Genomic DNA, 144179 nt, shown 5'->3' with positions numbered 1-144179 from the left:
ATGGCACCAAAATGTCCGGAGAAATTTTAGATAGCCACGTAATCTAACAGAAAAACTCATCATAAACTTTGCTGAAAAATACATGTTGCACATATAATTAAAGATACACTGGTTCTTAATGCAACCGCTGTGTTAGATTTAAAAAAAATAACTTTAGTACAAAGCACAGCATGCAATAATCTGAGACAGCGCTCAGCCATTCTCCACCATGTTGGAGTCCAAAGAGTCAACAAAAATACGAAATAACATCATAAATATTCCCTTACCTTTGATGAACTTTCATCAGAATGCAGTGCCAGGAATCCTAGTTCCACAATAAATCGTTGTTTTGTTTTAGAATGTCCATTTCTTCTGTCGAATTAGCAACTTTGGCTAGCATGTGTAGCTCACGTGTCCATGAAGATTTTACGCATGAACGAAAAATTCAAAAAGTGATAATAAAAGTCGAATAAACTGGTCAAACTCAGTTGAGAATCCATCTTTAGGATCTTTTTCACATATATATCCAATAACGTCCCAGACGGAGCATTTCTTCGTGTCTACCTAACGCATTGCAGACAACGATATGACAAACCTAAGTGCATAGCCAAATACTGCCAATATGGCTGACCTCTCACTCCAACGACTCCCATCCGGTCCCACAGAAGGCTAGACACTTCATTCCACGTTCTACTGCCTGTTGACATCTAGTGGAAGGCGTATGAAGTGCATACAGATCCATAAATACAAGACAATTGAATAGGCAATGCCTTTCACAGAGACCCATTTCAGAATTTTCACTTCCTGTTTGGAAGTTTGCCTGCCAAATGAGTTCTGTTTTACTCACAGATATAATTCAAACAGTTTTAGAAACTTCAGAGTGTTTTCTATCCAATAGTAATAATAATATGCATATCATATGATCTAGGACAGAGTACGAGGCCGTTTAAATTGGGCACAATTTTATCCAGAAGTGAAAAGGGCACCCCCTATTTCCAAGAGGTTTTAAGCATGTCATACCAAGTATCATTTTGCTATTTGTTTTAGAATTTTAAGACTCCTTGAAACAATTATTTGATAAAATGTTTTGGGGCCTTACTGCTATTAGCCCAAAATGCTACAAACGCATTGAATAACAGATGCACGACATGGAACAACAGATAGATAGTCACAAAAAAATAAATCAAAAGGAAGTTTGTTCTGAATTGTCTTTCATATATCTGAGAGATACAAGAAAGATCAGGAAACATTATATATTTTTTTACATTACTTTTGGCACTAAACAGTCTCCATCAGTGGAGGCTGCTGAGGGGAGGACGGCTCATAATAATGGCTGGAATGGAGTCAATGGAATGCTAACACCTCAAACACCTCAAACACGTGGTTTCTATGTGGTTGATACCATTACATTGACTCCATTCCAGACATTATTATGAGCCGTCCTCCCCTCAGCAGCCTCCACTGGTCTCCATATATACTTCCGTAAATGTTTAAGGCGGATGCATTGGATTGAGATGCATCCAATGCAAAAAGACAGAAATCTCTAGTTTAAATGGACAGATTTGTATGGGGATTTTTTTGTATCATGCTAATTAGATTTCCGCGGGGGCAAGGACATCGACCTTAGGGGGTTAAATTAACTTTGATTTGTGGTTGCGATGGAGACTGTATATCTACTGTACATACTGTATATCTAACATATAAATATACATTTGGAATCAACCAAAGCTTTAAACCCTAGACCTACAGTGTATTCGGGAAAGTATTCAGACCCCTTGACTTTTTCCACAATTTGTTACGTTACAGACTTATTCTAAAATGGATTAAATAAAACATTTTCCTCATCAATCTTCACACAATACCCCATCATGACAAAGCGAAAACAGGTTTTTAGAAATATTTGCAAATCTATTCAAAATAAAAAACAAATACCTTATTTACATAAGTATTCAGACCCTTTGCTATGAGACTAAATTGAGCTCAGGATCATCCTTGAGATATTTCTACAACTTGATTGGAGTCCAACTGTGGAAAATTCAATTGATTGGACATGATTTGGAAAGGCACACACCTGTCTATATAGGGTCCCACAGTTGACAGTGCATGTCAGAGCAAAAACCAAGCCATGAGGTTGAAGGAATTGTCCGTAGAGCTCCGACAGGATTGTGTCAAGGCACATACCTGGCGAAGGGTACAAAAACATTTCTGCAGCATTGAAGGTCCCCAAGAACACCGTGACCTCCATCTTTCTTAAATGGAAGAAGTTTTGGAACGACCAAGACTCTTCCTAAAGCTGGCTGCCCGACCAAACTGAGCAATCGGGGGAGAAGGGCCTTGGTCAGGGAGGTGACCAAGAACTTGATGGTGACAGAGCTCCAGAGTTCGTCTGTGGAAATGGGAGAACCTTCCAGAAGGACAGACATCCCTGCAGCACTCCTCTATGGTAGAGTGGCCAGACGGAAGCCACTCCTCAGTAAAAGGCACATGACAGCCCACTTGGAGTTTACCAAAAGGCACCTAAAGGACTCTCAGACTATGAGAAACAAGATACTCTGGTTTGATGAAACCAAGATTGAACTCTTTGGCCTGAATGCCAAGCGTCACGTCTGGAGGAAACCTGGCACCATCCCTACGGTGAAGCATGGTGGTTGCAGCGGGGATATTTTTCAGTGGCAGGGACTGGGAGACTAGCCAGGATTGAGGGAAAGATGAACGGAGCAAAGTACAGAGAGATCCTTGATGAAAACCTGCTCCAGAGTGCTCTGGACCTCAGACTGGGACAACGGCTCACCTTCCAACAGGACAACAACCCTAAGCACACAGCCAACGCAGGAATGGCTTCGGGCCTAGTCTCTGAATGTCCTTGAGCCTGGACTTGAACCCGATCGAACATCTCTGGAGAGACCTGGAAATAGCTGTGCAGCGACGCTCCCCATATTGGGTATTGGGTGTAGATTGATAAGGGGAAAAAACGATTTAATCCATTATAGAATAAGACTGTAATGTAACAAAATGTGGGAAAAGTCAAGGGGTCTGAGTACTCTCCAAATGTACTGTATATGTATTGTCTATTTTTAGTTGAATCCTGGGTTAAATTTAAACAATAGCGGCTGATGACTTCGCAAATGCTATATAGGCCTAAATAGAATTATTGATATATGATTGATATAGTGTAGTGTTTACATTTAATTTGCTCGGTCCCGCATGGCTCAGTTGGTAGAGCATGGCACTTCCAACGCCAGGGTTGTGGGTTTGCGTCCCACGGGGGACCAGTACTAATGAAACTGTACAGTATGCACTCACTACTGTAAGTCGCTCTGGATAACAGTGTCTGCTAAATGTAAACATTTTTAAACCTAACCTTTTGGAATTACTTTGACAGCAACAGTGAATCTTTTCAGTTTTTAAGTTGAGGTTTCTCAACAATTAACAATTATTCTCATGATAGCACATTAGTAATAGTCAGTGACAAATATCGATGCTGAGCTTGGTTAAAACCCTGGATAGGGGACCAAAGGGATAGCTCCAGATAGATCCATTTTCCAGTATTATTTGCTGCCCAGCCAATAGTTTTTTTTCTTATAGTGGATGTAATGTTGGAGATCTGATGTTATTTCAAAGGTATAAATTCAACCTATTTTATACAAGATTTGTCTATGTTGAAAATTGGTTACCATGATGACATAATCCTGTTTTTGACATTTCACTCTCATAAAAACTGCCTAAACAGTTTTTGTACATTGATGACTTTTTGCAAATCCAATGTATTTTGTATTTAGATTCCACACCACAATATGTTGAAAAATTACATTGAAACAATGTTGGTTCAACCAGTTTTGTGCTCAGTGGGAGGTTAACAGGATATGTTAGCACAGGTGAGAGGAGAGAGCATATGGTTCTTGTTTTTGTGTGTGGTTCAAGCAAGAACACCGAGGTAACCTGCTTAAATGACTACCGACCCTTAGCACTCCCATTTGTAGCCATGAAGTGCTTTGAAAGGCTGGTCATGGCTCACATCAACACCATCATTCCAGAAACCCTAGACCACTCCAATTTGCATACCGCCCCAACAGATCCACATATGATGCAATCTCTTTCCCACCTGGATAAAAGGAACACCTACTGTACGTGATAATGCTGTTCATTGACTACAGCTCAGCGTTCAACACCATAGTGCCCTCAAAGGTCATCACTAAGCTAAGGACCCTGGGACTAAACACCTCCCTCTGCAACTGGATCATGGACTTCCTGACGAACCGCCCCCAGGTGGTAAGGGTAGGCATCAACACATTTGCCACGCTGATCCTCAACACGGGGGCCCCTCAGGGGTGCGTGCTTAGTCCCCTCCTCTACTCCCTGTTCAGCCATGACTGCGTGGCCAAGCACGACTCCAACACCATCATTAAGTCTGCCAACAACACAATGGTGGTAGGCCTGATCACCGACAACGATGAGACAGCCTATAGGGAGGAGGTCAGAGACCTGGAAGTGTGTTGCCAGGACAACAGCCTCTCCCTCAATGTGATCAAGACAAAGGAGATGATCGTGGACTACATGAAAAGGAGGGCCAAGCACGCCCCCATTCTCATTGACGGGGCTGTAGTAGAGCAGGTTGAGAGCTTCAAGTTCCTTGGTGTCCACATCAGCAACAAACTATCATGGTCCAAACACACCAAGACATTCGTGAAGAGGGCACGACAACGCTTATTCCCCCTCAGGAGACTGAAAAGATGTGGCATGGGTCCTCAGATCCTCAAAAAGCTCTACAGCTGCACTATCGAGAGCATCCTGACTGGTTGCATCACCGCCTGGTATGGCAACTGCTCGGCCTCTGACTGCAAAGCATCACAAGGAGTAATGCGTACGGCACAGTACATCACTGGGGCCAAGCTTCCTGCCATCCAGGACCTCTATACCAAGCGTTGTCAGAGGAAGGCCCTAAAAATTGCCACAGACTTCAGCCACCCTAGTCATAGACTGTTCTCTCTGCTACGGCAAGCGGTACCGGAGTGCCAAGTCTAGGTCCAAAAGGCTTCTTAACAACTTCTACCCCCAAGCCACAAAACTGCTGAACTAATCAAATGGCTACACCCCCCCCCGTTTTTTTACGCTGCTGCTACTCGCTGTTTATTATCTACACTGCTCAAAAAAATAAAGGGAACACTTAAACAACACAATGTAACTCCAAGTCAATCACACTTCTGTGAAATCAAACTGTCCACTTAGGAAGCAACACTGATTGCCAATAAATTTCACATGCTGTTGTGCAAATGGAATAGACAAAAGGTGGAAATTATAGGCAATTAGCAAGACACCCCCAATAAAGGAGTGGTTCTGCAGGTGGTGACCACAGACCACTTCTCAGTTCCTATGCTTCCTGGCTGATGTTTTGGTCACTTTTGAATGCTGGCGGTGCTTTCACTCTAGTGGTAGCATGAGACGGAGTCTACAACCCACACAAGTGGCTCAGGTAGTGCAGCTCATCCAGGATGGCACATCAATGCGAGCTGTGGCAAGAAGGTTTGCTGTGTTTGTCAGTGTAGTGTCCAGAGCATGGAGGCGCTACCAGGAGACAGGCCAGTACATCAGGAGACGTGGAGGAGGCCGTAGGAGGGCAACAACCCAGCAGCAGGACCGCCAGCATTCAAAAGTGACCAAAACATCAGCCAGGAAGCATAGGAACTGAGAAGTGGTCTGTGGTCACCACCTGCAGAACCACTCCTTTATTAGGGGTGTCTTGCTAATTGCCTATAATTTCCACCTTTTGTCTTATTCCATTTGCACAACAGCATGTGAAATTTATTGGCAATCAGTGTTGCTTCCTAAGTGGACAGTTTGATTTCACAGAAGTGTGATTGACTTGGAGTTACATTGTGTTGTTTAAGTGTTCCCTTTATTTTTTTGAGCAGTGTATTATCTATGCATAGTCACTTTACCCCTACCTACATGTACATATTACATCAATTACCTCAACTAACCTGTACCCCCGCATTTTACGGTAAGGTCTACTACACCTGTTGGATTCGACGCATGTGAAAAACTAAAATCTGATTTGAATTGTTATATGCAATGTTGCTCCTTGTTACTTCTCTTCTATATCTTCAATTCAGATCTATTTTTGGACAGACAATTCTATGTGGATGCGTCCTGAATTGCTCTCATCTTGTGCTAGTGGAGTTTCATAGGTAATTACCTCTACAGGAGCCAACGGGGCCTTCTTTCATGCCACAACAGACTTCACATTACTACTGGTGGGCCATAAACTTCTCAAGATAGAATGGCTCCTAGAGCAGTTGGACAGGTGGCGAAAACATGTAGCTACTGGGGGTATTTTTATATAGTGTTTGCTTTTTATGGGATTGCCCTTTTTATTTTTCAGTGACAATGCACTCGTGTAAATTGGCCCAACACCCCCATTACACCCACAACAGAAATGCTCCCTGGACGATTTTATGTTTAGTGCATAGCACCACCTTGTGGGCAATGCTGCATAGTACTGAAGGAAACAGAAAATACTGCTGGTTCACATTCTGAACAGAAAAAAAGTAATGTGAAAAATGACCAGTGGTAGAAGAAGTACTCAAATGTCATACTTAAAGTAAAGATAGCTTAACAGAAAATGACTCAAGTAAAATTGAAAGTCACCCAGTAAAATACTACTTGAGTAAAAGTCTAAAAGTATTTGGTTTAAAATATACTTAAGTATCAAAATTAAATGGAATTGCTAAAATATATTTAAGTATCTAAAGTAAAAGTATTAATAATTACAAATTCCTTATATTATGCAAACTCAGATGGCACAATTTTTATTCGATTTTGTATTTACAGATAGCCAGGGGCACACTCCAACACTCAGACATTAATTTACAAATGAAGTGTTTGTGTTTTGTGAGTCTGCCAGATCAGAGACAGTAGGGATGACCAGGGATGTTCTCTTTATAAGTACATGAATTTGACCATTTTCCTGTCAAAATGTAACAAGTACCTTTGGGTGTCAGGGAAAATGTATGTAGTAAAAAATACATTATTTTCTTTAGGAACATAGTGAAGTAAAAGTTGTCAAAAAGACAAACAGTAAAGTACAGATACCCCCAAAAACAACTTAAGTAAAAATACTTTAAAGTAATACTTAAGTACTTTACACCACTGAAAATGACACAGTTCTGGAAGAGAGGGGATTCAGTTACGGGAATACCAACATTTTACTTTGTCTAAGGCCATATTCTGCTCAAACATCTAATACAATGCTGTACTCTATAAATGAACAAATATAGTGACTAAAAGTTATTGGATTTTTTTTGTGTGATTATTCTGTCGGTTAAAGAGACAGCTAACAGTTAACGTGATTTTCCTTCTTTAAAAAAAATAGATATATATATTTCCACACTGAATTTGTGAAAATTATGAAAATAACTTTTTGTTTAAGAGCTGTTTGAAAAAAATGGCTGGAATTTCAACCTGTTCAGGTGGGATGGGGTTTTTGGCCCAGATCATGACATCACAATCTGATGTGATTATTCTGACCAATGACCATTCATTCTTTATTTGCACATGTATCCTTCTACTTTGAAGGGGTAAGCAGGGTAGGCTCTAGTCATCCTATCTGCCAATCAGGGCTGTGTATGTAAATATATTCAAATTATTAAATTATTGATTCAGTTGTGTGATTCAGTTCTTAACATGACATCTGTTTGACCAACTGCCAAGTGTTTCAAAAAGGAGCAGTATTATTGTGAGCATCCTAATATTACCATGACTGGTTAGGCAATGTAGCCAAGTCTAGCAGTCTAGGCCAGCGGTTTTCTTGACTTCGTAACCGGACCAATTTAAGAAAATCGAGTCAACCTGTTAGGTTGGGCTATGGGCTTCCTGATGCATTCTCTCATTCATTTATTAATTAACTTTATTCATTCCGAATTTGAGAGCCATTTTGAAGGACCAATAAAATAACTGAGAATATTATAATATCAGTAGGCCTACTCTTATATCGAACAGGTGTTTTGTTGCAGGGTCAAAGTGGTAGCTTTGATCAGATCAGATGATGGGTGGTTCATGGCCACCAGAGGCTCCAGTTGCTCCATGGATTGATTTAGAATCAGCTGGCACAGAAATATTTCTCATAGTACCAAATAACTCTGAGTGGACACAAGTTGAGCTATGCATATAGAAATTGTGATTTTTAAACAATGCTTCATCTGAAAGGTATTTGGCAAAATTAGCCTACTGTAGACTTATACCAACGATTTACAAAGTTTTATTGCACTTTTTGAATTCGACTAATCGTTTTCAGTAGGCTTGGGCATTTATGCATTTACAGACATAAAGGCACTTATCCTATGAAATAACTCATTTCACTGTTGTTGAACTATGTATTGTCGATTTTGGAAAACGAAATGTTAATATACAAGCTACATGTACACAAATATAATTTATTGAGGCAATACTTCATGTTCATGTTGAAAATATAAGTCAGTTCACATAACATTAAACAATCATAAAAAAAAACATGTTTAGAAATACATTTTTCACAGATTGTTCACACTATTCTAGACGAATAAATTCGACTGGTTCATGATAGGAGGAATACATAAGAGAATAAATAAGAATATACATGTATGGCTCCAGTGCCCAAAAGTATTTCCATCTTTAAGAACATTCATATGTGTCTTTGAAATGGTCTCAACTTTGTGACATTCCAAGAGGATGAAAGGAGTTTCTGTCCAGCAGCAATGTCCCTATGTGGTATAGAATGTCTGAGTACCAGTCTATTCCATCTCTCTGAGGGATTCCCTCGCGCTCTTTGACTAGACCTGTCAAAGACATCAACGCGTGACCCAACCGGACTGGTGCAAAGGCCCAGTGCGCCCATTTGTGGTCCTCGATTACCGCATAACAGCTCGCCAAAACATGGTCAACTATGATGGTTCCTTGTGAAGTCACTGGGGCATAAGATCCCTCGTATTCTTCCACGTAAATCCTTTCTACAGTGACTGCCTTTAGGTGGTCTAGTGCCTCGTCCACGACAAACACCTGTTGCCCAAGTTTTACATTACTGGCAAACACTGCAGTCATATCGCCATCCGTAACGTTATTGGTGACGAAGACAAGGTGTGCCGGCGTCAGTCTTAACTTTCTGTTAGGCTTCTCCGTTTCAAAAACATAAAATTCTCGACTTGTTACTGGATCTCGGTCCATGAACATAAGGAAATCGCTAGATACAATATGACCTTCTTTGTCTGCAGCTAACACTTTGTCGCCCACCTCCAGTTCCTTTACCAGCTTGCTCCGACCATCCTCGAGAAGAACTGAGGCGGACCCTGGGAAGCAGCCACCCGATTTGGCAGCAACTGAATTTTCTAGAGAAGAGCAGAGAATAAATATAATTAAATAATACAGAATTTGGACCAAGTCCAAATTATAAATGTAAACCGAATGACCTGGACAAATATGGGACCTACTGCTCTAACAAATGGGGCATAGCAGTTGATCGGCTACATTGCAACATGAGTCACAGGCATTGTCTTATAACTTTGTAAACAAGGCACATACATAGGCCTATCGAACACAAAACCTAACGAATAAAGTGTTTTATTGGCATAGCTACGTACCACGTATGTAATAAACAGTTCATGGACGGTTGTGGAAATAATGTTGACATTTTTTGGACAACATTTGAAATGTACATACAGTATTATTATTATTATTATTATTTGTTCATCCGTTATTTACCTGCTTTCACAGAACAATGAATATGGGCTTTGGATTCATAATTGACCCAGTCGAATCCCGCCTCCACTGCGAGCCTGGATAACATTCCATACTTGTTTTTATCTCTGTCAGAGGTGGTGATATCCACAGCCCTTCCTTCATAGTGTAAAGATTCCTCGAAATGGTGTCCATCCTCGTCCCAGCCTTCTGTCACGCGCAGCTTCACTCCCGGCCACTGATTCAGGACTGAAATAGCCAAAGAGTTCAGTTTGTCCTTACATCTCTGAAAAGGAGAGAAAGATAATTGAGATATCAGGAAACACAAGGGGTTAAACAGGAGGGTCTCACACACGCACACACACTCAATATCGGTCTATAGCATGTACAAGACAGGGTGAAGACAGAGTTGTATATAGAAGCATCTGTTGATTTATTTTTCGATTTGAAAGGCACGGACTTTGAGGTCGGAAAAAATGTAACATTATTTTAAATGATTCTTATCATATGTGTGTGGCAGATATATATATGTAGGGGTTGCATAACTTCATTGCACGCTTGAACGAGCATCAAATGCAACTGACCATCCCAGAGACCCTGCGGCTGTCATCGGTCAAATTAAAACATACAAATCCCAAGCCACTTTCGATCGATAACTGAGTGGTACTAAAAAGTAGGCTATTCAGTCAGATTTTACCAAGTCATAATTAGAGGAAAAAGTTGTGTCTGTATATAGGGCTTGGGCTCCTGCCTCCGAACTATGCAAATTAAGCATAGATCCACAGGCAATACATAACGCAACTGTTTAGGATATAATTACAAATTACATCTACTATTATATCAACTAAAATCAGTTGACCCATCTACACATCAGAATTAAGTTTAAATATCAGTCAACTTCAGAAGGAATCCTTCTCTCTCTCTCTCTTTCTGCGTCTGTGTGTGAGAGAGAGAGAATATGAGAGCGATATACAGACAGAGACAGACAGATAAACAGAGGCAGAGATGTAGGCTATTGTTAATGCCTATTGTTATGGGTCCAGCTGAAACGATCACTTGTTATTGATAGATCATAGACTTACTGAACGACTGAGAGAGGGATGGGAGGGAGGGGGGGGAGTCTATAGTACAAGTGTATCATAGCCTAACATTAACCGTCTAGAACCAACCCCTTTAATGAGTTGTAGCAGTCGTGCACAGGGCATCCATAACGACGACTTAATTTTCATGCTCGGATAAGCCCAACTGGAGACATAAAGGGTAGAACTGTCCATATACAGAAATAGTCCGATATGGTGCATAGATAGTTTGAAATTGCTTAAAATCTATCATAGCCTACATAGGTTTGCATAGTAACCATAAATGTCATTCATCGATGTTTAACAACTGTCACTTCAAACTGAGCTGTCATTCATTATTCTCGTGCCAAATGATCACCCAGGACTCACAAGATGCACCTCCATGCGCTTTCTCAATATCTCACTATACGTCTTACTATCCCCACCTGTGTCATAAGTCTGTCAGCATTAGTGTTTTCCTCATCTTTGAAAATAATGTCAGGATTGTAGTTTGGTGTCAGGTCTTTAAATCTTTCAGAGTTCCTTGTGATCTTCCCTTCGTATTTGCCACTGGCCCCAAGGGTCTTCTCTGCCACGTTGGGAATGAACTGCTTGTAAGCCAAAGGCTTCAGTTTTTTCGGATGTCTTCGTTTTCCATATCCCCTACCTGGACCACAGGCGAAGCCAGCGGATACTAAAGACAGGCAGATGAAGCCCACAAGCGCAAGTCTTATCGACATCAGCATCATGTCCATTGGATTAATTGTCTTTAGGTTCCTGTGGTGTAGGCTGACTATATCCTCTCGCTTATCTCGGAGTATCTCACTCTCTACCCTGTATCCGTTTCCTCGTTTCTCTCTCTGTACTCTAGAAGGAGGATATCAAACGACCCTCTACTGAAGCAGGTGCCGCAATGACAGTTATATTTTTGTCGCTGCGCTCAGAGCACATTGGAGCTGTGCTGCTGCTGCTTCAGAAATCGCTGTTCGACGGTGGATAGCCGTAGCCCAGACTCCGGTCCAGACGCATGAATGAGTTGGCTTCATTCTGCTCTAGTGCTCTATATTAAGATAGCTCATCAATGTATGTGAAGTAAAGAACCTGATTGGCTCCACTTGACAACCCGTTTTTGCTCCATGCTATTCAAATAGCAGGGTTGACAGTGTCAATAGGCCACTTAGCATTAATTCCTGATTAATGACACTTTTTTGTATTATTATGAGATACACTTGGATTATATTCATATTGAATGAAATGATTGGGGGGGTGGGAGGCTCTTATTTTGTTATTATAATACTGGCTCACGAATCCCGTTGATGATGTGATGCCTGGGGCAATTGCCTCTTATGCCTACATTTAAGTCTGCCACTATGGTCTGCATAGTCATTTCGATGCAGGTTAGTTGTACAGAAAGCATATGCAGGTCAGAATACATTAACTAAGGAGGATGTGAAGTGAGGGACACAGTCGTCAAAAGTAGTGAATTATATAGGGAATAGGGTGCAATTTGGGAAGCAATTGGAATGTCCCTCAATGGGGATTAACATGTAGGAGAGTTTATTGCAATCTCCGAGTTTCCCTCTGCCTCTGGACTTCTGTGCCTATCACCACCAGTCTTCCAATGGCAAGCATCTGTAGGGCCAGCTGAACTTTATGGGTCAGCAACTGCCCTTACACCAACAATAGCTACTAATTCCAGTGTGACAGTAAAACAAGTGAATGGGATTTCTGTGATCAGATGTATGTGGTTGACATTTCAGATTGTTTCTTGTCCCCGAGTTGAATTGTGTAAAAGTATTTTCCCCTTGTCCCATTGCTGACGTTTGCTTGGTCCTGGTTTGCACTGGTTCAATGAAATTACATTGAACCAACGTGGAATAGATGTTGAATTGACGTCTGTGCCCAGTGGGATGTGTTCATGACTTTAGCAAAAAATGTGTTTTCTAGAGGAAGCACTGCTACCTGTACTACTCTGGCATTAATATGTATTCACCTTGCTTAACCACATTTTGTACTAAAGTCATGAACACATCCCACTGGGCACAGATACATTTTTGTAGAATGACGTATGAACTAATCCATAGGGTAACCGGTGTGAAATGGCTAGCTCGGGGATAGGGAACTTGTGGCCCATGCGACCTGCATTTTGAAGGCCCTCGGATCAATACCCACCCCCCCAAAAAGTGTGTTGTTTTTAAATTATTATTATTTTTAGGAACTCAGTCGTGGTCTCAACTTACTGTTGTGAGTTAGAATAGTAGACTACACAAGGTGCAATTTGAAATTTGGTTGTGCATCAGTAGTTTTACTCTTGTTTTGCCAGTTACTAATAGTCACTCAATTAGCCCATGTCAGCTAACATTTTGTACATTGCTAAGTTAGTTTAGCGTCCAGCCATCTAAACTTGTTATCATGGTCGAATTACAGGCCGGAGGGGCCCCCATTGATTTTGTTAATCAGTCAGTCTCACTCAGATATCATATTAAAAACTGCAAACAATTCTCTCCACCCTATGGCAAAATGTGTAGAATTGCAGAAAATGTGCGGTAAAACAGCTAATTTCCCTCTCCGCCCCATAGCAAAATTAGTAGAATTGCATGAAATGTGTTCTAAAATTGCTAAATCTTCTCTCAACTAGTATTGCATGGTATACCGAAACTTCGGTACTTTTTCGATATTAGAACATGAAAAAACGATTCGATACTAGAATTTTTGTTACTTTCGGTACTTCTGTCAAATGTGTCTCACGTCATATACGGATTGAGAGGATCGAGTCTATTAAGTTGCCCATCCCTGAGATAGCTATTAGCGGTGCACACTAGTAGCGTTTCAATCGGGGACGTCACTCGCTCTGAGACCTTGAAGTAGTTGTTTCCTTGGCTTTCCAAGGGCCGCTGCTTTTCTGGAGCGATAGGTAAGGATGCTTCGAGGGTGACTGTTGTCGATGTGTTCAGAGGGTCCCTAATTCGAGCCCAGGATGGGGCGAGGAGAGGGACAGAAGTTACAATATCAAAATTCTAAATGTTTAGAATTACAGTAAAAAAAAAAAACTGTTTTAACAGTAGAAAACTGCTTTAAAACTGCAAAACTTTCTCTCAGCCTCATGGCAAAATGTGTAGAATAGCATGAGATTAACATAAAAACCTAAGGTTAAGGAGGAGGAGTGAGACTTGACTAGGTGAGGGGTGAGGTCTGAGGAGGGATGACAAAGTTCCAAAAAGCTAAATAACCTTTAGAACGATGTTGCAGGTGGACAGATTATCGAAAGTATGTTTGTAGAAATACACTATATGGCCAAAAAGTATGTGGACACCTGCTCGTCGAACATCTCATTCCAAACTCATGGGCATTATTATGAAGTTGGTCCCACCTTTGCTGCTATAACAGCCTCCACTCTTCTGGGAAGGTTTTCCACTAGATGTTGGAACATTGCTGCGGGGACTTGCTTCCATTCAGCCACAAGAGCATTAGTGAGGTCGAGCACTGATGTTGGGTGATTAGGCCTGGCTCGCAATCAGCGTTCCAATTCAGCCCAAAGGTGTTCGAAGGGGTTGAGGTCAGGGCTCTGTGCAGGCCAGTCAAGATCTTCCACATTGATCTTGACAAACTATTTCTATATGGTCATCTCTTTGTGCACAGGGGCATTGTCATGCTGAAACAGGAAAGGGCCTTCTCCAAACTGTTGCTACAAAGTTGGAAGCACAGAATCGTCTAGAATGTATGCTGTAGCGTTAAGATTTCCCTTCAGTGGAACAAAGGGGCCAAGCCCGAACCATGAAAATCAGCTCCAGAGCATTATTCCTCCTCCACCAATCTTTACAGTTGGCACTATGCATTAAGGCAGCTAGCGTTCTCCTGGCATGTGCCAAACCCAGATTAGTCCGTCGGACTGCCAGATGGTGAATGCGATTCCACTGCTCCAGAGTCCAATGGTGGCGAACTTTACACCACTCCAGCTGAAGCTTGACATTGCGCATGGTGATCTTAGGCTTGCGTGCAGCAGCTCGGCCATGGAAACCCATTTCACGAGGCTCCCGACGAGCTGTGCTGGTGTTGCTTCTAAAGGCAGTTTGGAACTCGGTAGTGAGTGTTGCAACCGAGGACAAACAATTTTTACGTGCTACACGCTCCAGCACACCGACGCAGCTCTAGCAGAGCAGAAATTTGATGAACTGACTTGTTGGGAAGGTGGCATCCTATGACGGTGCCACATTTGAAAGTCACTTAGCTCTTCAGTATGAGCCATTCCACTTCCAATGTTTGTCTATGTTTGTCTATTTGTCTATGGCTCAATTTTATACACCTGCCAGCAACGGGTGTGGCTGAAATAGCCAAATCCACTCATTTGAAGGGGTGACCACATACGAGTGTACCTCGATGTTAAAATAACAGTGGGGGCAATGATTTTTTTGTGTTGCAGCACCATATCTAAATTAATGCTGTGGAAACACTGACAGGTAGGCCTACATACAGTATGTTCTTTTTAAAATAATATATATATATAATTATTAACCCCCCTTCAGAAGACAAATATATATTCGTTTTTTTATAGCTTTTTTGCTATAATTTTTTTTTTACATGTTCATTTTACATACACATTTTGCATACAGTCAGAAGTTTACATACACCTTAGCCAAATACATTTAAACTCAGTTTTTCACAATTTCTGACATTTAAAAATTCCCTTTCTTAGGTCAGTTAGGATCACCACTTTATTTTAAGAATGTGAAATGCCAGAATAATAGTAGAGAGAATTATTTCTTTCAGCTTTTATTTCTTTCATCACATTTCCAGTGGGTCAGAAGTTTACATGCACTCATTTAGTATTTGGTAGCATTGCCTTTAAATTGTTTAACTTGGGTCAAACGTTTCAGGTAGCCTTCCACAAGCTTCCCACAATAAGTTGGGTGAATTTTGGCCCATTCCTCCTGACAGAGCTGGTGTAACTGAGTCAGGTTTTTTAGGCCTCCTTGCTCGCACACGCTTTTTCAGTTCTGCCCACAAATTTTCTATGGGATTGAGGTCAGGGTTTTGTGATGGCCACTCCAATACCTGGACTTTGTTGTCCTTAAGCCATTTTGCCACAACTTTGGAAGTATGCTTGGGGTCATTGTCCATTTGGAAGACCCATTTGCGACCAAGCTTTAACTTCCTGACTGATATCTTGAGATGCTGCTTCAATATAAAGCCACAGATTTTTCCATCATCATGATGCCATCTATTTTGTGAAGTGCACCAATCCCTCCTGCAGCAAAGCACCCCCAAAACATGATGCTGCCACCCCTGTGCTTCACAGTTGGGATGGTGTTCTTCGGCTTGCAAGCCTCCCCCTTTTTCCTTCAAACATAATGAAGTCATTTTGGCCAAACAGTTCTATTTTTGTTTTACCGGACCAGAGGACATTTCTCCAAAAAGTACGATCTTTGTCCCCATGTGCAGTTGCAAACCGTAGTTTGGCTTTTTTTATGGCAGTTTTGGAGCAGTGGCTTCTTCCTTGCTGAGTGGCCTTTCAGGTTATGTCGATATAGGACTCGTTTTGCTGTGGATATAGATACTTTTGTACCTGTTTCCTCCAGCATCTTCACAAGGTCCTTTGCGGTTGTTCTGGGATTGATTTGCACCTTTTGCACCAAAGTACGTTCATCTCTAGGAGACAGAACACGTCTCCTTCCTGAGCGGTATGACGGCTGTGTGGTCCCATGGTGTTTATACTTGCATACTATTGTTTGTACAGATGAACATGGTACCTTCAGGCGTTTGGAAATTGCTCCCAAGGATGAACCAGACTTGTGGAGGTCTACCATTTTTTTCCTGAGGTCTTGGCTGATTTCTTTTGATTTTCCCATGATGTCAAGCAAAGAGGCACTGAGTTTGAAGGTAGGCCTTGAAATACATCCACAGGTGCACATCCAAATGACTCAAATGATGTCAATTAGCCTATCAGAAGCTTCTAAAGCCATGACATCTTTTCTGGAATTTTCCAAGCTGTTTAAAGGCACAGTCAACTTAGTGTATGTAAACTTCTGACCCACTGGAATTGTGATACAGTGAATTATAAGTCACTGAATAAAGTCACTAAATAATCTTTCTGTAAACAATTTTTGGAAAAATTACTTGTGTCATGCACAAGGTAGATGTCCTAACCAACTTGCCAAAACTATAGTTTGTTAACAAGAAATTTGTGGAGTGGTTGAAAAACGAGTTAATGACTCCAACCTATGTGTATATAAACTTCCGACTTCAACTGTACATGGTACTTTTATATTAAGCAGTCACATAACAATAATACATTACCAAACATAGCTCTTTAATCCCAACCCTCAGCCACTCTCAGCCTATCCCACCTATCACCATAGACCACCCTCGTTTGGTTTCCATGTGCCAAATATTTTTCAATTGTGCTGTGATGTTTTACATCATTTTTTAACCTTTCTAATCGCATAGTATCCACAGACCTTGAGCTAAAGATGAACACTTTTCCTACGAGTATTATTATACTATTTATTGACTGACTATGGCTTTGCAAATCACCCAACATTGCTATTTGTAAGGTTAATTTTAGGTGCATGTTGTGATTTTTTAACCATATGGCCTAGATATGTTTATTAATAGGAAAAAAATATCCAATAGCAGAGAAGCTTTGCATTATCAAAACACAAAACACTAACATTAATAGGAAAAAAAGTATATAACAAGCTGTAATATCTCAGTAGGCCATCTCTCAATTATATGGTGTTTATGTTTTATTCATTTGTAAAGGACATAATTTGAGTCATTAAGAGGCAGAATTCAGGAATGAATTATTAAAATGTTCAGATTTAAAAACAACATTGATCCTGATCCTCAAACTATGTTAAGAGTCTTAGGACTCAAATACTCAATCCGTAACATTTTCAAATGAGGACACTCTCTTTAGTATACTGGTGGTGGTACATAAAAACACATGGGACAAAGGTCAAAGAAAATAAAATAAATGTAAGAATTGAGTGTAAGGATCTCAAGTATTCTAGGTTGGATTGTGCATATGAAATCAATAGAATGGTTGGAAACCTTTCTCTTATAACATGACACCAGATTTACACAGACATATTTCTTGGTCAATCGAGCTCAAAAACCTACCATGTCTACCTTGAATTGTAACGTCCTGACCAGAGTTCTTATGTGTTTTGCTTGTTTAGTGTTGGTCAGGACGTGAGCTGGGTGGGAATTCTATGTTGTGTGTCTAGTTCGTCTGTTTCTGTGTTCAGCCTAATATGGTTCTCAATCAGAGACAGCTGTCAATCGTTGTCCCTGATTGAGAATCATATATAGGTGGCTTGTTTTGTGTTGGGGATTGTGGGTGGTTGTTTCCTGTGTCAGTGTTTGTGCCACACAGGACTGTGATGGTTAGTTCGTTTGTTATTTTGTATCGTGTCTATGTCTACGTTAGTAGCTTGTGTATTGCACTTTCGTTTGTAGCTTCACGGTCGTTTGTTGTTTTGTATTAGTTTGTCAGTATCTTGTCTGTGTTTATTAAATTCATGGAAAATTACCACGCTGCACATTGGTCCTCCGATCCTTCTCTCCTCTCCTCGTCCGAGGAGGAGGAAGAGCTAGACTGCCGTTACAGAACCACCCACCTAACTCGGACCAAGCAGTGTGAGTACGAGCAGCAGCGGCCCACTACACAGGAATCCTGGACATGGGAGGAAATTCTGGAGGGTAAAGGACACTGGGCTCACATTGGAGAATATCGCCGCTCTCGGGAAGAGATGGAGGCAGCTAAAGCCCAGGAGCGGTGGTATGAGGAGGCAGCACGTAAGCGAGGCTGGAAACCCGAGAGGAAATCCCAAAAATTTCTTGGGGGGGGGCTAAAGGGTAGTGTGGCGAAGTCAGGTAGGAGACCTGCGCCCACTTCCCATGCTTACCGTGGAGAGCGGGAGTACGGGCAGACACCGTGTTATGCGGAAGAGCGCACGGTGTCTCCTGTACGTGTGCATAGCCCGGTGCGGGTTATTCCACCTCCCCGCACTGGGCGGGCTAGATTGAGCATTGAGCCAAGTGCCATGAAGCCGGCTCAACATATCTGGCCTCCAGTACGTCTCCTCGGGCCGGTGTACATGGCACCAGCCTTACGTATGGTGTCCCCGGTTCGCCAACACAGCCCAGTGTGGGTTATTCCACCTCCCCGCACTGGACGGGCTACGGGGAGCATTCAACCAGGTAAGGTTGGGCAGGCTTGGTGCTCAAGGGAGCCAGTACGCCTGCACGGTCCGGTATATCCGGCGCCACTTTCCCGCCCCAGCCCAGTACCACCAGTGCCTACACCACGCACCAGGCTTCTAGTGCGTCTCCAGAGCCCTGTTCCTCCTCCACGCACTCTCCCTGTGGTGCGTGTCTCCAGCCCAGTGCCTCCAGTTCCGGCACCACGCATCAAGCCTCCTGTGCGTCTCCAGAGCCCTGTACGCACTGTTCCTTCTCCCCGCACTCGCCCTGAGGTGCGTGCCCTCAGTCCGGTACCACCAGTTCCGGCACCACGCACCAGGCCTATAGTGCGCTTTGAGAAACCAGTGTGCCCTGTTCCTGCTCCCCGCACTAGCCTTGAGGTGCGTGTCTCCAGTCCGGTACCACCAGTTCCGGCACCACGCACCAGGCCTACTGTGCGCCTCAGCAGGTCAGAGTCGGCCATCTGCCCAACGCCGCCTGCACTGCTCGTCTGCTCAACGCCGCCTGCACTGCTCGTCTGCCCAGCGCCGTCTGAGCCATCTGTCTGCCCAGCGCCGTCTGAGCCATCTGTCTGCCCAGCGCCGTCTGAGCCATCTGTCTGCCCAGCGCCGTCTGAGCCATCTGTCTGCCCAGCGCCGTCTGAGCCATCCGTCTGCCACGAGCCATTAGAGCCGCCCGTCTGTCCCGAGCCATTAGAGCCGTCCGTGAGTCAGGAGCCGCTAGAGCCGTCCGTCAGTCAGGAGCTGCCAGAGCCGCCAGCCAGTCAGGAGCTGCCAGAGCCGCCAGCCAGTCAGGAGCTGCCAGAGCCGCCAGCCAGTCAGGAGCTGCCAGAGCCGCCAGCCAGTCAGGAGCTGCCAGAGCTGCCCTCCAGTCATGAGCTGCCCTCCAGTCATGAGCTGCCCTCCAGTCATGAGCTGCCCTACAGTCATGAGCTGCCCTACAGTCATGAGCTGCCCTACAGTCATGAGCTGCCTTCCAGTCATGAGCTGCCTTCCAGTCATGCGCTGCCTTCCAGTCATGAGCTGCCTTCCAGTCATGAGCTGCCCTACAGTCATGAGCTGCCCTACAGTCATGAGCTGCCCTCCAGTCATGAGCTGCCCTCCAGTCATGAGCTGCCCTCCAGTCATGAGCGGCCACTCAGTCCGGAGCGGCCACTCAGTCCGGAGCTGCCATTCAGTCCGGAGCTGCCATTCAGTCCGGAGCTGCCTCTCTGTCCTGAGTTGCCTCTCTGTCCTGAGCTACCTCTCTGTCCTGAGCTACCTTTCTGTCCTGAGCTACCTCTCTGTCCTGAGCTACCTCTCTGTCCTGAGCTACCTCCTAAATCATGTGGGGGCCTTGGGGAGGATTCTTAGGCCAAGGTCGTGGGCGAGGGTCGCCACTCAAAGGACGCTAAGGAGGGGGACAAAGACAGTGGTGGAGTGGTGTCCTCGTCCACCGCCGGAGCCGCCACCGCGGACAGATGCCCACCCAGACCCTCCCCTTGAGTTTTAGGGGTGCGTTCGGAGTCCGCACCTCAGGGGGGGGGGGTACTGTAACGTCCTGACCAGAGTTCTTATGTGTTTTGCTTGTTTAGTGTTGGTCAGGACGTGAGCTGGGTGGGAATTCTATGTTGTGTGTCTAGTTCGTCTGTTTCTGTGTTCAGCCTAATATGGTTCTCAATCAGAGACAGCTGTCAATCGTTGTCCCTGATTGAGAATCATATATAGGTGGCTTGTTTTGTGTTGGGGATTGTGGGTGGTTGTTTCCTGTGTCAGTGTTTGTGCCACACAGGACTGTGATGGTTAGTTCGTTTGTTATTTTGTATCGTGTCTATGTCTACGTTAGTAGCTTGTGTATTGCACTTTCGTTTGTAGCTTCACGGTCGTTTGTTGTTTTGTATTAGTTTGTCAGTATCTTGTCTGTGTTTATTAAATTCATGGAAAATTACCACGCTGCACATTGGTCCTCCGATCCTTCTCTCCTCTCCTCGTCCGAGGAGGAGGAAGAGCTAGACTGCCGTTACAGAACCACCCACCTAACTCGGACCAAGCAGTGTGAGTACGAGCAGCAGCGGCCCACTACACAGGAATCCTGGACATGGGAGGAAATTCTGGAGGGTAAAGGACACTGGGCTCACATTGGAGAATATCGCCGCTCTCGGGAAGAGATGGAGGCAGCTAAAGCCCAGGAGCGGTGGTATGAGGAGGCAGCACGTAAGCGAGGCTGGAAACCCGAGAGGAAATCCCAAAAATTTCTTGGGGGGGGGGCTAAAGGGTAGTGTGGCGAAGTCAGGTAGGAGACCTGCGCCCACTTCCCATGCTTACCGTGGAGAGCGGGAGTACGGGCAGACACCGTGTTATGCGGAAGAGCGCACGGTGTCTCCTGTACGTGTGCATAGCCCGGTGCGGGTTATTCCACCTCCCCGCACTGGGCGGGCTAGATTGAGCATTGAGCCAAGTGCCATGAAGCCGGCTCAACATATCTGGCCTCCAGTACGTCTCCTCGGGCCGGTGTACATGGCACCAGCCTTACGTATGGTGTCCCCGGTTCGCCAACACAGCCCAGTGTGGGTTATTCCACCTCCCCGCACTGGACGGGCTACGGGGAGCATTCAACCAGGTAAGGTTGGGCAGGCTCGGTGCTCAAGGGAGCCAGTACGCCTGCACGGTCCGGTATATCCGGCGCCACTTTCCCGCCCCAGCCCAGTACCACCAGTGCCTACACCACGCACCAGGCTTCTAGTGCGTCTCCAGAGCCCTGTTCCTCCTCCACGCACTCTCCCTGTGGTGCGTGTCTCCAGCCCAGTGCCTCCAGTTCCGGCACCACGCATCAAGCCTCCTGTGCGTCTCCAGAGCCCTGTACGCACTGTTCCTTCTCCCCGCACTCGCCCTGAGGTGCGTGCCCTCAGTCCGGTACCACCAGTTCCGGCACCACGCACCAGGCCTATAGTGCGCTTTGAGAAACCAGTGTGCCCTGTTCCTGCTCCCCGCACTAGCCTTGAGGTGCGTGTCTCCAGTCCGGTACCACCAGTTCCGGCACCACGCACCAGGCCTACTGTGCGCCTCAGCAGGTCAGAGTCGGCCATCTGCCCAACGCCGCCTGCACTGCTCGTCTGCTCAACGCCGCCTGCACTGCTCGTCTGCCCAGCGCCGTCTGAGCCATCTGTCTGCCCAGCGCCGTCTGAGCCATCTGTCTGCCCAGCGCCGTCTGAGCCATCTGTCTGCCCAGCGCCGTCTGAGCCATCTGTCTGCCCAGCGCCGTCTGAGCCATCCGTCTGCCACGAGCCATTAGAGCCGCCCGTCTGTCCCGAGCCATTAGAGCCGTCCGTGAGTCAGGAGCCGCTAGAGCCGTCCGTCAGTCAGGAGCTGCCAGAGCCGCCAGCCAGTCAGGAGCTGCCAGAGCCGCCAGCCAGTCAGGAGCTGCCAGAGCCGCCAGCCAGTCAGGAGCTGCCAGAGCTGCCCTCCAGTCATGAGCTGCCCTCCAGTCATGAGCTGCCCTCCAGTCATGAGCTGCCCTACAGTCATGAGCTGCCCTACAGTCATGAGCTGCCCTACAGTCATGAGCTGCCTTCCAGTCATGAGCTGCCTTCCAGTCATGCGCTGCCTTCCAGTCATGAGCTGCCTTCCAGTCATGAGCTGCCCTACAGTCATGAGCTGCCCTACAGTCATGAGCTGCCCTCCAGTCATGAGCTGCCCTCCAGTCATGAGCTGCCCTACAGTCATGAGCGGCCACTCAGTCCGGAGCGGCCACTCAGTCCGGAGCTGCCATTCAGTCCGGAGCTGCCATTCAGTCCGGAGCTGCCTCTCTGTCCGGAGTTGCCTCTCTGTCCTGAGTTGCCTCTCTGTCCTGAGCTACCTCTCTGTCCTGAGCTACCTTTCTGTCCTGAGCTACCTCTCTGTCCTGAGCTACCTCTCTGTCCTGAGCTACCTCCTAAATCATGTGGGGGCCTTGGGGAGGATTCTTAGGCCAAGGTCGTGGGCGAGGGTCGCCACTCAAAGGACGCTAAGGAGGGGGACAAAGACAGTGGTGGAGTGGTGTCCTCGTCCACCGCCGGAGCCGCCACCGCGGACAGATGCCCACCCAGACCCTCCCCTTGAGTTTTAGGGGTGCGTTCGGAGTCCGCACCTCAGGGGGGGGGGGTACTGTAACGTCCTGACCAGAGTTCTTATGTGTTTTGCTTGTTTAGTGTTGGTCAGGACGTGAGCTGGGTGGGAATTCTATGTTGTGTGTCTAGTTCGTCTGTTTCTGTGTTCAGCCTAATATGGTTCTCAATCAGAGACAGCTGTCAATCGTTGTCCCTGATTGAGAATCATATATAGGTGGCTTGTTTTGTGTTGGGGATTGTGGGTGGTTGTTTCCTGTGTCAGTGTTTGTGCCACACAGGACTGTGATGGTTAGTTTGTTTGTTATTTTGTATCGTGTCTATGTCTACGTTAGTAGCTTGTGTATTGCACTTTCGTTTGTAGCTTCACGGTCGTTTGTTGTTTTGTATTAGTTTGTCAGTATCTTGTCTTTGTGTTTATTAAATTCATGGAAAATTACCACGCTGCACATTGGTCCTCCGATCCGAGCTAGACTGCCGTTACATGAATTAGTCTTTTAGCATGAGGTAAGCCATACTCTTCTCCACTGGCACTCTTAAAAAACAAATGACATCACCCCCAATGTTCAGACAGAATACTACTCTCGATTAAAGACGGATAAATAAATAAAAGGGAGAGGCCAATTTGCAGATTGAATATTTCTTGAGTAAGTGTGTGATTTAAAGGCTGTTTGCTGCAAAACCAGACTTCACCTCAAGTCCCAGGGTACCTCAGGACACAGTATTCTTTCAACCTACCAATTAAGTTTAGCTTCATATAACAAAACATAATACTACAAACATAAGAAAATACTGTATATAATCCCCATATGTATATTGCTCTAAAGATTGGATTACATTTTCAATGTGACCATGGGCCGGCCTAATGTCTATAGAAAAAAATGTAATATGAAAAACTGTGATTGGCATACCGTAGGTCTACTACAGTAGGTTTGTCTGTACTGTAGTTGGTTTGTTGGCAGAAGAGACATACAAAGACTCACTTAGATGTGGGCTCTCCATAGCTGGCCTTGTACAAAGCAGCTCCAACTGGGTGAAAATACAATTTAGGAACAGACTACAACCCAAATGGAACTACTATATAATCGTCCAGTCCTGTGAACAGTACACTGCTTATCCAACAAACCCAGTTGTAGATTTACAAAAGTGACATATCTGTGTATGCAGTGCTCCTTTCCATTGCTGCTGGTCACATGTATCCATCATGGACAAGGATGAAAATGAGCACCTCCAGTTTAACAGAATGAATGCGCACCATGTAGCACCACACACAGAACAATGATGTCCAACAGCCACAACTGTGAAATTCAAAAAATAGGCCTATCCTTGAAATTTCATGGTAATTCATCAGAAATCATCTAATCATGTTTTGAAACTACTTTGTTTTCTTTTAGTTAATGGTAGAATTCCACAGTGTCCGTAACCCTTATTAGCAGGTCAAAAATGTTAAGCTGTTTCCATGTTGTTTTTTTCCTTCCTTCACTTACCATAATCCTGTATCCAAATGAAAGTGGAAGTGCTTGAATATCCTCAATAACCTTAATACATTATTCTGCATTAGTAGATTGACACTAGCATCTCCAGCCTCAAACATCTAATCAACCATTTCTCCATAAATAGTTGACTATTGTCTCTAATTTGCACTTAAGTGCTAAATTACCCACAGGGAGACAGAAAGGTTAAGCTGTTGCAAACATGTTGAGTCTTTTTCCTAGGCAATAAAGAGGCTTAGAGTCATTTGTGTCAACTGGAAATCCCATACGTTCTTTTCAATTAGTGGAACATGAGAGAATAGTCTTCCGGAGGTCAGTCTACATCTGTTCTGGGGGTCCTAAATGGCACCCTATTCCATAGTAGAGCACTATAAAATGAATAAGGTTCCATTTGGGATGCAACCTGGGTCTGATGTGATGTCTGGGGTGGCCCATGGTGTCCATTATTTCACAATCTCATTACTTAGCAGGATAATAATATTGTTCCGAATTAATGGTAACCTCTGAGTGACACACCATTCTGCTTGTTTTTTAGGCATTATTCACTTACAGGTAGGGTCATTTTGGACATTGCTTTGTACGGTGTTATTTGTAAAGAGATCCTTACCACTCATGTCTGAATTTTATTTTATTTAACCTTTATTTAACTAGGCAAGTCAGTAGTCCTTAGGTATTCTGGATGCAGATCAACTGCTTCTATACCCTCTCCAGCTATTCCTTTCTCATTTCATCCTCATATTGTCCTTTTACGAGCAAGTGAATCTTCAGAACCATTTGTCCAATCCAACTGCAGTTAAGAGAGGAGACACAGAGGTACTATTTTCATCAATCAAAACTTGGATCTGTGGTTAGATCGAACAGTCTATTGCTATAGCAACCACTCTTTGCCAGGAAGAAAAGTGGCTGGCAATTCCACAAGGTGAAGGAAAATACCATTGTGAGGTGGACAGGATAGACATAATCAATAAAGCCAAGAATAATGAAGATTAACTGTAAAGATTAACCTTCCTCTAAAAGATGCCTCCCACCTGAACCACAGATACAGCAAAGAGAAAAGTGTATGTTCAGTTGGCCTAAACTAATGTATGAAACAACAAATATCAAAAAGTGCATTGCTTATCACTGTCAATATCAAACTATAAATTGTTCAGATGTATCACCACTTAGACCTACCTCCACCCCATCCATAAGTATACAAAATCATTGAAAAGGCCCTACTAAGCTTGACAATAACCATAATGATGAGCAACTTATTAAAATGTGCCAATGTTGACACAAGTTCCTCAAACTCACACACCCAAAACTCACAACCACAGGATTTTTGCTCAGCTACAGTATATCAAGTATTCCACACCTTATTCCTCTGTTGAGTCTTGTCTCATGTTCTAGAGCAGGAGCCAGAACAGTGTGAAGAAATATAACACTTCCACCAAAGTAAAACAATTTAGACAGAAAAAACCCTTCAGCAAACCATTTCTCCTTTCTGACTGACACCTGTGGTCATGGCCCTTCCATGACGTAATTGTAGATGTATTGTATTAGAAACGTATTGTGCTAGCCGCATGTATGCGGTTCTTTTTAACAAGTGATGTATTATGCTCGGATCCTTGTCTTTTAGGAAGAATAGAAATAGGAGGAAAGTGAAGATTGTTATAATAAATCCTCCACACAAAGCTCATTCATGGGGACATTTTCCTTTCGCTTTACAGTAGATATCTAGTTAAGTCGGACACATTCTCTAGTGCTGAAGGGGAGAAAAGGTCACCATAGGTTCCAGATTGTTCTTGACAAGCCTTTTGCAACAGTTACAAGCTAATTAAGGCAATCATTTTGCAAATCCACAACAGGGTTTGTTGGATAAGCAATGTACTTGCATTTGGAAAAATCTTTAACAACTTACTGGTAAATGTGATAACCACATAGTAAATGTGATAACCACAATCCATGCACTGATTAAAGTGGATTTAACAAGTGACATCAAAAATGGATCACATCTTTCACCTGGTCAGTCTATGTCATGGAAAGAGCTGGAGTTCATGTTTTCTACATTCAGTGTATACGTTGCATTTGGAAAGTGTTCAGACCCCTTGACATTTTCCCAAATTGTTAGCATTAAAGCCTTACACTAAAATTGATTTTAAAAAATGTATCTAAACACAATACCCCATAATAACAAAGCAAAAACTTAGTTTTTTTTTTTAATTTTGAAAATGTATTAAGAATAAAAAACAGATACCTTATTTACATAAGTATTCAGACCCTTTGCTACGTGACTCGAAACTATGCTCAGGTGCATCCTGTTTCAATGATCATCCTTGAGATGTTTCTACAACTTCATTGGAGTCCACCTGTGGTAAATTCAATTGATTGGACATCATTTGGAAAGGCACACACCTGTCTATATAAGGTCCCACAGTTGACAGTGCATGCCAGAGCAAAAACCAAGCCATGAGGTTGAAGGAATTGTCCGTAGAGCTCCGAAACAGGATTGTGTCGAGGCACAGATCTGGGGAAGGGCACTAAAAAATGTCTACAGCATTGAAGGTCCCCAAGAACACAGTGGCCTTCATCATTCCTAAATGGAAGAAGTTTGGAACCACCGAAGACTCTTCCTAGAGCTGGCTGCCTGGCCAAACTGAGCAGTTGGGGGAGAAGGACCTTGGTCAGGGAGGTGACCAATAACCCGATGGTCACTCTGAAAGAGCTCCAGAGTTCCTCTGTGGAGATGGGAGAACCTTCCAGAAGGACAACCATCTCTGCAGCACTCCACCAATCAGGCCGTTATGGTAGAGTGGCCAGACGGAAGCCACTCCTCAGTAAAAGGCACATGACAGCCTGCTTGGAGTTTGCCAAAAGGCACCCAAAGGACTCTGACCATGAGAAACAAGATTCTCTGGTCTGATGAAACCAAGATTGAACTCTTTGTCCTGAATGCCAAGCATCATGTCTGGAGGAAACCTGGCACCATCCCTACGGTGAAGCACGGTGGTGGCAGCATCATGCTGTGGGGATGTTTTTCAGCGGCAGGGACTGGGAGACTAGGCAGGATCGAGGGAAAGATGAACGGGGCAAAGTACAGAGAGATCCTTGATGAAAATCTGCTCCAGAGCGCTCTCAACCTCAGACTGGGGCGAAGGATAACCTTCCATCAGGACAACAACCCTAAGCACACAGCCAACGCAGGAGTGGCTTTGGGACAAGTCTCAGCCAGAGCCCGGACTGAACCCGACCTGGAAATAGCTGTGCAGCGATGCTCCCCATCCAATCAAACAGAGCTTGAGAGAATATGCAGAGAAGAATGGGAGAAACTCCTTAAATACAGATGTGCCAAGCTTGTAGCGTCATACTCAAGAAGACTTGAGGCTGTAATCGCCAAAGGTGCTTCAACAAAGTACTGAGTAAAGGATCTGAATACTGATGTAAATGTGATTTCATTTTCTATTTTTTTATACATTTGCAAACATTTCTAAAAACCTGTTTTTGCTTTGTCATTATGGGATATTTTGTGTATATTGATGAGGGGAAAAAAGTTAAGGGATCTGAATACTTTCTGAATGCACTGGATATGCAGTTGAAATTTGGCCAAAGAATCAATGACCAAAGATGTATTTTCAACATCTGTAAATTACGTATTTTCAATTTCATTCAGAACCGAAAATTACCCTGATTTCAGCGTCTGTAAAAAAAAAAAAAAAATTCAACGTCTGGAAACGTCTTTTCAAAGTCCGGAAAATACATATTTTCTTTCATTCAAAACCAATAATCAATCTAAATACAACGTCTGGAAAATACATATTTTCAACTTCCCGAAAATATATATTTTTTATGTCTGGAAAATATGTATTTTCACCTTTCATTCAGAACCTAAAATTAACCTAACTGGTAGATGTTTTAGATGTATTCCCAGCGTCCTTTTGCCTACTGGGTAGTGAATGAAGTAAAACCAATATATACGTTTTTTTTTTCTCTAGCTATGTTACTCCTGAGATTTTACAAAACATGGTAACATTGCCTCAAAGAAAAACGTTAACTAGCCAACCGAGGTGCATAACTAGCTAGCCCACCAGGCGATATTTAGCTACCTAGCTAGTTAACATTAGCTCATGTAGTCAGACTTTTATAAGTGATGACATGCTAGCTAACCAACTATCCTTGCAATGATGTTGACCAAACATTAGCTAGCATGTCACCACGTGAAATAGTACGACTACCAAACCGTGCGCTAACGTTAACTAGCTGGCTAATTCAGGTTAACATTAAAAGTAGACTCAGCAAATGACGTAGATGCAGAAAGTAAACAGCATTGAGTACCACAGTATGAGTCATAATACCCATAAAACCTATTGGTAAAACCCGGAAGTGGTTCCAATCGTTTTTTCCACCATTCTTTGTGTCTGGGATTTTTTAACTACTTCATATAAAGGCTGTGTTTCGTATAGGCTTACCCTGGTGTAACGTTTTGATAGCCTTTACAACTCTCTCTCGGACAAACGTTTATCAGTGTATTCGCCTGTAATCACCCCCCAAAAATAAAATGCAAATTAGCCGCTAATGTGGCTATCATACAAAACTATGCATCCTGTCACAAGCTTTGAGGTCATCCCTCAAGGCACATTTCTCCATGCAGTAACCTAGCAAGTAGATATTGTAGCCTTGTAAGTTTGATATTGTGTGTTTCTCATGTGTATTCTTGTTTAGAATTTTTTTAATGACCTAGCTAGCTACTTTTGCATTTTTTTATTACTAGAATTACCCTTCGTAGAGAACTAGCTAAACTTAGGTCTGTCCGCCAATCTGAAGCCAGCTGTCAGGATGGTTCTGTGCTATGTACCAGATTGTAACCACTACTCTGATAAGCACACGTGCATTTTATCATTTTCCAACCTCTGTAATCGAGAGGTGTCGCTGGAGCCGTGTCATAAAGTAATCCCTGTTTGCTAGCTGCTAATAAGCTGTTTTGGTTAGGTCAAAAATCTGTGGTGAAAATTTTCTAGATAACCACCGACTGTAGTTAGGTGTACAACACACGATACCTTCCTTACAAGTAAAAAAAAAACAGCATATGCTAGCATAATGACTGTTGTGACCTTTTTATTGACAAGTATTCATTAAGCTAGCCGGCTAGTTAACATTAGCTCACGATTTGTAGGTCATACCTTTTCACGTGGTGACATGCTAGCTAACGTTAGGCCGGCACCATGGCATGGATAGGTGTTTAGCTACCACTTTAAAAAGTCTGACTAGATGAACGGTAAGCTAATGTTAGCTAGCTAGATATCTAAATTTCGCCTGATGGGCTAGCTAGTTAGGCTCCTTGGTTGGCTAGTTAATGTTAGCTACATTAGCTAAAGTTGGCTAGCTTGCTCACCAAGGAATTGTGGGCTCAATCCTTTCCCCATACAAAACACAAACTCATCAAACATGATACAATATTGTGAATAACATTGCATTTGTAGATGCAATCGAAATTGACTTCATGTCCCCCTTTCCCCATGATTTAGACATGAGGCGTGACATGCGGAACATCAGGCTCAGCCAACGAGAAGCAGTGCATGATCAATGCCACCCTCAACAAGGAGATCTGCTGAAAGTGATGCACTCTCTCTCACTCTTGGGGTAAGACATAATTTAAACATCACTGGGTCTGAACCCCGCCCTGTGCATATGGGTCCTGGACTTCCTGAAGGGCCGCCCCCAGGTGGTGAACACCTCCACTTCACTGATCCTCAATACAGGAGCCCCACAAGGGTACATGCTCAGCCCCCTCCTGTACTTCCTGTTCACCCATGACTGCATAGCCACGCACTCCTCCAACTCAATCATCAAGTTTGCAGAAGACACAACAGTAGTAGGCCTCATTACCAACAGTGACTAGACAGCCAAAAGTGAGGAGGTGAGGGCCCTGGGAGAGTGGTGCCAGGAAAACAACCTCTCACTCAACGTCAACAAAACAAAAGAGCTGATCATGGACTTTAGGAAACAGCAGAGGGAGCACGCCCCTATCCACATCGACGGGACCGTAGTGTAGTGAAGAAGGCGCAACAGTGCCTATTCAACCTCAGAAGGCTGAAGAAATTTGTCTTGGCCCCTAAAACCCTCACAAACTTTTACAGATGCTTAATTGAGAGCATCCTGTCGGGCTGTATCACCTCCTGGTACGGCAACTGCACCGCCTGGAACTGCAGGGCTCTCCAGAGCCAACGCATTACAGGGGGAAAAATACCTGCCCTCCAGGACACCTACAGCACCCGATGTCACAGGAAGGCCAAAAAGATCATCAAGGACATCAACCACCCGAGCCATGGCCTGTTCACCCTGCTATCATCCAGAAGGCCAGGTCAGTACAGGTCCATCACAGCTGGGACCGAGAGACTGAAAAACAGCTTCTATCATAATGCCAGGCGACTGTTAAATAGCCATCAATAGCCGGCTTCCACCCAGTTACGCAACCCTGCACCTTAGAAGCTGCTGCCATATATACATAGACTTGGAATCACTGGCCACTTTAATTATGGGACACTAGTCACTTTAATAATGTTTAAATAATGTTTACATACTACTTTACTCATCTCATATACAGTGGGGAGAACAAGTATTTGATACACTGCCGATTTTGCAGGTTTTCCTACTTACAAAGCATGTAGAGGTCTGTAATTTTCATCATAGGTACACTTCAACTGTGAGAGACGGAATCTAAAACAAAAATCCAGAAAATCACATTGTATGATTTTTAAGTAATTAATTAGCATTTTATTGCATGACATAAGTATTTGATACATCAGAAAAGCAGAACTTAATATTTGGTACAGAAACCTTTGTTTGCAATTACAGAGATCATACGTTTCCTGTAGTTCTTGACCAAGTTTGCACACACTGCAGCAGGGATTTGGGCCCACTCCTCCATACAGACCTTCTCATACAGACTTTCAGCTCCCTCCAAAGATTTTCTATTGGGTTCAGGTCTGGAGACTGGCTAGGCCACTCCAGGACCTTGAGATGCTTCTTACGGAGCCACTCCTTAGTTGCCCTGGCTGTGTGTTTCGGGTCGTTGTCATGCTGGAAGACCCAGCCACGACCCATCTTCAATGCTCTTACTGAGGGAAGGAGGTTGTTGGCCAAGATCTCGCGATACATGGCCCCATCCATCCTCCCCTCAATACGGTGCAGTCGTCCTGTCCCCTTTGCAGAAAAGCATCCCCAAAGAATGATGTTTCCACCTCCATGCTTCACGGTTGGGATGGTGTTCTTGGGGCTGTACTCATCCTTCTTCTTCCTCCAAACACGGCGAGTGGAGTTTAGACCAAAAAGCTCTAATTTTGTCTCATCAGACCACATGACCTTCTCCAATTCCTCCTCTGGATCATCCAGATGGTCATTGGCAAACTTCAGACGGGCCTGGACATGCGCTGGCTTGAGCAGGGGGACCTTGCGTGCGCTGCAGGATTTTAATCCATGACGGCGTAGTGTGTTACTAATGGTTTTCTTTGAGACTGTGGTCCCAGCTCTCTTTAGGTCATTGACCAGGTCCTGCCGTGTAGTTCTGGGCTGATCCCTCACCTTCCTCATGATCATTGATGCCCCACGAGGTGAGATCTTGCATGGAGCCCCAGACCGAAGGTGATTGACCGTCATCTTGAACTTCTTCTATTTTCTAATAATTGCGCCAACAGTTGTTGCCTTCTCACCAAGCTGCTTGCCTATTGTCCTGTAGCCCATCCCAGCCTTGTGCAGGTCTACAATTTTATCCCTGATGTCCTTACACAGCTCTCTGGTCTTGGCCATTGTGGGGAGGTTGGAGTCTGTTTGAGTGTGTGGACAGGTGTCTTTTATATAGGTAACGAGTTCAAACAGGTGCAGTTAATACAGGTAATGAGAGGAGAACAGGAGGGCTTCTTAAAGAAAAACTAACAGGTCTGTGAGAGCCGGAATTCTTACTGGTTGGTAGGTGATCAAATACTTATGTCATGCAATAAAATGCTAATTAATTACTTAAAAATCATACAATGTGATTTTCTGGATTTTTGTTTTAGATTCCGTCTCTCACAGTTGAAGTGTACCTATGATAAAAATTACAGACCTCTACATGCTTTGTAAGTAGGAAAACCTGCAAAATCGGAGGTGTATCAAATACTTGTTCTCCCCACTGTATACTGTATTCTATTCTACTGTATTTTAGTCAATCCTACTCCAACATTGCTCGATCTAATATTTATATATTTCTTAATTCCATTCTTTTACTTTTGTTGTGAATTGTTAGATACTACTGCACTGTTGGAGCTAGGAACGCAAGCATTTCGCTACACCCGCAGTAACATCTGCTAAATATATGTATGTGACCAATAAGACTTTATTTGAGTAAGGATGGTCTTCATGGAGGTGGTAAGACCCTTCCTCCTCCTGGATATAGAAATCCTTCGACTTCACTGCCTCAATGGTAAGGTCCCTTGCACCATAGAGACACTTGACCTCCACCTATGGTGCCCACCAGACAATCCGGTGAGGCACCCAGGATCCCAGATCCCGTGACCCAAAGCCCAGACTCGTGCACATCCATCCCTGAAGCAATTTTGAATGCCTTGATTCCCTCCTCTTTGTTACGTGCCCCAATTTACAGAAAACACCACCATCCAACGACTGTGGTCTGAGGTCCTTTTTTAGAGGCATTGGAGTAACGCGATTGGCCCTAACCACTGCTCCAAAATTGCTGGCCGTCAACATCCCTCTCCTCATTGTGTGCCAGTTGGGGTTGGTGTGCTGTCCAACTGTTGCCTGCCATATAGCTTCTGGCTGCTCCACCGACAGCACCATGCCAGCCAATATGCCTGCATGCCCCAGGTTCCCTTGTTTTTTAACCATGTCTGGTTCAGACAGGGATGAAAGTGAGGGTAGTGGTTGTTCTGGCTCAGGTTCAAGGAGCCATGCCATTCCACTGAACCTGCCCCGGAGATGGTTTCTTAGCCACTGAAGAACCTCCTCTGTGGGCTCTAGGGATAGAGGGTTATAGTCTTCGGCCGGGTACAAGTCCTTCACTGACTGCACCTGATTGGGCACAGCTGTCTTCCTCCACTGGCATTCCACATCCGTACAGCGAATATTGTGAACCGCAAAAATAGCCAATGCAGCCGCGTGGCTACACTTATGAACTCCGCGGGGGCAGTTGCATGCGGTAGAGAGAATCCCTTGGTCACCTATAGAGACCTGCCAACAGGAATGATGTTAAGTGCCACATGCCTTTCAATGCATGACTTTGAACACCTTGAAATGCATTTGTTGTAAGAAATGTGCTATATATATATATATATATAAGTTAGATTTATTTGATTGACATTACAGCTATAGAATATTTAATAAACTAATTTTCACAAGGACAAGTGAAGTTTTTCCATTATCACTTGACATACTGGAGCAGGCTCAAGGGGGTGGGGTTTCCACGTCACCAAGTTCAATAACCAAACACGCACACAAAGCACAACTAGAATACAAATGGGGAATTCATTAGGGAGATTTGCACACTGGGAAAGGGGGGAATTCAGCAACCAGTCCACAATCTGTTCTCGTTGTTTGTTCTGTTCTCCAAGGGTAATCCTAAAACTCAGATCCTAAGCCAAACTGGTTCGGTACACATTGGGGGTAATCAAACAGTCCAGGTCACAATGGGTAATCACACAGATAATTCTCTCTTCTCACACTCTCCATAACACATGTTTCCCTCTCAGTCCTCTCCCTATTTGTGCAGCCCGCTTCCTCTTTTATCCCCAAGCACTCAATGGCTTAATGATCCACTGGCTTGCCTCGTTGCGGCAGGAAGTCCATATAAGACTCGGTGGTGGAGCCAGTGGGCTGCAAGATATCTCCCTTGGTTCACCACTCCCCTCACCTCTCCCTACCATCTGCCAACCCCTCCTCAGCTCCAACCTGGAGAGAGGGGCGGTCCAGCTCCCTAGGGCATCCCTCCTGGAGAGGGCATCGGTCTTTCCATGGGCTGCACCTGATCTGTGGATGACAGAGAAAGCAAAGGGCTGTAAGGATAGGAACCAGCGGGTGACCCAGGCGTTACTGTCCTTATTCCATGACATCCAAACCAGGTGCATGGTCCGTTATGAGGGTGAAGTGCCGTCCCAATAAGTAATATTTCAGCATCTCCAGTGCCCACTTTATCGCTTGACATTCTTTCTCCACAGTGGAATATCTTTGTTCCCGCAGCAACAGCTTCCGGCTAATGTCCACGACTGGGTCTTCCTCACCTTCTTGTAGCTGTGATAGGACGGCAACCACCCCTGTTTCGGACGCATCAGTCTGTACCACCAGTGGTTTGGAGAAGTCCGGGATCACCAGCACGGGTCCAGTACACAGTGCTCCCTTTAGGTCTTGGAAGGCTTTCTCCGTCTCCTCGGTCCACGTCACCTGGGCGGGCAGATGGCACCTGGTCAGATCTGTCAGTGGGCTGGCAAGGGAGGCAAAGTGGGGAATAAATCTCTGGTAGTAACTAGTCAACCCCACAAAGGTGCGTACCTGCTTCTTGGTGAGGGGGTTGGACCAGTCCCGAATCACCTCCACTTTCTTCATCTGGGGTTTGACACATCCCCTCCTGATCGTGTACCCCAGGTACTCAGCCTCCCGCTGGCCGAGCCGACATTTCCTTGGGTTAGCTGTTAGTCCCCCCCCCCCCCCCCCCCCCCCCCCCGTAAGGCCTGCAATACCGCGTTCACCTGGTTTAGATGTGTCTCCCACTCGCTCCCATGGATCACAATATCATTGAGGTAGACCGCCGCGTACTCACGATGGGGACTGAGAATCCGGTCCATCAACCTCTGGAAGGTGGCCGGGGCCTTGTGCAACCCAAAGGGCAGCTTCTTGTAGTGGAACAGCCCGTCAGGGGTGGGAAAAGCAGTTAGTTTTCTCCCGCACCTCGGGAGCTAAGGGCACCTGCCAATAACCCTTCGTCAGGTCGAGCGTACTGATAAATCGGGCGGTCCCTAGCCGTTCGATTAGTTCATAAATTTGTGGCATGGGGTAGGCGTCGAACTGTGAGATTTCATTTACCTTTCCAAAATCATTACAGAAGCGAATGGCCACTATGGGGCTGCACCACTCACTATTCGACTCATCGATAATATCAGCTTCCAACATTGTTTTTACCTCGGTCCTGATGGCCTCTCCTTGCTTCCGGTATGCGATAGGGTCTCAACTTCACCTTTTTCCTGGGTTCGGTGATGATGCTGTGCTGTACCAGATCGGTGTGTCCTGGTTCACTGGAGAACACATCCTGGTTCTGGCCGACCAACTCCGTCAGCTACTGCTTCTGTGTTTAGCTCAGCTGCTCCCCCAGTGGCTCCTCCGCCGGCTTGATGTCTGTGGTAGCCTTCTTCGTGGAAATAGAGTAGAGTACATCACGTGCAATCCATTTCTTTAACAAATTCACATGGTAAATCTGGGTCAGATGCCTACGTCCCGGCTGTCTGACCCTATAGTTAACTTCACCCACCTTCTCAAGGACTTAGTTTGGCACGTTCCGTTGGGCCAAAAACATACATTCTGAGGTAGGGACCAACACCAACACTTTGTCTCCTGGCTGGAAGTCTCTTCGTTGTGCCCCTCTGTTGTACACCCACGCTTTGGTCTCCTGGGCCTCCAGCATGTGTTCCCGTACCAGGGGCCATAGGGTTGCTATCCGGTCTCACATGTCTTCCACGTGTTCCACCATGGTCCAATGGGGCGACGGTTGCTGTTCACAGGCTTCTTTAGCCACGTCCAGCAGTCCTTGGAGTCGTCTTCCGTACAGGAGTTCAAAGGGAGAGAACCCGGTTGAAGCTTGGGGCACTTGTCGGATTGAGAACATCAGATAGGGTAGCAGCTGGTCCCAATTCTTTCTGTCCGCCTTCATCACCTTCTTGAGCATCTGCTTCAGGGTTTGATTTAATCTCTCCACCAACCCATCGGTCTGCGGGTGATACACTGAGGTGCGCAACTGGGTTATTTTCATTAGTTTGCAGAGATCCTTCATGATTCGCGACATGAACGGGGTTCCCTGGTCGGTTAATATCTCATCGGGGATTACTACTCGGGAGAACAGCATGACATAACTCACGTACGATTCCCTTGGTGGCCATGGTGCGCAGGGGAATGGATTCCGGGTACCTGGTGGCATAATCCATAATCACCAGGATGTATTGGTGCCCTCGGTTGCTCTTGGGTAGAGGTCCAACCAGGTCCATTGCGATCCTGCTGAAAGGGATTGAAATAATGGGTAGGGGAATTTAGGGGCTGCGAAAGTGTGGTTTTGGCACCACCTGCTGGGCAACTGCGGCAGTAATCCTCCACTGCTCTCTTCACACCCGGCCAGTAAAATCCTGCCTTGATCCAGTCTAAGGTCTTCTCCACCCCTAGGTGAGCCCCAAGAAGGTGGGAGTGTGCCAACTGCAGGACAGATTGTACAAAGGGACGGGTCACTAACAACAACTCCATACATTCGTAATTCTTCTTCACGACCTGATACAGCAATTTCTTCTTCATAGAAAAATTAGGGTAGGTGATCTGACTTACCCCCTCCATGGGCTTTCCATCCACCACGGTCACCTGCTGGAGAGCGCTGGCCAGGTTGGGATTATCCAATTGGGCCGTGCCAAACCGGCCCGCTAGAGAGGCGGGCTCTGGTGCCACGTCATGGTCCATCGGGAACATGTCTTGCAGACTCACCACACCTTCCTCCAGTCTTGCTTCACCCGAGTCACCCACCAAAAGGGGTTCTGTTGATGCCTGGGGGTCCACTTCCTGGAATCCACACATCGACATCCCTCCTTCTGGCGTCCCTCCCACCTATCTGGCTTTCTCCTCCCTTCTGGTTCCTTCAGTTCCCCATGTCTTTGGACATACTGGTCCACAGTTGGCGGAACATCAGGAAATCCCTCCTGATAAGGACCGGCACAGGCAGGGGGATGCTGTAGCATCATACGCCCAATCATGGAATCTTTGTGCCCTGCTATTCCGGGTGTAACCATACCGGCTCAGGATTTACTTTTTCAGCCCCTCATAATGCATCGCCTGGTCAGCCGTCAGATCATGATAGGGCTTCTGTGCCATGCCTGACAGGAAGGTTGCTAGCAGGCTGGCTCATTGCTCATGGCCATTTCTCCCTAACCGCCTTCCTCTCGAAGGCTTGGAGGTAAGCCTCGATGTCGTCAGCCTCTGTCTGCTTCAGTATAAACCTACTGGGTTTGGGACGAGAGACTGCTGCGCCTGCAGCCACACCGGCCTGGGCGGCTGTCAGCTGGCTGAGTTCAGGTCGCAGGAGAGCGGTCTGCTGACGCTGTTCGTCCAGCAGCTCCCGAAGCGTTGCAGGCTATGCAATGTTCGCCTCCACCAACTGTTTCACCAATGCTTAATGGCATAATGATCCACAGGCTTGCCTTGTTGGGGCAGGAAGTCCATATAAGGCTCGGGGGTGGAGCAAGCGGGCTGCAAGATATCTCCCTTCAATCACCACTCCCCTCACCATCTGCCACAATATCAATCATATAGTGGGAAGGATCATATAAATCAAGACTGTGTGAATGCATGTACCACCCCGAATAAATAAATACTGTTCCTTTGAATATTTGTCTCTCGTCATGAAACTACAATACAGGCGGGATGTTCTACAAAAGTCAGATTTTTTAGACAACATACTAGAATTGAGTTACCACTCATCTAAGTCTGGTATCCGTGCTTGCAGTGCTTGAGGCGTCACTACAGACCCGGGTTCGATCCCAGGCTGTGTCACAGCCGGCCGTGACCGGGAGACCCATGATGTGGCGCACAATTGGCCCAGCGTTGTCCGGGTTAGGGGAGGGTTTGGCCGGCCGGGATTTCCTTGTCCCATTGCACTCTAGCAACTCCTTGTGGTGGGCCAGGCGCCTGCAAGCTGACTTCGGTCGCCAGCTGGACGGTGTTTCCTCCGACACATTGGTGTGGCTGGCTTCCGGGTTAAGAAAGCAGTGTGTCAAGAAGCAGTGCGGCTTGGCAGGGTGGTGTTTCGGAGGACGCATGGCTCTCAACCTTCGCCTCTCCCGAGTCCGTAGGGGAGTTGCAGCAATGGAACAAGACTAACTACCAATTGGATATCACGAAAAAGGGGTAAAAGTAAGAAAAAACAATTGTATGAAAAAAATAAAGGCAACGGAAAGAGTTAATGGTTTGGACAGGGGTCTCTGATCGTGCTGGTGAACGGTACCTGATGCCGCGTTCAAAACAACTGGGAACTCGGAACTGGGAACTCTCCGACTTCCGACTTCCGACTTCAGTGCATTCAAAACAACTGGGAACTCTGGAAAAGAGCTCTGACTGGAAAAAAATGTATTTGAACGGTCATCCAACTCAGAATTCCAACTCGGGAACTCGGGCCTCTTTCTAGAGCTCTGACTTTCCGACCTGAAGATCACTGACGTCATGATTTGACCTCGTATTTTTCCGAGTTCCCACTTGTTTTGAACACAGCATGACAGTGTCGGCTAGAGATGACGTGCAGGAGCTTCCTGCAGGAATTTGTAGTCTTGCTGAGGACTTCTCTGTTGCTAATTTGCATTTCATATTTTTGAGTAAATTGAGGTGAATATATTGATAAAACTCACCTTGTCTGAGAGAGAATTACATGGCTATCAAAACGTCACACCAGGGTAAGTCTACACGAAACACAGACCTTATATGAAGTAGTTCTAAAATCCCAGATGCAAAAATTAATGGGGGGAAAAAACGATTGGAACGATTACCGGGTTTTACCACTAGGTTTAATGGGTATTATGACACGTCCACTGTGCCGGACTATAGTGGGTCAATTTCCACAACTAAGAGTTGTCGTGTCTTTGGCTATGCCAGATTAATTGCTATGACATGCTATTCTATAAAATAATTTCGCCGTAATTAATATTACCTGATTGAACTAATCATGTAAATGTAATTAACTAGAGAGGGACACCACAAAATAATATTTATAGAGCTGTTATCTTCCGAATAAACTCTTAAAGATTTAGTAATATTTTACATCCATAGCAGTCACATTAATCGTCATTTTATTCAGTCTCATCTGAAAGTTGTAAATCCTTGGTTATCTGCAAGAATCCTGGCTAACAAGTTGAATCAGCAATACAAAATTGGGTTTAATTATTTATTTACTAAATACCTAACTAATCACACAGAATCACACATACACAATTAAATCATAACTTGATTACAAATTGCTGTCGTAAAGGAAAACGTCCCTAGCGGGCGGAATAGATATGACAGCTTGTTACACAAAGGGAAGGGGCTGAGTTTTAGTGAAAGCGCGGGAGACTGGGACAGAGGCGAAGCTGTACTATCGTAAATACAGTATCTTATGCATTCTAAATTACCGCCCATTTAGAAAAGGAAAATGCAATAAATATTTACTCTGAGCTGCGCTTCAGTAGGTTGGTGGTAGATGGAAGACCGTCTTGCCAAACCGAGTCCTCTGTCCTTTGAAGAATGTCTCTGGTGGTCACTGGATACGTTGGAGTAACGTCGATGTGTAGTAGACGGGATACTCTGACTGTCCTTCCTAACCTGCGTTTGTAGCAGCTGTTGCTAACTCAACGGCTAGGAGGTATCACTTCTGTAGTGAATACGAGTTCAAAGTTCATACCATTTGCAACCAAAGTCCATGCTGATGTTGGCTTAGTTCTGTAGTTATTATCTGAACCATTCTGACATCGGACCGTCATCCTAATGTACCCGGAACAGGAAGTTATATTTTTGTCAATGGCTTTTATAGTGGAGGGAGAGGGGTGTGTCTGAAAAGTTTATAACCCATGTCTCTTCACAGGGACGGGCCCCTGGTTGAGCAGAAGCCCAAACTTATGAAAACCCAAATCTCTCATTTGGAAGCTAAAATTACATTTAATCTCTTCACAAATAATTTCATATTCAAACATTTGAATTAAACAACAATTCCATGTGAATCCGATACCTCTGACGTTTAGACTTTCCACAGTAGAGTTTGTCATTCTATCATTGATGAGAATGTGTCAGAGGGCAACCGAACTGACATAATATACCTTAAGTACCACCGCATATGTTCAGTTGGTCGGATTACCAGAATATAGTTCATCCCCCCCAACTTCTGATGTTCCCAGAATCTCTATGTTAACCAATGGGTTTTCTTATGTCACATCAGTTATAGTAGGGAGAGGGAAAAAATGGGGAAAGAGGTATTTATGACTGTCATAAACCTACCCCCATGCCAACGTCATGACAGAGTGTTGAAGCGCGAGGCTCAATTTCTCTGCTGTTTTGGTCCCACTGTGAACAGCATAAAGCGAACCCGTGCACATGCACAGATACTGTGTGTGACTGTGTGAGAGCAGTTTTGCATCTCGCTCATCTCAATATCTACGGTGCTGCTCGTGGCAACGTCATTTCATTGAGTCTAGTTACCTTTAAGATCGATGCCATCATTTTCTATCCATTATAGCAACCAAGACTCCATCAAATGATGTGAGAAACCAACATGTATAGAATATATATTGTTTTTATATGTTCCCTACAGGTTATAGAAAAGAGCAGAACTCTCTCTCTACAGGTTATGGAAAATGTGCTCTTTTAGTATTTCTCAAGTAGGTTTTCTCAAGGAGAAAGTCCCCCACTACTATGTCAAAGATAATCAAATTAAAATACTTTAGTAAATACTACAGTATACAGTATACTATAACCTGTAGGGAACACAATATATGGTCTATATCTGGCATGTATGTTTCTCACTTACGGGTCGCACAAATTGGAATTTGGATATGGGGGATGGAAATAGGCAGGGTATATGTAAATGAAATACTGTAGTATTTACTATAGTTAAAAATATATACATCTTAGGAGCCCTTGCTGTCCTTGGCAGACCATAAAGAAGCTACGGCTAGCAATTATTAAAATAAAACTCAGACATCCATCTCTACACAAAACTGGACCAACAAGTCTGCAGGATCTTAATTTGACCTATACTGTCACAGAAAAATAATCCTGTAGCAACAGGATTTGAACATTTAGTCCATCATGTTGCTTGATTGATGGTTAGGCTATTAGCTGGCCAAAAGTAGGCTACATGAAAAGTGCAATACGGTTAATATAACTTGTGTGTTTTCACTGAATTGATGTAAATCACGAAGCTCATCAGAATTTCCTCCAAATTCTCAGCAACAAAAGAATGATCAAATTAGGTTACTACATCTGTACCATGACATTTTTTATTAAAAAGTCAAAACCACTTGGAATCGAGAGCAGCAAGGTCCACCTTAAAGTATGTGTGGGCCTATGTTTGTTCTTGATATTTTTTTATTTTAATTGCAAGAGATAACCATACATAGAACGTCTATTTAATCAGTCATAGTACTCTATTACAGACATTGTATTTCCTGTTTAATGGATTGTAATGATTACCCACTGTAAGCAGCTCAAGGACAGCACAACTGATGTGATATATCATTAATTTGAAGTGCCTCATAACGTTGCACATAGTAGACCATCAAACTCACACGCCCGTGTGTCTCTCTGCAATTATCTGGTCTGAGACAGGTGGTCGCTCAACAGTCACCTTGCTATAGGACAGGTAACTCAAATGAACTCATAGAAAAAATACCATAGTAGTGTTAAGTGACTATAAATCTGACATGAGCCAGGATGTTCTCAGTGCTGCACACAAGATACTTGTACTAAGTCCACATAAAATGTTAGTGTATTGTGTTGATAGGCTATTTAATTGAGACATGTTGAAAATGCTATAATCCTTCTCTTAGAGCTTTTTTCAGACTGTCAGGTTTTTATAGGTTTCTTGCTTGATTTACTATTGACAAGAAGCTGAGGCGAACTGGCAAACAACAGTGTGTGATGTATGAAAGCATGACAGGGTGGTCGGCACAAAGTCAGAAGAGAATGTAGGCACAAAGTGAGAAGAGAATTAAGGAAGTGTGCAAGTGTGCATATGAAGCCATTGGACTAAATCAAGTAATTGATTCCTATGTACAGAATTAAACAATTGCTTGAGTTTAAATACAGTGATTTTATTCCTTATACTGTACATCAGGAATGAAGTACCTCACATTCTTCAAAGTAAAAAAATGTGTTGCTAATGCAACATTTCGTTAACATGGAGGAAAAAATATGGAAAATCCATTAGAAAATGATACAGTGGCAAAAAAACGTATTTAATTGTAAAATATTGATCTACATTTTATGACAAATTAACCTCCCAGGAATGGGTGTTAATAGATTTTGAAACAACCATTAATAGCACATAAAACATTTATGGTTGTGAGCATATCATGTGCTAAAAGAAATAATTGATTTTGTTCATACTGTAGGCTTGGACAAATACAGGAGCTGTTGGCTGCTGTAATGGCAGAAACTATGATTGAATGTTTCAGATACCATGTTCCTAGAAGCTATATTGATTGTTCATTGTCTTGGAGAAGGAACAGGTTCCAGTTTCCATTACTTTGAGGGAAAGAATTATATATTGAGAGAAAATGACATTTACATCACTATATTGAGTAAAAACATTGGTAAAACTTCTGGTTGGTATGCCACACGATACACTCTTTTTCATGGTCCTTCAAGCCAGATATGGATAATGATCATGTTAACATGATGCCCCCAGGCAACATCCATGCCTACATTTGATGTAAGATATGTTAGTGTGACTCCGGAGTGGGTTTTGCTATGGTGCTCAAAGGCGGGAAAAGTCTTTGGAAGAGGAAGTGATGTATAACTTTCCCAGCATATTCATGAGCTTGTGAAAGGTTATGGCCAAATGTGAAAAATGTGTTAGTGTAGTTCAGCAGAATGGTTACTCACTTGGACCTCATGCTATTAAAAAAAACAGTCAAGGTCTACAGTAATGGAGTCTTTTGAGAAAGACTCTCATGAAAAGTTTGCATCTATGGGAATTTAGCGCCATTGCATCATTAATTGGCACTGGTTGTTCTCTGAGAGTGAGCCTGCCAGCTACACTGCTGTCTGCCTCCGATACCAGCCAGTGCCCATGTACACAATGCCAGTTTAATTAATGACATCACTAAAAGGTTTGGCCCACTAAAGTTTGCAACCTGTTTAATATCCTAAGTGCCTCTGCACCTCTCTCAATCTCCCAAAGGTACAATATGAAGAGGGATCAATCAATACTAGCTAGGCCTAAACCTCCATACCACCACCTACAGCATTAGCAGCAGCTCCTCCCCTCTCCCAAATAAGTTGAAAGAAATCACCTGGTTCTTACCCAAAGTCTGAGACATATAGACAATTACAATGACAGCATCAGTGTGAAAGAATGACAATTTGCAACAATTTGGTTCAGGTTACTCATGAAGCCGTTGATACAATGTTGATGCTTAAAGGATCACATGCTTTACAATCCTATATCTGGTATAAAACAACATACATTGTATGTGCAACGTAATGCAATGCACAGTGCCACAATGTGAAATTCTATTCCTTTAATCTGGAGAGGGTATCGCTTCGACGCCATTTGCTTTCCCCAGTGCAGTCTGTCAGGCTTAATTGGAAGCCCTGTTACAAGACTCTAATCTGACTCTGCTGCTCATTGGAAGTAATTCATTCAAGGCAGTGTCTATAAAAAGCCTATAACTCTCACTCCAGTCTCATCTTCTCCTTTATGCGCTCTCTCGCTTTCCAAAACACTGAATGAAGAGGGAATTATGAATTGGTTAAGACAAACCTTTATTCACAAATTGTTGAATGGGAAAAAAACACTGACAAATCATTTGTATTATAATAAACCCACCATTTTCACTTGGTTTATGTAAGATGCAGGCCTAGACAATATTTTAGATGTGTGTTGCTGAGTTATTTACTTATATCTCTTTAAATTCATAGAGGGGTTATTTTCAGTTAAATCTATTTCTAAGGTGTAATCATTGGAAAGGTCATGTAATCAATATACAGTAGGTCTTGGACCGAGTTGCTTGCAGCCCACTGTTTTAGCCAACCAAGGTAATCAGGAGTAGTTTTTTTTTTACAAGAGGTCTAAGCTCTTTTTTTCACACAGCAAATGTAGTCCAATCAGTCCCTCTCCCACTAATGCAGCACCAGGCCTGACTCTATTTATACGACTGTGGGCGACTGAGGATGGCAGAATCGATTATTCAGACTGACTCCGACTCTTCATTCATTCGTATGAGCTGTTATTTAATGACTAGAGATAAAAATAGACATAGAACCTTACTTGAGGAGCTGAGGGAGGGAACGAAGGAGTGGACTTTTTAAGGTTCGGGGGTGATCATCATTTTCTTGGTTCATCTATTATTGATTTTCAAGAAGAAAATGATGCTGAGTGTGAAAAACAAGGAGAGTTACAGTGAGCTACAAAAGTGACACATTTACTGTAAATAATAATGGAATGCTTCTAAACAATTCTACATTAATGTGGATGCTATCATGATTACGGAGAGTTCTGAATGAATCGTGTATAATGATGAGTGACAAAATTACATGAGGCATAAATATCATCCCTGCCACAAAATGCTAACTTCCCCTGTTATTGTAATGGTGAGAGGTCAGCATGTCTTGGGGGTATGATATTTGTGCATCTGTAACTTTCTCACTCATCATTATTCACGATTCATTCAGGACTATCTGTAATGGGCACAAAATAATCTGAAACATAACCAGAGCATCCAGTTGGGCTGTATCACCGCCTGGTACGGCAACTGCAGCGCCTGCAACAGCAGGGCTCTCCAGAGGGTGGTGCGGTCTGCCCAACGCATCACCGGGGGCAAACTACCTGCCCTCCAGGACACCTACAGCACCCGATGTCACAGGAAGGCCAAAACGATCAAGGACAACAACTACCTAAGCCACTGCCTGTTCACCCCGCTATCATCCAGAAGGCGAGGCCAGTACAGGTACTTCAAAGCTGGTACCGAGAGACTGAAAAACAGCTTCTATCTGAAGGCCATCAGACTGTTAAATAGCCATCACTAGCACCTTAGAGGCTGCTACCCTATATAACCTGCTCAAAAAAATAAAGGGAACACTTAAACAACACAATGTAACTCCAAGTCAATCACACTTCTGTGAAATCAAACTCATCCAGGATGGCACGTCAATGCGAGCTGTGGCAAAAAGGTTTGCTGTGTCTGTCAGCGTAGTGTCCAGAGCATGGAGGCGCTACCAGGAGACAGGCCAGTACATCAGGAGACGTGGAGGAGGCCGTAGGAGGGCAACAACCCAGCAGCAGGACCGCTACCTCCGCCTTTGTGCAAGGAGGTGCACTGCCAGAGCCCTGCAAAATGACCTCCAGCAGGCCACATGTGCATGTGCAATGTGCATGTGTCAGCATATGGTCTCACAAGGGGTCTGAGGATCTCATCTCGGTACCTAATGGCAGTCAGGCTACCTCTGGCGAGCACATGGAGGGCTGTGCGGCCCCACAAAGAAATGCCACCCCACACCATGACTGACCCACCGCCAAACCGGTCATGCTGGAGGATGTTGCAGGCAGCAGAACGTTCTCCACGGCGTCTCCAGACTCTGTCATGTCTGTCACATGTGCTCATGTGCTCAGTGTGAACCTGCTTTCATCTGTGAAGAGCACAGGGCACCAGTGGCGAATTTGCCAATCTTGGTGTTCTCTGGCAAATGCCAAACGTCCTGCACGGTGTTGGGCTGTAAGCACAACCCCCACCTGTGGACGTCGGGCCCTCATACCACCCTCATGGAGTCTGTTTCTGACCGTTTGAGCAGACACATGCACATTTGTGGCCTGCTGGAGGTCATTTTGCAGGGCTCTGGCAGTGCACCTCCTTGCACAAAGGCGGAGGTAGCGGTCCTGCTGCTGGGTTGTTGCCCTCCTACGGCCTCCTCCACGTCTCCTGATGTACTGGCCTGTCTCCTGGTAGCGCCTCCATGCTCTGGACACTACGCTGACAGACACAGCAAACCTTTTTGCCACAGCTCGCATTGACGTGCCATCCTGGATGAGCTGCACTACCTGAGCCACTTGTGTGGGTTGTAGACTCCGTCTCATGCTACCACTAGAGTGAGAGCACCGCCAGCATTCAAAAGTGACCAAAACATCAGCTAGGAAGCATAGGAATTGAGAAGTGGTCTGTGGTCACCACCTGCAGAACCATTCCTTTATTGGGGGTGTCTTGCTAATTGCCTATAATTTCCACCTTTTGTCTATTCCATTTGCACAACAGCATGTGAAATTTATTGTCAATCAGTGTTGCTTCCTAAGTGGACAGTTTGATTTCACAGAAGTGTGATTGACTTGGAGTTACATTGTGTTGTTTAAGTGTTCCCTTTATTTTTTTGAGCAGTGTACATAGACTTGAAATCACTGGCCACTTTAATAATGGAACACTAGTCACTTTAATAATGTTTACATATTTTGCATTACTCATCTCATATGTAAATACTGTATTCTATTATATTCTATTGTATTTTAGTCTATGCCGCTCCGCATTGCTCCTCCAAATATTTAATTATTCTTTATTCCATTCCTTTACTTTAGATTTGTGTGTATTGTTGTGAGATTGTTAGATATTATTAGGATGTATTTGGGCTAAACAGTGTTTCTAGTGGCAAAATACTCCCCCCTTCCTTTTCACTCTTGTTAATCAAACAAGATAGACAAATAAATGCATGTTTTAAAAAAACAAGGCAAATAAGGTTTCATCCTCTATTATTTCACAGAATTTGCCATGTTTATATTAATGAGGTATAGCTGACAACGTCACGAAAACGATGCATATACTTCAATGGGGCAGAATTCCATGAGTTATTGTGAATTTGGATGGCAATTTGGATGGCCAGATAGCTACCAACAATAACAAAAACTGCCATGTGGGGAATCGTGGCTCGTTTCAGCTAGTTTAATCTTGTTCTTGATACCATGTCTTGTTTTGAGCTGTTTTGACTGATTTCATGTCAATTTTAATATGGTTTAAAATTCGCTAGCTAACTAACTAACAACTGTAATGATGTATTTGAGAGACAACAAGTGCTCACTGTTCAAATGTTTTTTATGTTTTCAATAAACATTGGAGACGAAACATAGTTTACATGTTGTCAACAATCTAAGCCAAACCCATCTGTTTTGCCTCCATATTTGTGCACGCGTCGGTTTTGTTAGTAAACAATCAACCCGTCTACAGTATATACTGGTGTACATCGTTGGTTATACCCCTCATATGTGGCGGCGAGGTTGAGCCAACTGATAGTCTGGCCGTCGTCACCAAACACCGAAGAAAGAGCAGTCGTTAACCGGATGTTACGTCAAATCCACAAACAACCCAAGGCTGCTGAAATTTCTCTGGAGCAAAGCAGCATTTTCTGGAATAACCCTAAGTGGAAAACGATTATAAATCAGCACTGGGAATTTATCCGTCTATAAAAGAAAACTGGGACGCTGAAGAGCAAGGTAATTTGACTTCGTCTTTTGTTTTACAAGTGACACATTACTTTGAGTTTGATTGCTGGGCATCACCATCATCACAAAAACATTAATGTTAGCTACAGTAGCTTGTTGGCCTGTTAGTTAGCATTACCTATCTAGTCATAATGATCATTTTGACAGTAACGCAAGTTACAGCAACATTTAGATGTTGGCTAGAACACTCCGTATGGTCTTTCGCTTTGGTGTTATTAGTGTTGACTTGCTAGCTAATGTTTCATGCTCGGAGGCACAGTCAGGACGGCGAACAAAACTGGGGGTGTATTCATTACGTCTTGCAACGGAAACCGTTTAAGAACCAAACGGAAACAGAGCAAGCGGAACGAAACGGAATTTGTCCAATAGAAATTCGTCTTCGTTGCAAAATGTTTTCTGTTGTAAAACGTTTTGCAACAGACGAAACGTTTTACACTATTGGCGTAATGAATATACCCCTGGTTATGCTATCGAGCTAACGTTAGCGTAATGAGCAGCACAAATGCATTAGCTAGATATGTTGGAAAGAGAAAAATATGAGACTATACCAAGTTCTATAACGTTACATTTATTTTTTTGTGAAAAAAATAACTAACGTTACATAACTAAACAGGAGCTAGCTAGCTGACACATACCTGGCTAGCAGGCGTAGCACAACGCGTCATTTCCCACTAAGTTAGTCACTAGTAAATCTAGTAAATGGTACAGACCTGGAGTTTCATTACACTTACTATTGTAGCTTTTCCCCTGTGGTTGACTCGGGGGGGGGGGGGGGGGGTTGTCAATCAGGCCTGTTTATTGTGAAGTTGTACCAGGGGTTAAACTCAACACTGCGCCAGAATGTGACCTCTTTGGATGATAAAGCGTTGACCTTATGGCACCGTAACCCTCCAGCTGTCACTCAGACATACGAATTAGTTACTAGACAACTGCCAGTCCAGTCTCAGGAGGATAAAGTAATTGGAGTCTAAGATTAGCCCATATTCAAGGTGCTTCAGTACTTCCATTGTTATCTTGGATATTTTGTTCCCTGAATCCTGGGGAAATAATTGCCCATTTGCACCGTAGTTTGTATAAGATTAGCCAAGTTTTTCTCAACTCCATGATGTACATCGCATCCAGTAACGGTGCGTGGGTAAATTCACTGAGCAAGCCAAGCCAGTAAAAAGCCATATTACAACCTATGTTTAGATAATTGCATTGTTTGCTTTATAACCCATTAGTTCATACACCACCATGATATACAATAAGGCAGTGACAACAAAAAGACACGTCACACAGTGGTGGAATAAATTCAACAATGCATACGTTTTTTCATCACAAAACCAGAGAGCAACATCTGTCCGGTGAAGTTCACAAAGCAAATATTGCATACAAACAGTTATGTCACCTGCAGCATGGTCAAGCAAGTTAATGTTTTCAACAGTTTACTAAACAACTACTGATTTAGAACCATGGAGTTACTGTAAGTCAGCACAAAGACAACAGGAGCGCTGCCTCTGCTATTCCAGCACCATTTCAACTTAATAATTTAAACATCATCAAATCAACAAGACTATATATGCTTTGTTTTTGGTTTATTAAGCTAACTTAAAGATACCAAAAACAATTGAGTCCAATCAATGATGCTAAATATTGTGTGTGTGCGTGCAATTAAAACAAGAAATGTTGACTCACCCTACTTGTAGACTAGTTGAATGCCAATGCCATCCTTCTCTCTCATGTTGGCAAAATGGTCTATGACTCTGTCATACAGTACACTTGTACTTTTTGTTGTCATAGACTAGCTAGCTGAAATGCTAGCCTGACTTCCTTTCATGGGCTAGCTAGTTAGTTAATGTGAGACTGCTAGGCTACATATTGAACTTCAATCGTCTCAGGCCAGTGGCACAGCATACTCATTTATGGATGGATTAGAATACATAGATACATGGGCTACACATACTGAAACAGAGGGGCACTGTTTCCCTAGCTTGGATGATTTCTCCGGTGAGATTCAGCCTCTTGCAAATTGACAGAACATTTTGAAAACACAGAGAAATTAAAGATAATTCTGTTATAATTTTAATGTATTTATTGGTGAAATATTTGGGGAAACCTGGCTTTCATTGGCATCCATGAATACACACCACTGATCACATCAATGGAGTTGAGCGGAGACAACTAGATCGAGTCGCTGTCAGTCATAACTTGTAAAAATAAACATCTTACACCCTTACCGTGTACCTCTGTTTTTCCATCCGAGCTGCGTGCTTTTCTTTGATTTCTGAAATGATTGCTTTTTACTAAACATTTGTCCCATGCAACCACTGACAGCGACTCAATCTAGTCGGAGGTATGCTCCGCCCACAGTCGTCGCAACCCAACTCCACCGAGATGTATATATCATGGATTTGAGAAACTCAACTAGTTTAAGATGTGCAGTCCTGCGTCTTATACTTTACTGTTTTCTCTTTACACAGGTTGGAAAAAGTTCTACAAAACCATGGTGGAATATTATCAAATTTTAGGTGTCCAAAGAAATGCATCTCAGGAAGACATTAAAAAAGCGTAAGTATCCTTGTCAAGTGCTGTATACAGTGCCTTCAGACATTTTCACACCCCTTGACTTTTTCCACAGTTTGTTGTTACAGCCTGAATTTAACAAGTCACATAATACGTTGCACGGACTCACTCTGTGTGCAAAACAATGATCTGTAAGGTCCTTCAGTCGAGCAGTGAATTCCAAACACAGATTCAACCACGAAGACCACGGAGGTTTTCCAATGTCTCGCAAACGGCACCTATTGGTAAAAAAAAGCAGACATTGAATATCCCTTTGAGCATGGTGAAGCTATTAATTACACATTGGATGGTGTTTCAATACACCCAGTCACTAAAAAGATACAGGTGTCCTTTCTAACTCAGTTGCTGGAGAGGAAGGAAACCGCTCAGGGATTTCACCATGAGGCCAATGGTGACTTCAGAACTAATGGCTGTGATAGGAGAGAACTGAGGATGGATCAACAACATTGAAGTTATTCCACAATACTAACCTAAATGACAGAGTGAAAAGAAGGACACCTGTACAGAATAAAAATATTCCAAAACATGCGTCCTGTTTGCAATAAGGCACCAAAGTAATACTGCAAAGAAATTAACTTTATGTCCTGAATACAAAGCATTATGTTTGGGGAAAACACAACACATCACTGAGTACCTCTCTTTATATGTTCAAGCATGGTGGTGGCTGCATTGTGTTATGGGTATGCTTGTCATTGGCAATGGCTAGGGAGTATTTAAAAAAAAAAATAATAATAATAAAATAAAAAAAATGGAATAGAGCTAAGCACAGGCAAAATTGTAGAGGAAAACCTGGTTCAGTCTGCTTTCCATCAGACTCTAGGAGACATTCACCTTTCACCAGGACAGTAACATTAAACACAGGGCCAAATATACACTAGAGTTGCTTACCAAGCAGACGTTAAATGTTCCTGAGTGGCCTAGATGAAATTTGGACTTAAATCGTCTTGGAAATCTATGGCAAGACTTAAATGGATGTCTAGCAATGATCAACTTCAGAGCTTGAATTAAAAAAAAATATAATAATGTGCAAATATTGTACAATCCAGGTGTGCAAAGCTCTTAGACTTACCCAGAAAGACTCACAGCAGTAATTGTTGCCAAAGGTGATTCTAACATGTATTCACTTTGGGGTGTGAGCACTTGTATTGAAAATTAGATATTTAATTTTCAATACATTTAGCTAAAATGTCTAAACATGTTTTCCCTTTTTCATTATGGGTTATTGTGTGTAGATGGGTGAGAGAATTCATTTTTTTATTCAGGCTGTAACACAGCGAAACGTGGAATACGCCAATGGGTATAAATACTTGCTGAAGGCACTGTATGTATTCCAATAGATCAGGGAGGGTCAATTTTGATCTGAACTCATCATGAGGGGCTGCAGTGGTTTGCGGGTCTGTGTACCCACATCCATACCCACACATGCAGTCAGAGGGGGCCCTAAGGGATATTTTGCCATGACTCATGGTATGTTAATATGATATCTGAGTGCGAGCAACAAAATCAATGGTCCATAATTTGATCATGATTACTACAAGTTTAGATTGATACATTAATCTAAATCATTTTAGCTGACATGGTCTAATTGAGTTGCCTGGCTACGCAAACGCTACGCCAATGTTAGTTTGTTCTCCGCAATGAGTCTGGATCTGAGTGCCTCCCCGACAATTTCTAGAACTCAAACACATTCTAATCATTCTGGTTGGTCCCAGAAACCAATGGGTTGGGCCAGAGCCAGAACACACTTGGGTGAAGGGGCATTTTGAAAATTCATCATTGGCGTTGAGACTGATTGGACAGAGATGATCCAATTGCTGATGACTTTTTTTGTATCACACCCCTCATTTTGACCTCACCACAAACGACTTCAACAATGGCAGTCTGACTGAAGTACAGTTTGTAGTGAACATGGAGCAGTGGAAGAATTCAGTTTGTCGTCAGGTAACTAATTGAGTGACTGACATAAGAGAAACTGTTGATGCACAACCACGTTTGGAAATTGCATTCTATTATTCTAACTGCTATTCTATTTTTATTTTTCATAAATATTTTGGGAAATTGATCCGCGGGCATACAAAAGGGGGCTGCCAGTTGCCCATCCCTGCAATAGACTGGCACTAGATGTAGATGGCTTTTTCTGATATTTTAAATGTGTGATCTATACTGGGATAATGACATTTTGTATGAAACAGGCCCCTTGAGTTGCTGTCTAATGTATTTCTAAACTTTCAGGTACAGAAAATTGGCACTAAAATGGCATCCAGATAAAAACCCAGAAAATAAGGAAGAGGCAGAGAAAAAGTTCAAGGAACTTTCTGAGGCCTATGAAGTTCTGTCAGATGGTAAGTCATACATTTTGAAAGGTGTTTGAAGTCGAGGGAACAGTATTTATGATACACTGAGCAAAAATATAAACGCAACATGTAAAGTGTTGGTCCCATGTTTCATGAGCTGAAATAAAAGATCCCAGAAATGTTCCATAATGGTCAAAAATGTATATTTCTCTCAAATTTTGTGCACACATTTGTTTACCTCCCTGTTAGTCAGCATTTCTAATTTTCCAAGATAATTAATCTACCTGACAGGTGTGGCATATCAAGAAGCTGATTAAACAGCATGATCATTACACAGGTGCACCTTGTGCCGGGGACAATAAAAGGCCACTCTAAAATGTGCAGTTTTGTCATATAACACAAGGCCACAAATGTCTCAAGTTTTAAGGGAGCGTGAAATTGACATTCTGATTGCAGGAATGTTCGCCAGAGCTGTTGCCAGAAAATGTCATGTTAATTTCTCTACCATAATCCGTCTCCAACGGATGTTTTAGAGCATTTGGCAACACATCTAAATCAAATCAAATTGTATTTGTCACATACACATGGTTAGCAGATGTTAATGTGAGTGTAGCGAAATGCTTGTGCTTTTATTTCCGACAATGCAGTAGTAAACAACGAGTAATCTAACCTAACAATTCCACAACTACTACCTTATACACACACGTGTAAAGGGATAAAGAATATGTACATAAAGATATATGAATGAGTGATGGTACAGAACGGCATAGGCAAGATGCAGTAGATGGTATCGAGTACAGTATATACATATGAGATGAGTAATGTAGGGTATGTAAACATTATATTAAGTGGCATTGTTTAAAGTGGCTAGTAATACATTTTTTACATCAATTCCCATTATTAAAGTGGCTGGAGTTGAGTCAGTATGTTGGCAGCAGCCACTCAATGTTAGTGGTGGCTGTTTAACAGTCTGATGGCCTTGAGATAGAAGCTGTTTTTCAGTCTCTCGGTCCCTGCTTTGATGCACCTGTACTGACCTCGCCTTCTGGATGATATCGGGGTGAACAGGCAGTGGCTCGGGTGGTTGTTGTCCTTGATGATCTTTATGGCCTTCCTGTGACATCTGGTGGTGTAGGTGTCCTGGAGGGCAGGTAGTTTGCCCCCGGTGATGCGTTGTGCAGACCTCACTACCCTCTGGAGAGCCTTACGCTTGTGGGCGGAGCAGTTGCCGTACCAGGCGGTGATACAGCCCGACAGGATGCTCTCGATTGTGCATCTGTAAAAGTTTGTGAGTGCTTTTGGTGACAAGCCGAATTTCTTCAGCCTCCTGAGGTTGAAGAGGCGCTGCTGCGCCTTCTTCACAACGCTGTCTGTGTGGGTGGACCAATTCAGTTTGTCCGTGATGTGTACGCCGAGGAACTTAAAACTTACTACTACAGCCTTTCAACCGCAGACCACATGTAACCAAGCCAGCGTCGTTTGGGCATGCGGTTTGGTGATGTCAATGTTGTAAACAGAGTGCCACATGGTGGCGGTGGGGCTATGGTATGGGCAGGCATAAGCTACGGACAATGAACACTTGCATTTTGTCGATGGCAATTTGAATGCACAGAGATACTGTGACGTGATCCTGAGGCCCATTGTCGTGCCATTCCGCTGTCATCACCTCATGTTTCACCATGATAATGCAGGGCCCCATGTCGCAAGGATCTGTACACAATTCCTGGAAGCTGAAAATGTCCCAGTTCGTCCATGGCCTGCATACTATGTGAAGGAGATGTGTTGCGATGCATGAGGCAAATGGTGGTCACACCAGATGGACTGGTTTTCTGATCACGCTCAAACTTAAATATATATTTTTAAAGGTACGCTATATATACAAAAGTCTGTGGACACCCCTTCAAATTAGTGGATTCTGCTATTTCCGCAACATACGTTACTGACAGGTGTATAAAATTGAGGGCAAAGCCATGCAATCTCCATAGACAAACATTGGCAGTAGAATAGCCTTACTGAAGAACTCAGTGACTTTCAATGTGGTGCCGTCATATGATGCCATCTTTCCAACAAGTCAGTTTGTCAAATTTCTGCACTGCTAGAGCTGCCCCGGTATACTGTAAGTGATGTTGTTGCGCCAAGCCGTTTCCACTTCACAATAACAGCTCAGCTGCGAAGTGGTAGGCCACACAAGCTCACATAACAAGACCGCCGAGTGCTGAAGCGCGAAGCGTCTGAAAATTGTCTGTCCTCGGTTGCAACACTCACTACCCAGTTCCAAACTGCTTCTGGAAGCAACGTCAGCACAAGAACTGCTCGTTGGGAGCTTCATGAAATGGGTTTCCATGGCCGAGCAGCCACACACAAACCTAAGATCACCATGCACAATGCCAAGCGTTGGCTGGAGTGGAGTAAAGCTTGCCTCCATTGGACTCTGGAGCAGTGGAAATGCGTTCTCTGTAGTGATGAATCACGCTTCTCCATCTGGCAGTCTGACGGACAAATCTGGGTTTGGCGGATGCCAGGAGAACGCTACCTGCCCCAATGCATAATGCCAACTGTAAAGTTTTGTAGAGGAGGAATAATGGTCGGGGGCTGTTTCATGGTTTGGGCTAGGCCTCTTAGTTCCAGTGAAGGGAAATCTTAACGCTACAGTATACAATGACATTCTAGACAATTCTGTGCTTCCAACTTTTTGGCAACCGTTTGGGGAAGGCCCTTTCCTTTTTCAGAGAGGTCCATACAGAAATGGTTTGTTGATCGGTGTGGAAGAACTTGACTGGCCTGCACAGGGCTCTGACCTCAACCCCATCAAACACCTTTGGGATGAATTGGAAGGCAGACTGCGAGCCAAGCCTAATCGCCCAATATCAGTGCCCAACATCACTAATGCTCTTGTGGCTGAATGGAAGCAAGTCCCCGCAGCAATGTTCCAACATATAGCGGAAAGCCTTCCCAGAAGAGTGGAGGCTGTTATAGCAGCAAAAGGGGGACCAACTCCATATTAATACCCATGATTTTGGAATGAGATGTTGAACGAACAGGTGTCCACATACTTTTGGTAATGTAGTCTATCTGTGACCTACAGATGCATATCTGTATTCCCATTAATGTGAAATCCATAGATTAGGGCCTAATGAACTTATTTCAATTGACTGATTTCCTTATTTCCTTTCCTTTCCGTAACTCGGTAAAATCTTTGAAATGTAGCATTTTTTTAAAACTTTTGTTCAGTATTTATGAATAATGCACTGATATCGGCATCCGTGACATGTAAGGTCCATCTAACCAAAATATATATTTTTTTCTTGCCAAGGAAACTGTTTGTTCACATACCATAGCAGCGCCAACAACAGTTATGCTATTGTTGAACTATGTGTTAATGCAATGTGAGTAGTTGAGGTTGAAAAAGATTGCATTTGATTCCTTTTGAAATTCCTCTTAATAATCCCATAAGAGATGTACGCTTATCTGCAGGTACTGACCCAGAATGATTTCCACCTGAACGCTTGGCAAGCATAGTGTTTTTCACTTGTTATCTTGCTGTTTGAGTAATTTCACTTTGTTTTGATGGGAGTTTACTTTTTTTTCATATTCTGTTGTAGCCAACAAGAGGAACATGTATGATCGCTATGGTAAAGAAGGTCTAACAACAAACAACGGAGGAGGTGGTGAGTCCTTTCTTTATTAGGCTCTTGGCAGATATCTCAAATGTATGCATTTATTTTGTGGAAGTGTTAATTTTGTAAATCTGTAATAATAAACAATCATAACACTTATTATTATTTCCACTAACCATATTTATCCTTTGTTTTCATTTAGGTGGACATTACCACAATGGTGATCACTTCAACGAAGGGTTCACGTTCCGCAATCCAGAAGACGTCTTCAGGGAGTTCTTTGGGGGTCGAGATCCTTTTGCTGATTTCTTTGGTGAGCATTTCTGAGTATTGTTTTTTGAGTATTGGTAAGACATTGTAAAAATATATATATATTGTCAGAGCCAGCTGCAGACGGAAGTGAGGGACAATCAGTAGGAAATAGGCAAGCAAAGAGAATGAAGGACAGAGATGAAAGAGGCAGCCAGAGAAGGAAGGACGGAGAGGAAAGAGGCAGCCAGAGAAGGAAGGACGGAGAGGAAAGAGGCAGCCAGAGAAGGAAGGACGGAGAGGAAAGAGGCAGCCAGAGAAGGAAGGACGGAGAGGAAAAAGGGAGCCAGTCGTCCTTTATGAGGACCATGTTGGGTTGGTTACTATAGACTTAGAAGGCTTATTCTATCAACTGATAATATTCATAATTTAGTTCAGAGCATCTACTAAATTTGAGTTTTACGGTTAGTAAATTGCATTACATTCACTTTCAATTATTAGATCTATTTATATAATACAAATAATTTGGTGGGTACTTATTTATGTCCTGCTTACAGTGCCTTCAGAAATTATTCACACCCTTTGACTGTTTCCACCACATTTTGTTGTGTTACAGCCTCAATTTAAAATTGATTAAATTGGGATTTTGTGTCACTGGCCTACACACAATACCCCATAATGTCGAAGTGGAAATATGTCTGGAAGCTGAAATGCTGAAATGTCTGGGGTCAATATGTATTCAACCCCTTTTGTTATGGCAAGTCTAAATAAGTTCAGCAGTATACATGTGCTTAACAAGTTGCATGGACTCAAACTGTGCAATACTAATGTTTAGCATGATGTTTGAACGACTACCATCAATTCAAAAGGCACTCGCACATCTGACCTATCTTTTTTGCAGGTGCATGGTAACAGTTGAATAAAATGAGAAACAATAAGAAACCCGCACACTGCTCTTGATAGGGGCATAATTCATGTTCACATTTACAACACAACATACATAGGCATTTCATCATTAAGACCTTTAGGAAATAATGTCTGGAGGGTGAAAATCCCAAAACATTCTTTTGCTTAGAGTATTATTTATATCACCTCCCCTGTCTCATATCTTAACTTTCTCTGTCACAAAATCTAAAGGTAGAAATGTCATGTTTTGGGTCATTAAAATGTACTGCGACTGGATAATCCCTGTCGTTTCTCCTAATTTAACTTTTATGTTCACAGATTTTCTGTGAGAACGAGAAGTTTTACCTACATAGCACAGCCCACATGGACATTTAATAATGTAGTTAACATTGGTGGTGGAGCACGTAATAATGCCATTTATTTGGCACTGTTTTCCTGTATGTGGGTGGCAGAAATATTCACACTTCATCATATTGTTGCACTATGCACAACCTCTGCATTTATAGCTACTGTTCGGGAAGAGGGCATAAAAGAGACTGGCTGATTTTTTTGTTTGTTGTGGCTGGCAGTTGGCATGGACCAATTTATCGCGTAAATTGCGACCTCGCCTATATACAGTAAGTGGTGGATTCTTAAATTCAGCTGACAAAGCTGGGTCCAATGATAAAACATGACAGTGACTACCTTCCAATGCCTCGCAAAGAAGGGCCCCTATTTGTGGATGGGTAAAAAAATAAAAGCAGACATTGAATATCCCTTTGAGTGAAGTTATTAATTACACTTTGGATGGTGTATCAATACACCCAGTCACTGCATAGATACAGGCGTCCTTCCTAACTCAGTTGCTGGAGAGGTCGAATAGTGACTTTAAAACAGAGTTTAATGGCTGTGATAGGAAAAAACTGATGATGGATCAACAACATTGTAGTTACTTCACAATTCTAACCTAAATGACAGAGTGAAAATAAGGAAGCCTGTACACAATACATATATTCATCAACAGGCATCCTGTTTGCAATAAGGCACTAAACTAAACCTGTAAAAAAATGTGGCAAAGAAATTAACTTATGTTTGGGGTGAATACAACACATCACTAAATACCATTCTTCATATTTTCAAGCATGGTGGTGGTTACATCATGTTATGGGTGTGCTTGTCATCGGCAAGGACTAGGGAGTTTTTTGGGATAAAAATAAACAGAATAGAGCTAAGCACGTGTAAAGTCCTAGAGGAAAACCTGGTTCAGTCTGCTTACCAACCGACACTGGGACACAAATTCACCTTTCAGCAGGACAATAACCTTAAACACAAGGCAAAATATACACTGGAGTTGCTTACCAAGAAGACAGTGAATGTTCCCAAGTGGCCGAGTTAAAAATATTGTGCAATTCAGGTGTGCAAAGCTCTTAGAGATTTCTCCAGAAAGACTTACTGCCAAAGGTGATTCTAACATGTATTGACTAAGGGGTGTGTATACTTGTATAAATCAGATATTTCTATATTTCATTTTCAGTACATTTGTAACAAATTCTAAAAACATGTTTTAATTTTGTCATTATCGGGTATTGTGTATAAAATATCATTTTAATCCATTTTGAGTTCCGGCTGTAACACAACAAAATGTGTAATAAGTCAAGGGGTATGAATACTTTCTGAAGGCACTGTATATTTGTCCTGAAATGGAAATGTGTTTTTTGCATATCCCAACTCCCCCTTGGACACCCTCAGAAATTAGGTTCAGGGTCCACCATTAGCAACGTCAACCCTAGCGCAATTAGGGTTAAGTGCCTTGGGCACATCGGCAGTTTTTCACCTTGGCTCAATTATTCGAACTAGCGACCTACCTGCTGACCTATAGCTGAAAGCTTGCAGTCTATTTCTCATTGTTTATAGCTTGAGTTGTCATCTGGAAACTGAAGTCTTTCTTCTCTTCTCGGTTTTTCTTTTCTTCTCATGCAGGAGGGGATCCGTTTGGGGATGAGTTTTTTGGTGGAGGGCGGAGGCACCACAGGGGGGTGAGCAGGAGTCGGACGGGGGGTCCCTTCTTCGGGGGATTCGGAGGCTTCCCACCCTTCGGTGCAGGTTTTACAGCATTTGAACCAGGTCAGGAAACACTGGTCCCTCTTTAAAAAATGTATTCCAAAGAAACAAACCTTTTAATTGTTATGTTATTACATGTAACTAATTACCAGTTCACACTGTATTTTCTTGGGAAATACCAGGTCCTGTCTGTACTGTCAAACTGTGTAGGGGTGAGTCGGGTATGTTAAGCCATTTTTTTTTCTTTTTTCGGTATCACTACATCAAGAGAAATATTGTATTATTTCTAACAAAGATATCTAGATATATTTCAAGAGTTTTTTTAAATTTGATTTAACTAGGCAAGTCAGTTAAGACAAACCCAACCGAGGAAGGCATTTATATATATTTTCTTCCCAATTTCACCCACTAATCACACGAATGTGACGTGTCTTCAAAATACTGTGCATATTATGCATAAAACTGACCAATCATAATTTTGTATGGAGTATATCGATTAGCCATTGGCTCAACTTGGCCCTGGCCAAATGGAACAATTTACCCCAAAGTAACTATTTTGACTATATTAGCCCACACAGCTACAAGGATGCACTTCATGCTGATGTGTAAAACTGTCTTAAAATGATCTACTTTGGTTTAGATAAAAACATAATGAAACCTATAACACACTACATTTATTTGACTTTTGAAAATCTACTTTTTGGACCTAACTTGCTTACCACTTTTCATGTGGTTTCTTCCTTCAGACTGACTCCATGATGACCTTTTCCTAAATATTTGGTCACATGATTCATTTTTCTGTATGATTTCCTAGAAACAAGGTGTGGCTCTACTAATTCTTTGGCACAACTTACCCCTCTCTCCCCTACAGCTATCAATCCATAGCATTTTTTTATTTGTTTGTTATGGATCCATGACTGAATGCCATCTCTGTTCTCCGACAGGCTTTACCTCTTTTGGACACATGGGTCACATGGGTCACATGGGTCAGATGGGTCAGATGGGTCAGATGAGCCACATGGGTCATCTGGGAGGAGGAGGCGGCGGCCACGGCGGCTTCACCGCCTTCTCCACCTCTTTTGGCGGTGGGGGTGGGGGTGGAGGTGGTGGGATGGGCAACTTCCGCTCTGTGTCAACCTCCACCAAATTCATCAACGGCAGGAAAATCACAACAAAAAGGTACTTTAGATTAGTAGTAGCTCTCTAACCACACAGTGAAGTTGATCATTTTTTTTGTCTTTAATTGTGATGGTTTCAAGGGGAAAAAGAACAGTAGATAGCTAGTTGCAATTAGGCTAGATAGCATCTGATGATAAAGTGTATCCTTTACCATTGATTCTTTTAGAAGTGCATTGATTTAGAAAAGGAACACTAAAATGTATCTTAAATTCCCCCATACTTTAGAATTGTGGAGAATGGACAGGAACGAGTAGAGGTGGAAGAAGACGGACAGTTAAGATCACTAACCATCAATGGTAAGGAACAACTACTGCGACTGGATAACAAGTAATCTCCTGGAACATTACCAGCACAAACTTGAGCTTAAAAAACAATGTTATACCATTGTTTGGATGTATGTACTTTTTGTTTTTCCCTTGTTAGCATTTGTCGGTCAAGGTGTCCGTTAGGAAAATAAAATGTTCTATGCATTTTGTTAATGTATTTATGAATTGGAGTTGTCAACAATTTGGCTTAGGATGGTGTGTTTTTACTTGCGTTTGGGTAAGTTAGGACCAGACAACTTTTGTTTGTACTGTCTTTCTGTATGCACTTCTTCGCTCTATTGCAGTCTCCATGGGCTTATTGCCTTTGATAGTGTTTTGGACAAGCAACGCATTGTGCATTTAGATAAAGCATGACTTTGCTTTTTCGTCTGGACATTAATATGAGTGTTGAACTGGAAAACTTAACCCTTGCTTTAAAAACCTGTTTACGACCTGATTGCTTGTCTAACCTTTGTTAGTAACATTTATTTTGTAAAATGCGTGTAGAAAGTGTTAATATGCTATTTTATTTGTTCTAATACGAGTGTATTTAGTTTTTTTTGTTCATTTCAGCATGTATGCCAATAAATGTTTCTCAGTCTTAATGTTATTATTGCATAACCATGCACAAATTAATGATTCATTATATAAATTATAGATGAATATACAACAAATTTTGTGTACTTTGTAAAACAATTTAAAATCAATAAATATGAATTTCATCCTTTTTGGGGATGGGACAAACAGTCTTGGGTGGCGTGGTGTGCGGTTTCTTTTAACAGAACAAGCAATTCATCGTCATGAGTTGCTAAATGCTGCTTTAATTACAGAGGATAGGTCTCTCTGTGTGAGTGCATGCTCCTGTACTAACTGCATGGATGTGCTTTCTATCTTCTAGATATCTTTCTACATGTGTTCTCTCTTTAGTCTTTTGCTTGAAATGGCTTAGTCTTGTCATTTACTTATCTTTGTGGTGTGAAGGCCTAATCAGTGGGGGATATTATTGCCATGTGCATGATATCAATGGGTCAGCTGAGTCCATAATAAAGTGGCTTGAGAGCTACTAGGACCATAATCAATTTATTGTAGTTTGGGTAAACTTGACAAAGTTCCATGCATTTATTGTTTAGCCTCATTCACATGTATCTCTGTGAGATGATCAACTCCCCATTTTTACATTTCAGGCCAGGGCCAGCCCTAGGTTTTTGGGGGCCAAAACGAGATTTGGTTTAGGTACCCCCCCCACCTTGCGGCTAAAAACATTTTCTTGGTCCCCCTGTTGACGGCGGAGAGAATTATTATTAGTTATTTTTCTAAGTACATTTACTGCAATTCTACATATTTTGCTACGGGGTACAGAGACACTGTTGCAGTTTTAAAGATAATTTTCCCCCAAAAAAGATAATTTCCTGAAATTCTACACATTTTGCCATGATTTATGCCATGTTCATATGATATCTTGAGTGAGAGTGACTAACAAAATCAATTGGGGCTGCCTGGAGGTCAGGGCCCCTGGGCACATGTCCTGGGTGTGCCTGGTCAGTAATTTGGCCATGATTACTACAAGGTGTAGATAGCTGGCTAGACTAATTCACCCAATTTGTTTTCTTTTTTTAAACTGACATCTTAATTGAGTGACTGCCATTACAATACAAGAGAAAAACTGCTGATGCACTACCACATTTAGAAATTACACCTTGTATTCTAACTCTTAGCAGTAAGTTCCTAAAAACCAACGCTTATGCCCAGTGCCTGCACTGAGAAATATTTAGCGTTGTTGCAGATAAAAAAAGATGCAATATAGATCAACAGACTGATCTCTTTCTCTTACACACACGATACAGCATGTTTCTGTCTCCTGTGTTTCCATGCCCCAAAATAATGCAGCTTATTGAATAAGCCACTACTTTCAATACAATACGGCCTGTTCAAGATTTTGCAGCATTTTACATCTCCACCACTATGTCCGTTTTTATGCATTTTTCAATTAACTGTCCAGTTCAACATTATCCATCGATGGTTGCACCTGTTTAGGTTCATTTATTTCCATGTCTTTCCTGATCCATGCATGGAAATCCATTGAAGGGTTTCCTATTGAAGACTGTATGTACTGTAGGAGGTAACTGGTACTTACAACACCCCCATTCCTCTCTCCAGGGACAAAGCCTAATGCCGCAGTCCTACAGGAGGAGTGCAGACAAACTGTTACTGCACACTCCTCTAGTGCACACGCCTCCCGGGCCCCTGTTTCCCGTCCTCCTCATCATCATGTAAAGACTTCCTCCCACAGTCACAATCCAGACAGAGAGGAGGGAAGGAGCCCTGCTTCAGGTTAGAACCCATTTTAATACATGACCCCCAAACATTACCATAATAGTACAGTGGGCTATTGTTTTACTTACAAGATTCATTGATTGGAGAATGTGTGTAGGCATTCAATTCTCAAACAAAGTGTAATAATGTGTTATCAATAGTTTTCATACTGTCGTTCTGGGCCTGTGTTCACAAAGCCTTTTGCCTTTTAAATCATGATGAATAAGACAAGGAGAGACCTGATCCTAGATCAGCACATCTACTCTGAGACGCTTTGTGAATACGGGTCCTGGACTCATTGGATTGACACTCAAATAAGCTGTCCTTTTTTAAAAATGTATTTCTCTCCAGGACACAGTGAAAACAAGAGGAAGAAACCCATGCCCGAGCCCACAGAGGATGCCAAAAAGAGAAAAACATAATGGATTCAGTATACACATCAGATCCTTGTCCTTCTAGTCAGCTACATAAACAACATGTCATTAATAATTAATACACCATAACAAGTAATATTGTTTAAAGGACACTTAAATATGGGGTGCTCAAAGCTCTTTATCAAGCATGCACACATACTATAAATGTATAATCCTGACTACTTTTCTAGTATATGTCCTATCTTATGACCATTTGAAAATACCAAGAGCAAACATCCCCATGTGGTTATATTTGACCAAATGATTCAGAAAACCATGCAAATTACAATTGAAATGATTTTAAATTGTGACACTTGTGTTTCCTTACATACTGTAATGTGCATTACTAAAGGAACACTATGTCAATTAGTTGAACTGCATTATTGGATGGGTGATGTGCAGGGGTGAAATTATGATAAGTTTTAAGGGTGGTGGTAGTTGCAGGGGGGGGGGGGGTTATGTGTATTAATAATAGTCAAAATCAAGGAGGATGCACCAAGTCTTCTTTTGTTAACAATGGTGATACCATACCCCGACATTCCTTCTTAATCGTACCCCGGGTTTTGTGTACAGTACATTTAGTAGGATGCTGATGATAATATATGTGTTGTTGTTACTTCCTGGCTGCCAGTGCCCTCAGTAGAGGGTTCCATTTGCTCTGACAGGGGAGGGGCTTGTCCCTGTAGCCCTGGAACAGCTGAGGACCGTCGTGCTCTTCTGCCTCTGAACTGATCTCCATCTTCTGAACGATCAGCTTCAGAAGGTTGTGCTGCTTCTCAATAATATTAGACATTTCCTTCAACCTGGAGAATGAATAGATGATCTATTTGAATAGTCTCAAAAAGAGTGTAGAATGGAAGCACTTAATAAAACATTTACAGAATGCACTAAATACTCATACATGTTTTAATACTGATAAACTAAATGCAGATAAACATTTGAATGTTAATACTTGGTGTATTGCTCTGCTGTTGTTTTTAAATACGGTCAAACAAACAACTGGTGTGAACTAAGTACTTACCTGTACTTCTGTTTACTGATTTCCTGTTCCATAAGTGTAGGTGGATGGGAGGTGAGGTTGAGGGTGGTTCTCTCATGCCCCATACCCAGCATTGAAAATAACATTTCTCTCTGTTAAAGGAGATTCAAACTATTCATGACTATGTCGTTTACCAAGCGCCTCCCATACCAAATACTAACAGTGTCCTATGATGGGCTTGGGCAATCTCCATGTCTCTCCATGAATATTTCCATGTGGAATATTAGTTGATTAAACAATCCTTTAAACTAAGTGATTCAAAAATGTTGTAGATCATCAATATATAAACTAAAGAAAGTCCTTTGAGAAGATCTCAAAATATTTGTTCTGTTCTTTAGTTTGAAAGCCCTTCAATTTTATACAAACATTCAAATGACAGTTAGCAACATATTCTTGAAAAAAATGACCACTTGTAGAAGGGACATACCTTTCCGTCACAGGCTCTGTTAGGGTACTCAGTGAGCGAGATCTGATCAACCCTCTTCATTAACCAGTATGGCATTTTCTCTTCCAGACTAGTGTGAAGCTCAATCTGTTGAATAATGATTTATAATATACAGTCCCGTGAAAAACTATTTGGCCCCTTTCTGGTTTTCTCTATTTTTGTGGCAGGACTAGAAACGAGCAGTTCATGCTTGAAAACCCACAAATGTCACTGAATTAAAGCAGTTCTGCATGCAAGAGTGGGTCAAGATTCCTCCACAGCGATGTGAGAGACTGATCAACAACTACAGGAAGCATTTGGTTGGAGTCATTGCAGCTAAAGGTGGCACAGCCAGTTATTGAGTGTCAGGGGGCAATTACTTTTTCACACAGGGGAATTTGGTGTTGCATAACTTTGTTAATTAAATACATAAAATAAGTATACTTTTTTGTTGTTGTTATTTGTAAACTCAGCTTCCCTTTGTCTAATATTAGGTTTTGGTTGAAGATAGGATAATATTCAGTATAAAAAAATATTCAAAAATAGAGAAAATCAGAAAGGTGGCAAATATTTCTTTTTGCGCACTGTATGTCTTATTTTAAGATCCTGCCAGTCAATCACAAGTAAAGATTTTGAAAATGCTTTATGATTTTGAAAAAGCACAACAAAGAAGTCAAAACACACCTGCATTCCAATTTGCTTCAGCTCAGCATTCGCCTGTACCTCTGCTATGTCACCAACAGCCAAGCCAATCTGTCACACAATATGTAGTCATGTAGTTGTAATGAAGCATCAGTAGTTTATAAAGGGAGTATAGATAAATGGCTTCATGTAGGATTTTAGGACTTACCATTAGGTTAATGAGGAGAATGGGCACAGCAAAGGTGAACATAACAAAAATGCAGTAGGTCAAATATGGGAAAGGCAGAATCCCTCCCAGAAATGGCTTCAGGACATTTTCTTGGTAGTTGAGTTCTCCAGCCATCATGACAAATGTTTGCATGATTACTAGCGGTATGCTAGCTCTATTTTCAAAAAGTTTCTGGGAACAACAATGTAGGAACAAGTAATTGTAGGAATGCATTATACAAATACAGGTACAAGTCATATCTGCCATTTTAAACAGATTTTCACAGACATTGTTTTTCACAGACACAATACAATGTTCAATCATCACATTTGTATATCTATATGGTCCTGTAAACATACATGATCTAGCATCAGGGCATAGAAGGCCAAGGCAAATGCCAGCAGCAGGAAGAAGAAGAGTACAATGATGCTTATAAGAGTTTTTGCAATCTCTAAAAACATCACCACGTAGATCCCAACACGTTCAAACCTGTGGACCAAGAGTAAATGTATTTGTTAAAATTGCTTTTGTTGATTTTGTTGATCAATTTATATAAATGTTACTTCAAAGATGAGTCTCAGTAAACCTACACTATTTTATGGCAAAAATAACTTTCAGTCTCCATACCGTTGGAAATAGAGGAGAAAGTTGATCCAGGATAGAAGAACTGCCACCACACCAGCCTCCCAATGCCATGTGTCCTTCAGGTCCATCAGTAAAGGGATCACAAACAGCAGCGTACTGATGGCAGCACCCCAGTCCAATGCATTGGTCACATCACAGAAGTACTTTGAACCCTTGAATAGAAACAAATTACATTAACTTATTTTTCAATATTGTAGCAAATTCCAGGGGGTAGCACTGACTGGGACTTGAACCCCGGTCCAGCAACTGTCAACCCAACACCTTAGCCGTTAAACAAAGTGATCCAAACCCCTTGACAAGGTTGCCAGGTGTTGGGTTAACGTTACAATATATTTGACATCATGTTGAATCGCACTACCAGATAAATCACATATCATGGCTTAGGGCTACAGTATTTAGAACAGCTTGAGATGTCTATGATTACCTGCTGAACTATCTGCACAAGCTCCTTGCCAACTGCGTACAGACTCATGGCAAGAATCAGGAACATGCATGTGGTGATTATGTAGCATTGCTGTCAAGATGAAGAAGTTATTATTGAACTGGCGTGTGAGACACATACACTTAAAAATAAGTCTAATGTCTTGTTGTGGATGTAATCAGATCTTAAACTGCACCTCGTCAAAGGATGTGGTCACCATGCCGACGGATGATGATGATGATGATGATGGTGACGTGGTATTGGTGACATTGGTGTTGAGGATAGGCTTCAGAGTATGAATGATGTGTGTCAGAGGCCCCAGACCAAGTGAGTAGATGGCCAGATTTAGCAGGTGCACTTTCATACCATAGGCATTCCTAAACAGATCAAATAAGACTATGCATTAACATATGTTTTGTATATGACCTGCTATATTCGGTAGCATGGCATACACAACTTTTCATTTGATGGTGCCAATATTTACAGTGTTGGAGACAGTAGTATGATGCTAACGTTCATATATTATATACATGTATATGCAGTCTAGAATTGTCACTCACCATTTCATTTCCAGATACTTCTTGCAGACAGGATGGGTCAAAAGCTCTATGCGGTTAAATTTCACCATGTACTAGTAAAAAAAAACAATACACAGACTTTGACAACACATCAGATAATTATGTTTTCCTTTCATTTATCCAGCAATGTTGTGTTGTGGGAATGACAAATACACCTATGACCTGTTCCTGATACTGTACTGTTTTGTTTTAAAATGTTAGTTGGGGTAACTTCATTGTCCTTAACTCTGGAGCAAAATACCATGTTTGAAAACTGTGAAGTTCAGTCTACAGTATTACAGTGGATACTCACATTCAGAGCAGTGAGAGGCTGGAAGTCGAAGCTTTTGTCTGCTTTTGCAAGCTTAATGACATGCATGGGAGCTTGTAGCCATCTGAAAGTGTACTCGATCTGTTGTATAAAAAATGATATTACAACACATACCCTACCTGGAACGTTTTTTAGAATTTGATTAAGCAATAATGAATCTGAGTTTTAAATAAGTAATATCAGATATAGAATAGAGAGAACAGACTTACAGAGTAGTTGGTACTATTTATGTCATCATCTGACTCCTTTACACAAGTGTCCAAAAGATGCTGTGGAGAAACACTGCACCATTGCAACATTGACTGGGAAATGGCAGAGATTTGTATCCATTTCCTTTATGATAGTTTCCTTCATGCATAGTTTGTTGGGTACAACTAACCTTGAATGACTCTGGCAGGAACTCTATCATGTCCATGACAACGCATCGCTTAGTTGACTTCACTTTGAACAATAGCATAGCCTCAGCACATCTGAAACAAGCAGGTTATATTGTACATGTCAATATGTCACTGTCATGCAATTCAACTCAATACCAATCGTCAAACACATCACTGTACTGTCAGAGCATCATAACAGCACATACTGTAAGTAGTTACGAGAATAAGTATCCACTGTATTTTATAACATTGGACCAACCTCTCATTGTGGATGACAGCGATGGCTGCGTCCTTCCTGCCGTTGAGAACAGCTTCGTGGAGGAAGGAGGCATCACTCTTGTTGAGCGTTATCTGCGCCCCTCTGTCCAGGAGCAGTGTCACTGCAGCCGCATGGCCCTCTCTGGCAGCCAGATGTAACGCTGTGTTCTGCACCAACAGTAAAACATAGCACTTTGAAATTAGAACAGAGGATTGTATGCACCTGCAACTATAACATTTAGATTAACTTTTTTAGAAAGAAGAATGATATCTATATAAGTGGAATACTTCCTCTGTATTTCAACATAGACATCTTACAACCCTTAAGCAAAATAAAAAGGAAAAAGACAAGGATGAGCACACCTCGGGGTAAGGGAATGTAGAAAATGAGAGAAACCAAACCCTGTCTTCATCTGTTTTGTCCAGCAGTTTGATATTTGATGCCAGGAGTATGATAATGGTCTGGGTATATCCCTCTGCTGCAGCGTGATGTAGACATGTCCAACCTTTATAATCACTGCAATGGCATACAGTAAACATTAATTACTACTGCAGCTGATTCAAAATGGGAAAAGTAGTAAAAAGATAAAGACCCTGGTTTTCACTCAACAGACTTTGGTTGGGGACCTCTCCAGGTGCTGATGAGGGTAATAATGGTGTGTGTGTGTGTAGCAGGTCTGAAGTACTGTACCTGTGGAACAGCGCTCCTTTCCGCAGCAGCAGGTCCACCACTATAACATGGCCGCCACGGGAAGCCAGGTGGAGGGGAGTCATTCCCCTCTCATCTCCCTCATTCAGCAGTCTGGTGTTGGTCATGCTCTCCAGGAGTCTGTGGCAGGTGTTTATCCTCCCATACCTGGAATAGAAAAGATTGCTCATGAAAATGTTAGCAAAGACAAATATTCTATAATATATATACATCCATTCTTGGACTTACACATTCATGATATGTACCCACTGATTCTTGAAGAATGTAACTTATAAATGCTTCCTGACCTTAGCTCAACTGTCGTACCCCATCAGAATGCAAAATATAAGCTTGTTTTACTCCAATGTTTGTAAACAAAGAAAATGTAAACAAACACTATATAGCCCCAAAACATGGTTAAAACTATAATGTTGATATCATAGATGGTCAATCCTTGCATCCATTCCTCTCTCTATGAATTTGAGAGCGATTACATTTCTCCAGCCCTATCCCTCAGCTTTTTACCAAACCAGGGATGGGGAGGCTGCTTTGTTATCGTTTCTACTGCTGATTGCTGCTTTAAAGGTAAGTCAACTGGTCAGTCATGTATTAAAAGTTTAGAGTATTGAATTTATTCAGAAGTAACTCACTCGGCTGCGAAATGCAGTGCAGATTTCTTCTGCTTAGACTTCTGGTCCAGTGAGACGTTCAGTCTGAGCATGTTCTTCACTGACTCTGGAATGCCCAGTCTGCAGGCATAGTGCATGGGAGTACAACCCTCATTGTCCTCTGCATCCAGGAGCTCTCTCACACTGCTGCACTGTGTAGGAACAGATGATATGAGAACTTTGTCACCTCAGGAGTTTAACAAACCAAGTGTAAACTGTCCTCTAGATCGAACAATGATTTGTAAATAGTGACTGTTTGATTCTACATGTTACTAGAAAATACATGGTCTCAATATTTTACCTTCAATACAAAGCCTAACAGTGTTGCGTTTGTTTCAACTTCTCTACAATAGGTGGCAGTGATGCCCTACATCTTCCTACAAGATCCCCACAAGAATAGAAAAATATGAGCTCATCTTTGCAATATTGAGAACTTATGACTATGCCTTAAAAATGAACATGGACCATGTGGTCATTTTGGAGGCTTCATCATTGTTATTAAAAGTTCTGTCAGGTCGATGAATAATAGAATATTACCTTTAAGAATTCTGGAGGAAGGTTTGTCAGACCTTTAGGCTGCAAGATGGCAAGGTGAAGGAAATTGCAGCCATGTTTGTCTTTTATTTTCAAATTAGCCCCTAAAATATAATGAACATGAGTATAACAAACCATACAATAGTGTAAACTTAATGTGGGAGACATACTGTATGCCTTTCTTTGAGAAACTTACCATGTGTAAGAAGAAGGCTCACTGTTTTCCATGCGCTACAACTTGTTGCCAAAAGCAGTGGGGTATGACCCTTACAGTCAATGGCATTAATGTCTCCGCTCTGTCAAAGAAGAAGATTATGAAACACCGTAAATATTCATTCTGTTCTCTTTCAGGTGGTTCTTTTCATGTTCTGTTTACCTTTGAAATTAGGTATTCAGCCAATTCAACATGGTCAAATATTGTTGTCCTGTTGGTGAAAAACATGATAAAAAAGTAAGAAAGCGGGATATCATTTTTACCCCAAAACATTGTCCAATGAAAATACATACGGTGTACACTACAGTATTTTACTTATGCAGTGGGGTTTGGCAAGCGCCATCTGTGAGATTGATGACATCACCGACTCTATCATGTGCTGATAGCATGAGTTTGACGGCCTCGGTTGCTCCCTGGGTGCAGGCAAAGTGGAGGGCTGTGGATTTGTCACACTGTAAAGAGAAGTACAAAGACATGACAGAGAAGTTGTTCTTAATTGACTCGCCTAGTTAAATAAAGGTTAAATAAAAAATAAATAGATTACAATCAATCAGACCAATTTGAAATGATGTCAGGATATTACAGATTACAGATTAGATTTAGTGGTCATCTTCCAATGTCTCGTGGGAGTAACATGAACTGATAATGTACTAATTATGGGTGGAGGATTATGGATGCATAATAACCTATTGTTACTTACCGTACCACATTGTATGAATCTCAGTTCTAAGAACCTTTCAAATGAATGCTTGTGATATTTACATTGTTTTCTATTGGAAGAAAATGATCATTAAGGTTTCTAATTGGTATTTTTTATTACTCAGAAGCCTTCTAAATATATGTGCTTTTGTCTATGGTTCTGAGGAAGAACCAAAGTTATTTTTGTGTTCGATTTTGAAATCCAGACACGGTATATGATATTTGTAGGTGCAGTTTGAATGATTATTTACATATCAAAAGCTTCTTAACTTCATCATCACCAGTTGAAATACCTGTTGTTGGTCCATTTTAGCTCCCTGTTCTATGCAGAGTTTGATCACCTCCAGGTTGCCTCCACGGACGGCCAGATGAAGAGGAGTACTGAATGATTTGTCCACATAGTTGATGTGCGTTTCAATTGAGTAACCTATTTCCTCACCTTCAGCAGAGAAAATGAGTGAGTAAGAATTATCTGATGAATATTGTTTGATTACCAAAATATAAAACAATATGTACAGTAGGAGGGACATTGGGGCTCGGAGACATATGTTTCTTATTTACCTTTCTGAAGAACCACCTGCATTGATTTTTTGGCCCCTGCAAAGGCTGCTGCGTGAATGGGATAATGCCCCAGCTTGTTCTGTTGACATAGTCTGGCTCCATATTTAAACTGAGAACAGCAGGTGAAATTAGTGCAGTTAGTAGCAGTTGCATTACAAAAAAACTAATGTAGGACACCAATAATGAACAATTAATCACACACGTCTCCTTGTTCAAACATGCAACAACAAACAATTAGAAAATTATACAGTGGCCATATATTCAATATTCACACACAAGTAGATGGAGAGCTTCATGGTTATCAACACAGCAGGCCAACATTACAGGTGTGTTCCCCAATTCTCCCTCCAAGTTGGCATCCGTGTTGCTGTGAGACAGTAATAGCTGTGGAAAAACACAATTACATATAATATAGTATCATATACATTAGACTTTTCTTCTTACATTTTAGTCATTTAGCAGACACTCTTATCCAGAGTGACTTACAGGAGCAATTAGGGTTAAGTGCCTTGCTCAAGGGTACAATGACCGATTTTTCACCTTGTCGGCCCTGGGATTCGAACCAGCGACCTTTCTGTTACTGGCACAATGCTCTAAAAACTAGGCTAACTGCCACCCCTAATGTCATATAATATATGTTATTAGACTGAATAAATAATAGCATCCTCCATAGAGGTGAGCTAGCTAGAAGTGTAGAAGTATAATATAGGTGTATTAAAGAATAGAGGGGTGTTAGAATTGCGGTGTACTAGAGTAGAGGTGAATGGGGGGTCAGGTAGGGGACGGACCTCGATGAGAGTGTTGTGTCCGAGGCTGACAGCCATGTGTAGGGGAGACATGAGGCGGCGGTTGAGGATGTTCGGGTTGGCTCCCAGGTCCAGAAGGCAAGCACAGCTCTCTCTCTGGGTCTTCTGCACAGCCCAGTGTAATGACGTGTTGCCCTCCTCATCACTGGCACTCAGTTCTTCATCAAGGTCACAGATAGAGATTTATTTTCTTCAATACATTAATAATATATGATTGATAAAACTAAAAAAAGAAAGATTTTTGGGATAATGTGGGGACAATAAGGAAGATATTCCCTATGACCCGTGGTACCACTGCATAAATAAAAAATATAAAAAATAGTTTCAAGTTTTATTAATATAATAATTATATTAACATAAATACATAAGTAAATATGTAAGTCTTACCATCTGGACCAGTCAACTGCACAATGAGCTGTATGGTGCTAATGTGCCCGTGTGAGGTGGCATAGTGCAGAGGGCTGGCATTGGCATGGTCACGGACACCCAGGTGGGCTGAGTGCTTTTCCAACGCTGCCGAGTCACCTTGTAGAGCCCACTGTGGCAACATCAGTACAGAACAGTACTCTATTACGATATGGTCTACACTACCACATCTACAAACTGAATTCTTAGTCAGATTATTCATTATTCATAACTTTGAATCTGCTCTAAACCCAGAATAAAATATATGTTTAATCAAAAATGTACAGTACAATACATATTTCTATTTTTAAAATGATAGCCTTCATATTCTATTAAAAAAATGATGGTATAAAATGTACATTGCCTATAAAAGTTTTTTACTTACCTCAAATATTTTGTCAGAAATCTGTGTAGCATCATCTCCGTACATCACAGACTGATAGGTCTTGTCCTGCATCAGGCCTGTCTTTAAGGGGCTCGTCAAGCTTTTCTATTCATGTCCACATTTCCACAAGGACTTGAACATTTCATGTGGTTTGGCTTGTGACAGAATTCATAGATTAATAGTATGTTCTACAATGGGTAAGAGCAGAGAATTTAAATTTCAACATACATATTAATATCTACAGTAAATATCTGTCAATGCATAAGCACGGAGTATACATAAAAAACATACAGTATTGCAAATAAACACATCCAGCAGGCTGCATAACCTGCTGTGAAATATTATAGTATATTTATTAAATTTTATTATACCAATGAGACCAACCAATAAGATATAATACATTATGTTCTTACCTTTATGTTCTCTGGGTGTGAGATGAGCTTTCTAGTGTCTGCTGTTATTAGAGAGGGGGTTTATATAGAGACATTTGGCAAACAGATCGAATGACATTGCCTCTTGGTTGGTCAGACTTTGGACTGACACTGGAGAGGGTTATTATCCTAATGTAAATGCATCTGGTCCATTGCGAGTTAATTGGAAAAACAGTCCTTCCTGAAAAACAACATTAGTTGAAAATGAGGGGTAACTTTGTTATTTAGTGTAAACCTATGAGAATCACAGGCTCATTACAGCACTATGGTCCTATGATTTCTCCAGTAGTAAACTCAAATAAATTAAATTATTCTTTCTTTGTTCCTAATTGTGTAATGATCACAATGGAATGGTCCTATTCACTTATGTTTTCACATAATCTTATAATTTCATACCATTACCATAAAGAATGATTAAAACCAAGAAATTACATCATTTTCTATCAAAGCTGATATTCAATCTACATGGATTTTAGAAATGTGCTAATTTAGCTCTGTGATCCTAGATGTTTCAAAACTTAACATACAGCGTAAAAAAACGTTTTTTTCACAATGCTTGCTGTTACACAAAGTCTGCTGTAACAAAAAATACGACTAATGTATTCACAACTCTTTTGTAATTTACTGACTTTAGCTTTTATGAACTATTTTATTATATTATAGTTGTGCTGGTTGGTGCGACTATAGTATGCATTGGTTGAAGCTAAGTGTTAAGTTAAAATCTAGCGAGTAGAAGGCTAGCAGCTGTAGCTAGCTAGAAATCACCAGTTGGGTGAGAAGCAAAAGGAAGATAGCTACCTAGCTAGCTAGGTAAGTATATTTTGCTATGGAAGGTTTTTCATATGGCTGAAGTAATCTGTGTAAACATGGGGTGGCAGGTAGCCTAGGGGTTAAGCGTGTTGGGCCTGTAACCGAAAGGTTGCTGGATTGAATCCCCAAGCTGACAAGGTACAAATCTGTTGTTCTGAGCAAGGCAGTTAACCAGTGGGTTCCCTGGACGCAGAAAATGTGGATGTTATTAAGGCAGCACCTCTCATTCAGAGGGGTCGGTTTAAATGCGGAAGACACATTTCAGTTGTACAACTGACTATGTATCCCCCTTTCCCCCCTAAACTGCAGACCTGGACACTTCTGTGTAATCAGAGCACAAACAAATATGCTAGCGAATGTTCTTGGCTGCTATTATAATCAGTTAGATGCACCAAACTTTGGGAAAACTGCAACACTGCTAATTTATAATGCATGCACAGGGGCTCGCAAGTGGCACAGTGGTCTAAGGTGGTGCTTGAGGCATCACTACAGACAGGTTTGAATCCAGGCTGTATCATAACCAGCTGTGATTGGGAGTCCCATAGCGACACAGTTGGCCCAGCGTCATCTGGGTTTGGCCGGTGTAGGCCGTCATTGTAAATAATAATTTTTTCTTAACTGACTTGCCTAGTTAAATAAAGGTAAAAAAAAAAAATAAAGATTATGCGCAGAACAGATGTGTGGCTGTTAGACGATCAGAAGAAAATCCTATCAGTGGCAGTCGGTGCTGTTCAAGATGAGGGTGTAACGGCAGATTTCCTCCTCTTCGTCCGAAGAGGAGGTGTAGGGATCGGACCAAGACGCAGAGTGGAAAGTGTCCATGATTTATTAACAATAAACTGAACACTACACGAAACAAAATCGAATCAAACCGAAAGACAGTCCCGTGTGGCACGAACACTGACACGAAATACAAACACCCACAAACACACACGTGAACACCGGATGCCTAAGTATGATTCTCAATCAGGGACAACGATTGACAGCTGCCTCTGATTGAGAATCATACCAGGCCGAACGCACAAAACCCCAACATAGAAAACAACACATAGACAACCCACCCAACTCACGCCCTGACCATACTAAATAAATACAAAACAAGAGAAAACAGGTCAGGAACGTGACAGAGGGAGGACTTTTTTTAATGGGCATGGCCTTATTTATATTACAACATATTGGATAACTGTCATTCATATTCCATTCACCCAGCTCAATGTTACATTGGTAGGTTTAAGCTACTACATGATACTTACATTTTCCCTATACCCATCATGAGGTCGCTACAACCTAGCCGACGAATGAAAGTTAGCAACTTAGATGCATAAGTTGAAATTTGAGTAGTCAAGGTGACAGACAGTGACACATTCAATAACACCTTGCACACTTTTGCATGCATCTAGCTGACCTAAGTTGTCATCATTAGTCCAACAGTTGCAAACGAGAGTTTCAAGTGGACAAATTCAGGTATATTTTTCCCCGTTTCATTCCGTTTGCTTCTGTTGAAGAAATGTTTTTCTACAGAATTGGCTGGAATGAATGTACCGCTGATCACAAGCAAACACAGAACTAGCAGCCATATACAGTATAAACCACATGATCACTTTGCTTGTTGTATATATAAATCCTTCTCGCTTCTACACTCTCTCCTCCTCTCACCTTTTTCCTTTGTTTGTGGACTTCAGTGCACAATACAACAGCTGCAGGTGACCAGGTGAAAAAAACTTTCCAATCCAGACTTTCATACCATAACAGCTAACCGTTACACACAGCCTACATCGTTGTCAACATATTAACGTCATATTAACGTCATAGTCAACATAACAACTAGAACTAATGCGGTAGTAAACCTGCTACAATCATGCATTGCAGTGTACAGCAAGCAGTTTAGCAGTTATACCGGCGGACCCTAGTGGCAATAAATGAATAAAACCAAAAGCATACCTTGACTTGGAAGAGTTTCAGTGTTGGATAGCCATAGCCAGCTAGCTAACATAGCATTTGATCCGTTTGAATTGGGTGTTTGAATAGACTAAACTAGTTAGCTGCATTTGCTAGCTAAGTAAGTGAAAGTAAAAATATGTATACAGTACCAGTCAAATGTTTGGACACACCTACTCATTCCAGGGTTTTTCTTTATTTGTACTATTTTCTACATTGTAGAATTATAGTGAAGACATCAAAACTATGAAATATCACAAATGGAATCATGTAGTAACCACAAAAGTATTAAACAAATCAAAATATATTTTAGATTTGAGATTCTTCAAAGTAGCCACCCTTTGCCTTGATGACGGCTTTGCACACTCTTGGCATTCTCTCAACCAGCTTCACCTGGAATGCTTTTCTAACAGCCTTGAAGGAGTTCCCACATATGTTGAGCACTTGTTGGCTGATTTTCCTTCACTCTGCGGTCCAACTCATCCCAAACCATCTCAATTGGGTTGAGGTCGGGTGATTGTGGAGGCCAGGTCATCTGATGCAGCACTCCATCACTCTCCTTCTTGGTCACTATTTTTATTTTTATGAAATTCACTGAGAAGGATGGTCCTCCCCTTCCTCCTCTGAGGACTCTCCACAGAATTCTATCCCTTGCCTTATGCATTAATTCAGTATGCTCCCTCCTCTGTCAATACAATTTTCTTCTTGTCATTATAATTCAAATTTGCAGTGACTGATCAACACAGAGTCAAGCTCCCAAAAACCGGAAATCAACATCCACAACTAAAAAGTAGCAGGAGTGCGAGTTGCACACAAAGCATCCAGTTAAAACAACAACATCATAATGATCATTGCTTGCTAGCTTGCGCAACCTGTGAGCAGTCAATAGAAAACGCCATGCTTGCTAACTTGATTGGCTATGTGATAAAATTAAACTGTTTTCAACACATCAACTGTTTTAGACCCCAAAAAATGCTTTACAAAGCAAGATAAATAAACGTTCAATCAGTACTGAGTGAATGAACAAAAACATTTTGGAATTAACGCGTGCTATAGTGTCAAGTTGACATACAGTTGAAGTCGGAAGTTTACATACACCTTAGCCAAATACATTTAAACTCAGTTTTTCACAATTCCTGACATTTAATCCTTGTAAAATGTCCCTGTCTTAGGTCAGTTAGGATCACCACTTTATTTAAAGAATGTGAAATGTCAGAATAATAGTAGAGATAATTATTTCTTTCAGCTTTAATTTCTTTCATCACATTCCCAGTGGGTCAGAAGTTTACATACACTCAATTCGTATTTGGTAGCATTGCCTTTAAATTGTTTAACATGGGTCAAACATTTCGGGTAGCCTTCCACAAGCTTCCCACAATAAGTTGGGTGAATTTTGTCCCATTCCTCCTGACAGAGTTGGTGTAACCGAGTCAGGTTTTTAGGCCTGCTTGCTTGCACATGCTTTTTCAGTTCTGTCCACAAATTGTATATATGATTGAGGTCAGGGCTTTGTGATGGCCACTCCAAAACCTTGACTTTGTTGTCCTTAAGCTATTTTGCAACAACTTTGGAAGTATGCTTGGGGTCATTGTCCATTTGGAAGACCCATTTGCGACCAAGCTTTAACTTCCTGACTGATGTCTTGAGATGTTGCTTCAATATATCCACATCATTTTCCATCCTCATTATGCCATCTATTTTGTGAAGTGCACCAGTCTCTTCTGCAGCAAAGCACCCCCACAACATGATGCTGCCACCCCCGTGCTTCACGATTGGGATGGTGTTCTCTGGCTTGCAAGCCTCCCCCTTTTTCCTCCAAACATAACGATGGTCATTATGGTCAAACAGTTCTATTTTTGTTTCATCAGACAAGAGGACATTTCTCCAAAAAGTATGATCTTTGTTCCCATGTGCAGTTGCAAACCGTAGTCTGACTTTTTTATGGCGGTTTTGGAGCAGTGGCTTCTTGCTGAGCGGCCTTTCAGGTTATGTCGATATAGGACTCGTTTTTGCTGTGGATAAAGATACTTTTGTACCTGTTTCCTCCAGCATCTTCACAAGGTCCTTTGTGGTTGTTCTGGGATTGATTTGCACCTTTTGCACCAAAGTACGTTCATCTCTAGGAGACAGAACACGTCTCCTTCCTGAGCGGTATGACGGTTGTGTGGTCCCATGGTGTTTATACTTGCATACTATTGTTTGTACAGATGAACATGGTACCTTTGGAAATTGCTCCCAAGGATGAACCAGACTTGTGGAGGTCTACCATTTTTTTCTGATGTCTTGGCAGATTTCTTTTGATTTTCCCATGATGTCAAGCAAAGAGGCACTGAGTTTGAAGGTAGGCCTTGAAATACATCCACAGGTACACCTCCTATTGACTCAAATTATGTCAATTAGCCTATCAGAAGCTTCTAAAGCCATGACATCATTTTCTGGAATTTTCCAAGCTGTTTAAAGGCACAGTCAAATTACTGTATTAAACTTCTGACCCACTGGAATTGTGATACAGTGAATTATATCTGAAATAATCTGTCTGTAAACAATTGTTGGAAAACTTACTTGTGTCATGCACAAAGTAGATGTCCTAACCGCATTGCCAAAACTATAGTTACTTAACAAGACATTTGTGGAGTGGTTCAAAAACAAGTTTTAATGACTCCAACCTAAGTGTATGTAAATTTCCGACTTCAACTGTCAAGACAGGTGCGTGCCTTTCTAAATCATGTCCAAACAACTGAATTGACCACAGGTGGACAACCAATAGTTAGAAACATCTCAAGGATTGTCAATGGAAACAGGATTCATCTGAGCTCAATTTCGAGTCTCATATCAAACGGTCTGAATACTTATGTAAATAAGGTATTTCTGTCTTTTTATTTTTTATACATTTGCAAAAATTTCTAAAAACCTGTTTTTGCTATGTCATTATGGGGTATTTCTTTGCAGATTGATGAGGACATTTTTTTAATTAATCAATTTTAGAATAAGGCTGTAATGTAACAAAATGTGGAAAAAGGCAAGGGGTCTGAATACTTTCCAAATGCAATGTATCTGATCCAAAATCTTGTTTAGGAGTCACACCTGTCCCAACCAGAGACTTAACGGGCTGGAGTGCTCCCACAAGAAGAAATGGCTTTTTCGCTCTCACGGCAGTAATGACAAACTGGCGGATACTAAAAACCTGCTTTCTGCTTTTCTTTATCTTTGGGCACTTTAGAAATGGACTGAAACCTTGCAGTAAGAGGTGACTTCTCTGTATTGCTTTTCGGGTATAGATAACGACTGGGTGCTTTGTCTGTGAAGGTAGTTTTATGTGTCAACACAAACTGATCTGCAAGAACTGCACCTTTCTCAAGAGTGAGATCCTTGTGCTCATAAATGTAGGTAGCAACCCTTTCGTGAAGGCAATTCTTGAACTGCTCGAGAAGTATGAAAGTCTTTAAATCCTCAATCCTCAAGGTCCTTGACCTTTTGAGAGCCACACCACCGACCAAAAAGACATGCTTGTTCCATTGCGAACTCAACATGACTTCGTGATTCTGTCTTTCGTAATTCACAGAACTGTTGTCTGTATGCTTCTGTGACCAATTCGTATGCCCAAAGGATAGAAGCTTTAACAGTGGCATTGTCACGCTCGTCGAAATGATCGGACCAAGGTGCAGCGTAGTAAGCGTACATTTTTCTTTATTAGAAATGTCGCCAACAAAACAAGAAACAACAAAAACGAACGTGAAGCTTACTAGGGCTATACAGGCCACTAACAAAGACAACTACCCACAACTAAGGTGGCAAAACAGGCTGCCTAAGTATGATTCCCAATCAGAGACAACGATCGACAGCTGCCTCTGATTGGGAACCACACTCGGCCAAACACAAAGAAATACAACACATAGAATGCCCACCCCACATCACACCCTGACCTAACCAAATGGAGAAATAAAACGGCTCTCTCAGGTCAGGGCGTGACAGTACCCCCCCCCCCCCCCCCCCCCCCCCCCCAAAGGTGCGGACTCCCGGCCGCAAACCTGAACCGATAGGGGAGGGTCCGGGTGGGCATCTACCCTTGGCGGCGGCTCCAGTTCGGGGCGTAACCCCCGCTCCACCTCTGGCTCACCCCACTTTGGTGGCGCCTCTGGTGCGGGGACCCTCGTCGCCGACCCCGGACTGGGGACCTTCTCCGCAGGCCCCGGACTGGGAACCCTCGCCGCAGGCCCCGGACTGGGGACCCTCGTTGCAGGCCCCGGAATGGGGACCCTCGTTGTAGGCCCTATATCCACAGTAAAACGAGTCATTTATCGACATAACCTTAAAGGCCGCTCAGCAAGGAAGAAGCCACTGCTCCAAAACCGCCACAAAAAAGCCAGACTATGGTTTGCAACTGCACATGGGGACAAAGATTGTACTTTTTGGAGAAATGTCCTCTGGTCTGATGAAACAAAAATAGAACTGTTTGGCCATAATGACCATGATTATGTTTGGAGGAAAAAGGGGGAGGCTTGCAAGCCGAAGAACACCGTCCTAACCGTGAAGCACGGGGGTGGCAGCCTCATGTTGTGGGGGTGCTTTGCTGCAGGAGGGATTGGTGCACTTCTCAAAATAGATGGCATCATGAGGTAGGGAAATTATGTGGATATATTGAAGCAACATCTCAAGACATCAGTCAGGAAGTTAAAGCTTGTGTCACGCCCTGACCATAGAGAGCTTTTTATTCTCTATGTTGGTTAGGTCGGGGTGTGACGAGGGTAGGTTATCTAGGTGAATATATTTATATCTATGTTGGCCTGGTATGGTTCCCAATCAGAGGCAGCTGTTTATCGTTGTCTCTGATTGGGGATCATATTTAGGCAGCCATTTCCCCATTGTGCTTTGTGGGATCTTGTCTAGGTATAGTTGTCTGCGAGCACTACATTGAGCTTCACGTTTCGTTTTGGGCTTTATTGTTTTTTTTCTTTGAGTTTCTCTTCAAAATAAAGAGGATGGAAACATATCACGCTGCATCTTGGTCCACTCATTATAACGATCGTGACAGAAGATCCCACCACAAACGGACCAAGCAGCGTGGCAAGGAGGAGCAGACATCCTGGACATGGGAGGATATCTTGGACGGTAAGGGATCCTGGACGTGGGAGGAGATCCTGGCAGGAAAGGATCGCCTTCTATGGGAGCAGACGAGGGCAGCGAAGGAGGAACAATGACGACACCGGGGTTCGCGGCCACGACGGAAGCCCGAGAGGCAGCCTAAAAATGTTTTTTGGGCGGGGGCACACGGGGTGGTTGGCGGAGCCAGGGTTTGAACCAGAGCCAACTCCCCGTACTCACCGTGGGGAGCGTGTGACCGGTCAGGCACCATGTTTTGCGGTGATACGCACTGTGTCTCCAGTGTGCATTCACAGCCCAGTGCGTCCTGTGCCAGCTTCCCGCACTTGCCGTGCAAAGGTGGTCATTTGTCCAGGACGCGTTGTGCCAGCTCTACGCTCCAGACCTCCAGTGCGTCTCCACAGTCCAGTACGTCCTGTGCCTCCTCCCCGCACTCGCCCTGAGGTGCGTGTCACCAGCCCGGTGTCACCTGTACCGGTCCGACGCATCAGGCCTACAGTGCGCCTCCACAGTCCGGTACGTCCTGTGCCTCCTCCCCGCACTCGCCCTGAGGTGCGTGTCACCAGCCCGGTGCCACCTGTACCGGCCCCACTCATCAGACCTCCAGTGCGCCTCCACAGTCCAGAGCTTCCGGCGACAGTTCCCAGTCCAGAGCTTCCGGCAACAGTTCCCAGTCCAGAGCTTCCGGCGAAAGTTCCCTGTCTAGAGCTTCCGGCGACAGTTCCCAGTCCAGAGCTTCCGGAGACGTTTCACAGTCCGGAACCTCCAGCGACGGTCCACAGTCCGGAACCTCCAACGACGGTCCACAGTCCGGAACCTCCAACGACGGTCCACAGTCCGGAACCTCCAACGACGGTCCACAGTCCGGAACCTCCAACGACGGTCCACAGTCCGGAACCTCCTTAAACGACGGTCCACAGTCCGGAACCTCCTGAGACGGTCCACTGGGAACCCTCGCCACAGGCCCCGGACTGGGGACCCTCGTTGCAGGCCCCGGAATGGGGACCCTCGTTGTAGGCCCTATATCCACAGTAAAACGAGTCATTTATCGACATAACCTTAAAGGCCGCTCAGCAAGGAAGAAGCCACTGCTCCAAAACCGCCACAAAAAAGCCAGACTATGGTTTGCAACTGCACATGGGGACAAAGATTGTACTTTTTGGAGAAATGTCCTCTGGTCTGATGAAACAAAAATAGAACTGTTTGGCCATAATGACCATGATTATGTTTGGAGGAAAAAGGGGGAGGCTTGCAAGCCGAAGAACACCGTCCTAACCGTGAAGCACGGGGGTGGCAGCCTCATGTTGTGGGGGTGCTTTGCTGCAGGAGGGATTGGTGCACTTCTCAAAATAGATGGCATCATGAGGTAGGGAAATTATGTGGATATATTGAAGCAACATCTCAAGACATCAGTCAGGAAGTTAAAGCTTGTGTCACGCCCTGACCATAGAGAGCTTTTTATTCTCTATGTTGGTTAGGTCGGGGTGTGACGAGGGTAGGTTATCTAGGTGAATATATTTATATCTATGTTGGCCTGGTATGGTTCCCAATCAGAGGCAGCTGTTTATCGTTGTCTCTGATTGGGGATCATATTTAGGCAGCCATTTCCCCATTGTGCTTTGTGGGATCTTGTCTAGGTATAGTTGTCTGCGAGCACTACATTGAGCTTCACGTTTCGTTTTGGGCTTTATTGTTTTTTTTCTTTGAGTTTCTCTTCAAAATAAAGAGGATGGAAACATATCACGCTGCATCTTGGTCCACTCATTATAACGATCGTGACAGAAGATCCCACCACAAACGGACCAAGCAGCGTGGCAAGGAGGAGCAGACATCCTGGACATGGGAGGATATCTTGGACGGTAAGGGATCCTGGACGTGGGAGGAGATCCTGGCAGGAAAGGATCGCCTTCTATGGGAGCAGACGAGGGCAGCGAAGGAGGAACAATGACGACACCGGGGTTCGCGGCCACGACGGAAGCCCGAGAGGCAGCCTAAAAAAAATTTTTGGGCGGGGGCACACGGGGTGGTTGGCGGAGCCAGGGTTTGAACCAGAGCCAACTCCCCGTACTCACCGTGGGGAGCGTGTGACCGGTCAGGCACCATGTTTTGCGGTGATACGCACTGTGTCTCCAGTGTGCATTCACAGCCCAGTGCGTCCTGTGCCAGCTTCCCGCACTTGCCGTGCAAAGGTGGTCATTTGTCCAGGACGCGTTGTGCCAGCTCTACGCTCCAGACCTCCAGTGCGTCTCCACAGTCCAGTACGTCCTGTGCCTCCTCCCCGCACTCGCCCTGAGGTGCGTGTCACCAGCCCGGTGTCACCTGTACCGGTCCGACGCATCAGGCCTACAGTGCGCCTCCACAGTCCGGTACGTCCTGTGCCTCCTCCCCGCACTCGCCCTGAGGTGCGTGTCACCAGCCCGGTGCCACCTGTACCGGCCCCACTCATCAGACCTCCAGTGCGCCTCCACAGTCCAGAGCTTCCGGCGACAGTTCCCAGTCCAGAGCTTCCGGCAACAGTTCCCAGTCCAGAGCTTCCGGCGAAAGTTCCCTGTCTAGAGCTTCCGGCGACAGTTCCCAGTCCAGAGCTTCCGGAGACGTTTCACAGTCCGGAACCTCCAGCGACGGTCCACAGTCCGGAACCTCCAACGACGGTCCACAGTCCGGAACCTCCAACGACGGTCCACAGTCCGGAACCTCCAACGACGGTCCACAGTCCGGAACCTCCAACGACGGTCCACAGTCCGGAACCTCCTTAAACGACGGTCCACAGTCCGGAACCTCCTGAGACGGTCCACTGGGAACCCTCGCCGCAGGCCCCGGACTGGGGACCCTCGTTGCAGGCCCCGGAATGGGGACCCTCGTTGTAGGCCCTATATCCACAGTAAAACGAGTCATTTATCGACATAACCTTAAAGGCCGCTCAGCAAGGAAGAAGCCACTGCTCCAAAACCGCCACAAAAAAGCCAGACTATGGTTTGCAACTGCACATGGGGACAAAGATTGTACTTTTTGGAGAAATGTCCTCTGGTCTGATGAAACAAAAATAGAACTGTTTGGCCATAATGACCATGATTATGTTTGGAGGAAAAAGGGGGAGGCTTGCAAGCCGAAGAACACCGTCCTAACCGTGAAGCACGGGGGTGGCAGCCTCATGTTGTGGGGGTGCTTTGCTGCAGGAGGGATTGGTGCACTTCTCAAAATAGATGGCATCATGAGGTAGGGAAATTATGTGGATATATTGAAGCAACATCTCAAGACATCAGTCAGGAAGTTAAAGCTTGTGTCACGCCCTGACCATAGAGAGCTTTTTATTCTCTATGTTGGTTAGGTCGGGGTGTGACGAGGGTAGGTTATCTAGGTGAATATATTTATATCTATGTTGGCCTGGTATGGTTCCCAATCAGAGGCAGCTGTTTATCGTTGTCTCTGATTGGGGATCATATTTAGGCAGCCATTTCCCCATTGTGCTTTGTGGGATCTTGTCTAGGTATAGTTGTCTGCGAGCACTACATTGAGCTTCACGTTTCGTTTTGGGCTTTATTGTTTTTTTTCTTTGAGTTTCTCTTCAAAATAAAGAGGATGGAAACATATCACGCTGCATCTTGGTCCACTCATTATAACGATCGTGACAGAAGATCCCACCACAAACGGACCAAGCAGCGTGGCAAGGAGGAGCAGACATCCTGGACATGGGAGGATATCTTGGACGGTAAGGGATCCTGGACGTGGGAGGAGATCCTGGCAGGAAAGGATCGCCTTCTATGGGAGCAGACGAGGGCAGCGAAGGAGGAACAATGACGACACCGGGGTTCGCGGCCACGACGGAAGCCCGAGAGGCAGCCTAAAAAAAATTTTTGGGCGGGGGCACACGGGGTGGTTGGCGGAGCCAGGGTTTGAACCAGAGCCAACTCCCCGTACTCACCGTGGGGAGCGTGTGACCGGTCAGGCACCATGTTTTGCGGTGATACGCACTGTGTCTCCAGTGTGCATTCACAGCCCAGTGCGTCCTGTGCCAGCTTCCCGCACTTGCCGTGCAAAGGTGGTCATTTGTCCAGGACGCGTTGTGCCAGCTCTACGCTCCAGACCTCCAGTGCGTCTCCACAGTCCAGTACGTCCTGTGCCTCCTCCCCGCACTTGCCCTGAGGTGCGTGTCACCAGCCCGGTGTCACCTGTACCGGTCCGACGCATCAGGCCTACAGTGCGCCTCCACAGTCCGGTACGTCCTGTGCCTCCTCCCCGCACTCGCCCTGAGGTGCGTGTCACCAGCCCGGTGCCACCTGTACCGGCCCCACTCATCAGACCTCCAGTGCGCCTCCACAGTCCAGAGCTTCCGGCGACAGTTCCCAGTCCAGAGCTTCCGGCAACAGTTCCCAGTCCAGAGCTTCCGGCGAAAGTTCCCTGTCTAGAGCTTCCGGCGACAGTTCCCAGTCCAGAGCTTCCGGAGACGTTTCACAGTCCGGAACCTCCAGCGACGGTCCACAGTCCGGAACCTCCAACGACGGTCCACAGTCCGGAACCTCCAACGACGGTCCACAGTCCGGAACCTCCAACGACGGTCCACAGTCCGGAACCTCCAACGACGGTCCACAGTCCGGAACCTCCTTAAACGACGGTCCACAGTCCGGAACCTCCTGAGACGGTCCACAGTCCGGAACCTCCTGAAACGATCCACAGTCCGGAACCTCCTGAGACAGTCCACAGTCCGGAACCTCCTGAGACGATCTGCAGTCCAGAGTCTCCAGCGACGGTCTGCAGTCCAGAGCCTCCAGCGACGGTCGGCAGTCCAGAGCCTCCAGCGACGGTCTGCAGTCCAGAGCTTCCAGTGACGGTAGGCAGTCCAGAGCCTCCAGCGACGGTCTGCAGTCCAGAGCCTCCTGCGAGGGTTCCCAGTCCGGAGCCTCCGGCGACGATCCACGGTCCGGAGTCCCCGGCGACGATCTGCGGTCCGGAGTCCCTGGCGACGATCCGCGGTCCAGAGTCCCCGGCGACGATCCACGGTCCGGAGTCCCCGACGACGATCCACGGTCCGGAGTCCCCGGTGACGATCCACGGTCCGGAGTCCCCGGCGACGATCCACGGTCCGGTTCCTCCGGCGACGACCCACGGTCCGGTTCCTCCGGCGACGAGCCACGGTCCGGTTCCTCCGGCGACGATCCACGGTCCGTATTTTCTACTCCTCAATTGTCCAGTGTTGGTGATCGCGTGCCCACTGGAGCAACTTCTTCTTGTTTTTAACTGATAGGAGTGGAACCCGGTGTGGTCGTCTGCTATAATAGCCCATCTGTGACAAGGATCGACGAGTTGTGCATTCCGAGATGCTGTTCTGCACACCACTGTTACAATGCCCTGTTATTTGCCGGTTTGTGGCCTGCCTGTTAGTTTGCACGATTCTTGCTATTCTTCTTCGACTTCTCATCAACGTGCTGTTTTCGCCCACAGGTCTGCCGCTGATGTTTTTTGTTTTGTTTGTGAATGTGTATTATTGTAGTGTCATCTTTATTGCAAAACTAAATACAATACACAACTTTAAGCTACATAGTCATTTTACAGAGGTAATGAATTGCCCATTTGATAAAACAGGACCCTGTTTGAAAAACAAGTGGTTACGGTATGTCAATATTACATAGGTAAGCTAACTGTTACAGAAATCAGGAATGCAGACAGACCCTATAGACCTCTATATCTATATGAGTGACTGTGTCAAACACACCACCGCCTGTTATGTTGGGTACCTGCTGACGAAAAAAGATGTTATGAAAAATGTTTAGCTTTCAATTACATGTATTGTTAAAATAAAGGTTTAAGGAGTTACAGGCAGGGACCACATTACTACAAGACAAAACAGCTCACTCAATCAAGCCTGATGGCGTTGGAAGTATAAAAACAAAGCTTGCTTTCATATAATAATAAGAAAAGCTTGAAAATGGGGTAATGTCTTAGTGTGGGATGGAAAGAATTCAATACATTACCTTGTATGAGGTACAAATCATATTATTGTGGGAGCATATGAATTAGGCTGTTTGAGAAGGTTTGAATCCTAAGGAACCTGCCTACACATGGTTGGAAATACAAATAGACTGACATAGCTACTGTAGTAGGTCAAAGCTGTGTGCTGGAAAACCTTGGTAGGCATGGTTGAAGTACACATTTTGGTTCTCGTGAATGTCCTTTATATTTCGGGCTTCACGGTTGTTTTTTTATTATTTTATATGATGGCTTTCATAAGACGTCCATGTTTTCTCTTGAAACAATTCTATGTGGGAACCTGGGAAATGAACCATTTATATGTTCAAGAATATGTTCAATAAAGATAGGGACCTCTATTATTGAGTCCAATCATAGTCAATATTTGTTTGGTTAGCATGGTCCCTGGCCATCATCTAGTTATTGTGTTTTTAATTGGAAATGTGTTACTATGTTTGATTGATTGCCAGTATAGTTGAGCTATAAATGTCCCAACACATACACATGTAGGATCTTAATGTGTTTTCTACAGCAGGAAAATAATCCTGCAGCAACAGGGAATGTGAATTATTATGTGGATTATAATTAATGGACATTTCTATGGGTTGATACATTTTTCGTAATGGAAAATAAAGTCTGAAATTTCTAAGTGGAAATTACAAACTTCAGAAGGCTTTTAAACCTCAAATACACTACATGTTCTCCTGCAACAGGGTGATCAAATTAAGAACCTACATCTGTACAGAGTTCCTAGTCATAAATGTCATGAAGCATTGCTTTAAAATGTATGATACTATGAGGTATTTAATGAAATAATAATGTAAGGTATTTAATTTAGTGGAATTTTCTACTATCATTTCATATTAATTTTACTGGGGTAAGACAAGTGTCAATGGAAAATCAGACAGATTTGTTTAGTGGTAATGTAAGTACGCCACTGATTTGAATGTCAAACTTTGTCAATGCGAAATAATGTTCTTACAGAGAGCAGTAGTAGTTATATGCTTATACTGTGTGGAACATATTTTGTTCTCTGAATAAGCAAACTACCCCCTCTTGTGGTCACTTTTGAAACAGCTATTTCTCTTCTCCGTTATGAAGTCATCAATGTCCCTATGGGGGAACAGGATCTTCTTGGCTCCATGAAAATGTTAACTACGTATGTACCTCAATTATACTGAATGGAACATCTTTATGCAAAATTCAACCAAGTAAGGCTCGTTATAAAATAATGGGATCAAAGAATCCGTGCTTGAAAATAACCACAACAGAAGGATTTTTACAGTTTGCACATGACGAATTCCAATGCCCTCAGTTTGTTCCTTAAAACAGTACTTTATGACTTGTTGTCACCTGGGATGAATGATATGATAATGTGTATTTTGGAGTTGCCTGTCCAGGCTCACCAGACCAGTTACATTACCAGGCTGCGGCAGGGACATCCCACATCCTCAATACAATAATAGATTGGGACTCCTAGTCCTTCCTTTGTACCTTGAAATATGTAGTGAATAATACTACAGAAGAAGAAAAAATAAATCCTGCCATGGATGACCATTATCAGCCAGGGAACCTAAATATCTCACGTTAGAGGTTTATTCTAGAAGGCTATTTCTGGTGAGCAGACAGATGCAATCTGCCGCTGCCACCTCCAGCCAAGGGGAGGGTACCCTTTAGTGATGGGTCGTACGCGCATGAACGGCTCTTTTTGAACCGCTCTTTTTGGTGAAAGTTGGGAACCGAATTACATATGTGAAAGAGCCATTCATTTGGCTCCCTGATTTGCATACTGTACTGTTATTATTTATTTTTGAGATACAGACATGGATTATCTGCAGATAAATGACAAAAACATGATCTGAAGATGGTAATTCCTCATTGCAGAAACAAAATAGTGAGGAGAGAGCCACATTCTGGTCCACACCAAATTAGATTTAGGCATCCAATGTTGGCCTACGCGGCCTCTGTAGCAGGTTGCTGGCAAGATAATAGGGACAGGTCATGCTTCCCTAAGCCAAAGGACAAGTCACGACAGTTTTTCCAGCACAGGCTACAGTAAGTAGTCTACTGCTAGTATGAAAACAGCATTGTTCCGCACACAATGTTTAAGATCTGCGTTGGTTTGGTTCTTCTCTGGTCTTCTTGCTCCCAGAACGACTTATATATATATAAAAATGTACTTTATTGATTTATTTGTAATACGTGATGCTTTATTTTTGGCTGGGCAATACTAGCCTATTTCTGACTAATGTAACACTACATAACTATATAGGGAAAAGGAAGTTGTTCTAGTCTATTCCAAAAGTCGAAATGTATAGCCTAACATTTTCATTCAACCGCAACAGTGTTTTTTGTATTTTTTTCTTATCAAAGTCTTCAGAAAAACTTTGAATGCTTGACTAGACACTAGAACATTACAACATGCAACCTCCCTCGTTGACACAGGTCTCGCGCTGAGTAGAGTTCGTAGATCTACCCGAGCTCGCTCTCGTTGATCTGGAGCTGTCCTTGGTGATGTACATCTCAATCCAATTAGCTTTCACCTCCGGGCTGTGTTGCAGCCAGCGGGTGGAAAAAAGCTCCCCCCTATTACTCGATCCTGTGCGTCTTGCTATACAGATAGCCCCATGGTGCGCTCATCCGTTTATTTTTACATGTTCGATATCCGAGGACAACCTCTTTTATCATATCCCCATGGAGTGTGCCATTTGCAGTTTTACTACTGGTAGTAGTATTTTCTCACTACAAGGACGATATTTCTCTGTTTATTTCTAAATGTGACAAAGATAAAATGTGGAAGACATCCTCTACTCCAGTTACAGACGGTTTGCGGTACTAGCCGAATGGGAGGGTAGCCTAATCACGGATAACCGGCCTCTTCAATTCTCTTCGAGGGAGAGGAGTTTGGTTTGAAAGATAAGAGTGATACAAAAAGGTAGGCCATCGATTGTTATTAGGCTATATTAGACTCGGTTTTTTTCTGAAATGTTCACTTTTTACTTCTTTTCTGAAATGTTGTTTAAAAATAATAATATCTTATCTTTTAGCCTATCTACTGCTCTATTATTTAGGTTGTGTAAAACGCAAAGACGTTCATAATATACTAAATGTGAAATAAATTATGTTTGATTACAGAGAAATACAGGATCAGTAAGGATCTGATTACCAGATAAGATGTTCGAAAAGTTCAGGTTACTGAATTGATATGGTATATTGGGTAGGATACCAAATCATATATTGGTTCCATTTGATCTTGAATGAGGTTTTCTGTGTATTACATAAGTAACCTTGGGGTGATAAAGTACAACTATGTGACCTCTATTAGAATTTACCCTAGGCTATAATAAAGTGCCTTATTATCAAGACCTATCAAGACAGGGTTGGGTAAAATTTACCCTCCAAGTGACACCCTCCAAATCTAGTGTAAGTTGGTTAAAACGAGTACCCTAGAGTTTCCTGTATAAATAGCCTGGAGGCTATTATGAAGTCATGAACAGTAGCCTACACTCTGTGGAAACGGTTCTACATGGAACCCAAAATTGTTATACTTGGAACCAAAAGGTTCTACCTTGAACCAACAAGGGTTTTTCAAAGGGTTCTCCTATGTGGACTGACGAAGAACCCTTTTAAATTCTAGATAGCACATTTTTCTAAGCGTGTAGCTAAGTGTAATAGGCTACTTGCGGTGAGATTTATGGTTAACTTAAGCCAACACAATTAAATCTTAGGCCTATTGCCTTCAATGCATAGAGCACTCTTTATTTTATTTGATGAAGAATAACTTTTCAGTGTGGTTCTGCAATACCGTGAGCTCACATAACATTTATTTAATGGATTGGCTATATTGTTCTTCAATCCTGGTCTTGGGGAACCACAGGGTGTGTAGGATTTTGTTCCAACCATGTAATAACACTAGCCTGGAAATCTAGACTGAGTCACGCTAAGGATAATAATTCAGTCTGGATTTTCATGCTGTTCTAGCAGACCTGATTTAACTAGTCAAGGGCGTGTTGATTAGCTGATTAGTTGAGGCCTACTGGGCACAACGAGCATGCACACCCTCTGGGTCCCCATGACCAGGCTTGATGAGTTAGTAAATTATGTCACTGCTTACATGTAGTCATTATAAACTGATGTGGATATTTTAAAATCAGGTATTCAAAAATGATCATGCATTCAGATGCACATTTGTCCTCAACTAATGGTAAAATTAGTGTCCCTGTTATTTCATTTTTTTCTTTCAGTTGAAGCCATGGGGAAACCGGTTTGAAGTTCATCTCACATTCAAAGTTGTTGGGCCCAATCCTAATTGAGGGGTCAGTGGATTTGACCTGACCTAGCATAACACCTGAACTGTGACCATTATGGCGGAGAGAGCTAGCTTTGGTATCCCCAAAAGCAACTCACGTCCTGTAGGCTCACTCCCACCAGAGCCGATCGACATCATCCGTACTAAGGCTCGATCCAGAAGAGTCCGCATCAATGTTGGGGGGCTGGTCCACGAGGTCCTATGGAGGACCCTGGACCGTCTCCCCAGGACCAGGCTGGGTAAACTCAGAGACTGCAATACCCACGAAACCTTAATGGAGATCTGTGACGATTACAGCTTGACTGATAATGAATACTTCTTCGATAGGCACCCAGGAGCGTTCTCCTCCATTCTGAACTTTTACAGAACAGGGAAGCTGCACATGATGGAGGAGATGTGCGCCCTGTCCTTCGGCCAGGAGCTCGACTACTGGGGTATAGATGAGATCTACCTGGAATCCTGCTGCCAGGCCAGGTACCACCAGAAGAAGGAGCAGATGAACGAAGAGTTGAGGAGGGAGGCCGAGTCTCTCAGAGAAAAGGACGGCGAGGAGCCGGAAGAAGGCTGCTGTCCAGACAAGAGACAGAAGCTGTGGGACCTCCTTGAGAAGCCTAGCTCTTCTCTTGCTGCTAAGGTAAGACCAAAGCATTGACCTGGGTTGAGTTTAGGCATACTGACTATGGGTCAGTCCAAATCCATCCCATCCCATGGTGTCATAGCTGCTGCAGGAATCTCTCTAATTTCATAATATAGTCTCATAATGTATGATCTTGGTTGCAGTATAGTAGGGGAGTACTGTAGGGGCTAGACCTGCTTAACCCGTTTTCAACTTCAGCTCAGCTGCTGGCAAAACTCTGTACGAGGTGAATCTCAATATATCAGATATATGGAATTTGATCAATTAGTTTATTAACAGATCGTGTGTCCCACATTGAATTTGTCTTTAGATATCTCTTTACTTCCAACTCAATCAAAACAGTAGAGGAGAATATTGTGCCACCAGCAGCTTAATCCTCTTTTAACCTATGAAGTAATCAGATAAGAAAGAACCCGGAAGATTATGGTTAATGTGTGCTTAGTGCATAGTGCTCTGTGTGTTGTACATTTGAGACGATACATTAAACAAATACAGTATATGAATAATATCACACATACTGTATTTTGATGCACAGTATTTTGCACTCTTAACCAATACATTTATACTAAACAAAAATATAAACGCAACATGCAATAATTTCAAATATTTTACTGAGTTACAGTTCATATAAGGAAATCAGACAATTGAAATGAATTCATTAGGCTCTAATCTATGGATTTCATATGACTGGGAATAGAGATATGCATCTTTAAAAAAAAAAAAGGTAGTGGCATGGATAAAAAAAACTGTCAGTTTCTGGTGTGACAACCGTTTGCTTCATGCAGCGCGACACATCTCCTTCGCATAGGGTTGATCAGGCTGTTGATTGTGACCTGTGGAATGTTGTCCCACTCCACTTCAATGGCTGTGAGAAGTTTCTGGATATTGGCGGGAACTGGTTGACGCTATCGTACACGTCGACCCAGACCATCCCAAACATGCTCCATGGGTGACATGTCTGGTGAGTATGCTGGGAACTAGGCTATTTTCAGCTTCCAGGAATTGTGTACAGATCCTTCTGACATGGGGCAGTGAATTATCATACGACAATGGATCTCAGGATCTCGTCATGGTATCGCTGTGCATTCAAATGGACATTGATAAAATGCAATTGTGTTTGTTGTCTGTAGCTTATGCGTGCCCATGCCATAACCCCACCGCCACCATGGGGGCACTCTGTTCACAACGTTGTCGCAAGGAAACCACTTGGCCACACAACGCCATACACGTGGTCTCCAGTTGTGAGTCCGGTTGGATGTACTGCCAAATTCTCTAAAACAATGTTGGGGGAGGCTTATGGTAGAGAAATGAATATTCAATTATCTGGCAACAGCTCTGGTTGTCATTCCTGCAGTCAGCATGCCAATTGCCCGCTCCCTCTGTGGCATTGTGTTGTGTGTCAAAACTGCACATTTTAGAGTGGCCTTTTATTATCCCCAGCACAAGGTGTACCTGTGTAATGATCATGATGTTTAATCAGCTTCTTGATATGCCACAGCTATCAGGTGGATGGATTATCTTGGCAAAGGAGAAATGCTAATTAACAGGGATGTAAACAAATGTGTGCACAAAATTTGAGAGAAATTAGCTTTTTGTGCGTATGGGAAAATTCTGGGATGTTTTATTTCATCTCATGAAACATGGGACCAACACTTTACATGTTGCGTTTATATTTTTGTTTAGTGTAGTTAATTTTAGTATATGCTGATCAGTTGATCATATGAACTCCGGCACCAAATGTCTGTAGTGTAAGGTTAGGTATTATGGTTTGGTATTCATGTTCAAGTTAGTTCTTGGATCTATGTCTCCAGGACTAAGGTCTTATATGAATCTGTCTAATGTGATAAAGTGTTAAATAATATTTTACAGACAGCAGCTTTATTTATTGTCTTGCATTCGCACTCCCAATGGTACACCATGTGTACTGTGCTTCCCAGAATTCAGTCCAAGAAAAGCAGTCAATTGACCCATTAGTAACGGTTTAATGTGCATGCTTTTATCTCTTTTTTTTACTAGAGTGGGGAAGTGTAATGCATTGTATTCCCACAATTGCACATTTGTCCTCTCTATGGGCAAAATCTAAAGCATCTAATGGTTCAGTCCACTGCCAACCTCAAATGGTATAAACAGGAGGTTTTCTGAAGAACCATGCTGGAGTTTTAGGGAGACTAGATTTAGTTCTGCTAATAAACACAAGTGATACAAGTAAGCGCAGTGTACAAGTTTTTCTTTTCTTTTAATAACATTTAGTCACCTAATTCAAGAGGAGGTGCTTAGTGTCTGTTAGGAGTTTTAGCAGTAGGCCTGATAGGAAAAGGTTTTAGGAGGAGGTGCTGGAGGTGACAGATGGTCAGGAGAACCCACTGTTGGCTCACACACGGGTCAGTCCCCATTATCCTGCTTCAGTAAACTGGCAGGACACTCAACAGACTGCAGTGTGTTCTATGAACATTGGTTACACGTGTTATGTAGTGGTTCTCTAGGTTCTGCTCATAGGGTTGGCGTCAGTTCCTGATCGCATTCATCAGCGTGACATCACAGGTCGCTCCTTGACTAGGCAAGGCAGTAATTGTACCAGTGGTCACATCATGTGACTTTAATATAGGCCTGCGTGGAGAAACATGGAGGAATGGAGACAAATGCTGAGTTGATTTTGTCATTCAGATGGGCAACTGCCGACTGGGCAATCCTTTTAATTGAATTTTGTCCTTGTGCAATATTTGAGTCACTATGGACATCATGTAATTCAAGCTGACGGGCTCCAAAACCGGAAACATGTTCCACTTCACATACATGTACTGTATTTATTTCAACTGTAACATTGAAACCTGACTACCCAGAGATTGGTGCAGTGCCATCAGACCAAAGGTCTTTGTGAAATGAGCTTGGTGATTTGTAACGATTAAGTGAACAGTGAAGTAAGATAGGGCATTCCTTACCCCCCAATGACAGACACTAAGCTCCTGTTGGCTTGTGGAAGGAAGCATGGGGGTAGCACTAACTAGCACATGGAGCTTAGGGAGTGCTTAAAGCACAGGGGTAATGCCAGGGTGTGTTGCCTCCTTTGGCCTGAGAAAGGACATGGAAAAGCATAAGGCACAGGGAAGGACACTGGCTGTGTGTGTCGCTAACTCGAGATACCGGAGGAGTGGCCATGGGGTATACCCAGCCTGTCACAACAGAGCAGTATGTTATGGTTGGCTCCCAGTCAGTTATATTTTGTGAGTCAGCACAATGACACAGCATCCACTCAGGGCTCTTGTCATTACACACACAACTGCTGACAGGAACGGAAAGGGCCCTTGCTTGACCAAATCAAATTACTACTCCAGAAGAAGTGTCATTCACAATTTTGTGAGGCTACTGTTCAATACTGTAAAATATTATTTCCAGTTTATTACCTATAGTACAGTATTTGATTTGGTATACCTATAGAATCGGAATGTTTTATTTTGAAATTATTGGAAACAACTTTCCAACGGGTCTCAAGATAATTTTGTGTGATTTTCCAATGATACAAACAAACATTGGAAACTTTAGCAAATGTGAATAACTCCTTGACACAGAGCATGTGTAACTTCCATGTGAGTGTCAGCTGCTTATAGCCTGCTGTGTCCTGCCCATACTGTTCACCACCTCCTTAATTCTACACATCAGTCAGTTTTAACATACTTTTATATGCTATGAAAGCCATCAGGTTCTCATACAGGTAGGCCTACTACGTAATAGGGTGTGTCCCTAGTTTTGCTGAGGCCTGGTTGTGCGGCTCAGTACTGTAGGGAGTGATGGAAGTGAGACTTAATCTTCTTTGGGGGTTTGACCCAGGCTGCGTCTGCAAATAGACTGTTGTGAAGGCTGCACACCGTCTGGCTCACAGCGAGCTGGGTTTGCAATATGCCGACCAGCCCGGGCGGGGGTCACGTGTGCGGTAGAGCTGTTAAGCAATTACTGCAGTTGGGTTGGCTGCTGCTATAAGATTAACAAATGACGTAAAAGCAGTCTCCTCTCTTCATGATTAGTTCCTGTTCAGTACTTGTTGAATAGATACAGGTTGAGTGCCCACTGGTTAATTTGAGTTAATGACTGTGAGATAGTGCAGACGGCAGGAGCATGTCTCCTTATCACGCTCAATTTAATCTTGACGAATGATTAAAAAGCTTGAGTGAGATGAATTTGTCCCTTTGGCAGGTTAGACAGAATGCTTGGATAGCATAATCGTTTTTCCCAAATGTGTTGTCTTTTAAATTCGATTCTTTCACCCATTTATGTCAATTGACCTTCAATTGGAGCTGAATATGTCATAGGGTCATAGGGCATTGTTCTCAAATAGAGGTACAGGTTTTTCACCTGTAACTCATGTGGCTCAGTTGTTGCAATCTGGACATGCACTATAGCATTACAGGGTTATTTTAGCCTTGACTAGATAGGAATTTTGTACATGGTGAAACTGTACTCCAAAGTTTTTGCTTGCACATGATTGTTTTGAACAGAAATCTCTCTCCCACTGAGTGCTGTCTACCTCTCAATCTAAAATGAGAGGCATCTTTCAATCCACCTCAATTAACACACTGGATAAAAAAGGTCAACAAAATGTACATAGGTACCTGGTCAACTCAGAGCAATACTTTATTATCCATTTTCAAATGGAAATGGATTGATTTGCTGTCACATTACCCAACTTAAGTGCTCTTGATATTTTGGGCATTTACTGTATATATGAGTATATTCACATCAAGGATGTTATCCTGTTATTGATATATTGGATGAGGGATTTTGAGTCTTGGCAAGGAAACTGCACCTCTCAGCATAATCCATTTTGCCTTCAGATCGTGTACCCAAGCATGGCAGTGTGAGGCGCAGGAAAATGCCACAGGCATCTGTGTGGTAATTTGTCACCATTTATATAACTATTTCTCATCCCTCTTCCCCTCTCCTCAATCTGCAACTACCTTGATATTAAAAGCCACAATTAGCTGATTTTCTATCTCCAGGGAAGCAATAATCCCATCACTTCCTATACTATGTGTCACTTCATATACAGTATACATTGTGGTGTTAAGTCATTTAATTTCAAATGCCCTTCACATTCCACTATAGTAGCCAGTTGTTAAAATTCTAAGCATGAGCCATCCCCTTTCTTTTTAGAAACTGCTGGTTAAACTTTTCAAATAACGACTCACCTTTTTATCCCAGATTTATACCAACTTTGAGAGAAATTCATTCCATTATGGCAGAGGATTCATTCCATCTGGACCTTTTTAGAGCTAATGTTAATCATCAGTTACACTCCTCGGTGAGGTTGTTCAATATTACTCAGATGCCAAACAAAGGCGACTTGATTTGTTGTACAGTAGTTTAATCTACTGTAATGTGATTTTCCTACTTTTTGGAGGGGTGCAGATTGAATGAGTCAGAGATGATCCTCTTTAATAAACACTGGAAAGTCAAGATAATGCGATCGATAAATGTGCTTTAAATGTACAAATGTAGGATCTTAATTTGAAAATGCAAACTTCCCACTGGGCACAAACTGGTTGAATCAACGTTATTTGTCAACGTATTGTGACATGGAATCCACACGGAAAAGACATTGGATTTGAAAAAAAGTTAACTGTTGTTTTAAAGGTGAATTTAAACTACAGGATTATGTCAACATGTCACAAATAAAATACAATTGAAGTCGGAGGTTTACATACACTTTAGCCAAATACATTTAAACTCAGTTTTTCACAATTCCTGACATTCAATCCGAGTAAAAATTCCCTGTCTTAGGTCAGTTAGGATCACCACTTTATTTAAAGAATGTGAAATGTCAGAATAATAGTAGAGAGAGTGATATATTTCAGCTTTAATTTCTTTCATCACATTCCCAGTGGGTCAGAAGTTTACATACACTCAATTAGTATTTGGTAGCATTGCCTTTAAATTGTTTAACTTGGTTCAAACGTTTTGGGTTGCTTTCCACAAGCTTCCCACAATAAGTTGGATGAATTTTGACCCATTCCTCCTGACAAAGTTGGTGTAACTGAGTCAGGTTTGTAGGCCTCCTTCCTCGCACACACTTTTTCAGTTCTGCCCACACATTTGCTATAGGATTGAGGTCAGGGCTTTGTGATGGCCACTCCAAAACCTTGACTTTGTTGTCCTTAAGCCATTTTGCCACAACTTTGGAAGTATGCTTGGGGTCATTGTCCATTTGGAAGACAAATTTGCGACCAAGCTTTAACTTCCTGACTGATGTCTTGAGATGTTGCTTCAATATACCCACATAATTTCCCTTCCTCATGATGTCATCTATTTTGTGAAGTGCACCAATCCCTCCTGCAGCAAAGCACCCCCACAACATGATGCTGCCACCCCCGTGCTTCACGGTTGGGATGGTGTTCTTCGGCTTGCAAGCCTCCCCCTTTTCCTCCTAACATAACGATGGTCATTATGGCCAAACAGTTCTATTTTTGTTTCATCAAACCAGAGGACATTTCTCCAAAAACTACGATCTTTGTCCCCATGTGCAGTTGAAAACCATAGTCTGGCTTTTTTGTAGCGGTTTTGGAGCAGTGGCTTCTTCCTTGCTGAGCGGCCTTTCAGGTTATGTCGATATAGGACTCGTTTTACTGTGGATATAGATACTTTTTTACCTGTTTCCTCCAGCATCTTCACAAGGTCCTTTGCTGTTGTTCTGGGATTGATTTTCACTTTTCGCACCAAAGTACGTTCATCTCTAGAAGACAGAACGCGCCTCCTTACTGAGCGGTATGGCGGCTACGTGGTCCCATGGTGTTTACTTGCGTACTGTTTGTACAGATGAACATGATACCTTCAGGCATTTGGAAATTGCTCCCAAGGATGAACCAAACTTGTGGAGGTCTACAATTTACTTTCTGAGGTCTTGGCTGATTTCTTTTGATTTTCCCATGATGTCAAGCAAAGAGGCACAGAATTTGAAGGTAGGACTTGAAATACATCCACAGATACACCTCCAATTGACTCAAATTATGTAAATTAGCTTATCAGAAGCTTCTAAAGCCATGACATAATTTTCTGGAATTTTCCAAGCTGTTTAAAAGCACAGTATACTTAGTGTATGTAAACTTCTGACCCACTGGAATTGTGATACAGTGAATTATAAGTTAAATAATCTGTCTGTTAACAACTGTTGGAAAAATGACTTGTGTCATGCACAAAGTAGATGTCCTAACCGACTTGCCAAAACTATAGTTTGTTAACAAGAAATTTGTGGAGTGGTTCAAAAAACGAGTATTAATGACTCCAACCTAAGTGTATGTAAACCTCCGATTTCAACTGTACACTGGAGTTGCTTACCAAGACGACATTGAATGTTCCCGAGTGGCCTAGTTACAGTTAGGGCTGTTGTAAATGGGTTGAAAATCTATGGCAAGACTTGTAATTGGCTGTCTAGCAATGATCAACAACCAACTTGACAGAGCTTGGATATTTTTTTTCATAATAACGGGCAAATATTGTACAATCCAGGTCTGCAAAGCTCTTAGAGGCTTACCCAGAGAGACTCACTGCTGTAATCGCTGCCAAAGATGATTCTAACATGTATTCACTCAGAGGTGTGCATACTTATGTAAATGACATATTTCTGTATTTCATTTTCAGTACATTTCCTCAAATTTCTACAAACATGTTTCAAATCAAATGTATTTATATAGCCCTTCTTACATCAGCTGATATATCAAAGTGCTGTACAGAAACCCAGCCTAAAACCCCAAACAGCAAGCAATGCAGGTGTTTCATTATGGGGTATTGTGTGTAGATGGGTGAGAAACAACAATTTGAATCCATTTTGAATTCAGGCTGTAACACAACAACATGTGGAATAAGTCAAGGGGCGTGAATACTTTCTGAAGGTACTGTATAGAGTCGTGGCCAAAAGTTTGGAGAATCACACAAATCTAAATTTTCACAAAGTCTGCTGCCTCAGTTTGTATGATGGCAATGTGTATATTCTCCAGAATGTTTTGAAGAGTGATCAGATGAATTGCAATTAATTGCAAAGTCCCTCTTTGCCATGCAAATTAACTTAATTCCCCAAAAACATTTCCACTGCATTTCAGCCCTGCCACAAAAGGACCAGCTGACATCATGTCAGTGATTCTCTCGTTAACACAGGTGTGAGTGTTGACGAGGACAAGGCTGAAGATCACTCTGTCATGCTGATTGAGTTTGAATAACAGACCGGAAGCTTCAAAAGGAGGGTGGTTGTTGGAATCATTGTTCTTCCTCTGTCAACGATGGTTACCTGCAAGGAAACACATGCCGTCATCATTGCTTTGCACAAAAAGGGGTTCACAGGCAAGGATATTGCAGCCATTAAGATTGCACCGAAATCAACCATTTATCGGATCATCAAGAACTTCAAGGAGAGCGGTTCAATTGTTGTGAAGAAGGCTTCAGGGCGCCCAAGAAAGTCCAGCAAGCGACAGGACCGTCTCCTAAAGTTGATTCAGCTGCGGGCACCACCAGTACAGAGCTTGCTCAGGAATGGCAGCAGGCAGGTGTGAGTGCATCTGCACGCACAGTGAGGCGAAGACTTTTGGATGATGGCCTGGTGTCAAGAAGGGCAGCAAAGAAGCCACTTCTCTCCAGGAAAAACATCAGGGACAGACTGATATTCTGCAAAAGGTACAGGGATTGGACTGCTGAGGACTGGGGTGAAGTCATTTTCTCTGATGAATCCCCTTTCCGATTGTTTGGGGCATCCGGAAAAAAGCTTGTCCGGAGAAGACAAGGTGAGCGCTACCATCAGTCCTGTGTCATGCCAACAGTAAAGCATCCTGAGACCATTCATGTGTGGGGTTGCTTCTCAGCCAAGGGAGTGGGCTCACTCACAATTTTGCCTAAGAACACAGCCATGAATAAAGAATGGTACCAACACATCCCCCGAGAGCAACTTCTCCCAACCATCCAGGAACAGTTTGGTGACGAACAACGCCTTTTCCAGCATGATGGAGCACCTTGCCATAAGGCAAAAGTGATAACTAAGTGGCTCGGGGAACAAAACATTGATATTTTGGGTCCATGGCCAGGAAACTCCCCAGACCTTAATCCCATTCAGAACTTGTGGTCAATCCTCAAGAGGCGGGTGGACAAACAAAAACCCACAAATTCTGACAAACTCCAAGCATTGATTATGCAAGAATGGACTGCCATCAGTCTGGATGTGGCCAGAAGTTAATTGACAGCATGCCAGGACGGATTGCAGAGGTCTTGAAAAAGAAGGGTCAACACTGCAAATATTGACTCTTTGCATCAACTTCATGTAATTGTCAATAAAAGCCTTTGACACTTATGAAATGCTTGTAATTATACTTCAGTATTCCATAGTAACATCTGACAAAAACATCTAAAGACACTGAAGCAGCAAACCTTGTGGAAATTCATATTTGTGTCATTCTCAAAACTTTTGGCCACGACTGTATGGTTGAAAGCACAGTGATAACACACTGAGTATTCAACAAATTTCTGGCTGTCTTTTTGAGTGGATAAATAAAGGTTGAAAGCTCATTGATCAACGTCTCAACCAAATTTTACCCAAATTTCCATGTTGAAATGACTTGGTGTGCCCAGCGGGTTGTAATGTATTTAAGGTTTAAAAAGGCATCTAAAGTTTGTAATATCCACTTAACAATTTTAACCTTGATTTGTCCTAACAAAAATGTTTCAATTTCTACAAAAATGTCCATTAATTATAATCCATACAATTATAATCCATACAATTATAATCCATACAATTATAATCCATTGCTGCAGGATTATTTTCTTGCTGTGAGAATTTGGTCAAACTAACATCCTTTTTCTGTACTTTATTTATTTTTTTAATTGTGTTTATTTGAAAAATCATACACTCTTTCTTAGGGAAATAAAGGTGCTATCTAGAACCTTAAAGGGTTCTTCGGCTGTCCTCATAGGAGAACCCTTTAAATAACAATTTTTTGGCTCGAGGTAGAACCCTTTCGTTTGCCGGTAGAACCCTTTTAGTTCCAGGTAGAACCCTTTTCGGTTCCATGTAGAACCCTTCCAAAAGGGTTCTACCTGGAACCATAAAAGGTTCTCCTATGGGGAGAGCTGAACAACCCCTTTTTCTAAGAGTGTACAATTGATTGCATGGCTTGAGGGTGGTGAGTGTAATATGATTTATTTCACGGCAGTCGGCAGGCTGTAGGCCTACAGCACATGAGACGAACAGGGTAATCTGTTCCAGACATGCCACCAGGGGTCTTTTCACAGTCCCCAAATCCAGAACAAATTCAAGAAAGCTCACTGTATTATATAGGGCCGTTATTGCATGGAACTCCCTTCCATCTCATATTGGTCAAATGAACAGCAAACCTGGTTTAAAAAAACAGATAAAGCAACACCTCACGGCACAACGCCTCTCCCCTATTTGACCTAGATATTGTGTGTACGTCTTGATATGTAGCCTATGCGTGCCATTTTTAAATGTATGTGGTCCTGTTCTTGTCTATTAGTGTTATATATTATGTCATTTTTTGTCTGGACCCCAGGAAGAGTAGCTGCTGCTTTCGCAACAGCTAATGGGGATCCTAATAAAATACCAAAATATTATAGTTGCAAATCATTGCCCTGAGTTGAGTAGGCCTAGTCTATTTGTGGAGTGGGTAGTAATCAACGAAGTAGTCGTATGCAAATTAGCTCTGCATTAGCAGATGACACAAACATCACATTAAAAAAACATGTGTAAGTATGCTGTGGCAGTCTGTTCTTCTCCATGCAATAGTGTGTGGTGTGCATGTAGCCATTGCAGGATCCAATGTTTGTCCCTAGAACAGAATACCTTGGACATTGGGTTTTGTTTTTTTGGTTAAATATCAGTTCAGTTTACACACTGTGTTTAATTACAGGTTGCCCAATCATCACGTCGTCTGAATCTGTCACATGGTCATGTCACCTTAATTACCAAGCTTGTGGTTGGCCTGTACGTTGTGATGACCAATCAGGCGCATCTATTTGACTAATTACTATAATCATGGCCTTCTCCCTTTTCCCCTCACACAAAGAGAAACCATCCCACCATCAGCAACTCACTGAACACAATCCAGTGGGCTCTGGTCTACATGGATCGCAGTCAGAAACAGTAGCCTGAGCCAACATGGTCTAAATAAAGCCTCTTTTGGGAGGTAATAGCATGGTGTCTGTCACCATAGTAATGAACAGTGAAATCTATGCAAATTGTCTTGATACTGCAATGTTATATTGATTAAAAAAATGTGTGTCTATATGCAGTTTCACTGTCTATTGATAATTGAAAATTGTGTCATTACGTTAAGGAAGTGTCATATTTTAGGTTTAAATTACAATCCAGTGGTACATCCCTAATCAATAGTGAAAATATACACATACATACACGCAAACACACATAAGGCTTGATATTGGTTTAGTAATGGTCTTTAGAAGGCTATATAACCATTTTCTAGTTGGTATTGCTGTACAATGGCCTGTAAAATTAAATGGCACTCCTCCACTGTGTCCCTTACTCAGCAGAAGCTCCTTGAAAAATGTGGTGGGTTGGTTCCAGCTACATCTCCCATATAAAAACACAGCCAATCCAATATATCCCATGTCACTTTTCCATAAATACCTCCTGATATTGATCAAGACGTTCTTGGGTTTCCTTTCCGAGTTAGTTTCCCCTCCGAGGACGGCCTGCAGCAGTGATAATGTTTGCCAGAAATAATCTAACCTTCAAGCCTTACATCCTTTGCGTTGAGGTGGTATTTCCTTTTTTTTCCTTGAGAATTTTACAGTGTGTTGTTTGTCTTGTTGCTTTTTTGTCTCGTTGTCTATCAGATCTATAAACTGTGGGCTCTTTGCTGTATGGCCTGTATACCTCAGAGAAAGTAGGTTCTGTATGTCAGCCATTTTGCTATTGGCTCAGAATAAATCTTTTATATAGGATTAATTTTATTGGCTGTGTACTGGCATACATTTTACAGGCATACTTTCATCTCAATGAATTTGTTTAGTTGATTACATTCAGCCTTTGGCAGTCAGATCACGATATTGCTACTGGACTTGAGGTGAGGTCGGTTTGAGGCGAGTGTGGAACCGTAACACTGTTTGACTGTGGTGTTTCTCTTTTATGTCATAACCATAACATTTGTGATGTTAAGCCACAGTTCTCTGCCTTCCACACGTGTTCATTTCCTCTCAGATGCTGCTGTAAATCCAAACTCCTGTCACAGATTATAGCTGGAACAAATCCCTGTGTTTTGCCTGATTGAACCTACAAACAATCTTCCCTGGATTTTTTTCTGTCCGTTTCCTGGGAGCCTTTGTTTGAAGTTTAGCAGCAAACCAAGAGCTAAACGTAACTGAGTGGGAGGACGGACCTGGCCAGGGCTTAATGAGGGAAATCCAGATCTTTCAATTAATCTGCTTACCTCTCAGTAGCCAGATGTTCCCAAGGACTGCACCATGCTGGTCCAGGTCACACATGCATGGAGCCTGGTTGGGACAGAGAGACACACAGCAGAGGCAGCTCAGCCTGTGTACTAGCCCCATTGTCCCGCAGTCCCACCTCTCACCTAATGTATTGGACACCTCCGCCACTCATAAACATAGAGAATCATGCTCAGATTGAGTCATGATCAATCATCATACTCTTGGTTTTGTTTTGAGGGATTTCTGTGTATGAATGAAGGGCTTTAGTGTTGCAGCATATTTTAATGAAAATGTGGATTAGCAGAGTATAATACTCAAAGGTCTTAGACTGGGTCTCCGGAATGGATTCCTTTGTTGGATCTTAAAATATCCAAAGGGTCGTTTCTAAATACAGAACATGGCTACATCTATTTGACCTCAAATGCAAATTACTTTATTGTCCCCTGAGGGAACAACAAAAAAATGTCATCTGTAGTGTTATATGAAAATATATGTTATCTATATGGAACATTGTAAATTGTTATTGCTGTGAAAAAGGTATTTCATGTACAAGACTACGGATGGATATGGTAATACTGTACAATAACTGTTGTAGATACTCATAACCATATCTGATTTGAGAAAGTAATGAAGTACTGTAACATATTCTGTACATGTACTTAGTGTATATTGTCTATAATTCACCTTATTATTTCCTTTTTGGAAATTCAATAAAAACACAGCAAATGTGTCTCAATGGTAATTGTTCAACTCCACTGAGAGCTCCAGGGGCAAAGAGGAGACTGTCATTTGCAGTGCTTAATGAGAGATTTGGCAGCAACAGACAGTGCTCTTTTAGTGGGTAAAGATTGTCTGTCAGGACTGTTGGAGGATAAAACCATCCAGGATGTAATGCAGGAGAAGAACAATACAGGTGTTTTATGACTGTTTCACAGCGTATCAACGAACAACCTTACACTTGAGTCACAAAGGTGTCTTGTGGCAGAGTATCTGCTGATCCTTTGGCGTTCGCTCCCTGTTTGCACACGCATGCCCTGCCCTGGAATCTTCTCAAGATGTGGGCTAGCGATTTCTCTGTATCCAGATCACTGTTCACGTAATTACGTTTCTGCAGATCTACAGATCAGGTCAGGAGGAAGCTAATCCTGCTCCTTCCACCCCCACAACCTCACCACTGATGTCTGTCGACCTAGACTATATCTAAATGCACCACACGCACGCAAGGCCCATGAGTGAATTACTTTGTATTAAGTGCTTTGGTAGTATATCACATAGCAATCAATCAATTAAATGTATTTATAAAGCCCTTTTTACATCAGCAAATGTCACACATCACCAACGATCTATCATGGTCCAAACGCCCCAAGACAGTTGTGAAGAGGGCACGACAAAAACTTTCCCCCCTCAGGAGACTGAAAAGATTTGGCATGGAGATCCTCAAAAAGTTCTACAGCTGCACCATTGAGAGCATCTTGACCGGTTGCATCACTGCCTGGTATGGCAACTGCTCGGCATCTGACCGTAAGGCGCTACAGAGGGTAGTGCGTACGGCCCAGTACATCACTGGTGCCAAGCATCCTGCAATCCAGGACCTATATAATAGGCGGTGTCAAAGGAAAGCCCATAAAATTGTCAGAACCCCCCCCTTCATTTGTTTTGTATACTGCTGCTACTCACTGTTTATTATCTATGCATAGTCACTTCATCCCTACCTACATATACAGATGACCTCTAACCTGTACCCCCGCACACTGACTCGGTACCGGTACCCCCTGTATATAGCCTCGTTATTGATATGTTATTGTGTTACTTTTTATTATTTTTTACATTCGTTTATTTGGTAAATATTTTCTTAACTCTTCTTGAACTGCACTGTTGGTTAAGGGCTTGTAAGTAAGCAAAGGGCTTGTAAGTAAGGTCTACACTTGTTGTATTCGGCGCATGTGACAAAGTTTGATTTGATTTGAAGCACAGTGGCTAGGAAAAACTCCCTAGAAAGGCAGGAACCCAGTAAGAAACCTAGAGAGGAACCAGGCTCTGAGGGGTGTAACAGTACATGGCCAAGATGTTCAAACTTTCATAGATGACCAGCAGGGTCAAAGTATAATAATCACAGTGGTTGTAGAGGGTGCAACAGGTCATCACATCAGGATTAAATGTCAGTTAGCAATTTTTTTTATTTTTTTTTATTTTATTTGTGAGGGTATAATTTATAGAGTGTTTGCTGAAGAAGGCAGAGTGTTCTCAATGACATAAATGGCATGTTTTTTCATAGAGAAGACAAAGACACATGGTAGTGGACCATTAGTGTGGTTTTCACAGAAAAGTCATGTAAGCGTATAATGATGAATGTTGACCTCAGTGTCCTGCCTGTGAAATAGTCAAACTTTTCAGCATAGTCTTTTCCTTTGTGTTGTTTCTTTATGTACAAAGCAACAAGTCACTCAAGGTTATTACTAATTTCTATGTGAAGCAGCATGGATTTAGATTAGGCCAAGGTGCAAAGGTCCTACCATTTGGCAGCTATTATGCCACATTATTTAGTGTTGACAAAATGGACTTTCATATAACTCGATCCCAATTTCCCTTTGACCCACCTGGGTGGGTGATAGTTCAGGTCACAGTTGACCAATGAGACCTCCAGCAGCTCTGCCATCACAGCCAATAGGCATAATGCTGCATGACCATTGACTTGACCTCAGCAGCCATGACTGTGGCCAGACTGGGTGTTCATCCTGACATGCCCGAGACAATCTCTGCATCACGCGATGGCTACAGCCAAGGCTTTTCAGAGGCTTTGTCTTATCCATCCCTCTGCATCACACAATGACAGACTCCCTCTCTAGGTCTCTGTAGTGTAATGTAAGACACCTTTCTTTGAAGCGGTTTCAGTTAAAAGTGTTTAAAATCTTCTTACATCTGGTATCTTTCAAATTATTTGGGTTGTTTGGTATTTACTTAGAACTGTAGTAAAATAGTTGTTACATAAATATTTACTTTCCCCCCTTAGGATTCATCAAACCAAGCACAAGTATGATGGATACTATTATTATGATGGATAATATTATTATTATTATTTATTAAACTTTTATTGCACTTTTCATTACTCACAAAATCTCAAAGCGCTTGTTAAGCAAAATAAACAATAGCAAGTATTTAGACAGAAATATAGGCTACAACAGTAGCTAGATCAGATCGATCAAATCTGTTTGAGTGCTTCTTGAAGCCTCCAGCGGATGGGCAGCTGCGGTCATGAGAGGATCTAAAAGCTCATAGCTAGATGGTCAGCGGAGATGGTGGTCAGGTCAGCATGTCCAAGGGCAGGCAGACAGGCAGGCAGCTCAATGTTATCAGTGCATCTCCGCCGTCTGCAGCTTCTCTGTATTGGGATTCTGTGATGAAGTTTGAGCTCCCCACAGAGTACAGCCCACTCCTTACTTCAGAAGCATGGCCGTAACTATGAGGACACCGAGGTCCGGACTTCTGTAATTTTTCTAATAAAAAAAGTATACATATTTTGTACACAATAAAGAAAATGAATTACAGGTCAATATCTAAATGTTGGTCACAGCTTTGATCAAAGCTCAGAACGCTAATCACGCATGTCTCTTTGCGAAATAGTGGAATCATGAACAGTGGATTGTTCGTTATATTCGCCTGCGTCCCCTGGATTTGTCTCCCGGACTTGCCTTTTTAGCAGCACATTCACCACTCTCTCAAACGGCTCACGGCACAGCCCGAGGGCCTGAGACGTGAAACAAACTACCCCAGCCCGGAGACGGCTCACTGGAGAAGTAGGCAACACTAGAGGTGCTGCTGACAGTGTGTTTGTGAGATGCCGGACAAAAGGCAATCTTAAAACTATCCCGTATCTCCTGCCGTGTCTACAGACATCACCCAAACAAACAAAAACCGACTCTCGGAGAATGAGTGCACAACTGGTAGTCGCTTATAGATACAGTACCTTCAGAAAGTATTCACACCCCTTTACTTTTTCCACATTTAGTTGTGTTACAGCCTGAATTTAAAATGGCTTAAATTTACATTTGTTTTGCTACTGGTCTACCCACAACACCCCATAATGTCAAAGTGAAATTATGTTTTTCGAAAAAATAATCGAATTAATTAAAAATTAAAAGCTCTTTGTTACAGCAAGCCTTAATAAGTTCAGGAGTAAAAATTTGATTAACAAGTCACATAATAAGTTAAATGGACTCACTCTGTGAGCAATAATAGTGTTTAACATGATTGTTTTATGACTACCCCACACATACAATTTATCTGTAAGGTCCCTCAGTCGAACATTGAATTTCAAACACAAACCACAAAGACCAGGGAGGTTTTCCAATGCCTCGCAAAGAAAAGCACCTATTGAATATCCATTTGCGCATGGTGAAGTTATTAATTACACTTTGGATGGTGTATCAAAACACAGACAGTGATGTGGTGCTCAGTGGTAAGGCTGAGGCAGGCTACAATGCATGCAGGTGTCACGGCTGTCGTAGGGAGGAGACCAAGGCGCAGCGTGGTATGCGTACATTCTCTTTATTATAAGAATGAACACTGAACAAAACTAACAAAACGAACCGTAAAGCTATACAAAGAGTGCTGAACAGGCAACTACACATAGACAAGAACCCACAAAACCAAAAGGGAAAATGGCAACCTAAATATGATCCCCAATCAGAGACAACGATAAACAGCTGCCTCTGATTGGGAACCAATTCAGGCCACCATAGACATACATATGCCTAGACTTACAAACACCCCTAGACATACAAAAACCCTAGACAATACAAAACAAGCATACCCACCCTCTTCACACCCTGACCTAACCGAAATAATAAAGAAAACATAGATAACTAAGGTCAGGGCGTGACAGCCGGAGGACGCATAGGAGACAGAAAATGAGGAAGCAAGCAGAGAGAGAGGTTAGTACAATGGTTCCCAAACTTGGGGACAGGGCCCCATGTGGGGTCCCCTGTTAGGAACTCAAAAAATAAGATATGTTTCAATATGTACATTTCAATATGAACGTTTACACATGGCCTATCTTCCCTATAATCAAAATGCAAACAATACAGTATGTCAGTGTGAATCATTTATCATATTTCCCCCCCTTTCAGGGGTTTAACATTACAATTGTATAAATAATAGGCTTTTGTAGATTGACTGAGATGAAAGAACCCACAGCAGCCAAGGTGATAATGGTTGGGGTCATTTTTCCTTGTTTTTGCTGTTCTCCAAATAGCATTTTTAAAGTGTTTTAATTGTGTAGAATGCAGTAAATTAGCTTCAATTTTAAAAACACCACCCCCTTCTGGACCTCACCAAAACTCAAACCCTGGTTACAGCCCTGTTCAGAAGTATCCTCCTGTGCAATGAAAAACTGTCCCAATGCCAACTCTGCATGCATTAAATATGATTATATATGTACAGAATGTACATTAGCCCTCTGCCTAGGCTGCCACTAGGCGCCATGACAACTATATAACTATCAAAATACCAGGAAGTAGGCCTAACCATTGCTACTAACCACATAATTGCTCAGAAAAATCAGCATTACCAATACTTGTATGGATCACTGTACTTTATTACTGGAACCAACAGATATGTTTTCCCACCAGTTGTGGCTCATTTTAAGCAACATTTTGATTTTATATTTACAAGCCAAACTACTCTACAGTATATCATGATTATAGAGTGTCCATTTGCCTGATGGATCAGTGCTCAGGTGTGATAGAGTAGATTCTTAGCTAGTCCTTGGCTCGGTCTTGGCAGGAGGCTTTCTCAGAAGTAGCTGGCAACGGATGCAGGCGGTTGTCAGTGACTCACGTGGCATCGACAGGCTGTCACAGCTATGGCCACTCTCCACCGTAAATCACCTTAGGTGCTCTTCTGGACATTTTTCATTCTTTAACATATCTGTGATTTATTCACTTAATATATAGATGCGGGTATAATAAGTCTGTATAAACCCTCCCCTTCTCCAGAGGGCCATAAGTATAGGAGCTTCAGCATGTGCTTGTCTCTGTGAGGAGAACATTTCAGGATAATTGTAATAGGATTTGGTGGCTATCTATAGTAAGGATAGAGAGAGGTTAGAAGTGGTTACTCATTCTTTCCTCAACAGGAAGAATCAACCAATAATCTGATACTTCTCATTCAGTCAACATTGTCATTCTAAACACACCCACTAAAAATGCAAGCCGCAGACAGGATATTGTGCATAGAAAGCTGATTGTGCATAATCATTGATTTAATGCAACGCATTGTGATCCATACAATGTGTATGTATGGCTATAGGCTATGTGCAGGAACTTAAAGTTAGCATGTATTAGCCTACAAATATTATATTTATGTTTGAAATTATAAGAGAATCCATGACAGGTTATAAACTCTATATTTGCATTTGCTTCATGGGATGAGGGGAAACCCCTCCAGAAAGGGATTGTTCTGTGTAGCCATCTCTCACAAGGCCAAGAGTCTCATCAATAGCTCTCTAAGCCAGTCATTTGAGCTCCCCCACTTGTCCCTGGCAAGACTGCCCTTCACTTTCATTGCACTCATATTTTAAAGGACTAATGACACTGAAACACTACAGATGCTTGCCAATACAGCCACTATGCCAATATTGAGACTTAAGCTCATACTCTCACATCTTTGTTGCACACATACAGTATTGCTCATTTCACAATATGCAAATTGGGCTTGTTTGCATAAAGCACTTGGAGATGTGGAAAGTGGTCACAGTTATGTCAGTTAGTCGTGTTACGTCCTGCAGCACTGCAGCAAGGTTGTCATGTGAAAATCAACTGTGCTAAATACTACAGTATGGCCCGACCTGTTTGGATATACCTTGTGTAGGCAAAGTAATGATCACATCTTGAAAGTTACCGCTAACTCCTAACTCTATTACCTGCAATGAGGGATCTGTCATTTTATTGAATTAGTTATCTCATTCAAACACCTGTGAATCCTTTAAGACGAGTTGAAATTAAACCGGCAACTTTTTCTTTATCTTTCACTGTCTGTGATTGAATCTCCCACAGATACTGTATTCTCATGTCATAGTTTTTGAGCTCTGTCTGCTAATCACAACTGATTGTATTTCTACACAGGAGTTGGAGATGCAGATCTATTATGGTGTCTGAGTCTTTTGTAACCTGGGATTAATTCTCCTCTATAGCCGTGATTAAGAGAGTATTGCAGGGAGGTCAGGCCCGTGCGATGACAGCGTCACAGCCTTGGGGACCCAGGAAGGGAAGGAGGGCGGCTGGACCGACCAGGGATAGCTAAGAGAGATATAATAAGAATTTGATTATTTCCACACCCTTGTCTTGATGAAGAAGTGAACATACACACGCAGTCACACACACACACACCTCACAGGTTTGACCTACAACAACCTTTAGTATTTGCGCATGTAAGTGCTAATTTAACCTGAGCATAATGGCCGTTGACAAAGACTTCTTAGAACCATGACATAGAGGAAATAGCAGACAGAAATCTATATGCTGTTAATTAACTGATGTGATAAGTGGTGATTTGTTTGTTTCCTGTATCAGATATCTCTGATTTGAGTGTTTCTTCGGTTAAGGAAGGAGTGGCCAATGTGCTGCAGAGTTGAGAGGATATCTGCTTTTAACATTGATTATCAATCCATAATAGAGCCTCTGCTGCCGCCCACATTTAGATGGATGTAAGGAAATATTGCCCTCTGCTCTGTCATCTGTGCCTTACACAACCATTTCTGGTATTGCTCACATCATCTTATCCATTGGCTTATACAGCACAGTATATAAACATGTAATGTTGTAGAAACATCTAATCAAAGGATGTTGTGTAATAAATAAGACACATTTGGTGTAAGTGGTGTTGAGTGAATACTGTAACTAAGTATTCTAAGTAACTAAGTATTCTAAGTAACTAAGTAGCAATATCAGCAATATCAAAATTACTTTATGGTTGGATGCGCTAAGAAATCTCTCTCGTGAGGTCAGGGCACCTTATGAGGCTATGATGCCTCTGTCAGACCACCCCACCAGGACGCTTTCAGTTAAGGGGTTGCATGGGGAGAACAACCCTTGGCCTAGGCAATATAGAAAATGAATACAAAAATTACAGTTGAGGTGTAGTACAGTTGATTTACTTAAACAACATCACTAGACCTTAAGCACAGTACGCAGTGGACGTACTGCTTGATGATTTTTAGCTGCAAATACAGCACCTGCTCTTAATGATCCTCCTGGCAACGTTAAATGTGAGCCAATATCAATCTCACTTACTATCTGTTCACTTGAAGGCATAATTCATGTTTTCCATGCATCTTAGTAAGGAAGGCTTAGTCCTGAGAAACCAGGTTAACTAGAATAAGTAACCAGTATGCACACACACACACACACATACACACACACTGATGTTTGTGTGTAATAAGAGTTGTCTCAGCTATCTGATCATGACTCATTTTCAATTTTTTTGTTTCTTTGTCTTTCAGTTCCTGGCCTTTGTCTCCGTCTTCTTCATCGTTCTATCAACAATCTCATTATCACTCAATACCTTGCCAGAGCTACAAGTTGTTGATGAGTTTGGACAGGTCAATGACAATCCCAGCCTAGCGCATGTTGAAGCTGTGTGCATCGCCTGGTTCACGATGGAGTACCTCCTCCGCTTCCTCTCTTCTCCTGACAAGTGGCAGTTCAGCAAAGGCCCACTGAACGTCATTGATTTACTCGCTATCCTGCCCTACTATGTAACTCTCTTCCTGACCGAATCCAACAAGAGTGTTCTACAGTTCCAGAATGTCAGACGAGTGGTCCAGATATTCCGTATCATGAGAATCTTAAGAATTCTAAAACTGGCCAGACATTCCACTGGACTGCAGTCCCTTGGGTTCACCCTTCGGCGCAGTTACAATGAACTGGGTCTGTTGATATTGTTCTTGGCTATGGGCATCATGATCTTCTCCAGCCTGGTATTCTTTGCTGAAAAAGACGAAGATGCCACCAAATTCACTAGTATTCCTGCTTCATTCTGGTGGGCTACCATTACCATGACAACTGTAGGTTATGGGGACATTTATCCACAAACTCTTCTTGGTAAAATAGTCGGTGGGCTCTGCTGTATTGCAGGTGTGTTGGTCATTGCATTGCCCATCCCCATCATTGTGAACAACTTCTCAGAGTTCTACAGGGAGCAGAAGAGACAGGAGAAAGCCATCAAGAGGAGAGAGGCCTTGGAGCGGGCGAAGAGGAATGGCAGTATTGTGTCTATGAATCTGAAGGATGCGTTCGCTCGCAGTATGGAGCTGACGGATGTTATGGTGGAGAAAGGTGATGAGAAACGGCCAATGGATAACCATCTCTCACCTAGTAGGTGGAGCAGTAGGCAAGGCAACTCTGAGGTTAGTCCAAAATCCCAGGCGAGGTATAAAGAGGTTGCTCAACTGGGATCTCCAGATAGGGTCAATCCTCTAAGAACCAGCCCACAGCACCTGAATGCCAAGATATTGGAGGAGATGTACAACAAGATGACGACCACTGCCAACGTTGGCTCGGGAGCTCCACATGAACAGAAGCTTAAGGAGGAAATGGAAATGAGGGTGGTGTCTTCTGGACTAAAGCCCCCCCTAATTAGGGAACGAGCCAGCGGTGACCTCAGGAGCCCATCCAGCGTGGACAGCTTCGCCAGCTGCACTACAGAGTTCAGTGTGGCAGAAAGCAGTGCCCTCCTCCCTAACGTAGCAGGACGGAAGGCACCTCCTCCCCTCGACCTCAGCCAGATCAGCTCTATGGAACCAAAAACCCAAGAGAATGTTCCGCCGGCTACCATCATCAAGGAGGGTCTTTATGAGTATGTCTCAAGCAATCCAGAGGGGGCGTCACAGGGGGAGGATAATCAAAGCTTTGACATGAGCGTCGAAAACATCCGCAGTTCTCTCAGAGGCAACCCACAGAAGACGAAAGCTCTAAAAGTGAATTTCATTGAATCTCAGGCAGAGATGCCATCAACGCCTCCCTGTGCTACTCTGTCTCCACAAGGATACCAGCCCTCCCCACCCCCAGGCCAGGCCCCGGTGACCAGCCCACGGGCTCCAGGAGAGTCAGGCCAAGGAGAGGATGCAGCCAAGGGCTTAGAGGGCGAAGGTCAGCCTTCCAGCTTAAGCCACAGGGGAAATCACATGGACAGGGCCGCTGTCTTCAGCCCTTTGTCACCTAAATCAACCAACTGCACTACTCAGGAAGTGGTTGTTGCTGGCAACGGTGAAGGAGAGGCAGGCAACAGCCAAAAGGAAAACCACATAGTTCTGGATGGAAGTCTATCTCCATCTTGTGAAACAAGCATGTGACTAGTATAGGTGGAAGGTCAAGGAAAGATTAAACAGACTCTCTGTTTTCTATGAAGAACAAAAAGATGAAGCACACTAATGTATTAAAAAATAAGTTGTCTGCATGGCTTGACAATTATTTTTTCTGATAACATCACTGTTTCTGAAGACCTATGAGAACTGCTGCTTGCTGCAGACATTGAACTTTTAACAGTGAATTTTACTATAAGGCTCCAATGTGAGCAAAAAAACAACCTAGTATGAATGAGGACATTTATGAACAAATTGTACTTTATGGTCCTGGACTTTTTACGCAGCTAGCTGTACATTGCAAGTTTCTTTTTTTAGCTTGCTGAATATTTTTTTCTGAAGTGTGGTGGGACAAGGACATCGACTGAAGAGGGGAATGTGGAAAGACTTTGGGATTTTTATATAAGGCCTCATCATTGGTCGAGCAGTATCAATGTCATATCATATTCTGTTACTTGATATGGCTTGCATTAATTAGCAAAGTTTCGATTCCATCTCATGTTATTGTATCTGTTTAGATTTTGCACCATTCTCAATCAAGTCAACCGAGAGATATACTGTATATGGAACAAGCAAGGGCCTCCTAGTTCAGGGAAATGAGAAATGAATCTAAGCAAAAATAAAACGAAAGTCCAGCATATTATATAACAAATCTTAAACATCTGCCAATATGGAAATAGACCAATAAGAAAAAAACTGTTTTAATAATAGCCTATACATGACTATCTATGATTGCTTTTAAATACTTTATATTCTACTATGTTATATTCTGTTCATGTGAATGAGCTTATGTCCCTCATTTCTATGTTTAGCATTGCTGTGGTGCATTCCTGCATTGATGGAATGGGAAATGGACAAGCCATATAAGTATTGCACGCCACCTCATGTACTGGTATTTACACTATGACAAAATTGATTAGATAATGGCATTATACTTTAAAAAAATATTATCATACAGCAGCACTTCCTTCACTTAGATACGGATCATATCAACTGAATGGTTATTCAGGTTCTTCACTAAAATGGACATGTATTATTGCTGAGTTCCAGATCCATCATGATCAAAGGAAATCTGTGTTGTTACACTCCTCACTGTATTTATGTTGTTGTAATGCTGCCTTTTGCTTAGAGAAGTGCAGAAAAATGTATTGGATATGTACATGTACGTATGCTAGTTGGAACAAATAATGTGTATGTTTGATGTGTCAAGTTTAATTTATATTGTATGGGGATGATTGTGGTCACAGTAGGTCTAATACTGCATGGTTTCCCAAAATCAGTCCAAAGGCCGCCCCTGGGTGCACATTTTAGTTTACGCCCTAGCATTACACAGCTGATTCAAGTAATCAAAGCTTGATGACAAGTTGATTATTTGAATCAGCTGTGTAGTGCTAGAGCAAAAACCAGGGGGGGCCTAGGACTGATTTTGGGAAACCCTGCAATACAGTACAGCACTCAGGGAGAAAGTGTAACACTGCCATCTAAAGACAGAGGATTTTAAGGCATTTTAATTAATCCAACAATTCATGCATATCTCTAATTGGAATTCCTATTAATATTGAAGAAAGTAACATCTTTATTCAATTCATTGAGCATTTTCAAGTTTTGCATGGCACATCTCAACTGTTGCATCTTTAAAAAACTATACTTATACATCTGAACTGAATCAGGAGGGCCATCTGCAGACAATCTGAATACTACAGTGTATTCACTATATCAATTACTGTGCTTATATTCTATTTAAAGTAGATCATGTTACCATATTATGTTTTGTTTGTTTGCTTGTATGATTGATTCCATTTTTCTAAGATGAAATGGATCAGGACTGTAATACTTCCTGGTAAATTTATGAATTGTGTGCCTTTTCATAAATAGACATTTATGAGAAGGCGAAAACCTACATAATTTGGCTGGTTCATAGAGATCTATAAAGAATGTATTTCTAGTAGGGAGATATATGAGATGATGATATGCAAATAGCTATTGTTCTGAGTTATCAAGTTTTGTATAACTTGAAAGCTTTGTCATATCATGGATTACACCCTCCTTTCAAAGTACCATTTGTTTTCAGTAATGTACAGTACAGTAGGCTTATGTTAGTTCATGATTGAGATGTCAGGGCAACTGGAAAAGTTACTGCACTGACACTCCTTGAAATAACACCAGCTCATTCACCAAGTCATCTGTAAAACCTCAATGTCCATTTGTATTTTTGTTGTAATTATCTTACATTATTTTGTACAGTTAGCTCTATCCTACTCATATCCTCAAATCAATACTGACAACCACAGCGTAATGTAGGTAACTCTAGGGTCAATTCCTCATCTGCCTGCTTTGTGTGATGTTCCCTCCATACCCAATTTTCTTTGGTTATTTTAAAGGTATGTGACCATAGTCATCTTAATTGTAAGTCAACATAACTTGATAGTGAATGAGTAGTAACTTATTGTTTCCAATAAGTTGATTACCATATGCAAGACAAATAAAATGTGCTCATGTGACCCTGCCTTTGTAATTGTGTGTTTACAGAGTGGTCATCAAGATTCTTATTTTACATGTCATGGACATTTTCAATAATAAGGTGAATAGACCAAACGCACACAGTATGAGAGCAGAGAACAAAAACATGTTTTCTGGGGCAAATGTGCTAAATTCCCTTCTATGGAATGGCACTGTAGTAGCCCTATCTAGGAACCATCCAACCAAGTCCATCGGGGAGCTCTCAATTCAGTGATAATCAGTCAATCCCTGGCTGTTGTCAAATGAACACAACATAATACAAAGCATTAACCCAGGGATATGTTTAGGGGAAGTGCTTTAGTGATCATTGAATGATAATGCAACAGCAATAGATGTACCTTACACTTGGACCTAAGGTTCAGAATTCTCTGTTTACTTCCTGCATGCAGGATTTTAGGAAGAAGGAGGGGCTGATTTGCACACGCTAGTCTTCTAACAATAAGGAAAGGTTTAATCATTACACTTGGAAGTCAGAGGAGTGAGGTTGAAGAAAAGTGGAATATGTTTTGAGTGAGGTGGGTTTCTTAGCATTCATAGCCATGGTTGTCAACTGTACTGCAGACATGGAATGTAAGTCACAGAAAATAGAGGTTGTGGTGGCAACTGCAGAGAAGTACATGGGATTACGAGGTTTTACTGTTGAAGATTTGCAGAGGGTGTTGACTGGTAGTGGTCTATCCTCTCAGACTGTTGGCCTGGAGTAAGCTTAGATAGGGTTAAATGGTGAAATGGGCTGGTGTTAAATTTTTTTTTAAATTATTATTATTTTTTGTGAGGGTTATGAGATGGAGTTATGTTGGGATGCCACTGCGCTGCAAGCAAAGTTGGGAGAAGAGGAATATTGGGACAGGGTCACTAAAAGGTGGATTTTTGAGGAGGAATCAAGGGGGAAAAAAGAGGTCAAAGAGAATGAGGAAAGCAGAGGTTGGATTTGAGGAATATGGCAATTAAAAAGGGAGATGGGGTGTTGTAGAAGATTGGTGTCAAGTGCAAACAGAGTGAGCTGTGTTCCAGACCAAGCTCTGGAGGTGAAATGGAAGTGAATGAGCGTGAGTTAAGTAAGGTGGAAGGTGTGGTAAAGCTCTGGCATCAGTGGACATGTTAAAAATCTGGTCTAGTAGGAGTAACATTTTTGGAGAAAGTGGATCCTTGGCTTTTGGCAGAATCATTTGTGGTTTCAGGGTGGGTGAGAAAGGAGTTGGGTGCAGATGAGTCAGTGAAGGTAACCTGTAGTGGACTTGTGATAGTTGTGTGTGGTTACCACAGAAATGGAACGTAAATCACAGAAAATAGATGTTGTGGTGACAGCTGCAGAGAAGTATTTGGGTATACGAGATTTGACTTCAGAAGAGTTATAGTGTGTGTTGAGTGGTGGTATCCCGTCCTCCCAGGCCATTGGCATGGTGCAGGAGTAGATGGGGCAAAGTGGTGGAATGGGATAGAGTGTTTTTAATGAGTGTAGGGTTTGTTTGTGGTTTATTTTTATTTAAATTGTTATTTTTATTTATTATATATTTATTAATATATATTTATATGTATGTGTGTGTATATATATATATATATATATATATATATATGTGTGTGTGTGTGTGTGTGTTTGGATGCCAACCGCCGTTAAACTCCAAGAAGAAGAAAATAAGAATCATGCGCAGTGCCTTGTGCAAGTTGACCCTCGTGAACAAGCATTAGTACTCACAACAAAGTAGCAACTAGCAATAATTAGCACAACAGCAGCACAATAGGCTATCAAAGTCAAGTTTGTTGTCTCATCTTTCCTCGAAATTGTCACGGTCAGGAAATCTTTCTGAAGGCATATTTATTTTGTTGCTTACGATGAATATCTTTGTTGAATTCTGCTTGGTGTCGTGCAAAGTTCTCTGGACTTTTGTGTTGGCTGGAACGAGATGGCTCGTGCGTCCAAAAGAGAAGAATGTAATGGGTCAGGTTTGTGTGATCACTGGGGCAGGAAGCGGTCTTGGAAGACACTTTGCCAAGGAGTTTGCCCGAAGAGGTGCTACGGTCATCCTTTGGGACATAAATTGGGAAAGTAACGAGGAGACTGCTGAGATGGTGCGACAAATCTACAGCGACATTACCAATAGGAACCCCGAAGGTTGGCAAACTGCTGCTTTATTCAATTATACTACTTTATTGTTAAAGGGGAAATCATGAGTTGCTACATCAATGTTTGGACTTATAAATTAATATGTACCCATTGAATAATATAATTTATACATTACATGCTTCATGGGCTTAGTTTAACTGTTGTCATAATCCCAAATGTAAAGTAACACTGTATAGAATCAAAACATGGTTAAAACTATAATGTTGATATCATGGATGGTCCTTGCATTCCTAGCTCAATGAATTTGAGTGATTACATTTATCCAGCCCCATCCCTCAGCTTTTTACTGAAACTGCTAAATTACCCTTTTAAAAGTGCAATCCAGTATTTATAGCGTTGGTCTTTTCAATGTAGACCTCTTGATCAAAGAAAAGCCTGTGATTCATATTATGATTTACATTACAACCCCAAAACTAGGACATAATCCATTCATGTTATTGTGTTGTCATAGGACACTTAGGTAGGCCTGCACTATTTAGTTTCAAATTATATGATGGTCAAATATGTATCTATTCTAATTACTTTAACCCTAAAGATTGAGGGATATCACAAAATAAAGTGCTGTTTGTGTTTGCAAATGTTACGGAATGCACCTTGAAATAATGTTCCACTAAACCAGACAGGGACCATCTCCCCTCCTCTACAGGTTCAGTGGATGGTGAGGAGGGAGATGTATCTCAGATTCAGCCCAAGGTCTACACTTATCTGTGTGATGTAAGCAAGAGAGAGGAGGTGTACTTGACTGCAGATAAGGTGCAACGTGAAGTGGGCAACATTGATATCCTGATCAACAATGCTGGGGTGGTCTCAGGACGTCACCTGCTGGAGTGTCCAGATGAACTCCTAGAGCGCACCATGATGGTCAACTGCCATGCTCACTTTTGGGTCAGTTGCACTGTACTCAATCTGATCACTTAGTTTCACACGGACTAGTCCAGTGACAATGAAGTGTATTTCCAAAGGAGATGGGATAGACCTATATGAAAATCTGCTTAGGACACATTTTTACACTATAATATCAATTGTCACTTGCCATGCAATGTTTGTATTCTTACCGTAAGAATTCTTTTGGCATGTTTTTTAATTTCAGACTACCAAGGCTTTTGTTCCCAAGATGCTTGAGCTGAACCATGGGCACATCGTGACAGTAGCCAGCTCCCTGGGTCTGTTCACCACTGCTGGTGTTGAGGTTAGCAGCATATTCTCCACTGATAAAGCTACAGTATACCTTCCTACAGTATACCAGAGTATTTTATCTGAAAACTCAGGTCAAACCATTATCTATCGCAAATTCTGTCTTTTACCAGGACTACTGTGCCAGCAAGTTTGGTGCTATAGGTTTTCATGAGTCCCTCAGCCACGAGCTGAAAGCAGCTGAGAAAGACGGGATAAAAATGACGCTGGTCTGTCCTTTCTTAGTTGATACTGACATGTTCAAAGGGTGTAAAATCAGGTTGGTAAAGTGTTACATTTAACAAGTGTATTCAAATCTGAACACAATGCTAATTTATTCTTGGCATCATCAAATATGTAATCATGCAAAGACACTACAAACTAATTGATGACTACTTCTGTCCCATCAGGAAAGAGATTGCCCCACTCTTCCCTCCGTTGAAGCCAGAGCAGTGTGTGCAACAGGCAATGAGGGCTATCCTAACAGACCAGCCCATGATCTGTACACCTCGGATTATGTACATGGTTAGTTTCATGAAGACGTAAGTAGTACACAACATGAATATTGAGATACCCAGGTTTTGTCAAACAACTCTATAGGTGAACTTAATGACATCCTTGTATATTCTCTGATTTTCCCTCCTCTTGCAGGGATTGTGTCACCATCAAATGTATATCATGGGAGCCATAGCTTTATGCGCTTACTGATCATTTATTAATTTCTGTATCCCTGGCTATTTCAGTGTCTTGCCCTTTGACGCCATCGTTTGCATGTACCAGTTTCTTGGAGCAGACAAATGCATGTACCCATTCCTGGCTCACCGGAAGGAGGCTATGAACAACAATGAATCCAAGCTGCCTTCCACCCAGCAGCTGCCACTGGAGAAAACATAATGTTACATATACCCTTTGAAACTCAGATTTATCAGGTGGAGATGTTTACCACATTGTCCCTCTGGAACAAACTACATATGCTGTGTACTTTATTAAGGGTTCACATTGGTTCTTTTGGTTTCTTGAGACCAGTTTTTGTATTTGTTTTAAACATAATAATTGACAGTAAATGTGTAAATGTCATTGTTTTGTAGACACTCACTGTGTATCCCTATCCCGCGCTTTGTTCCATGGTGGCCGGCTTGATCATTCCTCATGCAGTGCCTTATTCTGGTTGCCTTTGAGTCATTAAATAGCTTTTTGTATTTTGCATTGTATAAATGAGTTTTGTGTAGAATGTCTTCATTTAGAAAACAGATTTTTGGGAAAGAGTCCTTTCACTCAGAAGTGCCACATGTTTTTGAATGTGAACACTTCCTAGAATGCTGCCTCTGTTGTGCATAACTTGTGTGTTCATTTCTGGGGATTCTTCCAGGCTACGACATAGCTGAAAGCAATTTATCTGTTTGGGATACAAAAGCTAAGCAATTAACAGTGAGATACTCATCTGCAGACATGTGCAGTCTGTGACAGCACTGTCACTAACCTAAACAGAATAACTATTTCTATTATTACCTTTTCAAGACTTCATCAGTCCTTGACATAAAACTATAGACAGAGGACTGCGGTTTACAGAGACTAATCTACCATGGCAGTCATTCACCTATTTTTCCAAGTATTTTTATTTTTTCAGAACTGTATTATATCCTAACTGTACATGCAAAGTATCATATGCAACAGCTTCTGCACTTGGAACTCCAGTGAGATGAACCACTGCAGTTTTCTTACATCATTTGATTGTCCTAATTAGTCAACAAAAACACAACTTTGACTGAGGTTGTATTCATCAGAAAAAGCCTAAGGACATTTTGCAGCTCTGATTATCAGTAGGGAGATTAAGTAACTGGGAACCAATTTTATGAGTGAGCTGTGCTATTGAATCATAACTTTTCAATATTAAACAATATAGGTAATAAAATATTGCAACTTATAAATAGCCTGCATATTTGATGCTGACGATTGAGGATCAATTATCAAATTTTATTTTTGACATTTGTGAACTTGTACATATATCTAACAAGGAATTTTATTGTGATATTACTGCCTCATGCAGGAAATCCTGTGTGTACCTTGGCACAGAAGGAAGAAGCTATAGAGAGAAATAGTAATGTCATCTTTTTGTAGGCACTAACTTCGCCATGGTTTGTTGGATAAAGCCTATTGAGGAAAATTAATGGTGTTTTTGGATAAATGCTGAAAATAAGGTCTGTGGTAAACACAGAGATAATCTTCAACAGCTAACTTAACTTTTGTGAATTTTAAAGAATTTATGTATTAATAAAAAACAAATCACAGGGCTTCACAATTCATAAAGGTCATGTTTACTGACTGCAATTATCTCATAGAACAAAACGTATAAGATCTCCTAAACCTGTGTTCATCTCGGACCTTATTTTCTGCATTTATTCCAAAACCCTATTTGTTGTCCCTTCCCAGCTACTGTAGCTAGTTTCTGCTTGTGGCTGTAAACTTCAGCAAGAATTTGAAATTTGTCTGCCAAAGTTGGGACTTTTTTTAAATGCAGACGTTAATGCCGTAGTTGTACATGTTCAGTGAAAATCACTAGCCAACAATACATGTGCTGAGGCAGACTCGATGTTGCAGGACTCTTGAGAATACTGATTGGAATATGTTAAAAGATTCATCCACCCAATACTCATTCATCAACATTGAGGAATATGCATCGTCAGTCACAGGCTTCATTAGGAAATGTGTTGATTATGTTGTACCCACAATGTTAATCTGGACATACCCCAACCAAAAACCCTGGATGAACAGCGATATCCGTACTATGCTGAGAGCCCATACTGCAGCATTCAATGGTAGCAGAACAAACCCCAATGACTCGGTGGCACGCTACGTGTTCAAGGCAAGCAGGTACGAGCTCCATTAGGGATGTAAAAAGACAATACAAACTCAAACTTGAATTGATGTTCAACGACACGCAATGGATGTGGCACGGACTACAAACTATCACGGACTACAAAGGCAAATCCAGCTGTGTGGTGCCCACTGAAGCCTTCCTCCCAGACGAGCTTAACACATTCTATGCTCGCTTCGAGGCATACAATACCGAGCCATCCAGGAAGACGTTCGCTGCTCCGAACGACCAGGTACTTTCGCTCTCCGAGGATGGTGTGAGGAAAACTCTCAAAAGAGTGAATACTCACAAAGATGATGGCCCAAATCAAATTTATTTATATAGCCCTTCTTACATCAGCTGATATCTCAAAGTGCTGTACAGAAACCCAGCCTAAAACCCAATGCAGGTGTAAAAGCACGGTGGCTAGGAAAAACTCCCTAGAAAGGCCAAAACCTAGGAAGAAACCTAGAGAGGAACCAGGCTATGAGGGGTGGCCAGTCCTCTTCTGGCTGTGCCGGGTGGAGATTATAACAGAACATGGCCAAGATGTTCAAATGTTCATAAATGACCAGCATGGTCAAATAATAATAATCACAGTAGTTGTCGAGGGTGCAGCAAGTCAGCACCTCAGGAGTAAATGTCAGTTGGCTTTTCATAGCCGATCATTAAGAGTATCTCTACCGCTCCTGCTGTCTCTAGAGAGTTGAAAACAGCAGGTCTGGGACAGGTGGCACGTCCAGTGACCAGGTCAGGGTTCCATAGCCGCAGGCAGAACAGTTGAAACTGGAGCAGCAGCACGGCCAGGTGGACTGGGGACAGCAAGGCATCCCTGGCCATGTCCTCAGAGTGTGCCCTGACCAGCTGGCTGGTGTCTTCTTTGACATCTTCAACCTGTCCCAGGCTATAGTCAAGGAAACCACCATTGTCCTAGTGTCCAAGAAAAACAAGGTGACTTCCCAAATGACTCACCCGTCATTATGAAAGGTTGGCCATCAAGACCAGCATGCCAGGCACACTGGACCCACTTCAATTTGCCTACTGCTCCAAAAGATCCAAGGAAGATGACATTTACATCGCTATTCACACGGCCGTAACACGTTTGGCCAAGAGGAACACCAATGTGAGAATTCTGTTCATTGACTATAGTTCAGCATTCAGTTCGCACTCTCCCTCTCAAACTGAACAAGACATCAATAGGCCTAGTCCGCATACATAGATATTGCCTTTTTATTTTACAAATAAACTATTATTTTCAGAAGAAACCTTTGACTCGCCTTCTGAAGTGCCACCGTACACAGCACAGCCATTGGTTAGGAAGTACAAAAGGCTTTAGGCCTACATCAGCAAGAGCAGGGCAGGGCAGGGCAGGGCTCATGATTGGGATAGCCTATCCATTGCAGTGTGTAATACAGTATAGCCTAGTTTTACACCATCCCAGCAGCGCAACAACTCGGGAAGGAAGTACATTTTTTTCTTCTAAATATAACTTTGCCCTGTGCTTATCTGAGCATGGTCTTCGTATAGCCTCTGCCAATTTTTTGTTATTTCTTTTTGTTGTTGCATTGTCGAGAAGGAACCTGTAAGTAAGCATTTTGTTGGACGGTGTATACCATGTGTGTGACTAATAAAACTTAACTTGAAACTTGGCCACATTAGCTACCGCCTGCGACATGTGATAGTCTACAGCTTACCGTATACTTCCCAGTCAAAACATTTTGGGCATATATTATGACTCAAAATTCAAAAGGCACTCGCACATCTGAGCTATCTTTGTTGCAGGTGCAAAAAAAAAACTTTGACGAAGGCCTTGAGGCCGATACGTAAACCTTAATAAAGAGCAGTGACACTACCAAGAGCAGTGTGCGGGTTTCTACTTTTTCCACATATATTATGACAACATTTTGTGATGATTTGGTCTTCGGCAGGTTTTTTTTGGCTGTTTGTGCACACAACATTTCTTTTTGAGGTAAGTCGAAGTTCGGTAGCCAAAGTCTATGCCCCTTCATCTATGATTGGTCTACAGTACTACTCCTAGTAGGAGTGGGAACATGAAGTGTTTGTTATTATTCAAAGAGTGACGACTAGTTTTCATGCGCTTTTTTTTACTTGAGAAATACTGCACCAACATCTTAGTTAGGTGTAAAATTGTGCGACTAAGACCTCTGCAAAAAAATGTCAAAATGAATGACAGATATCTTGATTTATCTTAGAAGTGTTTCTGGCTATGCTGTTGCTAAGGTAGCTCAAGAGGGACAAACAACAGTAATATTGCCTGGGTTTTTTTCTTCATTTTTTAATCAAAGGTCTTTAGGGAGTATGCGAGCACAGACGTTCACTTAGCCTAGCCGCATTCTGCTAGGAGCAAACCGAACCTATGTATGTGGATGCCATACAGCTGCCCGGTGAGACGCAACTGCTGCCCAGTGGGATGCAACTCACATCGGCAAAGATGCTCGATACAACACTGTTGCTATGGTCATTCATGCCGGCTTGTTATGTTAGCTAATTGGCCTGTCACGGGGACATCCAGATGGTGACCAATACTACAGGTTAATTCTCCCTCGCCCATCAAAATAAACATGACTTTCATGCTGCAGTGCTGTTGTTTCCAGCTAGCCAGCCCAGCATATAAACTAGCTAGCTAGGAACGGCTGCTCAGGACGACTGCTTGAACTGAATTCATTTGTCTCCACACTCGACTCTCAGCTGCACAACATACAACATCAATTTGGTCACCAGGCGTGTCTGTGGGTTTATAATATATAGTTTACAATTGCACTTTCATATTAGTACATCATTTTTCTTTATTTGAACTAATGATAGCTAGCTACCAAGTGGCTGGACCAGTTTTCACAAAAGTGAATGATGTGTAAAGTCAAGTTCCCTTTCAGTCAGTCAACTTCTGTACAACATACTATCGGAACTTAGGCTGAAAAATCTAAACGCACGCCTGACAAGGCCAATGAAATCCGTGCCTCGCTGGAAGACCCACATTCCACAGTTGATAAGCGTGAGGCTCGGATTCATTGCTTCAATTATTCCGCTCTTCACCTCAGTGTTAACAGGAACAATTCACATTATGAAAACAAACAATTGGAACACGAGACTGTCTTACATTGCGCCAACTCGTTCGGTCTGCCAGCTATGGTTGGAAACCGTGTATTAAAAAACTACATTTCCAAGAATCAAGTTACAGAGTTTGTCTAACTACTTAAGGTTTGGAGATTAGCTGTTTTGGCCCTTCCTGTTGAACACAGAACGAGGAAGAGCTCGGTTTGTTGTTTTTAAAAGTCTTTAAAAAAGGTTTGGTTACTAGCTAGCTACCTTTTTGAGTTTGGATCCTGCAACACGGTTGGCATCAATTGCTGAGGAGCTGTTAGGTGTAGCAGCTAGCCTAGCAGCTAGCAGGGTTTTCTTGAGGGCTTGAACGTAGCCCGTAAAACGGTTAGCCTTTGTGTCTGGGACGCGGATTGTCCCGGGCTTGTGGCTGCTAGACCCCTGCTGTTTGTTGTTGTTGTTTTTAATCTTCCCTGTGACCTGCCCTGTCTGGAACTGCGAGGAGTAACAGTGTAACCTATAGTTGTTACCATGACAAAGACCAAAGCCGGCTGGAGTACTGTTGAGGACAGTGTTGTTTCGCTATCACAGGTGAAGGATCTTTTAAACAAACAAAAAGAGTTCTACAAGCAGTTGTTACAACAACAATAAAATAGCTTCAAGTGTTTTGTCCAAATACTGATGGAGTCAACAAAAAAATGGACGACCTAATGTAACAGTATAACTTCATGGCGTCCCCTCGCCCCGACTTGGGCGCGAACCAGGGACCGTCTGCACACATCAACAACGGTCGCCCACGAAGCATCGTTACCCATCGCTCCACAAAGGCCGCGGCCCTTGCAGAGCAAGGGGAACCACTACTTCAAGTCTCAGAGCAAGTGACGTCACCGACTGAAAGGCTGCTTGCGCGCACCACCGCTACCTAGCTAGCCATTTCACATCGGTTACACTAACCAGTGGTCCAGGACCTGAAGAACAATTTGCAGTTCTCCCAGGGTCAGCTCGATGAGTTTAAACAGGAGAACGGCAAGATGACAGAAATCAGTAAGTCATTAAGGGAGGACATCAGTTCTGTATGTGAATCCATGATAACAATGACAGAGAAATTAGATTATATTGAGGGACAATCAAGGCGGAACAACATGGTTATGGACGGAATTGCAGAATTTCCACATGAGACCTGGACAGAGTCTGAGGACAAAGTGAAGGAAATTATCTTGGAGAAACTGAAAATGGACCACAGGAAGATTGAGGTGGAGCATGCCAACAGGACTGGGAAACCCACCTCCGGCCCAGGTGACAGGCCCATGCCGATAGTTGTCAAGTTCCTGAGGTTCAAAGACAAGGTAGCTGGAAAGAGACAGAAACATATATCTTCCTCAACAAGGACTATCCTGAAGCTGTGCACCAGAAGAGGAAAGAACTGATCCCAGCCATGAAAGCTGCCAGAATGCGCAGGGACATTGCTTACATCCACTATGACAGGCTCATTGTCCACCCTCCCTCCCAAAAGCCTGGAAGGGATGAGAGAGCCAAGCCTAGGGGTTAGTAGCTTCAACCCTGCAGCACACGCACACACATACACACACCAGCTGATTAATGGACTGCTGAATGTAAATTTGTTTCTCTTGCTTTGTTTGCTCTTTTCCATGTTATGTCTATCTCTGATAAGCTACCCAGGAAAGGGATAAAAATAGCCCTTATTAAGATATGTAGCCATAGAAATAAGGTTCATGAAATCAAGAACTTGCTAACATCAAATAACATTCATATACAGTGCCTTGCAAAAATATTCATCCCCCTTGGCATTTTTCCTATTTTGTTGCATTACAACCTGTAATTTAAATAGATTTTTATTTGGATTTCATGTAATGGACATATACAAAATATTCCAAATTGGTGAAGTGAAATGAAAAAATAACTTGCTTCAAAAAAAAAATATATATATATATATATATAAAAAAACGGAAAGGCGCATATGTATTCACCCCCTTTGCTATGAAGCCCCTAAATAAGATCTGGTACAACCAATTACCTTCAGAAGTCACATAATTAGTTAAATAAAGTCCACCTGTGTGCAATCTAAGTCTCACATGATCTCAGTATATAAATACACTTGTTCTGAAAGGCCCCAGAGTCTGCAACACCACTAAGCAAGGGGCACCACCAAGCAAGCGGCACCATGAAGACCAAGGAGCGCTCCAAAACAGGTCAGGAACAAAATTGTGGAGAAGTACAGATCAGGGTTGGGTTATAAAAAATATCCGAAATTTTGAACATCCCACGGAGCACCGTTAAATCCATTATAAAAAAATGGAAAGAATATGGCACCACAACAAACTTGCCAAGAGAGGGCCGCCTACCAAAACTCACGGACCAGGCAAGGAGGGCATTAAATCAGAGAGGCAATAAAGAGACCAAGATAACCCTGAAGGAGGTGCAATGCTCCACAACGGAGATTGGAGTATCTGTCCATAGGACCACTTTCAGCCATACACTCCACAGAGCTGGGCTTTATGGAAGAGTGGACAGAAAAAAAGCCATTGCTTAAAGAAAAAAATAAGCAAACACGTTTGGTGTTCGCCAAAAGGCATGTGGCAGACTACCCGAACATATGGAAGAAGGTATGATGAGACTAAAATTGAGCTTTTTGGCCTTCAAGGAAAAAGCTATGCCTGGCAGAAACTCAACACCTTTCATCACCCCAAGAACAGCGTCCCCACAGTGAAGCATGGTGGTGGCAGCATCATGCTGTGGGGATGTTTTTACATCGGCAGGGACTGAGAAACTGGTCAGAATTGAAGGAATGATGGATGAAACCTGTTTCAGTCTTCCAGAGATTTTAGACTGGGATGGAGGTTCACTTTCCAGCAGGACAATGACCCTAAGCATATGACCCTGCTAAAGCAACACTTGAGTGGTTTAAAGGGAAACATTTAAATGTCTTGGAATGGCCTAGTCAAAGCCCAGACCTCAATCCAATTGAGAATCTGTGGTATGATTTAAAGATTGCTGTACACCAGCGGAACCCATCCAACTTGAAGGAGCTGGAGCAGTTTTGCCTTGAAGAATGGGCTAGATGTGCCAAGCTGATAGAGACATACCCCAAGAGACTTGCAGCTGTAATTGCTGCAAAAGGTGGCTCTACAAAGTATTGACATTGGGCGAGTCAATAGTTATGCACGCTCAAGTTCTGTTTATTTGTCTTATTTCTTGTTTGTTTCACAATAAAAAATATTTTGTATCTTCAATGTGGTAGGCATGTTGTGTAAATCAAATGATATAAACCCCCAAAAAATCTATTTTAATTCCAGGTTGTAAGGCAACAAAATAGGAAAAATGCCAAGGGGGTGAATACTTTCGCAAGCCACTGTATTAGCCATTTCTGAGACTCACTTAGATAATTCATTTCATGATACATTAGTAGCAATACAAGGATATAACATCTATAGAAGAGAAAGGAATGCTTATGGGGGAGGTGTTGCTGTACAGCCAGAAGAGGACTGCCCCCCCCCCCCCTCAGAGCCTGGTTCCTCTCTAGGTTTCTTCCTAGGTTCCTGCCTTTCTAGGGAGTTTTTCCTAGCCACCGTGCTTCCACATTTGCATTGCTTGCTGTTTGGGGTTTTAGGCTGGGTTTCTGTATGCACTTTGTGACATTGGCTGATGTAAAAAGGGCTATATAAATTGATTTGATTTGATTCAGAGCCATATCCCTGTAATGCTTAGAGAAGAACTTATGTCAATTGTTATTGAAGTGTTGTGGTTGTCGGTTCACCTGGCACATCTAAAGCCTTTTCTACTTTCTACTTTCTTGGGGAAGTGAATATTGACTGGTTTTCATCAAGCTGTCCGCTCAAGAGGAAGTGTCTCACTGTAACCAGTGCCTGTAATCTTGTTCAGGTTATTAATCAACCTACCAGGGTGTTTAAAAACACTACAGGAACAAGATCATCCACATTTTTACTAATACTGTAGAACTTTGTTTTTAAAGCTGTATCCGTACCCATTGGATGCAGTGATTGCAATATAGTGGCTATATCTAGGACAGACAAAGTTCCAAAAGCTGGGCCTAAAATAGTGTATAACAGATCATACAAATGATTTTGTATGATGTTAAAAATATTTGTTGGTCTGATGTGATTAATAAGGAGCATCCAGATGCTGCACTTGTGGAATGTATTAAATTGCTTCTTCCAATTATTGATAAACATGTACCAGGTAATACACTGACTGTTAGAACTGTTAAGGCCCCAGCGATTGATGAGGAATTTGAAAAACTGTATGGCTGAAAGAGATGGAGCAAAAGGAGTGGCTAATAGGTCTGGCTGCACAACTGACTGGCTGACTTACTGCAACTTGAGAAATGATGTGACTAAACTCAACAACAACAAGAAGAAACTGTATTATGAAGCCAAGATTAATGATATAAAGAATGATGGAAAAAATATTTGGAGTACTTTAAATTTAATTACGGGCAGAAAGACAAATTCAATTCCATCTTTCATCGAATCAGATGGCTTATTCATCACAAAACCAGTTGGTGTTGCCAAATATTTTAATGATCACTTCATTGGCAAAGTGGGCAAACTTAGGCAGGAAATACCAACAACGAAAAGTGAGCCATCGTACTCATGCATTAAAAAAAACGAATAATGAAAGAAAACATTGCACGTTTGAATTTTGTAAAGTTAGTGTGGGAGAGGTGGGAAAATTATTGTTATCGATCAATAATAACGAACCTCCTGACATTGACAACTTAGATGGAAAGCTACAGAGGATGGTAGCTGACTCTATAGCCATCTGTCAAATCTTTAATCTGAGCCTAGAGGAAAGTCTTTGTCCTCAGGCCTGGAGGGAAGCCAAAGTCATTCCGCTACCCAAGAGTGGTAAAGCGGGCTTTACTGGTTCGAAACGCAGACCTATCAGCTTGCTGCCAGCTCTTAGCAAACTGTTGGAAAAAATTGTGTTTGACCAAATACAATGCTACTTCTCGGTAAACAAATTAACAACAGGCTTTCAGCATGCTTATAGAGAAGGGCACTCAACATATACTGCAATGACACAAATGACTGATGATTGGTTGAAAGAAATGTATAATTTGATAATAAATAGATTGTGGCAGCTGTACTGTTAGATTCAGTGCAGCCTTTGATATTGTTGACCATAACCTGTTGTTGAGAAAACATGTGTCGTTTCAACCTCTGCCATATCATGGATTCAGAGATATCTATCTAATAGGTCTCAGAGGGTTTTCTTTAATGGAAGCTTCTCTAATGTCAAACATGTAAAGTGTGGTGTACCACAGGACAGCTCTCTAGGCCTTCTACTCTTTTCTATTTTTATCAATGACCTGCCACTGGCATTTAACGAAGTATGTGTGTCCATGTATGCTGATGATCGAACCATATACAGTGCATTCGGAAAGTATTCAGACACCTTGACTTTTTCTACATTTTGTTATGTTACAACCTTATTCTGAAATTGATAAAATTGTATTTCCCCCCCTCAATCTACACACAATATCCCATAATTACCAAGCAAAAACTGGTTCTTAGACATTTTTTCAAATGGCCAGCTCTAGGAAGAGTCTTGGTGGTTCCAAACTTCTTCCACTTAAGAATGATGGAGACCACTGTATTTTTGGGGACCTTCAATGCTTCAGAAATGTTTTGGTACTCTTCTCCATGTCTCTGCCTCAACACAATCCTGTCTCGGAACTCTACGGACAATTCCTTTGACCTCATATCTTGGTTTTTGCTCTGACATGCACTGTCAACTGTGGGACCTTATATAGAATATTGTCAAATCAATTGAATTTACCACAGGTGGACTCCAATCAAGTTGTAGAAACATCTCAAGGATGATCAATGGAAACAGGATGCACCTGAGCTCAATTTCAAGTCTCATAGCAAAAGGTCTGAATACTTATGTAAATAAGGTATTTCTGTTTTTTTTTTTTTTTATTATAAATTAGCAAAAATTTCATAACTGTTTTCGCTTTGTCATTATGGGGTATTGAGTGTAGATTGATGAGGGAAAATGTCACGTGTACTCCTGCTCCACCCGTCCGGCGCTCAACATCGCCAGATTATTAGGCACACCTGCCACCATCGTTACGTGCACCTGCACCTCATGAGATTCACCTGGACTCCATAACCTTCCTGATTACCTCCCCTATATCTGTCACTAACCTATTGTTTCTGTTTCATGTCTGTACGCTATTCGTGTTTCTTGTTTGTTCCATGTTTTATTTATTATAACATTTTCACTCCCTGTACTTGCTTCCCGACTCCCAGCCTACACATCACAGAAAACAATAATTCAATCCATTTTAGAATAAGGCTAAAGTCAAGGGGTCTGAATACTTCCCGAATGCACTGTATTAGCGATCGCACAATTTAATGTGCATCCCGCCACCTACTGTGCGGGATGGAAACACGATTCCCAAAAAATGGAACAAACTACCACACTACCCCCCCAAAAAGAAATAAACTAAAATAAACCACACAACTTTTCTTGTTTGGTTTAGTTTAATAAAACAGGGCCAGTCGCCTGCAAGCTGACTTCGTTTGTCAGTTGGACGGTGTTTCCTCTGACACATTGCTGCGGCTGGCTTCCGGGTTAAGCGAGCGGTGTGTCAAGACACAGTGCAGCTTGGTAGGTTATGTTTTGGAGGACGCATGGCTCTCGACCTTCGCCTCTCCCGAGTCCGCTGGAGAGTTGAAACGATGAGACAAGATCGTAACTACCAATTGGATATCACGAAAATGGGGAGAAAAAGGGGGTAAAATATATTTTTTAAATATATAAGAATTCATAATAATAATAATAAAAATAAAACAGATCTGATCCCTACAGGCTCAAGGGGAATCTGGGAGGGCGGGTCTTCCGGCAGCAGTACCCCTTGCAAGTCTTCAGATGTAAAATCCTTAAGTCCCAAAAACTTTTCTGCCGCAGCCACAATAATGTCCAGTTTCTTAGACTTCTTTGAGACTTGTGCCGTTCAGTTCATAACTGTGACAATGAAATCCACCTTTTTAACACACAGGGTATCTTTTGACTGGCAGTAAACATTTACTATAGGCTGTGGTGCGTCCACTACCATATCTTCAATAGCATCACTTGTTTTCTCAATTCTTTTAATCAGATCCGCATACGAGATTCGATTGACCGCTCTAACATTTGCCACCTCAATCTCCTTCACCCTTACAAGGCACTCTACACACCGTTCTTCAGTAGACTCTGTCCATCTGCACACACTTGAAACATGGCCAAATCATTTACAATTCTTACCTGCAATGGTTTGGGGACAAAAGCTCTTACAGTATATATTACATAACCAAGCTTCAAATGTGTAGGTATCTTCTCTTTAACAAAAAACAACAGGACCGGCCGACTTTTTTCTTTATTTAAAAAGCGAGTCAGATGCCGGATATCAACCACACCAGGAATTCTCTTCGTGTATTCAACCTGAACATCTGTCGTCACTCCCGAGATTGAGATGACTTCGTTGACGGGTGCTCTATTCCGAAGTTCAAAACACAAAACTTCTGTTGTCCAGATTCTTTTGAGGATCACTGCAATCTTCCTATGTTCTTCAGAAATACAATTAATCAAAATAAGACCACTCCTAGTCACTCAGACAGACTCCACTTTTCCCAGCGCATACTTCACCATTTGACACCTCAAACGGGCCTCTCAAATATGCATTCTTACCCAACAAACGCATCCAACAAGAAGCGATTCATTATCATTCACACACTTATCAATTTCCTTTTTGTTCCAGTTTTCGATACTACTGTTGTCCATTCAGAACATTCGTCTTCACCAACTTTGTTCAACGCCCTGCTTGATTCGAACTTAGCATCCACTTCTGCCATCTTCCTTCATCCTGGATAGCGCCATTGATCTATCTCTATTTTTAAGTAGTCCATTTTCTTATTCACGATCGCCTGATCTCTTCTGATGACCCGGTTGGACATGAGGGTCACCAGGAGGGATTAGCCAATGAAGTTGGAAGTCCCACCCAGTTGACTACATTAAAATGGTGCGGCCTTCTGGCCACTAGGGGTTTCTATGGTCCCGTGTCGGTATAGCCTTTCCCACTGAATAAGAAAGTGGGTTGGGTTTGTAGGCTTCTGTTGTGTATGCTAGTTTCAGTTAGCTAGCTAGCTAGATAGTTAGCAAAGAAGCTAGCCAAGGTGGCTTAACTTTATTATTTTAGAATGTTTCAGCTTTACTTTGCACGTGGATTACGTACTGGTATTTCGCAAACGTTTAGAATCCAATTTGCTGCCCTCCGATATGGGAGGCCTGCTTCTCACGCGTGCATAAGGCTGCCATTGAAGACCCGAGAGCAATTGTATCACACTGTCAAAAGGTCGTTTCTCAATGATGCGTCTAACAAGGTATGTGGCTTTATTCCTTTCTCTCTCAAATGTATCAGCTACTTCCATTCAATGCATATATGTCCTATTAGCCACTTTTTCCATATGAAATGATGTTATGTTCGCTAGCTGACTACCTAGTTATTGGCTCTGCGTTCGATAATTTATCAATTACTGCTGGTTGAACAGGCCAGTGCGTTAACTTTTAAAGTGCATTAGGTATTCAATTAATATCGACAACTCCTGTGCATGATTGAATGATGCAATATTATAACCATTTCTTCAAGACCTCATTCTAAAAGGTAATTCTTAAATGGAGGTTATTTAAAGGGATACATTCTTTGTTATAAATTGTAGCAGACATTGAATGGAAATAAATAGTTTCCCATTTGTGTCCATCTCTGCCCAGGTACAGTTAGCATCTATACAGCGGATGGTCCGCAACTTGTCTACATCCTCCACCTGCCACTCTGAAGAGGGGAAGCTGATCTATTCAGGGAGCCTCGGCAACGCTGTTCGAGGTATTACTTTATTATCATCTCATTATTACCATCATCAACATCGGTGATATCACTGCATAACTAAACATAAATTGCACCTTTTTAATAATACTGTATTTTCTGTCTTTGTTGCAGGTGTGAAGATGTTCTCCTACACCAGTAGCGGGGCCAGCCTATGCGTGATGCCATACATCCTTCTGCAGACGGGCATCGGTGTTCAGAGTCTGGTGCTGAAAGGTGCCTTCTGCGGTGTCATCGGTTTCTTTACATTCCTGACTCCCATCCTCCTCCACATCATCACCAAAGGCTATGTGGTCCGCCTGTACCACAACCAGGACACTGACACTTACACAGCTGTCACTTACAATGTCCTCCTGATGGAGAAAAAGACTGTGTTCCGTCAGAGTGAGGTCAAGATACCGAGTGTCAGCAAAATGTTAACCACATTCTATGCCGACAAGATGTCGATGCTTGTGAACCCGATGCTGTTCCCACTTCCTCATGACTATAATCACCTCATGGGTTACGATAAGCCCTTTTCATTTGATACGGAAGACTTGGATGATAATCCAAATAAAAGTTAATCGATTTCTACAGATAATGCCAATAGCAGTCTAAACTGCTGAATGGTGTGTGTGTACGACTAACTTAAAGTGTAGTTGCAATAGCATATTAAAGAGAACCATTGAAATGTTGGTGACTAGGAAGAGGTGATGTAGAGGAGTATTATGGTTAAAAAAAAAAAAGAACAAATCTATGTCATTGCTGGAAAAGTACATTTCACCTGACATGACTGGTTTTATTTTTATTTTTTTTCCCCCTGCTTCAAACAATGCCTCTCTTCAGAAAAACACTGCCAATTTTCTGATGGAAAAATTACAAGTTCCTACTTATGGTTTGGGCACTGTCTAGCAGTTTGTATATTGCATGAAAACAGGAGACCAGCAGTCAATCAAGCCATTGAGTATCTTTCAATTTCAGTTGCAATAATTACCATGCTGTTTCAAATCCTGGTTATTGTTTTAAGTGTTTTGGCTGCTTATGGACAGAGATAGTTTCTGAAAAGCAAAGCAATCAAAGCCTGGTATACTTGGCATGGTAGGACGGACAGCACTTTCCATGTGCGTATCTAGTGTGACCAAATAGAGAAGAATGTACAACTTTTTATAACATTTAGATAAATCTAGTAAGGTAATACCAGAAATACTAGGTGTCTGGAAGTTGTGTTTGCTATATTTAATCTGACACACTTTTACCAGGGGCAATGTATACATTTTCTGACAATGTCACCCTGCAACAATGGAATGACAGTATTTGCAGTTACCTACTCAGTGATTTCATGTGAGAATTTAAGTTGATTTATTTTTCAATATACATTGTAAACACTTTCTAGTCTTGTTGCATTCTTGACAGTTCAAACAGCCTTGGACCTAACCCATAGCTAACACACTATCCTTTAGTTTAACTTCCAGTCGAGCCACATTGGTTTCCGGGTATGTGTCTGGTATATGAATTGGAAGTACATTGAATTTTCCGAGACAGATTACTTTTGCCGGAATCTGAAAATATTTAACATTCTCAAAGGAGGTATGTGTCAGAAAACTAAGATTGATATCGATCATCTAGTCCAGCTTTTAGAAATTGTATGCTGTTTAATTTAACTTCTGGTGGTTGCGTGTGAGTGACAGATACTCTATACCTCTTTGCAGAATCCCTACATGATACCGTTCCCTTTTATCTCAGGGCATATGGTGGGTTACCAAAAGTGAGTACAGTTCTTACTGTGGAAAACCACATTCTATGTATTGTAAAAATATTGTCGGGTCCAAAATGATTGGCACCCTTGATAACTCAAGGGCGGCATGTAGCCTAGTGGTTAGAGCGTTGGACTAGTAACCGGAAGGTTGCAAAATCGAAACCCCGAGCTGACTAGGTAAAAATCTGTCAATCTGCCCCTGAACAAGGCAGTTAACCCACTGTTCCTAGGCCGTCATTGAAAATAATAATTTGTTCTTAACTAACATGCCTAGTTAAATAAATACATTTTTTAAATTAAATAAAGATGAGAAAAAAAGACTGTATAAAATATAACAAAAACTGAGCTATATTTTATGCAACAAACAAAAAAAGTACAATTATATTATTTTATCCTAATACAATTGCACAGAGAAAGAGATTTTGTTAAACAAGAAATATTTGTTTTTTCCCAAAAATATAGGGGTCAAAATGATTGACACCTCTGTTTTCAATTCCTTTCAATACCTCATCTTCTGAGGAAAACTGCACTGAGCCTTTTTCTAAAATGTTTTATGAGATTGGAGAACACATTGGGAGTGATCTTAGATCATTCCTCCATACATAATCTTTCCAGATCCTTGATATCCCTCGTCTGTGATTATGGACTGCCCTCTTCAATTCAAACTACAGGTTTTCAATGGGGTTCAAGTCCCGAGACTGAGATGGCCATTGCAAAATGTTGATTTGTGGTCAATTAACCATTTCTTTGTGAATGTTGATGTGTGCTTGTGGTTATTGTCTTGCTGGAAGATCCACTTGTGGCCAAGTTTCAGACTCCTAGCAGAGGCAACCAGGTTTTTGGTAAAAATATTCTGGTACTGGGTAAAGTTAGTGACGCTGTTGACTTGTGATGCACCGATATTACATTTTTGGCAGATACCGATAGCCAATATTTTCCTTGCCAAAAAAACCAATACCAATATTTAAAATGTTAGCGGCCTTTTAAGCATTCTAGTACAGTTAAATCGTTAACACACACACGGACAAGGCGGTCTAAAGCACTGCATCTCAGTGCAAGAAGCATCACTACAGTCCCTGGTTCGAATCCAGGATGTATCACATCCGGCCGTGATTGGGAGTCCCATAGGGAGGCGCACAATTGTAAAGCAGTGAAGTTTCAGCTCTCTCTGTCCATGGCCTCTCATCCTCAGTGCGCACTGTCACTGTGTCTGTTTCCATATTGTCCAGCTGTGTATGTAACATTTCACGTAAACCCTGTTTCTTGTCTGCATCGACGTAGCGGTCCTTGTACATAGCATCGAGCATGGCGGCGACACAGTAAAGAGAGAATGCCACCGAATCGCTCGTTCACAGCCTGTGTCGGCAGTTTAGTTGAGCAGGTGTTTCAGTGTCATGACAGAGGGTACCATGTCTGCTGCAGGCACAGTTGATGAGCTTATTTCTCGAGTCAGTTGTTCGAATGGAGCTAGCTAGTGTGTTCATGTTTCCAAGTTTCAAACATGTTTTCAAATGCCATTGAAATGGCAGCAGCGGTATGACAACCAGCGCATTCATGAGCATACAATACGACTTTCCTCAGTACGAAATCTTCGACGACCCACTCTGCTGTCAGACTCAGCATGCTCATGGGGCTGATATCGCTGGTCCAAATGTCAGTCATGAAGCTAATAGTGGTGACGAAATTACTGTGTAACTCCGGTAGGGCAACATCTGAAAAATAGCGCACTTGGTAGGGTGTACAGGTGCTCGACCAGTCGGCGAAAGCCAACATCACCCACGACAGAGAACGGTTCATTGTCAAGGGCAATGAATGCCATTATCTTGGCGTTAATGGATTTCGCCATTGAGTTGTCTCGCTGAAATGTTCTTACTCTTTCAAATGACTGCTCAACTTGTTGTCTGCTCGATCCACACAGCAGACATTGTGGGCTAGGCTAGGAATGCTGTGTTACATGTGTAGCGCAAAATTGTACGTGCCGTCATTACGTCATGTACCTACGTTATAAAGGTATGCACGTCAGCTTTGACATCAAATCAAATCAAAGTTTATTTGACACGTGCGCCGAATACAACAGGTGTAGACAGTGAAATGCTTACTTACAGGCCCTAACCAACAGTGCAATTTTTAAGTAAAAAATAGGTATTAGGTGAACAATAGATAAGTAAGGAAATAATAAACAACAGTAAAAAGACAGTGAATAATAACAGTAGCGAGGCTATATACAGTAGCGAGGCTATAACAGTACCGAGGCTATATACAGTAGCGAGGCTATAACAGTACCGAGGCTATATACAGACACCGATTAGTCGGGCTAATTGAGGTAGTATGTACATGTAGGTATGGTTAAAGTGACTATGCATATATGGTAAACAGAGAGTAGCAGCAGGGTAAAGAGTTGGACACAATGCAAATAGTCCGGGTAGCCATTTGATTACCTGTTCAGGAGTCTTATGGCTTGGGTGTAAAAGCTGTTGAGAAGCCTTTTGGTCCTAGACTTGGCCCTCCGGTACCGCTTGCCATGCGGTAGTAGAGAGAACAGTCTATGACTGGGGTGGGTGGGGTCTTTGAAAATTTGTAGGGCCTTCCTCTGACCGTCTGGTGTAGAGGTCCTGGATGGCAGGCTGCTTAGCCCCAGTGATGTACTGGGCCGTACGCACTACCCTCTGTAGTGCCTTGCGTTCGGAGACTGAGCAGTTTCTGTACCAGGCAGTGATGCAACCAGTCAGGATGCTCTCGATGTTGCAGCTGTAGAACCTTTTGAGGATCTGAGGACCCATGCCAAATCTTTTTAGTTTCCTGAGAGGGAATAGGCTTTGTCGTGCCCTCTTTACGATTGTCTTGGGGTGTTTGGACCATTCTAGTTTGTTGGTGATGTGGACACCAAGGAACTTGAAGCTCTCAACCTGCTCCACTACAGCCTCGACGATGAGAATGGGAGCGTGCTCGGTCCTCCTTTTCCTGTAGTCTACAATCATCTCCTTAGTCTTGGTTACGTTGATGGATAGGTTGTTATTCTGGCACCACCCGGCCAGGTCTCTGACCTCCTCCCTATAGGCTGTCTTGTCGTTGTCGGTGATCAGGTCTACCACTGTTGTGTCGTCTGCAAACTTAATGATGGTGTTGGCCACGCAGTCGTGGGTGAACAGAGAGTACAGGAGGGGACTGAGAACGCACCCCTGAGGGGCTCCAGTGTTGAGGATCAGCGTGGCAGATGTGTTGCTACCTACCCTCACCACCTGGGGGCGGCCCATCAGGAAGTCCAGGATCCAGTTGCAGAGGGAGGTGTTAAGTCCCAGGATCCTTAGCTTAGTGATGAGCTTTGAGGGCACTATGATGTTGAACGCTGAGCTTAGTGAATGAATAGCATTCTCACGTAGGTGTTCCTTTTGTCCAGTTTGGAAAGGGCTGTGTGGAGTGCAATAGAGATTGCATCATCTGTCGATCTGTTTGGGCGGTATGCAAATTGGAGTGGGTCTAGGGTTTCTGGGATAATGGTGTTGATGTGAGCCATTACCAGCCTTTCAAAGCACTTCATGGCTACAGCCGTGAGTGCTACGGGTCTGCAGTCATTTAGGCAGGTTGCCTTCGTGTTCTTGGGCACAGGGACTATGGTGGTCTGCTTGAAACATGTTGAAAATGTCAGTGAAGACACTTGCCAGTTGGTCAGCACATGCCCGGAGCACATGTCCTGGTAATCCGTCTGGCCCCGCGGCCTTGTGAATGTTGACCTGTTTAAAGGCCTTACTCACGTCGGCTACGGAGAGCGTGATCACACAGTCGTCCGGAACAGCTGATACCCTCATGCATGCCTCAGTGTTGCTTGCCTCGAAGCGAGCATAGAAGTGATTTAGCTCGTCTGGTAGGCTTGTGTCACTGGGCAGCTCGCGGCTGTGCTTCCCTTTGTAGTCTGTAATAGTTTGCAAGCCCTGCCACATAAGACGAGCGTCGGAGCCGGTATGATTCAATCTTAGCCCTGTATTGGCGCTTTGCCTGTTTGATGGTTCGTCGGCGGGCATAGCAGGATTTCTTATAAGCTTCCGGGTTAGAGTCCCGCACCTTGAAAGCGGCAGCTCTACCCTTTAGCTCAGTGCGAATGTTGCCTGTAATCCATGGCTTCTGGTTAGGGTATGTACGTACAGTCACTGTGGGGACGTCCTCGATGCACTTATTGATAAAGCCAGTGACTGATGTAGTGTACTACTCAATGCAATCGGAAGAATCCCAGAACATGTTCCAGTTTGTGACAGCAAAACAGTCCTGTAGTTTATCATCTGCTTCATCTGACCACTTTTTATAGAACGAGTCACTGGTGCTTCTTGATTTAATTTTTGCTTGTAAGCAGGAATCAGGAGGATAGAATTGTGGTAAGATTTGCCATATGGAGGGGGAGGGAGAGCTTTGTATGCCTCTCTGTGTCACGATCGTTATATGGTGGAAGAGAGGAGGACCAAGGCGCAGCGTGATAACAATACATTCTACGTTTAATGAAACGAAACGAAGAACACTTGACAAACTAACAAAACAACAAACGAACGAACGTGCCGCTATAAACAAATAGTGCTGAACCAAACACTACACATAGACATAGACAATAACCCACGAACTACCCAATGAATATGGCTGCCTAAATATGGTTCCCAATCAGAGACAACGATAGACAGCTGTCTCTAATTGAGAACCAATCTAGGCAACCATAGACATACATACACCTAGACTAGACACTGCCCCATAAACATACAAAACCCCTAGACAACACAAAACACATACATCCCCCATGTCACACCCTGACCTAACTAAAATAATAAAGAAAACAAAGATAACTAAGGCCAGGGCGTGACACTCTGTGTGTGGAGTACAGGTGATCTAGAATTTTTTCCCTCTGGTTGCACATTTAACATGCTGATAGAAATTAGGTAAAACTGATTTAAGTTTCCCTGCATTAAAGTCCCTGGCCACTAGGAGCGCCACCTCTGGGTGAGGGGTTTCCTGCTTGCTTATTTCCGGTCTTAGTGCCAGCGTCCGTCTGTGGTGGTAAATAAACAGCCACGAAAAGTATAGATGAAAACTCTCTTGGCAAATAGTGTGGTCTACAGTTTATTATAAGATACTCTACTTCAGGCGAGCAAAATCTAGAGACTTCCTTAGATTTCGTGCACCAGCTGTTGTGTACAAATATGCACAGACCCCCCCCCCCCCGTGCTGTTCTATTTAGCCGGTGCAGCGTAAATCCTGCTAGCTGAATGTCATCATTCCGTGAAACATAAGATGTTACAGTTTTTGATGTCCTGTTGGTAAGATATTCGTGAACGTACCTCGTCTAATTTATTGTCCAATGATTGTACGTTGGCGAGTAATATTCACGGTAACTGCAGCTTTCCCACTCGCCTTCTCCGGATCCTTACGTGGCACCCCGCTCTGTGTCCTCTGTACCTGTGTCTCTTTCTCTTGTCAATAACGGGGATGTCGGGTGTTTGCAGTATATCCTGTGCTTCCTGCTTGTTGGAGAAACAAATCTTAGTCTAATCCGAGGTGAGTGATCGCTGTCCTGATATCCAGAAGCTCTTTTTTGCCGTAAGATATGGTGGCAGAAACATTATTTACAAAATAAGTTACGGTTTTGAACATCAGCGTTAAACTAGACATAGGGTTGATGTCGATGTTGCCATTTTTAGCTAATATCGTCCGATTCCGATATATTCACCAATATAGCCCTATAACATTAAAGATCCATCACCATATTTTACAGTAGGTATTGGGTTATTTTCTGCGTATGCATCTTTCTTTCGACGCAAAACCCACCACTGTGTTTTCAAGTCATCTGAGGATAGCTCTGGTTTTAATCCAAGTGCAAATACCATTTAGCATACTACTCTTTGGCCATGCACACCAGTGGTGGGTTTTGGCTCAAAACATAGATGCATATGCAGAAAATAACCCCATAAAATATCATAACTAAATAAAAATTTGCGTACAATATAGCTCAGTATTTGTGTTATTTATTTTATACAGTATTTGTTTCTCATCTTTGTCAAGGGTGCCAATCATTTTTGACCTGATTGTTCATATTTTCTAAGACACAAATAGCTTTGCCTCCATGGTTAGTCACCCTCCCACGGTACACCTCCCTGTGA

The 144179-nt window shown here is 42.5% G+C and overlaps 6 protein-coding genes and 1 non-coding gene across 10 annotated transcripts; 5 read left to right on the top strand and 2 right to left on the bottom strand.

The window, feature by feature from the left end:
• Nucleotides 1-8658: 8658 nt before the first annotated feature.
• On the bottom strand, nt 8659-11497 carry LOC120019836 (tiggy-winkle hedgehog protein-like). Its single transcript, XM_038963251.1, has 3 exons — nt 11189-11497; nt 9709-9970; nt 8659-9335 (listed from the first exon to the last, which is right to left on the bottom strand). Exons 1-3 carry the CDS (start codon nt 11495-11497, stop codon nt 8659-8661), a joined length of 1248 nt encoding a protein of 415 aa, XP_038819179.1.
• Nucleotides 11498-41099: 29602 nt separating this feature from the next.
• Nucleotides 41100-41152, top strand: LOC120020774. The gene has a single exon (XR_005472462.1). It is a non-coding gene; the product is annotated as a U7 small nuclear RNA (small nuclear RNA).
• A 6626-nt stretch (nt 41153-47778) lies between these two features.
• LOC120020342 (dnaJ homolog subfamily B member 6-like) lies at nt 47779-64717 on the top strand. 3 transcript variants are annotated; one of them, XM_038963924.1, is made up of 11 exons: nt 47779-47940; nt 50412-50499; nt 52747-52856; nt 56411-56476; nt 56628-56738; nt 59540-59683; nt 59803-59841; nt 60565-60799; nt 61025-61095; nt 63262-63435; nt 63769-64717. In XM_038963924.1, the coding sequence occupies exons 2-11, from the start codon at nt 50435-50437 to the stop codon at nt 63837-63839; spliced, it is 1086 nt and encodes a 361-aa protein (XP_038819852.1). In that variant the 5' UTR covers nt 47779-47940; nt 50412-50434; the 3' UTR covers nt 63840-64717. The 3 variants fall into 3 exon arrangements, with proteins under 3 accessions (XP_038819852.1, XP_038819854.1, XP_038819855.1); XM_038963926.1 differs by lacking the exon at nt 59803-59841; XM_038963927.1 differs by lacking the exons at nt 63262-63435; nt 63769-64717 and having other exon boundaries at nt 61025-61853.
• Nucleotides 64282-73764, bottom strand: LOC120019835 (transient receptor potential cation channel subfamily A member 1-like). Its single transcript, XM_038963250.1, has 27 exons — nt 73693-73764; nt 73290-73440; nt 72885-73060; nt 72373-72480; nt 72097-72205; nt 71829-71974; nt 71152-71288; nt 70999-71047; nt 70819-70918; nt 70626-70726; nt 70071-70240; nt 69424-69588; nt 69135-69249; nt 68734-68900; nt 68477-68567; nt 68307-68366; nt 68080-68178; nt 67770-67840; nt 67406-67586; nt 67213-67302; nt 66771-66940; nt 66499-66632; nt 66144-66316; nt 65978-66046; nt 65297-65401; nt 64852-64961; nt 64282-64633 (listed from the first exon to the last, which is right to left on the bottom strand). The coding sequence occupies exons 1-27, from the start codon at nt 73762-73764 to the stop codon at nt 64444-64446; spliced, it is 3309 nt and encodes a 1102-aa protein (XP_038819178.1). The 3' UTR covers nt 64282-64443.
• Nucleotides 73765-92299: 18535 nt separating this feature from the next.
• LOC120019834 (potassium voltage-gated channel subfamily B member 2-like) lies at nt 92300-115661 on the top strand. Its single transcript, XM_038963249.1, has 2 exons — nt 92300-92878; nt 113811-115661. Exons 1-2 carry the CDS (start codon nt 92300-92302, stop codon nt 115659-115661), a joined length of 2430 nt encoding a protein of 809 aa, XP_038819177.1.
• A 4199-nt stretch (nt 115662-119860) lies between these two features.
• Nucleotides 119861-122699, top strand: LOC120019975 (retinol dehydrogenase 10-B-like). 2 transcript variants are annotated; one of them, XM_038963388.1, is made up of 6 exons: nt 119861-120303; nt 120962-121200; nt 121406-121504; nt 121623-121768; nt 121899-122030; nt 122232-122699. In XM_038963388.1, exons 1-6 carry the CDS (start codon nt 120024-120026, stop codon nt 122380-122382), a joined length of 1047 nt encoding a protein of 348 aa, XP_038819316.1. In that variant the 5' UTR covers nt 119861-120023; the 3' UTR covers nt 122383-122699. The 2 variants fall into 2 exon arrangements, with proteins under 2 accessions (XP_038819316.1, XP_038819317.1); XM_038963389.1 differs by having other exon boundaries at nt 121899-122013; nt 122232-122357.
• Nucleotides 122700-135498: 12799 nt separating this feature from the next.
• tmem70 (transmembrane protein 70) lies at nt 135499-137677 on the top strand. The gene is made up of 3 exons (XM_038963416.1): nt 135499-135810; nt 136199-136310; nt 136425-137677. Exons 1-3 carry the CDS (start codon nt 135628-135630, stop codon nt 136871-136873), a joined length of 744 nt encoding a protein of 247 aa, XP_038819344.1. The 5' UTR covers nt 135499-135627; the 3' UTR covers nt 136874-137677.
• Nucleotides 137678-144179: the final 6502 nt, after the last annotated feature.

Source organism: Salvelinus namaycush, chromosome 25 (genome assembly GCF_016432855.1).
Source record: "Salvelinus namaycush isolate Seneca chromosome 25, SaNama_1.0, whole genome shotgun sequence".
Taxonomy (NCBI): domain Eukaryota; kingdom Metazoa; phylum Chordata; class Actinopteri; order Salmoniformes; family Salmonidae; genus Salvelinus; species Salvelinus namaycush.
This window is presented reverse-complemented; position numbering and strand designations above follow the sequence as displayed.

Excerpts from the sequence above, each read along its gene's own strand:
- LOC120019836 (XM_038963251.1), bottom strand. The coding sequence starts at position 11,497 with ATGGACATGATGCTGATGTCGATAAGACTTGCGCTTGTGGGCTTCATC. Across the intron at positions 9,971-11,188 it reads CTGACAGACTTATGACACAG|AGATGTAAGGACAAACTGAA; the intron begins GTGGGGATAGTA and ends TCTCCTTTTCAG. Across the intron at positions 9,336-9,708 it reads TCATTGTTCTGTGAAAGCAG|AAAATTCAGTTGCTGCCAAA; the intron begins GTAAATAACGGA and ends GCTCTTCTCTAG.
- LOC120019835 (XM_038963250.1), bottom strand. The coding sequence starts at position 73,764 with ATGCAGGACAAGACCTATCAGTCTGTGATGTACGGAGATGATGCTACA. Across the intron at positions 73,441-73,692 it reads TTTCTGACAAAATATTTGAG|TGGGCTCTACAAGGTGACTC; the intron begins GTAAGTAAAAAA and ends ATGTTGCCACAG. Across the intron at positions 65,402-65,977 it reads TGAAGCAAATTGGAATGCAG|ATTGAGCTTCACACTAGTCT; the intron begins GTGTGTTTTGAC and ends ATTATTCAACAG.
- tmem70 (XM_038963416.1), top strand. The coding sequence starts at position 135,628 with ATGTTTCAGCTTTACTTTGCACGTGGATTACGTACTGGTATTTCGCAA. Across the intron at positions 135,811-136,198 it reads TCAATGATGCGTCTAACAAG|GTACAGTTAGCATCTATACA; the intron begins GTATGTGGCTTT and ends ATCTCTGCCCAG. Across the intron at positions 136,311-136,424 it reads CCTCGGCAACGCTGTTCGAG|GTGTGAAGATGTTCTCCTAC; the intron begins GTATTACTTTAT and ends TCTTTGTTGCAG.
- LOC120020342 (XM_038963924.1), top strand. The coding sequence starts at position 50,435 with ATGGTGGAATATTATCAAATTTTAGGTGTCCAAAGAAATGCATCTCAG. Across the intron at positions 56,477-56,627 it reads AACAAACAACGGAGGAGGTG|GTGGACATTACCACAATGGT; the intron begins GTGAGTCCTTTC and ends GTTTTCATTTAG. Across the intron at positions 59,684-59,802 it reads TTTTACAGCATTTGAACCAG|GTCCTGTCTGTACTGTCAAA; the intron begins GTCAGGAAACAC and ends GGGAAATACCAG.
- LOC120019975 (XM_038963388.1), top strand. The coding sequence starts at position 120,024 with ATGAATATCTTTGTTGAATTCTGCTTGGTGTCGTGCAAAGTTCTCTGG. Across the intron at positions 120,304-120,961 it reads TACCAATAGGAACCCCGAAG|GTTCAGTGGATGGTGAGGAG; the intron begins GTTGGCAAACTG and ends CCTCCTCTACAG. Across the intron at positions 121,769-121,898 it reads TTCAAAGGGTGTAAAATCAG|GAAAGAGATTGCCCCACTCT; the intron begins GTTGGTAAAGTG and ends CTGTCCCATCAG.
- LOC120019834 (XM_038963249.1), top strand. The coding sequence starts at position 92,300 with ATGGCGGAGAGAGCTAGCTTTGGTATCCCCAAAAGCAACTCACGTCCT. Across the intron at positions 92,879-113,810 it reads GCTCTTCTCTTGCTGCTAAG|TTCCTGGCCTTTGTCTCCGT; the intron begins GTAAGACCAAAG and ends TTTGTCTTTCAG.